Below are 144,179 nucleotides of genomic sequence, written 5' to 3'. Positions count from 1 at the left end.
GGATAATTAAGGGTGGTAGTAAGGGTTTAGTCTGGCAAAAGTCTGTCTATTGTGTGTAGAACTAGACTAGCTGGATTGTTCCGTATCCTTCTTGGTCTGAACTTGACAGTATTAGAATGAAATCGGAGGCTACTGCTCCAGTTCCCAAAGCAATTTCAGACTTAGGTAATTCTGTTTATGTTATTCCAAAAATGAAACACCTTCATTCACAGAGAGTATAATATGGTATTTATTTATTTATCATCATTCTGATCTGTTGTGTTTGTTCTCTTGACAATAGGGCACGACGTGGGGTTCTCTGTTCTCTTTTGCCAATTCTCCAACATTTATTTGCAAAACAGAGTAAGCCAGCCTTCTGAAGCACATTTTTTAGGATAACCATCACAAAGGGAGCTCCTGCTTGAATCATCTAGCCAAGTCATTTACCCCTTTGTCTGAAGATTGCTCATGGTGCAACAAACTGAGTTGCCCCATTCATTCTGTGTTGCTCAATTTTACAAAACAAATTGACAGATATGTAAGCTGTGGGGTATTGCTTTTTGGCTAAAAGGCTTTTTCTTTTAGACTGGAAATCTCAGGGCGATATTCATGTTGCAACGGTATCAATGGAATGTCCTGTGATGTCTTCAAAGTTGTCACTCTTGCTGTGGCACAAAGCTAGAACTGGTTCAGCTACAAAAGTGCATTTCCTTCCCTGCTATCACTTCACACAGTCATGGTAAATAGTGGAACCACTATGAGTCAAAACCACTCAACTGAATACAGATCTCCAGTATCAGAATGGAGTTTTACCTCCAGTAGGGGGATTCCATGGGGCTGGATATTGATAAAACACTGGAGAAGATGGGTCTTTCCTTTGCAGTTGGTTCTTCTCATTCAAAATGATAGCAGTGTTCCAATATCTCAGGTTGCCACAAAGAAGAGTGAGTCAAGCTATTCTCCAAAGCGCCTGAAGGCAGGACAAGAAGCAACGGATGGAAACTAATCAAAGAGAGAAGCAACCTAGAACTAAGGAGAAACTTCCTGACAGAATAATTAATCAGTGGAACAACCTTTCTCCAGAAGTTGTGAATGCTGCAACACTGGAAGTTTTTAAGACGAAACTGGACAGCCATTTGGCTGAAACGGTATAGGATTCCTGCCTGAGCAGGGGGTTGGACTAGAAGACCTATTCTGTTCTGTTCCATTCCATTCCAAAATGTTGATAATGGTAATAAATACTTGCACAATTGACCTCATCCAAGAGGAAGCATGATTTCCATACAACTAATTGTTGGGTTGTATTATGCTTTGCAGAAGTAGCTCCCATATCTGAGCAGCTATGCCATCAGCTGTTAATTTGATTTTATGCATAATTTTGACACATTTGAATAGGATAATCATGTGTTTTTTTTAAAAGGTGGAGGAGCTCTGTTGGCGCAGTTGATAAAGTGCAGTATTGCAGGCCAACTTTACCCACAGCCAGGAGTTCAATCTTGACAGGGCACATGATTTTTATGTTTTTTTTAACCATATGCTGAGGAGCCCACTAAAACCAATGCTTATTTTTATTGGTTAAATTGGGTTCTTTACCTGGTAGCATTGGTAGGTTTTGTGTATAATTTTGCACACATAAGTACATGCTTTATGGCTTTTTAGTGCCCAGAAACTGAAATATTATCTATCAGTCAGGATGCTTGCCTAAGCCTGCATATGAATTTAGCATTGAGCATTTTTATTTTGTGTGATTTGATTGTGGCACACAGTCTTGGCAAAATATAGTACTGCTTACTCAAAGGGATATGAACTGTGAAGTTGAAAATAGGAAAGAATTAACTGCAGTAGCAACTTTGTATATATACATTTTGCAGTACTGATAAACTCTTTAACCATGACAGGACTTAGTTTTGAATTGTTACTTTCCAGGTTAAAGATGGGATCTGAGAGCTTTCCTGCTAATCCATGCTTTGTGTTCAGGAGCTAAATAGGGTGATTAGTTTTGAAAGAGGAATGACAAATCGCACGTGGTGGATTGGAAAGAGCAGAGTTGGTTCTAAAGTCTTGCTGTTCCGATGTGGGGTGTGGAAGAAGAATCCTGTTGCTTCACAATCTAGGAATGCAGAGGTTAAAGGGGAGAATTTTTTTTTTTTTTGCACTCAGCCCTTGGAAACCTGTCATGGGTGCATAGACCCATACTTTGAAAATAGACAGATTTCAATATTCTTTGCCTTTCAAAGCTCTGGGTAATTTCCTTTGCTACTCCAGCCTCCTGAGAACCATTAGGGTTAAGGCCCAAAGGAATCTGCAGTGCAGAAGAAACAGGTTGTGCAAAATTACAAAGGCCTATCCCATTTTACCACCCAGGATGCAGAAGCTCACTGGGACTATATCCAGTCTTCTCTAGCCTGATCTAGACAAAAGGCCACCTTTCTTAGGATGCGACCTATGCTTTAGAAAGGATGCATCACCTTCTCTATCTCAAATTTCCCTCGCAGGACAAATGCAGAGCAAAGAAATATTCTTGCCTGTGAAAGGATCAGGAGCTTCTAAGTTTCCCTACAAATCCTGTAGAGCAGACATGTCAAACACAAGGCCCGGGGGCCGGATCCGGCCCGCGAAGTGGTTTCATGTGGCCCCCGAAGCCATCCTGGAAACAGTGAGGGAACGGCCCCCACTGCCTTGGCCCTGGCCCAGAGACCCTCCTTCTGCCAGAGACCCTCAGATCTGTCCCACTCCTGCCCAGGCCCCCATAGGCACCCTTGATGTGAACGATGTAGAGCTGGCCACGCCCACCCAGTAGGCCACACCCACCCTGACCATACCCACCCGGCCCCTTGAGGTCAACCGTAATGCTGATGCGGCCCTCAATGAAATTGAGTTTGACACCCCTGCTGTAGAGCGTTTCTCTTGCCAATGCGTTTTCTCTTGGACTATAATATGAGAATATGTTGCAGCCTGGTAAGTGCATGGAGTGGGGAGGATTTCCAGGAGAGCGTTTGTTGTGGTGTGGAAATGACTCCAAACGGCTCTCCTTTACTTAGGAAGACATCCCTAGAAAGAGCCTCTCCCCTTCTTTCAAACAGAACCACTAAAGTACAACTGGCAGAACCCAGGTGTTTAGCACTGTTAATGAAACTTTGCAGCACAAATGTTTTCTTCTCTTTTTTAAACGGTCTAGTGCAGGGCTTTTCAACCTTTTCACCCATTGGACCACTTTTAGGATATGGCAACATCTGAATACCATCAGTCGCCTAGCAAGGTGTTAAAAACTTGATAACCCCCAAAAAAGGAAAAAAGTGATGAAGTACAGGTAGTCCTCGACTTATAACAGTTCACTTAGTGACTGAAGTTACAATGGCACTGAAAAAAGTGCCCCCCAAGCCACAGCCGACCAAGACGCCTGCCCGCCCGGCGGCGCTCTTCCTCCTGTCTGAGGTTTTCATTGTTGTGAGCATTTCTGTTGAGGATTGGCAGCAGGGGTGGGGTGGGGTGGGGTGTTTGGTTTTTATTTCCCCCCCTCTGCTGGGTGGTTGCAGCAGGTTTTGGTCACTTCATATGACCCTGGGACACTGTGACCGTCATAAATATGAATCAGTTGCCAAGCATCTGAATGTAAATCACAAGACCCTGGAGATGCTGCAACATTCCAGCTGATCGGCGCTTCTTCTGGGCTCAGCAGAAGCACCAGGATCAGCGCCGAGCTCCAACTGGAGCCTGGTGCTGATCCTGGTGCTTCCACTGAGCCCCGAAAGCCCTGCAGATGCAGCCATCTCGCTCAGATTTGTGCGGTGGTGGCACTGGTTCAGCTCATTCCCCTCCCCCGCTACCACTTTTCTAGGATGGTCATGTACCACCTGCCAGGTGCCAATGTACCACAGGTGGTACCCGTACCACCGGTTGAAAAGCCCTGGTCTAGTGCAGGGATGGCGAACCTTTTAGAGACCGAGTGCCTAAACTGCAACCCAAAACCCACTTACGTATTGTCGGGTGCCAGGTGGGTGTGCCCAACTGGCTGGGCGTGGCCGATTGGCTGGGCGTGGCCGCGGTGGTAACGGCAGACTAGGTGGGACTAAAAAGTTGAATCAATCAATTCCAACTTTGCGAGAACTTTTTTTTTCCCTTGAGAAGTTGAAATTGATTGATTGAACCTTTTTTTTTTTACACGGTGGCAAAAAACCCAGCTGAAGGCCTAGGACTGGGGCAATGGAGTGCGTGCCCACAGAGTGGGTTCTGGGTGCCTCCTGTGGCACGTGTGCCATAGTTTCGCCACCACGGGTCTAGTGGTTTTTCAAATGAGTGCTAAACCCATGTATATAAGGAGATCATGAAAGAGCTGACAAATGCCAGAAAATCTTGACCAGGCATTATTTTATTTGTTTGTAACTCCCTTAGTATGCAACTGCCTTTGTGGAAACCAAGGGCCTGGCCTTTCCCGTGGCCCAATCCAAAGTGTCCATGGAGAGTAATGCCTAACAAGAAGAAAGGAAGCAACCTGCCTAAGTGGCCAATAGGAGCTGGGTGGATCCCAACCCCTGACTGCATCATTAACCGCATCACAATGAAGTGTGTTAGACCGCACCCGCAAGGGGAATTTGTATCAGCAGAAGAGGAAAAGTGGAATAGGTGAAGATAATAACAATAATAAGTTGGAAGGGACCTTGGAGGTCATCTAGTCCAACCCCCTGCTCAGGCAGGAAAGCCTATACCATTTCAGACAAGTGGCTGGCCAGTCTTTTCTTAAAAACGTCCAGTGTTGGAGCATTCACCACTTCTGGAGGCAGGTTGTTCCACTGGTTAATTGTTCTAACTGTCAGGAAGTTTCTCCTTAGTTCTAGGTTGCTTCTCTCCTTGACTAGTTTCCATCCGTTGCTTCTTGTCCTGCTTTCAGGTGCTTTGGAGAATAGCTTGACTATCTCATCTTTCTGGCAGCCCCTGAGATATTGGAACACTGCTATCATGTCCCCCCTGGTCCTTCTCTTCATTAAACTACACATACCCAATTCCAGCAACTGTTCCCTATATGTTTTAGCCTCCAGCCCCCTAATCATCTTTGTTGCTCTTTTCTGTACTCTTTCTAGAGTCTCGACATCTTTTTTACATCGTGGTGACCAAAACTGGATGCAGTTCCAGGTGTGGCCTTACCAAAGCTTTGTAAAGTGGCATTAGTACTTCACGTGATCTTGATTCTATCCCTCTGTTAATGCAGCCTAGCACTGTGTTGGCTTTTTTGGCAGCTGCAGCACACGGCTGGCTCATATTGAAGTGATTGTCCACTAGGACTCCGAGATCCCACTCATAGTTACTACTATTGAGCAAGGTACCACCTATACCACAGGTCGGCAACCTGCGGCTCCGGAGCCGCATGCGGCTCTTTGAGCCGTCTCTTGCGGCTCCCAGCCGCCCGGTGCGCGCGCACCTCTTCCAACGGGCAGTGGTGCGCGCGCACCTCTCCAAATGGAGAGTGGCACCGCCCATTTGGAGAGGTGCACGCGCACCTCCCCGAATGGGCGGAGGTGCGCGCGCACCTCCCCAAACCTTTGGAGAGGTGCGCGCGTACCTCCGCGCGAATGGGCAGCGGTGCCGCTCTTTCAGGAAGCCCGCCGTGGCCCGTCTGTGAAGCTGCCGAAAGCGGCAGCTTAGCAGACGGGCCGCGGCAGCTTCCGCAAAGAGCGGCGCCCCTGCCCATTCCGAGAGGTGCGTGCGCACCTCTCCGAACGACCGGAGGTGCGCGCGCACCTCCCCAAACCTTTGGGGAGGTGCGCGCGTACCTCCGCGCGAACGGGCAGCGGGCCGCTCTTTCAGGAAGCTGCCGCTTTCGGCAGCTTCCTGAAAGAGCGGCGCCGCTGCCCCTTCGCTTTCGGCAGCTTCCTGAAAGAGCGGCGCCGCTGCCCCTTCGCACGGAGGTGCGCGTGCAACTCCGGTCGTTCGGAGAGGTGCGCGCGCACCTCTCGGAATGGGCAGGGGCGCCGCTCTTTGCGGAAGCTGCCGCAGCCCGTTTGCTAAGCTGCCGCTTTCGGCAGCTTCACAGACGGGCCGCGGCGGGCTTCCTGAAAGAGCGGCACCGCTGCCCATTCGCGCGGAGGTACGCGCGCACCTCCGGTCGTTCGGAGAGGTGCGCGCGCACCTCTCGGAATGGGCAGGGGCGCCGCTCTTTGCGGAAGCTGCCACGGCCCGTCTGCAAAGCTGCCGAAAGCGGCAGCTTTGCAGACGGGCCGTCGCCATCGGGCAACCGGGAACCGGTTCCATCTCATTTTTTAAAAAATGGCAGCCGCGTGCGTCCGCGCATGCGCAAAAAACCTTTTTGCGCATGCGCGTGCATGGACACACGCACGCGGCTCCCTCTTTTTTTAATTTGTGATGGAACCGGTTCCCAGTGGCTCTTTTTCTTTTTTAGGTTGCCGACCCCTGACCTATACTATACCTGTGCACTTGGTTTTTCCTGTCTAAATGCAGAACCTTACTTTTTTCACCATTGAATTTCATTTTGTTGTATCGTCTCACCTTTGGGCTGGGATGGACAACTTTATGAGGACATTAGGGTAGAACACTTGCTGTGATGACTGTTTAAGATTGAGGAGGGCGAGATTTAAGACCTTACTCATCTGAGCAACCTGGTGGGAGTGACGCTCTGCTTAATCACAGACTGAGCCACTTTACCTAAAAAGGTATTCTGGGAAAGAAGCACTAGGAGGAAAGCAGGATAGCAAAGTATGGCCTTTTCGTGTGGTATTGAGTCCTCACATTAAAAATTGTCAACCACCGGTGCTGAAGGGAAAAACTAAGATTGGATACCTGAATTCCAGCAGAGAGTGGAATGGAGGGATCCTGTTTCCTTATTTTCCAACTGAAAAATGATCTGCCTCTGAATCGATATTATTAGCTTACTATAGGTAGTCCTCGACTTACAACTGTTCATTTAGTGACCATTCAAGGTTACAACAGCACTGGAAAAAAACCCATAATTCACACTTAATGACCATTGCAGCATCCCCTTGGTCGCGTGATCAAAATTAGGACACTGAGCAACTGACTCCTATTTATGACGGTTGCAATATCCTGGGGGTCACGCGACCCTCTTTTGCGACCTTTTAAGCAAAGTCAATGGGGAAGTCGGATTCTCTTAACAACTTTATTACTAGCTTAACCACTGCAGTGATTCACTTAACAACTGTGGCAAGAAAGGTCGTAAAATGGGGCAATATTCACTTAACAAATGTTTCGCTTAGCATCGGAAAAGTTGGGCTCAATTACGGTCGTAAGTCGAGGACTCATGCATAAAATTGAAGCTGGCCCTTAGTTGAGGTTGGCATGGAAGTCAAATAGCCAACCTTTCTGCACTCCTCTCTGTTATCATTTGCAATTTGCAGATGCTAGGAACGTGTGATAATAGTGACTAGGTAAGTTTCGGTGCCTAAAATAGTATGTTTTCTTAGGTTAATAGGAGCCTTCCAAGTTATAGAATTGCTCCATCTAACCCAGGATTGCTTCAGAATGGTTTTCCACTGGGAGGCCCAACCTGGAGTTCACCCAGATGCTACTGCTAAATTAAGTATGTCACAAGACCAGGCAGTCAGGCCTGCTCTGCAGCAAAAGGGAACATTTAAACAATACCCATCCCAATGGTTATACCCAGGGCTTTTTTTCTCATAGAACGCTCAGAACGGAGTTCCGGCACCTTTTTTGGATGGAACCTTGTAGGGTAGGCAAGGCAGGTTGTATGACGTGTGTGAGTTCCGGCACCTTTTTCTTTTACAAAAAAAGCATTGGTTATACCCTTTTGTTTTAATTTAAGCCACAGTACTACCGTAATAAATAGCAGTCAGACCCTGCTAGAAGTAGCAAAGATACTTCAAACAGCAAATTGCACGTTCACCACAATATCAGTGACGGACCAACAATTTCCAATCAGCTGCCTCTATGACCTCGTTCCCCTCATACATTTAAGCAAAGTGGAAGATAGTGAGTTGTGAGAAGACTCGGGTTTTGATCCAATCAACTAACCCACAAGGAATTAAATTTAGCCCCAAACAGATCCAATCATGCACGGGGGTTAATCTAATTCTTATCTTCTTTGTGCATTGGGAATCTCATCAATTGACCTATTTTGCATAGTACTCAGGAAAAAGAGCTGAAGAGAAAGAATGGCTGAAAGAGCAAGTCTCTCCTTTACAAAATTCTCTGTCAAAAATCTCCCCTCCCCCCACCCCAATGCTGATTGGTCACAATGTCCAGCCCCACCTCCTATTGGCTGCCTGTCCTGAAGACTTGCTAGTACTGGGGAGTTCTGAACTACCTGGTAATTCTTGGCAAAAGTCAGCAATGCTCTCCATTACTCTAGAGCAGGGGTCATCAAAACCTGGCCCTTTTATGACTTGTGGACTTCAACTCCCAGAATTCCTCAGCCAGCGTGCCTAGTTAGTATCCTAACTAGATCTAACTTCATTTTTTAGCACTCTTGTAAGGAATATTTTCTAATCTACTGGTATCTTGGATGTTGACATCTCTATTGCACCGAATTTCAGTATATTTCTTCTCTCTTTCTTTGATCTTTGTTCCTATCTGTCTATGATCTCTTTTAGCACTAGTTAGTATCCTAACTAGTGATGGGATTCAGCTAGTTCGCACCAGTTCGGTAGAACCAGTAGCTAATTTTTTGTTGCCCGGGCCCAAATGGACTTCCGGAAGCGGCATCCACACAGAGAACCGGTTGTTCGCATATTTGAATCCCACCAGTGATCCTAACACCTTTTTCAAGACCTTCATTGCTTATCCTCCCAAGCTGTGGGAGGATAGTCTGTGGCATATTTCTTGATATTGATTGTTTATTGTTGATAATTGATCTGTATACCACTTCTGTATTTTAATTGTCAGTTCTAAAGTTGGTTGCTGTACTTGTTGTCATTAATTTGTTCTACTCTGTATTTAATTTTAGTTCCAGTTTTTTCGCTGTGCTTCCTACTTTCATAACTAAAGCTTGCATCTCATTTGTATTTTCACCCACCGGATTAGTGACATCAGCATAGCAAAGGTGGTTGTTTCTTCCACCTATTTTAAAACGACACTTATCTTCTTCCAATCTAGCTTCCTTCAATATATATTAGGCATATAAATTGAATAAATAAGGAGAGAGAGTACACAACCACGTCTCACTCCTTTGTCAATCTGGAGCCAGGCTGTTTCATCTGTTCTGTGGCTTCCTGTTCTTATACGCTGTAGGTTTTGCATGAAAATAATATGATGTTCTGAGATTCTTATCTTACTACAGACATCCCACAGCATGACATGACTAACACATTAAAGGCTTTCCTTTAATCAATGAAGCCCATACCGACTTTTATGTGTGTTATTTGGCTTTCTCAATTATTCAGCATGCATCAACAATAATGTCTCATATTCCTCAGCCTTTTCTAAAGCCATCTTGGCCATCTGGTGTCCCCTTTTCCATGGAGGGCTCTAATCTGCAATGAATGATCCTAAAATTATTTTGTTGGCAAATATCCTTAGGGATGTTGTGTGATCGTTTGCATGCTTTGTTGAGTCTCCTTTCTTTGGCACTGACATGTAGATCAAACTTCCAATCGGATAAGCTAATGTGAGGTTATCCACATTTGCAAGCATAGTTCAGTTAGAACTTAATACTGATTTTTCTTTGCCTCCCTTTGCAGATATTTCATCAAAAACATCTAGCTTTTCCAAAAAGGCATTTTTTTATTTCAAAGGATAGAGGTAATGACTAAGCAGTGATCTAACTTCACTTTTTAGCACTCTTGTAAGGAATATTTTCTAATCTACTGGTATCTTGGATGTTGACATCTCTATTGCACCGAATTTCAGTATATTTCTTCCCTCTTTCTTTGATCTTTGTTCCTATCTATCTATGACCTCATTTAGCATAACAGTTCGATACTGGAGCTTCACTCTGATTCCAGGAATATTTTAGAAGTAACAATTTTTGTATGACCGATTCCATCTTTGATATTTTAAAGCTGTTATTGTAATTCATTCTGTGTTCTTTTTGTTAAATTCCTTCCTAAAATCTGTTTTTCTTGCTTTGTCTTCTTTCCTTAGCAATTTCCACTACTCATTTTGACACCCAGTTTGGTTTCTTGCTCGTTAGCCATTTTTTTCCCACATACATCCTTTACAACTGTTTTATTTCGTCTGTCCTCCAGTTCCCTATCAATAAGATTGATAGATTGGTGTAGTGGTTAAAGTGCTAGCCTCGAATCCAGGAGATGGTGAGTTCTAGTCCCACCTTAGGCATGAAAAACTGGTTGGGTGACTTTGGGCCACTCACTCTCAGTCCAACTCACCGGAGAGGATTGTTGTGGGTAAAATAGGAGGAAGGAACATTGGTTATGTTAGCTGCCTTAAGTTGTATAGGTCAGGGCTTTTCAACCTTTTCACCCATTGTAGCACTTATAGGATATGGCAACATCTGAATACCATCAGTCGCCCAGCAAGGTGTCAAAAACTTGATGACCAAAAAAAAAAAAAAGGAAAAAAGTGATGAAGTACAGGTAGTCCTTGACTTACAAAAGTTCACTTAGTGACTGTTCGAACTTACAATGGCACTGAAAAAAAGTGCCCCCCAAGCCACAGCCGAGCAAGACACCTGCCTGCCTGCCTGCCCGGCGGCGCTCTTCCTCCTGTCTGAGGTTTTCATTGTTGTGAGCATTTCTGTTGAGGATTGGCAGCGGGGGTGGGGTGGGGTGGGTGTTTGGTTTTTATCCCCCCCACCATCTACGGGGTGGTTGCAGCAGGTTTTGGTCACTTCACATGACCCTGGGACACTGTCATAAAAATGAATCAGTTGCTGCCAAGCATCTGAATGTAAATCACAAGACCCTGGAGATGCTGCAACATTCCAGCTGATCGGCGCTTCTTCAGGGCTCAGCAGAAGCGCCAGGATCAGTGCCGAGCTCCAGCTGGAGCCTGGCGCCGATCTTGGCGCTTCCGCTGAGTCCTGACAACCCTGCAGCTCCAGCTATCTCGCTCAGGCTTGTGCGGTGCTACCACCGGTTCAGCTCATTCCCCTCCCCCGCTACTACTTCTCTAGGATGGTTGCGTACCACTTGCCAGGTGCCAATGTACCACAACTGGTACCCGTAAGCACCACACGACCAGTCACAAGCCGAGCAGTGCCACAAGCTGAGCAGCGCCATCACAACCAGCGTGGACGAAGGAAGCGTGCATCGGACTTGACACACAAGCAGCCCGCATGCACCATTTTAATGATTTTGCCGCCAACCTGCTACACTCAACAAGGCGATTCAAGTCCACGTGGACCAAACATCAAATTTTCAAAAGTTACTTTTAAAACTTGGAAAATCCGTCAAAAAAAGGTGCCGGACCTCTGTTCCGATGCATTCTATGACAAAAAAAGCACTGCTTATGACCGTTTTTCACATTTATGACCATTGTAGCATTCCTGAGATCATGTGATCAAAATTCAGACCCTTGGCAATTGGTTGATATTCATGATGGTTGCAGCGTCCTGGGGTCATGTGATCATCTTTTGTGACCTTCTGGCAAGCAAAGTCAATGGGGAAGCCAAATTCACTTACCAACTGTGCCACTAACTTAACAACTGTGGTAATTCACTTAACAGCTGGGGCAAGAAAGGTTGTAAAATAGGGCAAAATTCAAAACAATGTCTCACTTAACAACAGAAATCTTGGGCTCAGCTGTGGTCGTAAGTCAAGGACTACCTGTATATAAAAATAGGATAAAAATCTAAAAGAAAAAAAGATTCAGGACTATGATACAATTTCTGATTATTTCCTTGAAAATATGCTCAATATCACACAATGGAAATTTTGTTCTTCTACTTTAGAACTATGAGTAGTTCATAGCCAATTCCACAATCAGCTCCAGGCCATGTCTTTGCTTTTACATCTCTATATTAATGTACAAATGTGTATTAATTTGATGGTATCCATGTGTATAGGCATATTTTGGTTCATCTCCAAAATACAGACTTCATATGTGAACATTTACAAATGCACATTTAAAAATAATTATTTTAAGCAGAACAACAATGAGCTCATCTTAGCAGGAAAGATTTAAGTTTTTAATCCCATGTGCCTATTATTTCATTAGATTAGACTATACAGGTAGTTGTTTATGATGAGTGACTTTGAGGCTGTTCCTGCTCTTCCTTCTTTATTCTTAATCTTATCTTGGGTGAGCATTTATTATATTGAGTAAACATTGAATACATTGGAAGTTCAGCCCAATGTAAACTGAAGGCAGTCCTTTCTAAAGTGGCCACACTTTTAAACAAAAGGATGGGGTAGATAGAAATTTGCTGAGGTTGAATTTTCTTTGAAAATGCACTAGTTCTGTTTAAGTTCTGGCAAGAAGCATCAATTCATTATTCTTCCACAGATCCTGCCCAGGAGACAAAAACAAAACCACAAAGCCATTTTAAAATTCCTACTTATTTGACATATTCCATATGATACCTACTCTTTGCATCACGTAGATCATTTTCCCCTAATCTGCATTCACCAACTGAATCTGTACCTCCCACAGTTCTCAGACCGTACGAACAGTGGTCATGCCAGTTATGAATTTTGGAAGACGCTATTTAGCACCTCTGGAGGACTCCAAATTAAGGAACGCTGACAGCTTATTCCACCATAGCAGAGTGTATCTTTGTAGGAAGCAGGCTCCCCATAGTAGAACAGCAGAGTGATGTTTGATAGTACACTTGTGTCTGAAATGTGAACTGCACCCATTTTTTTGCACCCATATCCTAGACAAATCCCTGGGGTGAACATAGCTGCATCCTTCCTTCAGTCTTTGCAGAAATTACACTGCTCACTTGCAAAATCAGACAGGAAGTAGGTTGACCCCACTTGTCTTTGGGATGTTTGGTGGAGACTGGAATGTAGATAAAATCTATTCCACTTTTATGTTTTAACTACCAGAACAGTTCTTGTATGGACCTGCCTTGGGGCAACTTAAGATAACAACTGTCTAGGGACATGCCTCTTTATTACAGGTATATGATTCACTGTGGCATTCCTTGGGTTTTTAAAACCTTTTAAGGTTGCCAGGCTATATCCATTTCTTCAGTGAATTCAAGGGGGTCTCCTTCTTTTAATCTCTTCATTTATTTGATTTTTATCCTGCTTTTTTTTTAAGAGTGCAAAATGACTACAGTGTGTTGCTTTCTCTCTTCTCCGCAGCAACAAACACCGTGAATGAGGTTAAGCTCCACCGCTACTACTACTACTTTACACTAGCAATTGAATACATTCACAATAGGTGAGGTGTCATTCCCCCCCCAAAAAAAAAGGGGGGCTTGGAAAATACCTCAAGAAGTAAAATAGTTTCCTTCAAGTTGGGCTTGACTTTGTGGCCATAGATATGTATTTTTCTTGAGAGTGATGTAGAAGAACTTTTCTGGACCTTTCTGTTTTGATTACCAGAGCTATAATTATGAAATTCTTTGGAAATCTCCATCAAGTCGTAGCCAGTTCAGGAATAATCTTGTTTAGATTGTGAATCCAGATGCCGCCACTTCTTGGCAAAATTATTTGGATGTGTTCTTCATCACACTTGCTGCCTTCTATCAAGAATTGGCCCAGGGTATCTTCACTATGGGTGAAGGAGAATGCAAAAGTTGGGTTGAAACTAAACATTAAGAAAACCAAGATCATGGCATCCGGTCCTCTCAATTCCTGGCAAATAGATGGGGAAGAAATGGAGGTAGTGACAGATTTTATTTTCCTGGGCTCCAAGATCACCGCAGATGGGGACTGCAGCCAGGAAATTAAAAGACGCTTGCTCCTAGGGAGGAAAGCCATGGCAAATCTAGACAGCACACTAAAAAGCAGAGACATCACCCTGTCAACAAAAGTGCGTATAGTCAAGGCTATGGTCTTCCCAGTTGCAATGTATGGCAGTGAAAGCTGGACCATAAGAAAGGCTGAGCGCCAAAGAATTGAAGCCTTTGAACTCTGGTGCTGGAGAAGACTCCTGAGAGTTCCGTGGACTGCAAGGCGATCAAACTGGTCAGTCCTAGAGGAGATCAACCCTGACTGCTCTTTAGAAGGCCAGATCCTGAAGCTAAAACTCAAATACTTTGGCCACCTAATGAGAAGGAAGGACTCACTGGAGAAGAACCTAATGCTGGGAAAGATTGAGGGCAATAGAAGAAGGGGACGACAGAGAATGAAGTGGCTGGATGGAGTCACTGAAGCAGTAGGCGTGAGCTTAAATGTACTCCAGAAGATGGTAGAGGACAGGAAGGCCTGGAAGAATGTTGTCCATGGGGTTGTGATGGGTCGGACATGACTTCGCAGCTAACAATGACATCTTCACTATAACTTTGCAAATGTTAAATCTGTAAGTGAATCACCTCAGTCTCTGTATTGCCAGCTATAAATTTAAGAATTGAAGTGATCCACTGGCTTGGATCAGAAGTCCATTAATTTGGCATGGTAACAAATGGTCCAGCAGCTGGATTTCAACAATGGTTTCGGCTGGCATCAGACTGCTGCTGATGCTGGAGATTCTCTATAGGTGAACAAACTAACAGGGATAGACTTCTCCCAGATTTATCTAATCTAGTGTTTCCTCCCAAATTTATCTAATCCACTTACCCATCATCTATGTTACAAGCCATATTCATGTTTCTCCAGGCAGAGGCTTTGGAGATAACATGCCTTGGTTCCAGAAGGCAATCGTGGGTGAAGATGACAACAGCTACTCCAACGGATCAGTAGGAGAGCTTGCACTTCAATAAAAGGTTGACTCAGCCTTCCATCCTTCCGAGGTAGGTAAAATGAGGACCCAGATTGTTGGGGGCAATTAAGCTGACTTTGTAATAATGCCGCTTGGGGGGGTGTATGAAAGCCCTAATAAGCAGGCATATACATAGAATGAAGGCTATTGCTAAGCTTGTAAGCCGCCCTGAGTCTTCGGAGAAGGGCGGGATATAAATGGAATTAAAATAAAATAAATAATGATATATTGGCTGACCTTTGGTTTTCTCCAGGATCTTGTCACCATGGGCATCAGAAGGAGGTTAAGGGAACATGGAAATGATGTATTCAGCAAACTGACATCAAAATTATGTGTGCGTAGTGATGTCATAATGTAAATCCCATCCTTACATCTTAGCAATTGATACTGGTAAGTTGCAACTTTTGCATCCTGATGTCAAGAAGCACTTTTCATCACCTGCAACTTTGCCATAAGTATCTGTTGCTGGATTTGACAAAAAAATATGACAAACGTCTATGCAAATCTGCTCTTTTTGTTCTTGCATCCTAACATCAGATACAGGTGTGCAAGTTACGGGTTTTGCATTCTAAAGTCATAATGCATTTGCTTGTTAATGACTTTTGCCAGATAATCCTTCCAAGTCTGAATACGATCAAAGGAAAACAATTTCTTTCTTCCTTACCATGTTTAATTTCATGCACCATTGAATCACTTTTGGTTTGTTTTGATATTTAGCAGTGCTGGGTGGAGAAGACATTCCAATCTTTTGATCATTTCAATTATTTTTTTCTGCATTCCTTCCAACTCTTAGATCACCGGGTCTCAAAAATACATGAATTCTTTATACATTGGCACTAAATTCATCCGTCAAAAACAATGTCATTTTGTAGTTTCAATTAGGCTACAAAGAATTTATTCATGTCGTTCCAAATCTTTGTTTTCCCCCTGCGGCTGTAAATACTAGAAACTTACAATTCCCCCACTTTTCCCATTGCATTCTGTAGATAAACCAGATTACGGTATATACTTGAGTATAAGCCGAATTTTTCAGCCCACTTTTTGGGCTGAAAAATTCCACTTCAGCTTATACTCCAGTCAACAAAAAAACTTACCGAGGACTTGTGCGCGGCCGAGGCTTTGGTGCTTCCGGGATCGCGCGCACCTCTCCCAAGCCACCGCCGTCCGAGACCTGCCGAAGACCTGCACCTCCCCAAACCTCCCCAAACGTCGGCAGGTCTCCGTTCCTCCGCGCCCTGCCTGCCTGCTTCTTTCCGCTAATCAGCTGTCTGCCCATCAGCTGTCCATAGGGATGCTGCAAAGCTCTCCTTCTCTAGGCCTTGGACTCCCTCCTGGCTGAAGAGTAGATGAACCAAGCCAGCAAGGAGACAAAATGTTTCTGCAGCTGTTTTTCCTCTGAAGTTTTTTTTTTTTAAAGTAATCTCCGAAGGTTATGCCAGAAAATGGAGGACGCTGGGTCTTTGCAAGCTTTAGCTGTCCGCCTGGCTGCCTGAAGGCCGCCCTTTTCAGGCAGTCTGACAGACAGCTAAAACTTGCAAAGACCCAGCGTCCTCCGTTTTCTGGCACAACTTTTAGGGATTTATTATTATTATTATTCCTACTACTACTATTACTACTACTACTACTTCAGGAGTAAAAAGTTGCAGAAAAAAATTCTCTCCTTACTAGCTTAGTTCCTCTACTCTTCCATCTGGAGCCAAGGTAAGATTTTAAAAAGGGATATTGGTTGGAAGGCAGAGGGAGAGTTTAGTTTTAGCATCTAAAAAAAAGGGGGGGGGGAATCAGCGAGTACATCCCAACCAGCTTTTTATGTTTTTGTTATTGAAGAAATATGGGGGAGGGGGAGGGGTTCTGGGGGAAGGTGGGGAGGGCGTTAAGGAAGGAAAGGGTTTTTGGAAGCTCGTCCTGAAGCTGCCTTTTGTGCAAGGGGCCTTTTCTCAAAGCCTAGAGAGGCAGCTTTGTTGCCTCCCCGTAGACAGCTGATGGGCGAACACCAAAAGCTCCAAAAGGCTAGGGAACTAGTCCCAGAACACCTTGGTAGGAGGAAGGGCAGAGGCAGAATTGGGAAAGAGGTAAGACAGGGTTTTCCTTCCCAGATGTTTCTCTTTGGCAAGACAGCCAGCTGTGCTGAAGCCCAGTATCTGGGGGTGGGGGAGACCTGAGGCAGGCGGGCTGGTGCTTGCATTAGGCCTCCCAGGATCTCCCCCACCCTCAATTAATGACCAGTGCACTCTTTAATGAATGCACTGAGGAGAATACGTATGGCTGGTCATTACTTGAGGCAGTTCATTTAACATTATTTAATGGCAGTCTCCATTAGGGTCACAACCTGAAGACTATCTGTGCAATACTTATCAACAGAATGTGTGGCTGGTACAGTCTATGACATATCTGTTTTTTCCCCCTCCTAAGCTTATACAAAAGCTAACAGATGTAGCAGAAGAATGCCAAAGCAATCAACTAAAGAAGTTGAAAGAGATTTGTGAAAGGTAAAAACTACTTAACAATTCTTTTGACTACCATTCTAGATGTACTTGGAGGGGAATAATCCCCTGTCAGGACAGAGGGAGTCACTTCTGGGTGAATGTGTATAGTGAGACCTGGGGAGGTTTGGGGAGGCGCCCAAACCTCCCCAAACTTCGGCAGGAGGAACGGAGACCTGGGGAGGTTTGGGGAGGTTTGGGGAGGTGCGCGCGTACCTCCCCAAACCTCCCCAAACTTCGGCAGGTCTCCGGACGGCGGCGGCTTGGGAGAGGTGCGCGCGATCCTGGAAGTACCGAAGCCTCGGCCGCGCGCAAGTCCTCGGTAAGCTCCGGGCGGTCACTTGCTTCGCGTCTCCTGAGGGAAGGGGGGGGCGACTGGAACGGGCGTGTTTCCTCGCCTGCTGGGCGCCGCGATTTGCCCGGGGAACGCACGGGCCCCGAATGGCAGCGTGGAGTGAGGAAGCGGACAGCCAGGGCTTCCCCGAGAGCCGCGGCCACACAGGGTATTCCTGTGTATTCAGGCTTGCAAAATGGCGGATCGAGCCTCTGCTGGCGGCAGAGGCTTGCAGAGCGCGGATCCAGCCTCCGAGGCATGCAGAACGGCGGATCGGCTTATACTCGAGTCAACAACTTTTCCCAGTTTTTGGGGGTGAAATTGGGGGTCTCGGCTTATACTCGAGTCGGCTTATACTCAAGTATATACGGGATACCCAAAGGCACAGTAGAAGAATAAAGGAAGTTAGTATAGTATTGAGACAGTTTTTTTATGGGGCAAGGCAATGGTATCATCTGCCAAAGTTCCAGGGTGGTTGATGGACTGTCCTGGTTGACACATGAAAATAACAAAGGACAGCTTCACATTTTATTACTGTTTGGGACATTGTAGAGGAGAAAAAGTCAGAAAAGAGGGGGGGGAATCAAGGAGAAGTTACTGTAACAATTTCTTCCATAAACTTCTACCACTTTGGAGGGTAAATTTTATTTATTTGCATAGCAGTTTGCTTTCCTGGGTAAGGGATGTAATTGAGAATTGGTTTGTGATCTTTTTTTGTGGCTGGGTGGTGCAGTTAATAGAGTTGGCTTATTAAAAGGCTTAAGAATCTATTTTACTGCTTCATTTGGTTGAGGGAGTGAAAAATCAGGTTTCCATAATATAGTGCTTTGATGCTGAATTTCAGAAGGACAACCTTGGGGGATACTGGGATTGCGAAAATATGTCAGGCCTGAAACACATCTAATGTGTCACAGATTGACTACTTTAAATGTTTGGATTCCATCCTTCCTTTCTGCCAACACATTCCTAATTTTGACCATGTTCTTACATTACTGTACAGGTATTCCTCAACTTACAACAGGTCATTTAGTGACTGCTCGAAGTTACAACAGCACTGAAAAAAGGTGACTTATGACTTTTTCGCACTTATGAGTGTTGCAGCAGCCTCACGTTATTTACATTCAGATGCTTGACAACTGGTTTGTATTTATGAGAACTGTGATGGCGCAGTGGTTAGAATGTAGTATTGCAAGCTAACTCACTGCTCACTGCCAGGAGTTTGATTCTGACCTGCTCATGGTTGACTCAGCCTTCCATCCTTCCGAGGTTGGTAAAATGAGGATGCTGACTGTAAACCGCTTAGAGAGGTTTACAGTAAAGCACTGTGAAGCACTGTGAAGCAGTATATAAGTCTAAGTGCTATTTCTATGATGCTTGCAATGTCCTGGGGTCATGTGATCATCTTTTGTGACCTTCCGACAAGCAAAGTCAATGGAGAAGCCAGATTCACTAAACAGCTGTGTTACTAACTTAGCAATTGCAGTCATTCACTTAACAAATGTGGCAAGAAAAGTCATAAATTGAGGCCAAACAAATTTCTCATTTAGCAATATAAATTTGGGGCTCAGTTGTGGCCATAAGTCGAGGACTATCTGTATTGGTAATTCCCCATAAGAAGCTATACTTAGAAGATTGAACAGGAAAGAATTGAGAACTCCTTTCATTACTAGGATTAACTTTCAACTTAATTGCTAAATACTGGACATGGCAGAGTAGAAGTTGATACGATGAAATTCAGTAACATCTAATGAAATGTAGTTTGTGTGGGGAAAAAATAAAAGCAGAAATACAAAATTGGGCTCCAGTTAGGCAGCAGAATCACAAAGAACTAACAGGTCTGGTGGGTTTTGATCTTCCTCCGCAACCACCAACAAACTGATATACAGTAGATTAAACACAATGAAGGCTTCCCATTGTTATGGATACAAAAAACTATAAACTATGATTAATACTGCAAATTATGCACACTTTCTTTGACACCACTGAGTTTAGATAGAAGAATGTACTTTCAACTAAAGGTGAGAAGGATTAAACAGCTAATCCAAAGGGTCATGGGTTTTATATTATTTGCAAATCTTTTCTATTTGCCTGTTTTTATGTTGATCATTGTTTTAGTATTGTAAACATTATTTTTATAGTTTAATAAAAACTAATACAAACCAAAGTCAAAGAAAGTAAAAAGAGAATAAAAAATCAGAGAAAGAAAAAGTTGACAATGAGAGAAATTAAAAAGGAAATAATAAAATAAAAAAGAGATACAGTATATAAAAAGAGAGTTATAATCTATGTCACAACAAGTATAACATTTAGAAGCTCCTGTTACCTTGTTCTCTACGGGATGTGAATCACAAGAAATAATACTTGGTTTGGGAAGTGAAGCTTTTCTAAGTCTATGGATAATAATTTGGAGACAAACTTACTCAAATTACAGCACAGTGGTTGGAATAAATGGGGTAAATTAGCTGCAGGATTAATATACATCCCATTTATTTGAATGGGGAATGTGCTGGAACCTCTAGCATGTATACACTATTGAAACAGCGACATCTACGCTGGCTTGGGCATGTCGTGAGAATGGCTGATGGATGGATTCCGAAAGATCTCCTGTATGGAGAACTAGTGCAGGGAAAGCACCCCAGAGGGAGACCAGAGTTGGGATATAAGGATATCTGCAAGAGGGATCTAAAGGCCTTGGGAATGGACATTAACAGCTTGGAAGCTAAAGACGCATCATGGCCTTCTCCAATTCGAAGAGACACTTGTGCGACAAGCTGAGGCAAAGAGGCAGTCCCGGAAGCAGCGAAATCTGGGGGCTGGACGGGGGACAGATTGTATCTGCCCTCAGTGTGGAAGGGACTGCCATTCTCAAATTGGCCTTTTTAGCCACACCAGATGCTGCTTTAGGACCTCTTTCCAGATCACGACACCATAGTCTCTCGAGACTGAAGGATGCCAATGATTCCAAGTCTGAATCCAAGTCTAAAGATCAAGCTGCAGTGGCCAATCCCAAAGCACAAAGTTCCACTTTTGTGTCAAAAACTGGGTGACCCCTGCACAAAGAGGAATAAAATATGACAACTATACTGGCAATACGGTGCGATGTAGCTTCTCAGGGTATCCACCAGGCAATAATCAAAGCATCCCTTCCTCTAAATAGCAACATCTGCCCCCTTGTTTCCAGATGTTGCAACCAGACATTGAAACTAATGTTTATCAAGTGGGCATCTTGGTGTTTACGCCCAGGCAAGGCATTCCTAATCATGCTTTCTTTTTACGTGCTTTCCCACTGAACACAGCCAGGGCTTGGATGTTACACATTCCTTCTGTCTGTTTGCGGAGGCTTTTTCTGGTCATGAGAGGAGATTATTACATTCCTGTCTTTGGGGCTGAGACTTTCCTGTAGAAAGAGGAGGGGAGGTGCAGAACGTAGGGGGAGAAATAAATCTCTCTCCCAAAGAAGATGAGTTTTTCATTTATTTACTTCTCTATCTGTAACTTAGGCAGGGATCCCCAAAACGATGGGGAGAAGCACTCCGCACTCTTATACCATAAGTTCCTTTTTACTGCGATGAAAGAAAATCCGCTTCTGAAACCTCATTCAAAGAAGAGAATTCCAGTAAAATTCTCATGAGCCAACTGTGAAGTTGCTGTAATCTACAATCATATCTCCAGTGGTCTGTGGCAATATCGGTCTTCCCAGGCTTTAAGTGAACTTTTAGGGAAAATTCGGAAGGGGACTCAGTTGGCTTTTCGAGACTGGGATACGTGTGTACCGCTTTGGAAGGTTGGAAAAATGTTTAACAAAAAGTAATACCAGCACTAATATATCCAGTACAAGCCTGCAAGAAATCGGAAACCGATTCTCAAGTGATCAGGGATCAAGGTAGAAAAACAAAGAGAAGAATCACTTCTGAGAAATTGCAAGGCAGGTTTTGGCACAGCATCTTCAAGAACTTTATTTCTCAGACTGAAATGATCTTCCACAACCCAAAGCCTAAAAATAAATACAATGCAGTGCAGTGCCATGCAAAGCAGTGCAATACAACCACGGAAGATAGGACCACTAATGGCCATAATATTCATATTCAGATGCAGCTCACCAATTCACACCAGATGCTAGAAAAAAAAGCTACCTGGCTTGGAAACAATATTTAAGACGAAATCTATGATGAACATGACACGCAGCAAACTGCTTATATTCATTATTATCTTACTATGCCATTTACTGTATGAGATACAGATTAGGGTAATCTAGGTGTACAGATCTTGTTACACATGCATTATAGAGGCATAAATATAACTTGTTAACTGCGCAAAGATTTGATCAAAGGCAAATATTTCACAGACTCATAAATGATTCACAAAAGAATAGAAGAGGAGGGAAATTTTATTAATCTTTACTTTTGGTTATTAAACTGTTCAGAGTTGGAAATCTTTGTTATATCAAGAGCTCTAACAACAGATTTTGATTTACCTTCTGCCTGCTGCTGACACAGTGCAATTGTCAACTATTATCATTCAGTTAGATAATTCAGTAATTGCCTAAATTTATTTATTTTTTTAAAAACCCAAACTCTGACACGTGTTACAGTTACAAACTGTGCTTTTCACCTTTGTATTCTTGTCTGATTTTGGAGACAAGGAAGTCTCCATCCTCCCTGCAACAATTTCTGAACTGCAAGAAAGGAATGGAAAATATGCTTCAAATAGATATTTCTTGGCACAGGGCTGCAACTACCTGCCATTTTTATTTGCAGGGGCTTTGGACATTCTTTGAAATCAAGCAAGGCCTTGAGCAACAGAACAGGCCAAGATTGCTGGAGGACTGAGCTTTCTTTACTTTAGAGAGGTTAGTTCATATCTGCTAAGGACAGCAGAACAGCTGAAGTGACAGTAAGAGTGAACTACAACCTAGTCAGATTCTGTACAGAGTGGGATACTGTAAGTCACGTTTAAATGCTGTGTCTGAATGAGATATCCTTTCTCCTGGTTCCTTATCTCATTTTTGTTGATTGCATTTGATCAGTTGTTTCCAAGCCAGCAACTGCACTGACCTCTTGGGATTTTTTGGCCAGAACAATTGAAAAAACAAAGTACCAAGTTTGCTACTATTGCAGAGAGGGAACATATATGAATCCATTCTGTATCCTCTAGGACAGTGATGGCGAACCTTTTAGAGACCGAGTGCCCAAACTGCAACCCAATACCCACTTATGTATCATCGGACGGTGGGTGGGCGTGGCCCATTGGGTGGGCGTGGCTGCAGTGGTAACGGCAGACTGGGTGGGGCTAAAAAGTTCAATCAATCAATTCCAACTTTGCGAGATCCCCCCCCCCCCGCAAGAAGTTGAAATTGATTGATTGAACCTATTTTTTTTTGCACACGGCGGCAGAGGCCTAAAGCGAAAAGGTTTTATAAAACCCAGCTAAAGGCTTAGGACTGGGGCAATGACGCACATGTCTACAGAGAGGGTTCTGCATGCCGCCTGTGGCACGTATGCCATAGGTTCGCCACCACGGCTCTAGGAGCTGCTAGAAAAACTCCAGGTGTTATCTCTGTCCACAAGGTAACCTTCTCCAGTTCATTGTTCAGACAGCCTGGCTAACTACCTCTAGCTGGGTTTGCACATACATTATGGTTCACAAACTACCCAGGATGGATGCACATAGCATGCTGCTCTAAAACGTCTAGTCTGCAGGTTCCCATGTTGTGCAATTCTAGTTACAATGTAGAAAGTTATTCCTGATGCAACAGTTCAAGAACCTCTCAAAAATGCTCATATAGACTCCATTGCCAATCATTCTATTTTCAGAATGTTGGATATAAAGTACTGATACTTTACTGATTTTTATTTTTCTGGTGATGGAGGAGAATATAAATAAAAGTTATTTCCTCTTTCCTATATTTCATTTCCCTTACCCAGGAAGAACCTCTAAGAAATAACATTCAACCCTGTTTGTCAAGTCTGATGATCTCACATTCATTAGCAAACTAAACACACATGCAATTAAAGTGCTATTTGCTGATGGAAGTGTTTCCCAGGCAAAAAATAAATTGTGATGCAAAAATAAACCCAAGGATTAGATCCAACGTGGTGGACCTAATATCCTCACTCCTAAACTCCAGGGCATAATTCAGTTTAAGATTTGGTCAGCTTATCTTGTTTTCCCCTAATGATTGCTCAAATTTTTAAAGTAAACCAATGTTAGCACATATCTGCAATCTACCAGTGGTGCTGTCAGAGTTTCCAAAAAGGGGTCAAACGAATTGCAACTTCAAAACGTGGATGCGCCAAGTAGGGAAAAGATGTTGCATGTATCAAAAGTGAAATAAATCTAGAGAGTTGCAGCTTGTGTTACATTTCAAAGAAAAGTTTTCCACCATTGTCAGCTCTTCTTCTAATTTTCTCCCAACAATTAACACTCTGTTGCTGCTAAATATTCTTAGACCTGGTTGTTTATTAATTATTGTAGCTTCTGCAATCCATAAGACTCTTCCAAACGTTTGTTGTGGATTTCAATGGCTAATTTTGGTTTCGAAATTGCTGGTGCTCTGGATCTCAACTTGTGGTTAGAGGGAATGATTTACATTTCTCTCCATCCAGTTGAATGCTCCTCTTCCATTTCACCCTGGTCTACTGTCCTTATGCAGTTAGACATCCAGTGGAAATCACTGTGGTATCATATGCACCATGGCATAATCATAACAGGAATGATGTTTGTATTATCTGTGTCATATGATGAGCCTTGGTGGAGCAGTGGGCTAATGCCTCCTTAAGTAACACCAGCTGCCTGCAATTAGTGCAGGTTCGCATCCCACCAGGCTCAAGGTTGACTCAGCCTTCCATCCTTCCCAGGTAGGTAAAATGAGGACCCAGATTGTTGGGGGCAATAAGCTGACTTTGTAATAATACCGCTTGGGGTGTGTGTGAAAGCCCTAATAAGCAGGCATATGCATAGAATGAAGGCTACTGCTAAGCTTGTAAGCCGCCCTGAGTCTTCGGAGAAGGGCGGGATATAAATGGAATTAAAAAAAAATGTGCCTGATGCTTTTGCCCCTGGCAGACACTTTTAAGCATCATATTCTCTCTTTCTGACTTTGACTTGGCTTTGTCTGTGACTGGTAACTTGGAATTAGTGCAGCACAGAAGAGACAAATCTGAACATAACTTTAAGTACTGTAGCATGCATTAATATTTTTATAGTCCAAAACTTTGATCACAAGCTTACAGTACTTGGTCTTAGTTCAGTTGTTTAGCCAAGTGTTTTAAGATAGATTGCATTCTTCCCGCACTACTGAGTTGAAGCAGTTTTATATCTCTTGTGTTCACTTACCATACAAACAGGGTGGATTCATACAACACACCAAACCTGGGTTAACAAAATATACTGTGTTCATATAGTCTGCCACACCCAAATAAATTGTATTATGGCTTAATATGATGGTTCATGCAACATTCTAACACAATAGTTTTCCTCCATCATGTTGAAATGCAAGTGACCCAACTCTACTCTAACCTAGTCTAGCCCATTGTATGATTCAGCCACAGCATTGCTGCATCAGCCTCTCAAGGATTCAAGAGGGTAAGTAAGCTGATAGGCTAAGAATGTAATTATTCCTCCAGTCTCAATTATCCCTCTGAATTTCATAGATAGCCTTTTGCAACTAAGAGAATGTCCTCAGTTAAGTAATTAAGAGACTATTTTTCCCCAAAGCAATAATGCCAGTTGTGCCATAGCTAAAGGGAGGATTCTGTTTTGCTGCTCATCTGGAATGCACAAATAAGACCAAAGAAAACCATGGGAATAACAAGACAGTCACAAGACTTGTGGAAAAATAGATAAAGCAATCAAAAGAGGTCTTTAAAAAGGGAGGACGACTTTGGCTTCTCTTTTAAGGCATTTGATCTATATAGTCAGTAACTAGGCATGGTGATTAAATAATTCTACAATGGCTACCCACCTAAATCTTTTTATAACCTATTTAAATAGTATCAAGGACCACCCATCCTAGTCAGAATGGCTAGTTTTGTGCTGTGGATTCATTGCTAGAGATGTTCAATCAGGGAACACTAGTTCTTGCACGTTCCAGCAAATATCAGTTTTCTTTTGAGTAAGCCTGCAGATTTTAGCTTCAGGAATTCTTGCAGATATGAGAGAGACACACCCACTCATCCATTTAGCATTTCAATCCCAAGGCATACTTAACTGAACTCAACAGGATTTATGTATGAGAAAACCTGCATCGATAAAGTTACATGTCTGTTACAGTATATCTTCACGTCCCTTTTGTATTTCTATCAACCTCTTGGGAGGGTTTCTTAATGATCAACAGAATTACACAACAGTGGCTTTTCCAGATAATGGTTGTGTTTGCATAAAGGTAAAGGTAAAGGTTCCCCCGCACATGCATGCTAGTCGTTTCCAACTCTAGGGGCCGGTGCTCATCTCCGTTTCAAAGCCGGCTTGTCCGAGGACGTCTCCGTGGTCATGTGGCCGGCATGACTAGATGCCAAAGGCGCACGGAGCGCTGTTACCTTCCCACTGTAGTGGTCCCTATTTTTCTACTTGCATTTTTACGTGCTTTCGAACTGCTAGGCTGGCAGAAGCTGGGACGTGTAACAGGCGCTCACTCTGTTACGCGGCACTCGGGATTCGACCCGCCAAACTGCCGACCTTCTGATCGACAAGCTCAGCGTCCTAACCCACTGAGCCACCGCGTCTTCAAAAAGGTCCAGTTAATGAGCACAGGTTTGCTAACCTCCTGCCCCTACAAGGCTTTTATTAAAACTTGTTTGAATACAAAGCAGTCATTATCTTGGATTTAGAAAAACTGGGTGTCTGAAAGGAAATCTTGACATAGTTTCAATTGCCAGTTTGTACAAATCCCAAATGGTAATGTTCTGTATTTGAATTACACAGGAAATCTATGATTCTACTTTTAAAAAAAAACAAGATTAGTACAAGTACAATAATATGGCCAGCCGCAGGCTTAGCAACTGAATGCACGAACCTATTTAAGAGAATTTATATGGCTCCCCGCTGACTCTCAATGACTCTGGGTGGCTTACAAAAATGAAAAGATATTTTTTAATTTAATTTATTTAATTTAATATGAACAAGAAGGCAACTCCATATAGTGCTTGGTTATTTTTTTTTAACAGCAGAAAATGATCCAAATGGGAGAGTTTTCATTGCCCTGTTTTGGATTCCTGGTTTGCCCTTTAATTAAGCAATTGTGGATTTATTGTGTCTTCTTGAATTTCTGACCTGCCATTGAAGATCTGAAATGCTAAGCTACCTTAAAATCAAGATCCACATTCTAAACTCTTAAGAAAACAAAACTTACATTTACCTTTATAGTTATGCAAATACTGTCATTTAAACAGGCGCAATGCAAACAACAGTTAAAAACAGACACACCATATTAAAAGCCCAGCTTAAAAAGTGCCCCAAGGCTAACGGGGAAATAGTTTATTTTGCTGCCCCATGAGAATGGAGGCTGAAGCGGGCATTCCCTTTGGAGTCAATAGGAACGGTCCCTCTCCAGACAGCCCTAAATCCCGGAGGGAATTTAAAGATTAAACTTTAAATTGAGTCCAGCAAGCAAAGGGTGCTACTTACGCTTTATCCTGTACAGTAATCACCCACAGCAGGTCCCGGTTTAAGCAACTGAGCCGCTGAATCAGGGCCATTCAATCCAGCTGCCGCATCTTTCCCTTCTCCCACCTTCCATTAATTAAGGTTCATCAGTTTGAAGCTGTAAAAAAAATAAAAATCCTGCTGGCTGCGAGTAAGCAGCAAAAACCTTAACTACAGGCAATCCTCGACTTACGACCACAACCGAGCCCACAATTTATGTGGCTTAAGTGAGACATTTATTTTATTTTATTTATTTTATTAGACTTATATACCGCCCTTCTCCCGTAGGACTCAGGGTGGTTATTTGTGAAAATTTGTGAAGCAAATTTTATTAAGGTTAACGTTTATTAAATTTATATGCCTGATCTTAGGGCTTTGCCTGCCTCGCTTGTTAAGTGAATCACTGCAAGTTGTTAAATCAGTAGCCTGGTTCTTAAGTGAATCTGTTGACTTTGCCAGTCAGGAGGTTGCAAAAAAAGGGGAATCGTATGACTCTTCCTCCCCCCCCACCTTCATGTTGCAACCGTCATAAATATGAACCAGTGGCCATGGCTGAATTTAGTCATGTGACCGTGAGGATGCCGCAATGGTCGTCAGTGTGAAAAAATGGTCACAAGTCACTTTTTTTAGTGACCTTGTAACTCCGAACGGTCACTAAACAAACGGTTGTAAGTCGAGGACCCTCCCCCCTGTATTTGGCACCATCTTGTGGCCGTCCGGGATTTTTCCTCAATTCAGACGTGCCAATACTGCGATTACGGAGTCCCAGACCCCTCAAACTCATCCCTGAAGCCCTCTTGTCCGCTTCTGCCGAGCCGCTTCCTCGCCTGTTCTTGCGAGCTCGGTTGAGGGAGTTCCTCGCCTCGGGCTTTAAAACGGGTCTTCAAACTGGGCCCTTTTATGACTTGTGGACTTCAACTCCCAGAATTCCTCAGCCAGCATGCCTGGTTGAAGAATTCTGGGGCTTGAAGTCCCCAAGTCGTAAAAGGGCCAAGTTTGAAGATCCCTGCTTTAAAAGGTTGAAAAAGCATAAAGGCGCCCTCTCGCTCGGTTTACCCGCCAGAGCGAAGCGGCTGTGGATGAAGGCTCAAATATGCCTTTGACTCTGCCAGGCGATGGAGGGGGTGGTGGTGGTGGAAATCTCAGTCGTCCAGTAAGGGGGGCAGCTGTCACGGAGAGGAGGGGGGGGGGAAAACAATCTTATTTTCCAAGGATGGATGGAAACTGATCAAGGAGAGCTTCAAACCTAGAAAGCAGGAGACATTTTCTAACAAGTGAGAAAACCTTTAAACCAGCGGGACAGGTGTGTCGCCTTCAGACGTTGCGGGTGCCCCATCACCGGAGGCTTTCCGAGAAGACACCGGACAGCCGCTTGTCCGAAATATGGTGGTAGGGTCTCCTGCTTTGAGCAAGGGGGTGGGGGTTGGACTAGATAATAATAATAATAATAATAATGTTATTTACCGGTATATACCGCCCTTCTCCCGAAGGACTCAGGGCGGTGAACAGGGCAAGCATAAAAAATACAGAGTTACAAAAGTTAAAAAGGATTAAATATATGCCCACTAAAAACAGTAAATACAAATATTAAAATGACAATAAAAAACCCCGCCCATCCTCCATCAGGCCAGGCCGGCTTGTTCAAATAAGAATGTCTTTAGATCGCGACGGAAGGAGCGAAGATCGGGCGCCATCCGGAGCTCAACCGGCAACCGATTCCATAAATCCGGGGTGCCCACAGAGAAGGATCTCCCCCTGGGGGCCACCAATCGACATTCTCTGACCGGGGGCACCCTGAGGAGGCCCTCTCTGTGGGAACGCACAGGGCGAAGGGAAGTTGATGCCGGCAACAGGTGTTCCCTAAGGTACTCCGGACCCATGCCATGTAGGGCCTTAAACACCATTACTAGATCAGCGTTTCCCAACCTTAGGAACTTGAAGATGCGTGGACTTCAACTCCCAGAATTCCCCAGCCAGCATAGCTGGCTGGGGAATTCTGGGAGTTGAAGTCCACGCATCTTCAAGTTCCTAAGGTTGGGAAACGCTGTACTAGATGACCTCCCAGGTCCCTTTCCAGCAACTCTTGTCATTCTTCTGCATTCGGCTGGCAGCAAGTTTGGGCAAGTGCTGCCCTCTTTGGGGGTTTTGTTCACTCCTCTCGAAACGGTGCTAAGCCGGAGTGAAGAAACGGGGGGGGTGGGCGGAGGGGGAGGGGAAGAAGAGCGGTTTATTTCCCCCGAAGAGGTGCGGACGTGCCGCTCCCTGCGTTAGGAACCCCCCCTTTTTTTTTTCCTCCCCCCCCCCTCCCCGATAGGAAAGAGTTTAAAAAAAAAAAAAAAAGAAGCGCCGCTTCCCTGCCTGGCGAAGCAGGTATCCGAGCCTCGGAGCTCCGCCCCCTGGTGGCCGGAAAAGCCACTCAGGTGCTGCCGTCCTCTCCTCGACCCCGCCCTTTCCCACCCACGCCGAAGCGCCGCATATAAGTCCGCGCCCAGCTTCCTCCGCCGTTGGCGTTCTGCTTGCTTTCCCAACTGCCCGGCTCTTATAAGTTGATTTTTCTTTCTTTCTTTTCTTTTGCCCGCGCTTCTTTGCAACGACGACGATGAAGAACTACCGGAACACGTCGAGCACCGTCCGCAGTTTTAGCAGCCGCTCCTACACGCCCGGGCCCGTCGCTGGCTCGCGAATCAGCACCTCTTACTCTTCCTCCGGCTTCGGGGGTAGCCGGTATGGCGGTGGGGCCAGCTTCCGCGGAGCCTCTGCGGCCAGCCTGGGTGGGGGCATCACGGCGGTCAGCCTCAACAAGAGCCTGCTGGCCCCGCTCAACTTGGAAATTGACCCCGCCATGCAGCAAGTGAGAACCAAGGAGAAGGAGGAGATTAAGACCCTCAACAACAAGTTTGCCAACTTGATTGACAAGGTGCGTTGCCCGGTTTGGGGGGGGCGGCGGCGGGGGGTCTTTGTACGGAAGCGGTGTTGAAAACGGGGTGGGTGGGTTTTTAAAAAAAAGGGGGGGGGCTTGTTTGTTCCTTGATCAACGTTTCTGCCGGTTTTGCCCAAATGGGCCTCTCTGGCTCTTAAGAACCTTGGTAAGTTAAGCTTTGGGGAAACTGAGGCAGGAAAGGAAGCGTGGGACCTCGGGTGCATGTACTCAGTGGAGAAAGCAGAGGAATTTTTTATTTATTTTATTTTAATCCCATTTATATCCCGCCCTTCTCCGAAGACTCAGGGCGGCTTACAAGCTTAGCAGTAGCCTTCATTCTATGTATATGCCTGCTTATTACGGCTTTCACACCCCCCCCCAAGCGGCATTATTACAAAGTCAGCTTAATTGCCCCCAACAATCTGGGTCCTCATTTTACCTACCTCGGAAGGATGGAAGGCTGAGTCAACCTTGAGCCTGGTGGGATGCGAACCTGCACTAATTGCAGGCAGCTGGTGTTACTTAAGGAGGCATTAGCCCACTGCTCCACCAAGGCTCTTTTAATGGGGGGGAGCTTTTCTGTGAACAAACAGCATCTGAACAAGGATTCTTCTCTGCAGTGGGGGGGATGTGGTGGTGGTGGTGGGGCTGGCAATGGGATTAGAGACTGGAGGCCAGAGATAATTCCTGAGCCCATGACTTCGGTCTGTAGAGGGAATCCAACTTTTTGAGTGGTGTGGACTAGGCTCCTCCTACAGGTGTGAAGGTTAAAGAGAAACATAAAGACATAAAGTCTCTTAATGTTCATGTTTTAAAAGAGCGGAGAGCATATGGCGTTCTGCTCTACTTTTATATTATTGGCAAAACCTACTGAACGTCTGGGATGATACACCAAGTTTACGACCCACTTGGCTTGAGGCAAAAGTTCACGGCATTGCATTAAACTTGCAAGTTTGCTTTATTCTGGTTTGGAGTGTTGAGCTATTTCTGTGCCTACCAAAGGAACGGAGAGGGAGAATGTTGGCAAATTATGATTCTTTCTATGGAATCACATCTTGAAAATACCCCTTGTTAGGTTGACTTGCAGAAATGAACTGAAAAGGATCCCATTCAAGTATTCATTTTTTATTTTTTTGATGAGGATATAGCTGTTCTCTGGATTATTTTGGGGGGGAGAAAATACTTTTCTAGTATTATCCTGTAATGAAACAAGAGAACAAGAACACTGGTTAATCTGTTTCTTCCTATCTGTTTCCATTTGTCTTTCTAAACTTGCAATGCATATAATTATTGAGGACAGCATGTATCGTGAAAAGGAACAATGTGTATACACATGCAGAGGTACTGTACTTTCACAGAGGTAGCTAATCCTATGACTGCCTGCCTCCTCAAGGCTATGGTATCTGGCCTGCAAAAATCCAGACGTTTCTAGCCAGCATTGAAGATTATCTTTCTTGTACCTCTTTACTGTCATCTAATGGTCATTTAGATTTTTGCAATCTGGGTATGTTAGCTCTAGATAAGTGAAACAAATGATACTATAAGTACCTTCCTTGTTAAGGGTTTTGAACTACTAATGTGTGCAAAAATCAGCCTTTTTTGTGACTTGTGGTACTGGCGAGAAGAACCCTTTAAACTCCAGAGATAAATTATTTGAACAGGGTTTCTATTGTAGTATTCAGCCAGTATCAGGCTGGTCTTAATAGTTTAAGCCAGGGTTCTTCAAACTTGGCCCTTTTATGACTCGTGGACTTCAACTCCCAGAATTCCTCAGCCAGCATGCCTGGCTGAGGAATTCTGGGAGTTGAAGTCCACGAGTCATAAAAGGGCCAAGTTTGAAGAACCCTGGTTTAAGCCATAGTCAAGGCCACTGGAGGAGACTGAGTGGAGGAACAATGCCTGGCTGCAGGAAGGTGGGTCAGAATCCTGCTATGCACTGTTTCTTAATAGCTGGTAGATGGGACCTGAATGTGTGTGCTGTACAATGGGAAATCACTGTCCCAATTTGAAAGGAACATGGGTGCAAATTTTATATTTCAGGTCTAGAGTACAGTGGGTGGGTTACATGTTACTACGAGCTGCTTTTACAGGTGAGGTTTTTCCCAAAGCTTGTGTTGTCTACTTTGAACACATTCCTTGAATACCCAAAGAATTCCAAATATACAACCCCTGTTGGTGAACTTTCTCAGACTTGAAAACTGGCTGCATTAAGTGTGAAACCAGCAATTCCCCTAATTATTTTGGCACATAATAAATCAGACAAGTGCTGCAGCTTTGGGTGTTTCCTGAACAACCTCAATCACTTAGGCAGCATATGAGGAGGTGAGAGCTTTTACACCACCTGCTCTTGAGTTATTATTGCCAGAATGCTGCATCAACAGAGATCTGGAATCTTTGGAGAAAAGTTTTCTCCCTGGATTTTCCTGAGTGACCCCTAGCATCCTTGCCATGCACCCTAAAGCAATAGAGCTGAGCTTGACCTGATTGTTCCTAAGAAGTACTCTTTTTAATACACAAATAGTTCCTCCCAATGTTGTATAATATCATCATGAATTTGTCAAAGCAGCCTTGTACCCTTCTCTTCAGAAACCATCCTTAAAACTTTCTGGTACAATAGTTATGGGGAGACCATCTGAAAGAAAGGAGAAGCCAAAAATGAGATTGAGCGGAAGGGAAAACGGTGATGGTTATATGACACATGTCATATAACCTGCTTTGCCTACCCTACAAGGTTCCATCCAAAAAAGGTGCTGGTACTTTCTATGAGAAAAAAAACCCTGGTTCTCACCATGTCTACTCTCAGCCTGTTACTCTTCTGGTTCTCTTACTGCTTCACTTCCCACTGTTCCTCTTCCCTAAGGCAAAATGGTTCATCCGAAGCTGTGTTTATGTTTTATAATATATGCCCCAGTCTTTCATTAAGAGTGTGAACTCCTCACAAGACTGTCAAACTGCAGTTACTCCATCATTAAAGCATCTGCTTCTTCAGTAATCTTCTGAATTGCTAAGTGCATTCTGCCATTAAAAAACAGGTTCTGAGTTTCAAGTCTTGGCTAACTATGCTTCAGATTAAATGTTGGCTCTCCATCACCAATGTTTCCTCTCCTGCCTTTATAATGGTCCAGATAAGATATATTGAATCAAGGCAGGGTGACCAAGGACCTTTTAAGACCCTTCTGCCTCAAGCAGGGTTGTTGGGAGATATGCTTCAGCAGTCTCATCACACAAACTGTTCTTGACCTTTGAGGTGCTGGGGCTGTGTTTTGAAAAGTTAATTAAACATTGTTCCTGCAATAGTGGTTTTCAGGTATGCAATCACTTAAATATGTTTCCAGACCAGAGGTGCACTCCCAAAGCTTTGGGCGTGGCCCCCAGAGTGCCTTTGAATTGTAATTTGTAATGAGCGGAGCAAAAAAAAGTTATTGTAGGCGTGAGAGAGGTAATCAAATTGATTGGGTCTAATTCAAATTAAATCACACTTTTGCTCTTGCCTTTCCTACACTTTGAAGTGCAGCACCTGGCCTTGGGCCACTGAAAGATCAGTGTACCTTAAGCCCAAAAGAAGCCGTGTACATTTTCACCTTGCATTTCTGGAAAAACAGATATCTGTTTGTTGTCCTTTTACTCGGGAGCAGGCTTAATCCACAGAGAACCTGGGAATTGTCAAGTTTGCAGGGCAGCACAACAAAACACTCTAAATTGAGATGATAAAATTTCCTCCTGCAAGTACTCATAGCTGTATAGGAGGGAGCATTTTCAAATTCCGGTTTTGCTGATTTTCCCAACCTGGGATTCTCTAGTCTAGAACTATTGGACTATGATTTCCATCTTCCTCAGCTAGTGGGAATAACACAATGGAAGTGTCTCTTGTTGAAACAGACTATTATTATCAGGATAAGCAGGGAAGTATGTGATGCAAAATGTTTTTCATGACTCTTCTGCTACATTTGATTTTAAAGTGAAATTACTGAGTTATTTTTATATTATTTGTGTTTTCATTAGCCCAAACTAAACAAGAGCTGCTACAATTTTTAGCTGTTTCTTATTCTGCTCTGGCTTTCCAATTACTTGTTTTTTAAAAAAAAAGTTGTTTAAAATAAATCAGATCTTTTTATTTGAGGCTACAGGCCATACTTGATTTCTTAATGGAGGCAACTGCTCACATTCCATAAAGTAGGAGAGTCTGGGATAGAACTAAATTAAGTTAAATTAAAATCAGATAATATGATTTCCCATTGGGAATTTAATATTCTGTTTATGTTAAACTATAAAGTTTAGTGTCAACTTTCAGAAATATCCTGGGGTGAATGGCAATCACACTAAAGGCTACAGGGTTTCAGATTGTATCCTTTTGATCTAAAATAAAACCTGGTATGTCCAGAAAATAACTTGTAGTAGTTACACTTCCTCAACCACCTTAAGATTCCATCCAGGAAACAACACAAATAAATTATGCAATGAGCCCAGAGGCATACTGCTTAGTATGTATATCTTTTGTTCTCAGATGTTTCTAGTAATTGAATAGTACTTAATAGTGTGCTAAATTTGAGAAGGCCTGCTGAATCAATTTGCTTGTAGCAGGAACTACAGCTTTGCAAGTTGTTCTGAACCTTTTCTGACTGTGGGGTGCTGGCCTATCTTAGGCTAGTAGAATATGGCCTACCTTAGGCCAGGAAAAATACCAATTTGAATTCTGATAAAAAGGATAAATGGGGTGGCCCATATCTGAAAAGATGCAGAGCTTTCATGGGTGCTGCTGAAGTATCAGGAATTTACTTCCTAGTCTGTTCCCCTTAAGGGACGCGGTGGCTCAGTGGGTTAGGATGCTGAGCTTGTTGATCAGAAGGTCGACAGTTTGGCGGGTCGAATCCCGAGTGCCGCGTAACAGAGTGAGCGCCTGTTACTCGTCCCAGCTTCTGCCAACCTAGCAGTTCGAAAGCACGTAAAAATGCAAGTAGAAAAATAGGGACCACTGCGGTGGGAAGGTAACAGCATTCCATGCGCCTTTGGCGTCTAGTCATGCCGGCCACATGACCACAGAGACGCCCTCGGACAAGCGCTGGCTCTTCGGCTTTGAAACAGAGATGAGCACCGGCGCCTAGAGTCAGAAATAACTCGCATGCATGTGCAGGGAACCTTTACCTTTACCTTACTGTTCTCCCTTCCTTCTCAGGTTCGCTTCCTAGAACAGCAGAACAAGATGCTGGAAACCAAATGGAGCCTCATGCAGAATCAGAAGACTACACGGAGCAACATGGACAGTATGTTTGAGGCCTACATCAACACCTTACGTCGGCAGCTGGACAACCTGGGTCAGGAGAGGGCAAGGCTGGATGCTGAGTTGGCAAACATGCAAGGCCTGGTGGAAGAATTCAAGAACAAGTGAGTGGGGTCTTCTGGTTCCACTGCTCTGGGTATGCTGGGGCTGGACAAAGTAGCCATCTTATGCTTAGAACTGTGGAAATTCCACAGCAGTCCTTCAATCTGCTGCGATAGCTTGGTTTACCCAAACTATTTTTTAAATCCCTGCCACACATCAAAATTGTTAGTGGCTGCTGGTGGGTTGTCTTGTTTTGGGTTTTGCTATCCTTGTGTTTGATTTTGGATTGTTATGATAGCCCCAGTCTCTTAATTTTGACCTGTGCCAACCAGGTGCCCTGTACACATTTATTTGATGTAATATAACCCCCCCCCCATAAAACTAATGGGTCAGAGCTGGAAGGATAATGTTAAGGATTTATTTATCAAACCATGCTAAACAAAGGAATTGTACCAGAATGCTGGGCAAGGATTATTTCCAGAAAAAGGGAAGTGGTAAACCAAAACCAAGATCTCTAGATCACTTTGAAGAGTGTCTGAGGATGGGAGGGCTCTGCCAGTAGAATTGTTCAGTCCTGTTCCTCTATGTGGTAGCACACCTGTCATCACACATCTGGGTGTCTCTTTTGTACCAAGCAAGATTGTTGTTAGGACAAACCGCTAATGGGAGAATGACCTAACTCGTTTTGCAAGTGTCTGTTCTTAATGGAGGCAGGGACGTTGAGGACAGCCTGCATTGTTAGTATGTCATTCTTCCCTATTGCCTTTATATCTTTACAGAGGGATATCTCTGGGCTGGAATGCCAAGTTGGATGAGACTATTTTACAATGGAGGGAATGGGATATTGTTTTAAGAATTTCCAGCTTTCCAAATACTTCTGACATTGGGAGCTGGACAGGAATGTGATGCCTGGAAATTCAAGGGTGTCTCTTTCTAAATAAAGAGAAAGAGTTTGATGGCAGTAATTTGGGATCTTTACCTTTTTCAAAGAGTCATCGTGTACAGCTCGTCTTTCTTAAGACATTTTCAAAATAGAATGTTACATCTGTATTCTCTTGGTTGTATCCCTTGTAGAAATAAGAGAGCTAACAACGTAGGACTGGAGAAAGTGGGTGTTTGAGCATGGGAAGAATGGCTGGTGAAAATGACCTCTTGGCTGTACATATTTTTGGTTTCACATCCTGGAATTTCACATCCATTCTTGAGGGTGTTGAGGAGGAGGCACAATCTGTGGTATCTTGAGTTTGTACCCAAATCAGCTGTTCCTTGCTATGCCACATTCTTACTCCAACTTTCCCAGTTCCAGAACTGCTCCACATGAAACCACATAGTTAAATTTGCCATCTGCAGGTTTCACACACACTCATCTTTATAAAGGTAGATTAAGGGCTGCTTGAGCAGACAAAAGGGTAGCTGATGCTGAATGCATTTTGACACTGCCAGGTGGTCCTTGAATTATAACCATTCATTTGTGAGCACTCAAAATTATGGTGCTAAATGGGGGAGGGGGAGAGACTCATCCTCAGAGCTTCCTGCCTGCTGCAGCAAGTCACAACCATATGGTTTCAATTTCCGATGTTCCCTCCTGGTTTTCCATAACCAAAGTCAATGGGAAAGCCAGCAGGAAGTCACAATCATAAGGTCTTCACTTAATGCCTGCATGGTCCTTGTTTAAAGATGGCAACTGGGATTGTTGTTGTTAAGCGATGCGGTCATCTGACAATATGGTCACATGCAGTGGTGGGATTCAAAGATGTGAACAACTGATTCTTTGTGTGGATGCCGCTTCTGGAAGTCCATTCTGGACCCTGGCAACAAAAAATTAGCTTCCCACAAAAAAAATAGCTACCGGTTCTGCCGAAACGGTGCGAACCAGCTGAATCCCACCACTGGTGACATGTCATTGTGCTCCACAATTACATTGCTTAGCAATGGAGTTTCTGGTCCCAATTGCCATTGAATCTGTAATGTGCACCCACTTTCAAGTATTGTGGCCAGAAAGCAAATGGATGACGGTATCCCTAAACTGGTTTGAGTCACTATATGTATACTGATGCTCTAACATCTGGATCTGTTGTGGGGTGGGGTTTTTTGGGGGGGAGGTAGGGGAACTGGTAGGCCCAGTTCTTAAGCACTGTCTTTTAGCCATTTTACATTTTTATATTCTAGGGTTCCTTGCCGGCTCCAAAGGCATTTCTGCAAAAACTGTTGCTGTAATGCCAGTCGATGGTTGACAGGTGGCTGTGCAGAATGCCAGCTTTTCCTATGTACCTTTTTAAAATTAAAATAATGTAAATAGAATTTTAAAAAATTGTCAAGACAAGATCCTGAAAGGCAGGGAACAGACATATTATATCAGGAACCTCAGCAAAAGACTGCAGGCTTGGATGCTAAGGCTGCCGTCCTAGGAATTCTCTGGACTTCTGAGTGTTTTGCTCCTGTACAATTTGCCCACCTGTCCAAATAACGCAGTTTACTTTGAACTTACTGTGAAGCTGCCATGTTTTTCCATGTCACTCTTTTAACAGAATACTATGCATAAATGAATACTGACCAATGGAAGAGTTGTTGGTAATGTTGAATAATGGGGGCCTCAGGGTCTTAAAATGTAACTTTTGGTGGGAAAATATGACTATAGTCTTACACATACTTAATCTACTGTATCCTGCCTTTCTACTAAAATATTAAAAAAACAAAGTTAATCAGAAAATAACCCTTTAAAAACCACGATAATCTTTTAATTTAGGGCCTTCCCCTTTTAACTCCCAGCACCTATATTTTGGCAGTGATTAGTCAGGGGATGCAGCACTTTGCACAGGGTCAGTCAGATGCATCGCTATTTTTGCATGCCTCTAATAGTGATCCTAGCACAAAGTGCTTAACCTTGGTCCAAATTGCACGTAATAATAACCACTTAACTTCCTTTGTCCTACAGGTATGAAGATGAAATTAACCATCGTACTGAGAAGGAGAATGAGTTTGTCCTTCTGAAGAAGGTAAATGGCAGGCTGATCATGTTTCTTGGTTAATTATCACAATTTTTGAATTTGGTGTATGAGTTGTTAATGGTGCATTCTTCCCTCAGGATGTGGATGAGGCTTACATGAACAAGGTTGAACTGGAATCCCGCATGGAATGCATGACAGACGAGGTCAACTTCCTGAGGCAGCTTTATGATGAGGTAGTAGATAGTGGATTGAATTGAGTGAAGAACTCAATTTTTTTAAAATGTATCCTTTTTGAAGAGATGGACAGGCCAAGAAGTGTGGTGTCTGGATCAGATGACAAACGGGCATTTATGGTCCCTTTCTACATACTGAAACAGCCCAGACTGGCCACTGCAGCTAGTTTCAATGAAGGGAATCAGTCCTTTGGCTTGTTAACGGGGCTGGCAAGCTAATAAGAGAGGCTGCACCAAGATAGCTCTGGTGTTGTGTCAAAGCTTTTAAAAAGTCCAAAACAAGGCTATATTCTTAAGTATTCAATTATAGTCTGCCTTTCTACATAGTGATATTTGGATCTGGTTTCCATTTCTGCATGAAGTATGAGAATCGTAAATTGTAGTAAGCTTGCTTTTTGATTACAAGGGAGAACTTTGGGGGTGGGTGGTTTGGGGGACCCCAGTTAATGTTTGTGTGGGGAAAGGGCTGCAGAGAGAGAGGGGGGGGGGATGGTGATGCAAAGGAAATAGAGCCAGGATTTTATTGGGGCTGGTGGGGAAAGACAGAAATGTTTAGCCTATTTTATGACCTATATTAAATGTGGTTTTTCTTTCTCTGCAAACCGGACAGAAAAGGGGCTGTCAGGTTGTGGCAGCTATGGTTAAGAAATAGCTCTGAGGCTGCAAAAAATTGGAGATTACATTCAGCTTTGATGAGGATGTCCCTCACAAAGTACAATTTGGTATGGTTTGGTTTGCTAGGAAACAAACACATTTTTTTTTACTGAAGGCTTCCCCAGTGACTCAGGTTTGACAAGGTTCCTCTTCTTGGTCTGCAGAAGTTCAGGCCGAGGAAGCTCAGCCCGTTCTCTCTCTTTAACCATCATTTAAGTAGTTCTGCCATTGGTTCTGAGACTTCACCTGTTGAATAAGAACTTTCTTGCCCGTCGAGAAATGAGTAGGAAAGATTTGAATCCTCACCTCACGGTTCCCTGAGGGTCACCTACTCTTTGATTTGGGATAAATGTAAGTGTTACCTTTTGATACAGGAGCTGCGTGTCCTGCAGTCTCAAATCAGCGACACCTCTGTGATCCTGTCCATGGACAACAACCGCAGCCTGAACCTGGAGGGCATCATTGCTGACGTCAAAGCCCAGTATGAAGAAATTGCTAACAGGAGCCGGGCTGAGGCAGAGAGGATGTACCAGATCAAGGTGAGCTCCGTGCTGACTCTGGCTTTCCTTGACTGTACCTGATGAAAAATTAATTCTCAATGAAGAGCTTCAGTCCTCTCACTCAAGTTTTAGGAGTGGGGATAACCCATTTCACTGAAGGAAGGAAACGACGAAAGAGGAGCAGCATCCACATTTGTCTTCCGTTTGCTCTCTCCGTTTCCTCCTCTCCACCCCCTTTCTTTGCATAGCCATGGAATCTTTATCCCACTCTTTTATTATTGAAAATATTGGCTGTTTTATGGGACAGTCTAGACAATCCCAATATTGCAATAACGCTTTATTTTATTGATGGATTGCTTTGTCAAATGTCTAAAAGTGCCTGATTCTGTGATAACTCTGGCTAGTGTTAAAAACAACTGAAAACAATAACCAGCAAAAAGGAGAGATAATAATAATAATAACAATAATAACAATAATAACAATAATAATAATAATAATAATAATAAGTTGGAAGGGACCTTGGAGGTCATCTAGTCCAACCCCTGGCTCAGGTAAGGAAACCCTATACCATTTCAGACAAATGGCTGTCCAGTCTCTTCTTAAAAACTTCCAGTGTTGGAGCATTCACTGCTTCTGGAGGCAGGTTGTTCCACTGGTTAATTGTTCTACCTGTCAGGAAGTTTCTCCTTAGTTCTAGGTTGCTTCTCTCCTTGACTAGTTTCCATCCGTTGCTTCTTGTCCTGCCTTTGGGTGCTTTGGAGAATAGCTTGACTCCCTCTTCTTTGTGGCAACCCCTGAGAGATTGGATCACGGCTATCCTGTCACTCCTAATCCAGGAGGAAGTTCCAGTCCTTTCTTGGGCACAAAGCCATTTCTGAAAAAAACTTTCCAAGAAAACTGCAGGCATTTGTCCAGGCAGTCTGTGATTGGAACAGAAGGAGAAAAAAAAAGAACATAAGCCTCAACCTTATGAATTTGGAATTCCATTTTAGCAAGTGTTTAATTGGCTTGAATGGAAAATATATATCAGATCATTTCACTTACCGACTCCTATTCAGTTGTGGCCTCCATTGTCCCCTGGTGGCCTCTGGAATCCTTTCATGGCATGCTGGCCAATGTTGGGGTTTAGTATGTGAGTTGGGGTTGGGGAAAAAAGTTTGGTATCTAGTATTATAACTTGGGGACAGTATAGTAATAGCACTATTATCCCAACAATGGAAGCCTTATATTATTTTCATTGCAAATACAGAAGGGGATTGAGACTAGGAGATAATTACTTGCTTGGGGTTATCCAAGTAATAATTGTGGCTCATGTGAGGTTTATGATGCATTTCTCGGTTTATGATATATACTTTAGGTTGTTACTCAGACACTCATAGCAACTTTGGTAGACCAGTTGTTTGAAAGGAAATGGAGGATAGATAACTAGACACTTTCCTCATAGATTATCTTTTACATTTACTCTTGGCTCAGCTGGGATTGGGGAATGGATATCAAAATCAAACAAGCAACATTATATCTTTAGTAATATTACCTAAAGATATAATGTGACTTGATTTTGATATGTGAACTTAACTATTGTGGTTTATAACGCATGGATTATTGTTCAAAAGGGTATGCAAAACTGGTTTGTTCAACAGACCATTCTTAAAATAAACCAGAGTTTAGAATATGTGTGATCCCAATCAGTGAGTTCTCCAATGTCTTCTGCCTGCCCTCAAGTAATCTAGGTTTTCTTCAGTTCTCTGTTCCTGCGGCCTTCCTGTCATCATAGCTCTGGTCCCCTCTTATCTTCTCTCTTTAGTATGAAGAGCTCCAGAATGTGGCAGGCAAGCATGGGGATGACCTCCGCAGCACCAAGAATGAAATCAATGAACTGAACAGAATGATAACCCGGATACAATCCGAAATCGATGGTTTGAAAGGCCAGGTCAGAAATCTGTCTTCTGCAAGCCTCCTTAAGTTGGTCATGCTCTCTGCTTTGCCCCAAGGAACTTATCTATTGGTCTTCCCCAACCTTCTCCCAGCATCCAGAGTTATTGAGCCACAGCTCCTACAGTCACTGACAACATGGATACGGGTGATATGGTTCAATATGTCTGACAGTACTAGGTCGGGAATGCCTGTATTAATAAGCTCAGCCTTTTCTGGGGCAGAAAGTGGGGATGAGCCAAAACCTGATGGCAGTACCCATGGTTGTGTATGTAAAAGGCCCTTAGTACAGTCTCATCTCCAACTCGGTTGGAGAACCAGTGGCCTCCTCTATGCTGTTACTGGCTTATAAAGGTAAAGGTTCCCCCGCACATGCATGCTAGTCGTTTCCAACTCTAGGGGCCGGTGCTCATCTCCATTTCAAAGCCGAAGAGCCAGCGCTTGTCCGAGGACGTCTCCGTGGTCATGTGGCCGGCATGACTAGACGGCAGCAAAGGAGCACGGAACGCTGTTACCTTCCCACCGTAGTGGTCCCTATTTTTCTACTTGCATTTTTACGTACTTTTGAACTGCTAGGTTGGCAGAAGCTGGGACGAGTAACGCGCTCACTCTTACATGGCACTTGGGTTTCGACCCGCCAAACTGCCGACCTTCTGATCGACAAGCTCAGCGTCCTAACCCACTGAGCCACTGCGTCCCCACTACCGGCTTATAGCTCCTCCTAATCTTGAAGTCTTGGGCTGTAGGAATGGTGCAGATTCATGACTTGGAAGTAAATGCCTGGGAGAGACTGACTTTTCTTTGACCCCTTGAAGGCCATTCAGCTGATCAGAGGATCAGTTGGCTTTTTCTTTTGTGACCATATGATGGCTAATGTCTGGCTGTTGCCATTTGATCTATCAGATAAGGGGTGTGGGTTGCTGGTATGGTTGAAGGCCTGGGAATGTGGGTGGGTGATACGGAAGGTGAAAGGCAGCCTGTTAAACAGAGATGAATTTTGAGCTGTTCTTGCTCTCTGAGACTAGCGGGGAGATGGTCTGTGCTCCTCTCTCCATTTTATTCATGCAAATTCATGCTATTTCCTCCTAGGCGGAATATGGCTATTCTGGGACTCTGCACAGCTTCTCACCTTCATCTATAGCAGAGGTCTTCAAACTTGGCCCTTTTATGACTTGTGGACTTCAACTCCCAGAAGTCCTCAGCCAGCATGCCTGGCTGAGGAATTCTGGGAGTTGAAGTCCACAAGTCATAAAAGGGCCAGGTTTGAAGACCCCTGATCTATAGTGTATAAAGATTTTTGCAGGAATTAAAGGAAGGGAACTGGATAAAGAGCCTTGCTTTTGGTTTTCACTTTCCTGGAGGATAAATGGGATTTGAAAGTATAGGAGTCATTCAATCCAATTATAAGGAAGTGCTTTGATCAAGCTATTTTTCCAGGGACAAATCTGACCACTGAATCTCGTTCCCCATCTCACGAAAGGGCGGGAGTACTGCAAAATTGTGGTATTCTTTCCACCCCTCTCTTGTTTCCTGATTTTTGAGATTTGAGCTGCCTTTTGAACTCCTACAGCGTGCAAGCTTGGAAGCGGCAATCACTGAAGCAGAGGAGCGTGGGGAGCTGGCCGTGAAGGATGCCAACGCCAAGCTGGCTGAACTGGAGAGTGCTATGCAGCGAGCCAAACAAGACATGGCACGTCAGCTGAGGGAATACCAGGAGCTGCTGAACACCAAGCTGGCCCTGGATATAGAGATCGCCACCTACAGGAAGCTGCTGGAAGGAGAAGAGATCAGGTAAGGATCAGCCCAACACATGTACTATGTACTATAGATATACAGGAGTGGCCAAACTTGTGTATTTTTGAGGTTTGATGGCTAATAACACCACTTTTTCTTTGGAGTAGTACCATAAAGGTATATATCAATGGAAAGATAATTTAATCAAGAATGCAATGCAACAAAGTTTGTTCAATTATCTGTACTGTATTCTATGAAAAGTTATAGCCAAATAACCAGAAAGAGGAAGCACAACTTGCTTAGGTTGATACCAGGTAGCTTTCCTTCATCTGATTGTAGCCAATGAGCGTGAGTGTTTAGAGAGCCAATCAGGTGTCATCTTGTTTTGGCAATGAGCCAATCAGATCACAGGATTCAGTTATCAATGTCAAGTGTTGAAGCTGAGAGGAGGACATTTGTCAGTGTGCTATCAAGTTGGTTGGGTTTTTTTGTGTCCTTTCATGTAGTGAGCTTGTAAACGTAATAAAATTAAAGTAATGGTGCAAAGAGCTGACTGGTTGCTCAGAAAGCGATGTAAAATAGTATTATTAAGTGAACAAGGCTACAGTTAGATATATACAGTTAGAAATTATATATATATATGTGTGTGTGTGTGTGTGTGTGTATTAGTGATCTGTGCTTTAGCCTAACACAGCTGTTGAGATCATTAGTGCATCAAGAAACTGTTCAAATTTTGTTCATGTTCAGCTTAGCTGCAGAATTTGTTCTGTGGGACTTATTTTTTCTGACTTAATGTCATTCTTGACTGATTTGTTTTTTTTTGGGGGGGGGGCTTCTCTTCCCCAACTCTCCTTCTTTTACAGACTGGAGTCTGGAATGCAGAATCTCAGCATTCAGACCAAGACAACTGGTTATTCAGGTAAGCAAATGTCACATGTTGAAGAAGAAGTGAAGGGTGATCAAGATATCAATGCAAATGTCAGAAATTAACCAGAGCAGGGAGAATCCTATCTTTATTTAGAAGATTTAGAGAGCCGCCCAATTCACATAATTGTAATTCTGGGTGGCGGACATCTTATAAAAAATATTTGATTGCTGAGTTAGAACTCAACATGTTTCAACACTGTTGAGTGATGTTTATTTCCTTGCTTTCATTTGTGAACCTGTTTAACTTGATACCTGCCCTGATCTTAACAAAGAACAGCTTGTCTTCTGCCAAATTTTTTTTCCTAAGAGGAAATAAAATAATTTAGCTTCCTCTATTTTACAAACTGATGTAATCAATCAAAATTGTAATAATATTTCAGCATACGAATTTGGATGTCTTCCCTAAGTGAGGGTTGGGTTTTTTATGGCTTAAGTGATGCCCCCCAAGTTCTGTTTTATTACAGTGCCTTCCCCCCCCAGTTTTCTTATTTGAATGAATGAATGAACCTTTATTGTCAAAGTACAACCATGTATACATTAAGATTGGCTGAGCCTCCCTTCGTGCCCCCCCCACAACTCACAGTGACAACAAACCCACCATCTTATTACACCATGTGAACTAATTGCACAACACACTGGCCTCGCAAGTCAATCATGCATAAAGTATATAAAATTATTTCCCGTTCAAAAGCCTAACAGCCCACGGATAAAGGCTGTTCTTCAGCCTGTTGGTACGGCTGGCTATACTCCTGTATCTCCTACCCGATGGTAGGAGAGTAAAGAGGTGTGAGTTGTTCCTGAGAATTTTCCTCACTCTTCCAAGGCAACGAGCCCTGGCGATGTCATCCAGTGGTGTCAGGGGACAGCCCATGATGTCTTGTGCGGTGCTTAGCACCCTCTGTAACACTTTCCTATCTGCGGCTGTCAGACCAGCATACCAAACCACAATACCCTACGAGAGGACGCTCTCTATAGTAGACCAGTAAAAGGGTCATTAGCCGTTGTTCTCCCCTGTTCTTCCGCAAGACCCTGAGAAAGTGAAGTCTTATGTTGGGCCTTTCTGGCCACCTGGTTTGTATTAACTTTCCAGGTCAGAACTTTGCAGAGGTAGACTCCCAGAAATTTAAATTTAAATTTCCATTGGCAGTTGAAATAATTGTAGATCAGTTGGCACAGAGGAACACATGCCAGTATGAAGACAAGCCAGCCATTTCAGAGGACAAACCATCATAGTTGAAGCATGTTTGGCTGGGCAATAAATAATTTCTTTATTTTTAAAAATTATTTATTACTTTTGTTTGCCACCCATCTCGCCACTCTGCTCCCGCCAGCAGCTTTTCCCATCTCTGAGCCCTGTTCCAGTAGATCTGGAGGGCACAGGGTGGAGAAAAACTAGTTTTCTGCATTAAAAAAAATTCCTTTTATTTTGCAGAAACAATAGTGATAAAAAATAGGCACTCTGAAATTGTTTGTCCTTCAAAGATCGAAAATGAAGACTGGCTTTCACATAAAATAGTTGCAAGGATGTACCCATGATAATGTAGCAAGCAATTGTCAGGGCCATATTTTTGAGACTTTATGGGTAGTAGGTTGGTTTTTCAAAAATTAAAAATTGGTGTGTTACTTTTTTAAAAAAAATGGGGAGAAATTTCAGGTGTAAATGAGGGAGCTGTGCCGTAACTGGCAGAAAAAGAGGCTGGGAGGTAGGGATTGTCCATTTCTTGCACAAAGCATGCAGCTTGTAAACATCTGTGGAGGTCTATTAAATGGAGGGTTTTTTTGGAACGCTCTTGTCAACCTGGTGTGTTTCAAATGTGTTGGAACTAAATTTTGATTATCCCCAACTGGATGAGAAACTGATAAAAGTTAAAATTCCGATACATTTGGAGAGCAGCAAGTTTGTAAAGATTGAGATAGCATTTAGTCTCTCCCCCCCATTTGCAATTCTGAGACCATTTTGTCCAAGTTTTTAAGTCATTGATTTCTAGAAATTCTGTTTAGTTGCACAGTGCCCCATGAGAAAAATATGTATACAAAGTGCGTGTTTCTGTGTGTAGAGAATTGAAACAAAATATGAGGCTGTATCCACTCCTCTAAACTTGAAGAAATGGCTTGCTACTTATCCTTTCCTCGTCCCTATGTGACTTCAGGTAGTCCTCAACTTATGGCCACAATTGAGTCCAAAATTTCTTTGGCTAAGCAAAACAGTTGTTAAAAGTGAGTTCTACCCCCATTTTATGACCTTTCTTTTGCCATAGTTGAGTGAATCACTGCAGTTGTTACGTTAGCAACATGGTTGTTAAGTGAGTCTGGCTTCCCCATTGACTTTGCTTCTGGGAAGGTCACAAAAGGTGGACCACCTGACTCTGGGACCCCTGAGTCATCATAAATGTGAATCGGTTGCCAAGCGTCTGAATTTTGATACTGCAACGATTGTGTGAACAAAGGTCATAACTCACTTTTTTCAGTAGTGTTGTAACTTCCGTCACTAAATGAACTGTTGTAAGCCGAGGACTGCCTGTATAAGGTTGCCACAGTCTTTTTAAGATGAGAGCAATAGGGGCAATCTGAAGTCTTATTTTAGTCTCAGGTAATTCCTTTCATTTCCCAGTCCTCACCTTAGGGAATTTGGCGTGCCAGGAGGTGCCACTATAACCGGACAAGGTAGCAAGAGAGAGGATCATCTCCCTCTGGGAAAAGGAATGAGGAAAAATTGTGCGTGTAACCGCTGCTTATTGTGACACACTCTTCCCATTTCTAGATACAGAGATAAAAACTAAAATAAGATACCAAATTCTGGAAACTGCTCTTCGCTCCTTATCCATTTTCTATTTCTTTTTCCAGGTGGCCTAAGTAGTGGCTTCAGTGGGTATGGAGGTGGTTACAGCTCTTACTCAGGTGGTGGATATTCCATAAATATGTTGCCCATGGAGAGCTCGGCCATCGGCAAGACCAAGGCCATTGTCATCAAGAAGATTGAGACTCGGGATGGAAAGCTGGTGTCTGAATCCTCAGATGTGCTGTCAAACTAGCTCGGTGGGGTCTTGAGCCTGGAACCACTGATGCGTTTTAAAGTGCCTGAATCCAATGAGCCTTTCCTAATTTAGCTAAGATGATGAGCCACAAGTTAGAAGAGAGAAGAAATGCCTTCGTTCTCTGACTGAACTTTTTTTTTCCTAGAAGGAAGAATTTATGTTTGTCAAATACTCATGGACTACAGCTCCCATCAGCCCCTTTCTGGCCATGCTGGATGAGGCTGGTGGAACTTGGGAGTCCAGCTGCAACCGGGAAGTCCACAGCTGCTTTAGAACATCACAAAATGTTGCTACTGAACTTGCACGAGATGTGATCAGGGAGAAAAGAAACAGTAAGGGGCACAACTTGAGGGCAAGGAAATCTGCTTACCCAGGGGATCTCATGGTTTTGACAGTATCCCCTCAGTGGGGGCAGCTGTTGAAAACAAAAGACAGGGAAGCCGCTTTCCCAAGCTAGGGTCAATGAGAAGTCTTAACTCTTTTAGACCACTATATGCAGAGATGACCTACTCAGAATCGCTGTTTGTAGTTTTCACGTTGTTTAAAAGCTGCACTGTTGTATTATTCACCCCTCTTGCTATTGGATATCATTAGGTCAAATTTTCAATCAAAACCCAGGCTTGGAAACATTTTATTTTGAAGGACGGGAATTTGGGGGAATTTCACCCGAGTGGCTCCTCTCCATGAATCATTACTAGCAATCTAAAGATGATGGGATGGCAGAAAGAGATAAAAGTGGAAGCTGAGTTGGGCAGAAGCACAAAGGAAGCTAGTCTGTAGAGATTTTAGGAACTTCACATGGTTTTCATTTTCTTTGAAATAAAAAGGTTTTTCTTCCAATCTTTGATAGTAAACGGCTTACGTTTTCTCTGTGCGTTTGTTTTTCTTACGGGAAAGCCAAAGATAAAGGTAAATGGAAAAGCAAGAGAAATCCACTCTTTCAGGTCTGATAAAAAGCATTCGGTGCTTTCAAAACATGGATTGTAACATTTAGGAATTTGGGAGGGGTGGACAACCCCCACAAAAGTTCCCTTGACATTAAAGGTTACTGGCCACTGAGGTTGCTTCCTGTGCAAATGCTCCTGCATTGCAGTTAAGATTTGTTCCTGATGTTAACTAATGCAAATTAACCCTCAGTGACACAGAATTTAAAATGGTGCACATGGACAGGTCATGTTCCCTTAGGGATGTCATACTGTTGTGTGTTTTTAATTTAAAGCATCGTTTCACGTGGACTATGAAACTAGTATCTTATTCGGTGCTAACAGGGTGAAGCTAGTCTCTGAGGGATCACATTCAAAAATAACACAGTGGTGCCACTTTCTGAGACGTGGAAGCATTCATCTGGGCATGTTCTCCCAGTCACTTGATTGGTGGTTTATCGGAAGCCTCCCCCTCCTCCTAGGGCACCAATAGGCTAACATATTAAAGGCGACTTAAGTTGGGTTAAAGGGACGCGGTGGCTCAGTGGGTTAGGATGCTGAGCTTGTCGATCAGAAGGTCGGCAGTTTGGCGGGTCAAATCCCGACTGCCGTGTAACAGAGTGAGCGCCTGTTACTCGTCCCAGCTTCTGCCAACCTAGCAGTTCGAAAGCACGTAAAAATGCAAGAAGAAAAATAGGGACCACTACAGTGGGAAGGTAACAGCGTTCCGTGCGCCTTTGGCGTCTAGTCATGCCGGCCACATGACCACGGAGATGTCCTTGGACAAGCGCTGGCTCTTCAGCTTTGAAACGGAGATGAGCACCGGCCCCTAGAGTCGGAAACGACTAGCACGCATGTGCGGGGGAACCTTTACCTTTACTTTACCTTTAAGTTGGGTTAAAGGCTACAAAAAACTCCCAAATACTGGCAGAGGAAACTACTAATAAAGGAGAAGGGTGGACACGAGTTCTTGGTGCTCTCTGAGCTTGCTTGTTTTCTTGCAGACGTTTCATTTTTAAACTGGTCCTCTCCTGACATGGCTGCTCAGAAGATAAGGGTTAGCGTAACATTCCACGCACAGCCTAGGGTTGACAAAACATTTTTTAGAATAAAACCTTGCTTGCGCACATCTAGAAATTCTAAGCAAGGCCTGTCAAGCTGAAACGACTGTGGCAATAGAAAGTTGCGGCATAACCCCCGTTACCCCCAGAATAATTTTTAGCTGTCTAGAGCAGTGTTTTTCAACCACTGTTCTGCGGCACACTAGTGTGCCGCGAGATGTTGCCTGGTGTGCCGTGGGAAAAATTGAAAAGTAATTATAAAATACTTTGTGTTTATTTGATTCCTATTCAAGAGAATTACTTTATATATAGTCAATATAGGCACAGAGTTAAATTTTTTAAAATTTTCTAATGGTGGAGTGCCTCGTGATTTTTTTCATGAAACAAGTGTGCCTTTGCCCAAAAAAGGTTGAAAAACACTGGTCTAGAGCACCATGGTAAGGTAAAAGGTAAAGGTAAAGGTTCCCCCGCACATGTGTGCTAGTCGTTTCCGACTCTAGGGGCCGGTGCTCATCTCCGTTTCAAAGCCTCGCTTGTCCGAGGACGTCTCCGAGGTCATGTGGCCGGCATGACTTAGATGCCAAAGGCGCACGGAACGCTGTTACCTTCCCACCGTAGTGGTCCCTATTTTTCTACTTGCATTTTTATGTGCTTTCGAACAGCTAGGTGGGCAGAAGCTGGGACGAGTAACAGGCGCTCACTCTGCTACGTGGCACTCGGGATTCAACCCGCCAAACTGCCGACCATCTGATCGACAAGCTCAGCGTCCTAACCCACTGAGCCACCGCGTCCCTTGCAGAGCACCATGGTACTATTCTTAATTTGGGATAAGACTAATATAGTTTTTGAACAAAACCCATTGACCGGTTTTCAAACTATTGTCATGAAGGCTTCATATACTACATCTGATCCAAGTCAATGATTCTAGAGTTTTCACTTTGCCACAGGGAGATTTGTGATTGGTGTATTGGGCTGACTTCAGTAACCAGGATTAATGCCCATTCACCCCCCAAGGCTATGAAAGGAATATTTATTTATTTATTTATTTATTTATTTTAATTCCATTTATATCCCGCCCTTCTCCGAAGACTCAGGGCGGCTTACAAGCTTAGCAGTAGCCTTCATTCTATGTATATGCCTGCTTATTAGGGCTTTCACACCCCCCCCCAAGCGGCATTATTACAAAGTCAGCTTAATTGCCCCCAACAATCTGGGTCCTCATTTTACCTACCTCGGTAAAAAGTGCTGTGTAAACCATTCAAGCTACTCGGGCACATTCTGAAATACCCAGTTTAAAGCTCTGCAGGAAACATGTCATCAAGCTGTTTACTGGATGGAATTTCACACATTTGATGCAACGGAATGAATTGCCTCAGCTACGTAGTCTGTGACTTGGCCACTCACACGACTCATTTTTATTGGCCCTTCCCTCTAGTTTTGCTATTTCGCTATTGGCCGAGGCCTAAAATGTCTAGTCGGCTCAAAATGTGACGTTTTCATGCTTTCCCACAAAAGCCTAAAAATGGCAATGGAAAGCAAAATAGGTTTGCACAGGTCAATAGCTCTGACCAATAATATTCCAAACCTGGTCTCAAGATCAGTATTTTAAATCACAGCATTTTAAACCAAGATCAGTATTTTAAATCACTTTCACGGCTCAGGTTGCCTTTATCGCCTACAGCAGCTCTGCATTACAGTCCTGTATTACAGCTTGTTTCCCTGGGCTGTCTGATTCCATCTAGCTGACTTGACCCACGTTATGCTGCTTTTTTAAATACTTAAAAAGATACTCATTTCAGTCTTTAACCTTCCTGCCCCCCACTGCCAAAAAACCCCCCAAAACCAGGCTAAAAATGTAGCGTCTTGCTCTCCCGCAACACCAAGAGCCAGAACAACACAAAATAATGTTGAAAAATGTTGCCCGACAAAGCCTGCCTCAACAGAAAAGTTAAACATATTTGAAAGGCCAAACTAAATCAATAAAATACTGGCATAGGTACCAAGTATCACTTCCATATTAGGCTATGTATTGATTGGGGGGGGGACACATAACAAGGATCCCAAGGGACAGATGTTTCTTAGGGCATCTTGAAAAGGTTTCTGCATTCTGTTTTTGCAACTGTCCTTCATTCTTCACAACCATCCCAAATAATGCTTCTACCCAAGCTCTCCTCTTAGCTGTTCCTTTTACGTGACCCTCTACTACTGCTTACTACTACTATTTATCACTACCCCCTACTACTGGAGGCTAAAACATATGAAGAACGGTTGCACGAAGAGGGCATGGTTAGTCTAGTGAAGAGAAGGACCAGGAGTGACATGATAGCAGCATTCTCCTTAGAAATAAGGAGAACTCTTCTGACAATGAAAACAACCAACCAGTGCAACAGTTTGCCTTCAGATGTTGTGGGGTGCTCCATCACTGGAAACTTTTAAGAGAGACTGGACAGCCATCGGTCAGAAATGGTATAGGGTCCCCTGTTAAGCAGGGGGTTAAACTAGATGACCTATAACAGGGGTGTCAAACTCAATTTCATTGAGGGCCGCATCAGCATTGTGGTTGCCCTCAAGGGGCCGGGTGGGTGTGGCCTACTGGGTGGGCGTGGCTAGAGTGCATATGGCCTGCTGGGTGGGCGTGGCCAGCTCTACATCATTCGCATCAAGGGTGCCTATGGGGGCCTGGGCAGGAGTGGGACAGATCTGAGGGTCTCTGGCAGAAGGAGGGTCTCTGGGCCAGGGCCAAGGCAGTGGGGGCCGTTCCCTCACTGTTTCCTGGATGGCTTCGTGGGCCACATGAAACCACTTCGCGGGCCGGATCTGGCCCCCAGGCCTTGTGTTTGACATGTCTGACCTATAAGGTCCCCTTCCCACTCTGTTATTCTATTCATCTAAAATGCTTATTTACACCATCAAAATCCCAACTCCCTTGAAAAGAAACAAGCAGTTCTGGAGGCTATTTACCCATTACCCAACCACATGGTGCTAGCATTTACTAAGTAGACAAAGTAGAAAATAGGGAAGCATTTATTGCACATTGGACATTTTAAATTAAAACAGCAACCCCTGTCTCTGCTACCAAGAGGTGGCACTCGCTTCCTCATTCTTCCTTCTTTTAATTAAAGTGGCATCTGAAAAATAAAAATCTCTAGCGGTTTCCGGGGATCAGTGCGAAGACCATCGGCGAGTCCGGGCCGACACCGGGTGATGGCTTGGCTTCCTAATGTGGCAAATCTTTGGCATCGTGGGAGCATCCGGCCTTCCCAGCTAAAGTCTCTGCCCCATGTCGTCCCCCACAGGAAGCAAACCGGGGAAGACGGGAAAGGAGAGAGAGCCCAGGATCCTCCATTCTGGTCCACGGAGGAGAAAGAGCTGGACTCAGGAGGTGATTGTGCTTTTTTTTTTCCTTCTTTCCTTGTTTTTTTTTCTTTTTCTTTCCTTCAGCCAAGCTGTGTTTAATCTAAAGAAAACCCGGCAGCTTGAAAACTGTCCACAACGATAGTCCCTTCCCCACAGGTGGACGGAACAGACAGCTTGGCTTAAGAGGCCTGAAATCAGGCCAGCACCTGCCGCTGCAGCGGCTTCAAGTATTCCCTTGGGCTGGCAGCGAATGCCTGTTGCAGCCCTCAGTTCACGACACAAGTTGTTTGCAGGATCCAAGCCTCAGGGGAGGGGAGTGGCTGGGAAAGGAGGGCAGGTAGTGTCAAGGTTGGAGGGAAAGCAGAGGGGGCTTGGTGCACTAAACCCTGCAGTCACCCAAGGGGCCCAGTGTCTGCGGCCCTGCCCTTCTACGCCTTGCCGGTGTTGGTTGGAATCCCTCCTCTTCCTCTTCCTCCTCCTCCTCCTCCCCAGCGCTCTTGATGGGCGATCCGAGTGCCTCTTTGCAGGACGGCGGCAGCAGCAGCAACACACACACACACAGAGGGCAACGCTGAACCCGCTAGGCCTCTGAAGTGGCTTGTGGTTTCAGCTGAGCTTTCTCCATGGCTGTGCCATAAGGAAGGGAGCGTTTGAAAAAGCCCAGCTAAGAACGAAAGGAAGAAAGAGAAAGTCAGCATCTATACAGGACGTCACCCACAGAATTTTATTTTTATTTATTTATTTATTTTTTTATTTTTTTAAAGAGCAAATTCCATTGCGGTTGAGTGGTCTTACGGAGGCACATTTATGTTCCTTGCTCAAGACCACTGTAATCCAATTAGTACAGAAATACCTCTAGATTTTTTTTATCTAAAAGAGAAGAGGTAAGTTCTCTCTTTCCATTTCTCTTGACATTAAATTGTTGTTCTTATTTTTTACTATCTTTGAATCATTCTTGATTCCTAGAGGATACCTGGACAAGTCCCTGCAGTTTTCTCAGAAACTTTTTTGGAGGTGGTTTATCACTATCTTCTTGCTAGGGCTAAGATAGGTGACTGACCTATGGTCACCCAGCTGGCTTTCTGTCTTAAGGCAGGACTAGAATTCAGAGTTTTCAAGTTTCTAACCTGATGCCTTAAACCACTATACCAAACTGGCGGGGTGGTGGTGGTTGTCTCAACCCGTTGATTAATGCTGAAAAATTAAGTTCATAGTTCTCTAAACTCATAAGGACTGGAGCCATAATAATTAAAAACTCTTGGCTCAATCACATCTTCATGTGCATCACGCCCCACTTACAGAGTTTCAGCTGAATATTGGCAAGTGTCTCCCTTAAAAACACTAAACATGGATTCATGCCGTTTTCCTGACTGCGCACAGGCTACTTCGTGCAGCAGCAGAATGCTAAAAAAATGTAATTATATGTGCTTTGGGTTGCAATTCTCTCTGTTGCAAGCCAAGCTATACACATGTGGAATCCCAGGGAAATGACTCAGCGTGAATTCACCAGGGCAGGGCTGGAAAATCACAGGTATTGCAGAAGAGTCAGGTGCTGTCCGAGGTGCTGAAGCTACTCCCCACTGACACCATTTAATAATAATAATAATAATAATAATAATAATAATAATAATAATAATAATAATAATAAAGTTGGAAGGGACCTTGTAGGTCATCTAGTCCAACTCCCTGCTAAGGCAGGAAACCCTATACCATTTCAGACAAATGGCCTGTACGCCACAGCTTTTAACTGGCTTCTGAGATTTCAGAATCTCCCTATCTGCTCGCATTTTCTTACAGCTGCAGTCCTTACAAGTCAAGTAACTAAAACAGTACTTCGGAGCTTTAAAGTTTTCTCTCCGGCCCAGAATTCCTCTATTATTAGATTGTTCCGTGAACTCACCTTGTACAACACATAGATGAGCAGTGCCAGCAGCAGCAGTCCAATCAGGATGGCTAAGATGATGATCCATAGAGGAACACCTTGGCTAGTCTCTGCCTTAGCCCAATGGAGTGATGTTGACACCTGTCACCAGAAAGCAAGCATGAATAAGAGATATCCAAAAGTTGTAATTGAAGGTGTTGCATTGGTAGCATCTAAGCCCTGCTGGATCAGCACATATGCTATACAGTCATTCTTCAAAATGTTAAGAGGACCTCTACTTAAGTTGTATAATTTTACCATACGTAGTATGAGTAAATGAGTAAATAAGTATCTGAGAGCGTGACTTGTTATGGAAAAAATAGAAGTGAACACTGTGTACACTGCCTTGAGCTGTGTAGCAAAGATAGGATGTACTGCAAAAAATAAAATAAAATAAATAAGAATAAACTCCTGTTTACGACTCTGTAATCCCTTATTTGGGGTGGAGTCGGGGCAACTGGATGGAGCTGGCCAGATGCCCTTCCTGATGCCATGTGGAGTTCGCAGCAGATTTTTTTTTTCTTTGTGCTCTAGGAGAGAAACATCTGCCACTACCTAGAACACTAAACTTTCCAAATGGGAGGTGAGCACCTTCGCTTCTAGGCCACCATGTTGCTCTAATAAATAAATAAATAAGAATAAACATCCCAAATCCACCAGGTTGCCAAGTATGTCATTCTCATACATTTCAAAATAGGCCACTGGAAAGAGAGTGCCCATTTTTTTTAAAGTTCTCCTAGGTTTCAAACCATTCGGTCTCATTAGGCAATCTAGTACCCGGATTCCAGAATTCTGAGAGGGAGTATAACCTATTCTATTCCACTTTTTGCCCTCTTACCATAATTTTCATTTATCCACTTTTCAAGAATATATCCAAGCTGGACTGACCCCACCCATTCGCTACCTCCTTCTCTGAGTTGAGCTGATCCCAATCTCTCTCTCTCTCTCTCTGTTGTGGAAAAGCACCTTGCAATTTTAATAATGTAACTGGAATAATCATCTTGGAAAAATTGGTAATAATAATAATAATAATAATAATAATAATAATAATAATAATAATAATAATAATAATAATTAATAATAATAATAATAATTTAATTTCTATACTGCCCTTCTCCCGAAGGACTCAGGGCGGTGTACAGGGCAATAAATACAATAAAAATATAGTGTACAAAAGTTAAGATAGAATTAAATCTTAAAGCCCAATTACAGTAAAATTAATTAAAATTAATATTAAAAAACCCCAAACCCCTCAGACCAGGCCGGCTTGTTCAAATAAATAAGTTTTTAGGTCACGGCGGAAGGAGCGAAGGTTGGGAGCCATCCGGAGCTCAACCGGTAAATGGTTCCAAAGGTCTGGCGCGCCCACAGAGAACGCCTTCCCCCTGGGGGTTGCCAGTCGACACTCTCTAACCGACGGCACCCTGAGGAGGCCCTCTCTGTGGGAGCGCGCTGGACGAAGGGAAGTTGATGCCGGCAGCAGGTGCTCCCGTAAGTAATCCAGACCCAAGCCATTTAGGGCTTTATAGGTCATCACCAGCACCTTGAATCTCACCCGGAGGGCAACCGGCAGCTCGCAGAGTAGAGGTGTTACATAGGAGTATCAGGAAACCCCCAACACCACTCGTGCGGCCGCATTCTGCACCAGCTGAAGCCTCCGAGTGGTCCTCAAGGGCAGCCCCATGTAGAGAGCATTGCAGTAGTCTAAACGAGAGGTCACGAGCGCATGAGTGACCATACGCAAGGCATCCTGGTCCAGATAGGGCCGCAACTGGCACACCAGGCGAACCTGGGCAAAGGCCCCCCTAGTCACAGCTCCTATATGATCTTCCAAGGAGAGCTGCGAATCTAGGAGGACAGAATATTCCTGTTATAGCTGATAATACGGACCTTCAGATGAGCGGTGGAGTGCTCTAGAGGCTGAATTTTGTAGGGCACCTTTTGCATATGATAGATGGCTTCACACTGGATAGCTTGGGGATAGTTCTCTTTCTGCAAGTGAGGAAAGAATAATGAGAAATGGCTCTACACAAATGTTGGGTTGAACAGATTCACTGGAGGTGAAGCAACCTTAATATGGAAGAATCAAACATCCCATTCCCAAAGGCTTAATACTATGAAAGCTAACACTTATACTAAATGAATGGGAAGGAGCAGGTCATTATTTTTCTGCTGGGATTAATTATTACACTTTTTTCTGTATGCACCGTATGTACATAGATCAGAGGTGGCCAATTTTAGCCTGATTTATCCTATCCTATCCTCAACTTTCATTCCTTTCTGTGCCAGCTACTGCTACAACCTAGAATAGAATAAGTAAGATGGGGGAGAGGAAGTGGTAATACACAATTTGTTACAAACAAACAAACAAACACACACACACACACACACACACACACACACACACACAATTGGGGCCTGGTGAACACCAAAAATATAACGAGTTTACCTGTTGAAAGCTTTTGGACCAGATACGAAAATAGAGACGTAAGCTGACACTTTCCTGCCGTTGCAACGCTCCCATGCGGCAGTGGAGTTGGAAACATTCATCTTCATCACACTTCTGCAGTGCAAGAACATTGAATAATCAAATGAGACATCAGATGAAAATATCTCATCAGCCTTGAAGGAATTGGGGCCAAACATCTTTGTGAACCTGAATGTCTGGCCTTACTTGACCTAAGTATCCTCTTGCTGGTTGGATTATAACTCAGAATGCCCAGACAATGCAACAAATAAAAAACTACAGTCTAAGATCTTGAGGACAGCAGAATGGGGGAAGGCTCTTCCAGTGATTAAAATCAAGGGAATGTGAATTGGGAGATTAGACCAAAGTTCCTGTGTGTTATGGATGCATCTTTATTTCGAAGAACTACGGGAAAGGAGGATAATTAGGTTTGAAAATAAGCTATTGAAATGCATGTAGTACTGGTGCTGCTCTTTGGTTTGTGTATTCCGCATGTGTTTGTTTTGTTTAATTGTTTATTTAAATTTATTGGCCACTCAATTCCCATGGACTCTGGGCAGCCCACAATGGTAACAAAAAGAATGAGCCAACATTGCGGATGTAAGAAAATCTGTCAACTCTACCATGACCCTGGCTGATCTTTTTTTCGTTCTAGGTTGCCACAGGAAGGGGGAGGGGGGAGATAGTATTTCTGGTAGTCTAAACGTGAGCAACTCTTGTGGGAACCAAGGTCATTCCCATGCCGGAGGGGAGGAGGAGGAAGAGGATCGCTAAGTCAGAAAGCCCGCCAAGGTGTTCTATTGGGTAGCATGAATAGAGGGGTGGGAATTGTTACACTGTATTACTTTGATTCTCTGATACTTTTGATTCTTGGAGGGAAAGTTTAGATCTGGTTTCCAATAATCACGTTCTTTGAGGGACTTTCCTGCCTCGAACGTCTGATTTATTTGGTCTTATGGATCTGAACCTTGACAAAATGATTAGTGCAGCTCTTAGGCTGGTCCTAAGACATCCTAAGAAAATCAAGGGTAGGGAGCACAACTCTTGTGTTTTTAAGATGTTTCTTAAAATGGTGGCGCAGGGTTTACCAGAGGGAAAGTGCCTCCAATGTTGCCCATGTTCCATCCTCCGTCTTGCTTCTGCACATAATGCTGCTCCTGCCCAGGAAAAGGTGTTGGAGGTTGCTCCAGCTAAACACCCAGAGAGATGGGGAGGGAGGGAGGGAGGGAGGGAGGGAGAGAGAGAGAGACAGAGGGGTGAATCTTCATAAGTTCATTGCCTGTAACTACCAATTGTAATCTGCTTGTTTAGGTTAATACAGTTTTCCCCATGGCTTTGCAAGGTATCTTAATACAGCTGCCAGTCAGAAAAGTCCTTCTGAATGCCAGTGTTACTCTGGCTGATTCCAAGGAGCAGTGCTCTTGTGCGACACATGCTTCCCAATGGCAGAAAATCCTCCCGCGTTGTTACAACTCAGTCTCAGGCTTGTTCGTGTTCTACACAGAGCAAAGGCAAATGTCTTATGGAAACAAGCTACTTGTTGAAATGTTTACGAAAATAACCTGCAGGCAAAAGAAAAAAAAACCCAAAAAAACCCCCCACCACCCAAGCAGCTTACCAAAGGGATGGAAGATTTGGGATGGAACAATGCACAAAAATTTCCATTGCTGAGAAAACAAGGGCAAGTTATTAAAGCAACCAAATAACTTATAGCCCAAACTGGGAAATTAGCTGTCTTCTGCAATTTATTACTTCCCCTCTTCATGTTGGTTTTGAGTTTCTAAGCAATCTCAGCTGCGGCCTTTAAGTTTTAGTGGCTGAACTCCCAGTCTCAACATTTAGCGGCCAGGCTAAATGTTCCTTCAGTTCCATCCTTTGTGTTCCCCAGCCACAGAGGTCACCTTTTACCTGCAGACGTGATGGATTAATGGGGCTGCTGGAGGTACAATTTGCCGGCACCGTGTAGCTTGTCACATACAGTATAGCTCGTCCTTGCACTCGGAGAGGACAACTGATGTCTAACACTCCTTCACTGATGGCGCTGGGCCCCTCATTGACAAACTACATAAAAGAAAATAAAGAAATAGAGGAAATTATCCAAGGAATCAAGGAACCGCTTCACCCTAGATAAGGCTGCCCGCTTACTTTGTCCTTCAAGGTTGAGAGGCAGAGAAGCAGATCACCTGCTAAATGACCTTGCAAACCAGAGTAAACTTGGGACTTTCTATAATGCAGAACAAGCTACGAGACCTCCCATGAGACAAGCTGCAGCCATTTCGTAAAGATATATTTATCAGCAATCGACTAAAGGGCAGTGCCATAACAATAGTCAGTAAAAAAGCCATGTTTCCATTGCTAGCCAAACATTGTTTTTTTGGAAAATATCCCAGATATGAAAAATTGACTTCTGTATAACCTTGTACAGATGTTTCCTCCACCTGTGCAGGTATACTGTTGTGAACGTTGAGCTTTTCTTAATCTAGATCTGCTTCCTTATTGTTAGTCTCTTTCAGATGTATAGGCTTGAAACTCCCATAATTCCTAGCCAGGGTCACTTACGGTCACGTTCCTTAAGAATTTTGGGAGCTGAGGCTGAAAACATTTGGAGGCTACCATGTTGGAAAAGACTGGCTCAGAAGGACATTTTAGGAGCTGAACTGGATCCAGAAAAGATATGCTCCCCCAGGACATCTGGCCCATTGACCAGTAGCCTTGGTGGAACAGTGGGCTAATGCCTCCTTAAGTAACACCAGCTGCCTGCAATTAGTGCAGGTTCGAGTCCCACCAGGCTCAAGGTTGACTCAGCCTTCCATCCTTCCGAGGTAGGTAAAATGAGGACCCAGATTGTTTAGGGCAATTAAGCTGACTTTGTAATAATGCCACTTGGGGTGGGGGCGAAAGCCCTAATAAGCAGGCATATACATAGAATGAAGGCTACTGCTAAGCACATTGATTTGTGCTTTAGATTGTAAGCCGCCCTGAGTCTTTGGAGAAGGGTGGGATATAAATGGGATAAAAAAAAAGTTCCAGTTATTCCATCAACTTCTGCTCAGCAAGAAACACCCACCTCATAGACGTGGCAGACCCCAGGACCGACATCTTGTTCACGCTGCACTGATCTACCGGGGACCCAACCAGACACAGGTAGAGATACAGTGTCTGGCATGGATGCTCTGTGGACGAGGCAGAATAAAAGCATTTCAGACATGCACCAATTAATCACTAGGTACTAGAGCAATTTAAATAATGACATGAGGCAAAATTAAAGCAAAATCAAAATGACAGTAATCAAGTCATAATGTCACATGACAATCATTGCAATGTCTGCTAATGTACCAGTGACCTTTACTGGGATGTGTAAGTGTGAAAATCAGAACATGTGTGTGTGTCCCTCTGGCTAAAATTCAAAATTGAACTTCTGCTAACATATTTTTCCACCCCACTGAGAATCAAATTATAAAACTAATGTTTGGCAACAGTATGATCTGAATTATTCGATATCTTTATCCCATTTTTCTATAATAGGCCCAAGGCTGTGTATTTAATCCACAATTAAGCAATGCAGTGATAATTATTATTTTTAGGTGTGTTTTATTTATCTAGTAAAACAGAATGAGGAGATAAGGAATAAAACAATAAAAATGCAACAAAAATAAATGATTCATTAAGATATATTTTTGCTATTTCTTAAGGTTATTATGTTCTGGGAAAAAATTACACAAATTTATTTATTTATTATTATTTATTTATTAATTTAATTTGTATACCGCCCTTCTCCCGAAGGACTCAGGGCGGTGAACAGGGCAATACATAATAAAAACAAGATACAAAAATTAAAAATTACTAAAAGTAATTAAACACAGATGCCCGTAATAAATTAGTACAGATTAAAAGTTAAGCCAATTTATAAAACCCAACTCCATACCATCAGGTCAGGCCGGCTTGTTCAAAAAGATGGGTTTTAAGATCGCGCCGGAAGGAGTGGAGATCAGGCGCCATCCGGAGCTCGACCGGAAGATGATTCCATAAATCTGGTGCGCCCACAGAGAACGCCCTCCCCCTGGGGGCCACCAGTTGGCATTCTTTGACCAGTGGCACCCTGAGGAGGGCCTCTCTGTGGGAGCGTACTGGGTGGAGGGAAGTTGACGCCGGCCGCAGGTGCTCTCCAAGGTATTCCGGACCCATGCCATGTAGGGCTTTGTAGGTCATTACTAACACCTTGAACCTCACCCGGAAGACAACTGGGAGCCAATGCAGCTCGCGGAACAAAGGTGTGACATGGGAGTGTCGGGAAACTCAAAAACTTCAAATTAACTTTGAAAAGAAGTTTAATATTTTTAGGTGCTCATATTCCTTTGAACCACATACTTATTACATGGTAATTGACAGCTGAACTAGGCAAATAGTTTTTCTACTTCCTTCTTACTGCTTAGAGACTAGTTCTTTAACACTGAAAAGACAAATTTATGTCTTCAATTACTGAGGGAACTGAAGACTGGTGTCATAGGCACAGATATAGTGAAATATGAACTGTTATGTAAAACTTCATAGACACACAAACACACACACACACTCTTACTATAAGGTAAAGGTAAAGGTTCCCCCGCACGTGCGTGCTAGTCGTTTCCGACTCTAGGGGCCGGTGTTCATCTCCGTTTCAAAGCCGAAGAGCCAGCGCTTGTCCGAGGACGTCTCCGTGGTCATGTGGCCGGCATGACTAGACGCCAAAGGCGCACGGAACGCTGTTACCTTCCCACCGGAGTGGTCCCTATTTTTCTACTTGCATTTTTTTACGTGCTTTCGAACTGCTAGGTTGGCAGAAGCTGGGACAAGTAACAGGCGCTCACTCTGCTACGCGGCACTCGGGATTCGACCCGCCAAACTGCCGACCTTCTGATCGACAAGCTCAGCGTCCTAACCCACTGAGCCACCACGTCCCTTACTCTTACTATACACATGTATAAATTTTTGTTATTTGCTGTGGGTTTTTTCTTTTTGTTACTGTTTTACTATTTTATCTTTGTTCTGTTTTATCAAATAGAATGCAAAAAATATGTGTAATGATACAATGAGCTAACAAACAATCAGCGAGTAGTTTCAGCCTTGTATACAACTTTATTTTCATTACTAAAATAAACTTTGAATACAGGGTTGAAAAATGGAGTAAAACAATTTTTAAAATTCAGTAGTAAACTTGGTTCTCCTGCTTAATGAAAAATGGCTCTACCCCTTTTAGGAAATGGCTGCTAGCACGCTGTTCAAGTCCACTGCGGCCCCTGAGTCAACACAAATTTTGCACTCTGTTTTAATATGTCTTGTTCTGATACAGTTATAAATAAAAGTATAATCAGTCTTCCCCATTCAGTCTGCTACTTGGGATTTCTTGATGGTCTTCCATTCAAGTATCTGCTAGAAGCAGACCTGTTAAGATGTTTTGAGCCTAGTCAAGGTTGAGTGTCACCAGCTGCGCATTTATGATCTTCCTTTAGCCCACGATGAAACTCAAGGTGGTATATATTAGATTACTTAATGTCTTCTATTCTTCTCTCAGATGTAATTGCTGAAATATAAGTCTTAAGACCATGGCCTGCAAATGATCTGCTCTACTCAACATTTTGATCTCTTCCACCTTGTCTGTGGAATCAACCATCCTTCAATCAAGAATAGAACAAGTTTGCATACGCTCAAACTACCTCAGATTATAACCCACTGAAATGATATTTTTTTCATTAATGTTCTACCACTTGGTAACTTAGGAGGCATTCATTCAAAACAGCTTTATAATTTTAAAAGAAAATGTCTAGGAAACCTAGGTAAAGAGGGAAGGTGAGCAATTAGTTGTGGAGATAAATGAAGAAGAACCTCAAAAATTTAATCCTTGCCGTTTTAAGCAGCAAATGTTGGGGAGGTTTAGCAGCAGGTCTTGGAGATCAACTGCCAGAAGATTTCCCCACTTGAAGCCTGTGGGGGGAAAAATCTTTTTTGGTGAGAAGAGTAGAAAGACATGTGCAATAGTCTTGATTTGTCAGAGGCAGGGTTTAGAAAGGAGGCAGGATCTTCCTAAAATCCCAGAGTTGCCTCTAGGCGAGACGGGTGGCAAACAAGTCTAATAAATAAACAAAATAAATAAATAAATGAGAAATAGATTCCTCAGGGCTATAGGCTATAGCTTCCTCATTCCTGGTTTATCCGTTTCTTGAAATATGATCGTGCACATGTCTTCCATGACTAAGCAGCACTCATTGAAATTGCTATAATTAGAGGAGATGTTGTTCTAAGCTACTTCTGCAAAAGCTACTAGCCTGCCTAGAGGTGGTGCAATTGCTAATTAAGAAACAGGCATTTGCTTACAGAACTGGGGGATATAGAAGTTGTACTGTTGGATTCATGAGGACTCCTGGAAAAAGAAAGCTTTTCTAAACTTTTGACCAATGGTTTCAAGTTTTGACTTGTGACTGAAATAACAGACCCTACAGTTTTTTTTGTTCAAGAGAACGCCAGCTAATCAGGAACATTTGGCTAATCATGGCAATCAAATGGACCGTTTTTCTCAAAGTACTTGAATTAAAAGCTGATTCATGCACTCCAAAATGGGACATAGAATCACGTGGAAAATTACGTTGTTTCTCCAGGTCCGTATTCCTTGAATATAAGCTAGCTGAGCTTTAGGTAAAACGTCTCTTTCAATTAGTGGTTTATCTTTCCTGAAGGAGATAACCCTGGATGACTTACATGAAAGGTTTCAGAAGAAAAAAAAAACAGTTCCCTTGGGGTAAATATCAGCTGCTACCACGTTGGAGAGCATTTCCAGAGATACTTATGTTTCCATAAGAAAACGTCGAAGCAGCTAGCATCCCACTGGTGTCAAATAAGAAAGTGGGCACAAGTTCCAGACTGAATTCATACAATCAGCACAGCGAAAATTGATGGGAGGGCCACGCATCCTTGGCTAAGAGGACTGTCAAGTTGACTGGTTCTTAATCTATAGCACTTTAAAACAATGCAAGTTCTTTTGTCTTTCGTTCGGATTTACCAGTTGCCCACAGTCAACGAAACTTCATGTCCTGTGTTGGATATCAACACCGATCTATCTAAAACAAATGTGGAATACTTGGTTGCACGAAGCAGAGTCAAATATGCATATGTTTGAATCTAAGCGATAAATTCAGCAGTGAGTGGTTAGAGAGTTATCTTCTAAAAGCAAACCTGGTCTTCATTTAAGGGGAAATAGACAAGATCTTTGACAAACGTAGCGAAGATCCAAAAGACACCATTTCTTGTCAAGCGAACTTTCTAAGAAAACAGTGTAACTTCTCTAATACTGTACGCACCAATATATGCAATATTGCCCTTGCTAATGAATGGAAAACTGTAAATTGATTGGGAGAAAATTAGACCAACTTCATTAAACTCCTTTTAATTATTGAATCGATAATCCCAACTTTTTGTTAGAGTTTCTCTTTCGTGCTATTTTGGCTATATTTTTTCTTTATTTTCCCCCTACTGTTTAACTGATCACCCCCCACCTACACATGGGGCAAAGCGCACAGTAAGAAAACAGGACCATTCTTGGCGTGAGGGAAGTAGGAAGGTGCTTATTGAAAATTGTCAGGAGGGAGGGAGGAGGATCACCTTAGGAGGGGATGAAATGGCAGGTGGGTTCCTGGCCTGGCACCTGATACAACCTTCAGGGCTAAAATGGTTTGCCAAAACGCATGGCACCTGTCCTTTGCTATTAAATAAGGTGCGATTTGGCCTCACCCATTTATTTATTTATTTATTTATTTATTTATTTAGTTACATTTATATACCGCCCTATTCCCTGAGGACTCAGGGCGGTTTACAGGGAATTAAAAATCCAACATACAAAAGTTAAAACCGAATTAAAAATATTAAATTGACCCTGTACACAATTAAAACCCCAATTAAAAATTTCTCCTCAGCCTGGGCCCGAGAGCTGAAAAAGCCAGGTCTTCAGGCCCCGGCGGAATGAACGGAGGTCGGGGGCAGTCCTCAGCTCCACCGGCAGCTGGTTCCAGAGGGCAGGCGCTCCCACTGAGAAGGCCCTATCCCTGGGTGTCACCCGCCGGCAATCTCTCACCGGCGGAACCCTGAGCAGACCCTCCCTGTGGGAGCGCACTGGGCGAAGGGCATTTGATTAACCTGCAGTATTTGCATGCCTTGCAGGCAACAACAGGCCTCGGACATTCTTTTAATAATTAAAAATAATTACTCCTGGTGTGTGTGATACTTACCCATGGGACGAAAGGCGAAAGAAAGCCTCGACGCGCAGGACAAATGATTCCACTTCGCTGTGAGAATTGTTGGCGTTCTTGCTGCGAAAAAGAGACATGGCTATGTGGAACTAGCGAAGGGTGCAGGAAAGAAAAGAGCCCAGGATATCTAGGACAGCCGGAGCTGAGCTCAAGGTGAAGGGAGTGAAGGGGGTGGTGGTGAGGCACTGGCAGATTATCTAGGGCGTTTTTACCTGTGAATCTGGAAATCAAACTGGATGGATGGTTTAGCATCGGTGACGCGGGGCACAGTAAAACGCAAGCCTCCCCAGAGCTAAGAAGGATAAGGAAAAAAAAAAGGAGGCATTAGAATCAAGTTCTTTATTCAGATCTCTTCTATCAGGGATTGTGCGGGTTGGGTTCTTGGTTTACTATGATCTTGGTTGTTTCCTTGCAGTTGTTTCATTACCCAGCTATGTAACAAAGTGGGCTGTTTTGGCTGTTAATAGTTGCATGTTGATTGACCGAAGCCAAGACCTTAATACAGGGGTCTGCAACCCCTGGGCCATGGAATACTACTGGTCCATGGCATGTTAGGGACTGGGCCGCACAGCTGGAGGTGAATGGTGGGCAAGCGAACGAAGGCTCATCTGTATTTGCAGCCACTACCCAGCGCTAGCATCACCATCTCAGCTCCCATCTCAGATCATCAGGCATTGGATTCTTATAGGAGGGCGAACCCTACTATAAACTGCTCACGTGAGGGATCTGGGTTATGTGCTCCTCCTCCTCCTCTTCCTCCCCCTCCTCCTGCCAGTCTGTGGAAAAACTGTCTTCCGCAAAACTGGTCCCTGGTGCGAAAAAGGGTTTGGGGATCACCGCCTTAGTACACAGCACCAACACTCACGCTGACACCTGCTTTCATTGGATTGCCAAGGTCACAGATAACCATGTTTGTGTCATTCACGGTGTCGTAGCGGCAGCTCTGGCTGGAAATGTTCTACAGGAAAGGCAAAGGCAAAGTGCATTTAGACAAAGCCGTGGAGGATACTAGCCGCACGTTGTCATCCAAGTTAAAGGTAATAAGCTTGGGATACCGTTGGCTAAAGAGCAAAGAGGCCTGAGCCGCTACCATTCTCTTGTCCTGCTTGTGAGAATTCCCACTGCTGGAATGGAAACCTTAACAAGCTTTTCAGGTGAGCATCAATCCATTTCATCTGCTATAGTCTGTACGCGAGTATAAAACGGTTCTGTTGAAATATTTATAATCACGTATATGTAGCCCTCGGCTTAGCGAAAGCACTTCCCTTCTGCTACATCAGACATGTCAAACACAAGGCCTGGGGGCTGGATCCGGCCCGCGAAGTGGTTTCATGTGGCCTGCGAAGCCATCCTGGAAACAGTGAGGGAACGGCCCCCACTGCCTTGGCCCTGGCCCAGAGACCCTCCTTCTGCCAGAGACCCTCAGATCTGTCCCACTCCTGGGACAGATAGGCACCCTTGATGCAAACGATGTAGAGCTGGCCATGCCCACCCAGTAGGCCACACACACTCTAGCCACGCCCACCCAGTAGGCCACACCCACCCTGGCCATACCCACCCTACCCCCTGAGGGCAACCGCAATGCTGATGCGGCCCTCAGTGAAATTGAGTTTGACACCCCTGTGCTACATGAAAGAGGAGAATGTTTTTATTTACTTAACCATTAGGTTTCTACGTTTTTGCAACAATTTCATCCCTAAAAAGGATTTCCTAAGATGGTGTTTACCATCCATATGCACTCCATTTTGTTGATTCTTCAATTTTAAAAGGTTGTTGTTTTTTTAAAAAAAAGGGGAGGCTTTGATCAAAAATGCCAGCCAAAAATGCATTTATTTATTTTTTATTAAAAAAACCCAGAAGAACAGGGTAACTGCTGTAGCCTTTTCATTCTTGTCATTCCCAGGATCTTCTGGGATGACGGACGAGGAGCATGAACATCTGCTCAATACAGGTAGCCCTTGACTTAACAACAAATCATTTAGTGTCTATTCGAAGTTACATCACTGAAAAAAGTGACTTACGACCGTTTTTCGCACTTATGACCATTGGAGCATCCCCATGGTCACTTGTTCAAAATTTGGATGCTTGGCAACTGGTTCATATTTATGATCGTCTGCCGTGTCCCAACAACCGTGGCAAGAAAGGTTGTAAAACGGGTCAAAATTCACTTCCAACAATCACTTAGCAACAGAAATTCTGGCTTCAGTTGTGGCTGAAAGTTGAGGACTGCACTGATTGGCAACTCAGATAATGTCACTTTATGAAGGCTTTTTTTTTTTTAAAAAAAAATGAGTCATTTGGTACTTTTGGCTAGCATATTTATTATGGCATAAGCTTCCCAGAATTAATTGAATGTGTTCTTTTTTTGAAATGCCAAAAAATGAAACAAAAAAAAACACCCCGTTTTATTTTTGCTCCTTTAGAAATCAGAAATATTGACATGCTGGAATTCACAATCTACCCCCACAATTCACAATCTTTTACCCTTTGCCCAGAGAAGAGAAGATGTGTCCCAGGGCTTCTAACTTTGGAGACCAGTCCCCATACTCTACTCATGCTCTATTTTTACAACTAATGGATATGACGTCATCGAATTTTGAGGGAGAAGGTTTGTTACGGAGCACCTACCCCATAGTTGCGTTGAACGCCTGTATAGTCTGCCTCGGGTGGGATTGTCACATGGAGTTCAGCTTCATAGGCACCACCTTCTCCACGATTCACCGCACGGAATGAAAGGTTCACCGTATTCTTGTCTCCCAGATAGGCGACCGTATGGTCCCTGCAACGGGTGGAATCCAAAATGAATGAGAGCATGCCTCGAAACACAATGAAATCCAAAAACTACGAGAGCACAGATCGAAGGCTGCAAAGCTGATTATTCAGGCACCATCCAGAGAGTTCAGAGAAAGTCGCCCTTCTATGTCTCTTTCATTTAGTCATCTAAATTTCCAGGCCTACAGTTTAAATCGGTCTGAACTTCAGACCGTTCTCCACAACCTTGGTAGGCAGTTGTTGTATATAACCAAGGAGCCAACAAGCCCTGGCTTGTTTAAAGTATCCTCCCCCCGCCGCTGCCCCCAGTGTAACATATGAAAATTTTAGTTCTTCTCAAAAACATATAACCTTGGCTCGTTCCTAGGTTTTACACCCGTTAATCAAACCACTCTGCTCGGTGTCCATGTCAGATAAAGATCCTGCAGTGCAGAAAAAGAATTGCTCTTTTGTTCTGTAAAAGGTAAAGGTAAAGGTTGCCCTGCACATGCGTGCTAGTCGTTTCCGACTCTAGGGGCCGGTGCTCATCTCCGTTTCAAAGCCGAAGAGCCAGCGCTTGTCCGAGGACGTCTCCGTGGTCATGTGGCTGGCATGACTAGACGCCAAAGGCGCACGGAACGCTGTTACCTTCCCACCGTAGTGGTCCCTATTTTTCTACTTGCATTTTTACGTGCTTTCGAACTGCTAGGCTGGCAGAAGCTGGGACGAGTAACAGGTGCTCACTCTGTTACGCGGCACTCGGGATTTGACTTGCCAAACTGCCGACCATCTGATTGACAAGCTCAGCGTAGTAACAGTTATTACACGGCATAAAGCCCGATGGAAAAAGACCACAACAAGCATTGGAAGTCTCCATTTTTATCAGCAACCTATTGCAAACAGAGCTACACTGGCATTTAGAATGTGCTAAAGTGTATTTCTCTTGTCAACTCCCTATATGAACGTTCACAATCTGGTCCCTGCCGGCTGTGGCTGGACTAGAAGCAGAGCAATTTCCTTTCCTTTCCCAGTACATCTCATTAAAATTAAATACAATTAATGTGTTGACTCTTGCTAATACTAAAATTCTAACACAATAATTGTTTTTGGATAACTCTAGGGCTGCACTCAAGAAGGGGGTGATTTAGCTCGTTCTTGTCCACGTTGATCAGCAAAGGCTTTCTGACATTTCTTTCTTAGCCAAGCATTAAAATGAGACTTTTTGGCATGCGGAGCCTGTATTCTGCAACTGCATATTTCCTCTTTTGACTAGTGTAGACATTCAGATAGAAAGTGTCTGTTGGGAACATAGCCTTCCCTGAACAAAGATTTAACGTCTTTCTTTTTCATACAATTGATTCACAGAGCACACTCATTTCATATTTATTTGTGTTGGTAACAACCAGGGCTTTTTTTCTCATAGAACGCTCAGAACGGAGTTCCGGCACCTTTTTTGGATGGAACCTTGTAGGGTAGGCAAGGCGGGTTGTATGACATGTGTGAGTTCCGGCACCTTTTTTTTTTTTTTTACAAAAAAAGCACTGGTAACAACAATATGCTAGGGACAGTGTAAAAAAAAGTGATTCGATCCCTCAAGGTGTGTAAATGTTCATGTGTATGTCTGTTTGTGTTACGAGCCACAAAAGATGCGAAACGTTTAAAAGAGCCCACGAATGGATCAGCTGATAACAAAAGAGTAAAAATGATGGCACACAGAAGGAATGGCGAGGCTAAAATTTTCCGGATGGAAATCTTTTCATATCATGGCAGGAAGGGATACCAAATTGTCAGTGTTTAAGAAAGGGACAATACTGAGCCACAGGTCCCCAGTACTAAAAGCACATTAAGTTGTGCATGCAAGTTGCATTTCAAGCTTAAGATGGGCTGTCGTGGGCTTACCCGAAGTGATTTCCAATACTGTTCTGATCATTCCAGAGGTATTCTGGAAGATGTTAAACAGACTCCTACTCAAAAGCTAGAGTTGACTTGCAAATGAGCAGGTATTGGAGATCAACATTACTGAGCGGGACATGGACCATTTCCACTGCTTGACTCCTTCAAAGTCAGACCTGTGCTCAAAATGCATGAGGATGCAAAATATATTGGATTTAGGAAAGAGGAGTCTATTTGGATTTCTTGATATCAAGGGAATACAAGTAGTATGCCGTTGTCCACCTTCATCCTTGCTTGTGGCCCGGCCGGAAATGACACGACAGAGACTTACCCAAAGACATCAAGTTGTAGGTCAGGGACACAGACATTGTCCTCTCCACAGTCCAGCTGAATTTGGGCCTGGGAAAGAATTCCAGCTATGAGTCAGATGAAACGCTGCATGTTGACATGTGTGAAAAGCACTATACTGAATGATGTCTTTGTTTCGTGAACTATTCTAAGAATCCCAGAGTGTTAACACCATGGGAAAAACGTATAGGGACTGAAAACTGGCTTGTTCATCTCTAATCCATTCAAGCAGCTGCTCCATCCTCCAAAATCATGCCCAGAATACACCAAGCACTTGCACAGAAAAGTTTGTCCTCAGATTACGGTCTCTGGTTACAAGAATAAGCCAACTGAATCACACGTTATGAGGAAGGCGCAAAAGCAGACGAAACCAGTGGCCCATCCATCATAAAATATTATTTCCTTTTCATAAATTGGTGTATAACTTCCAGGGCATCCCACTCTATACCACAATGGCCTCTCCAGCATTAGAGAAAACAGGAACAACCCCCACTCCCCACTCCCCACTCAAGCTCTTTCGGTACTGAAAAATGTCCATTCATAACTTAAGCTGGATGGGGGGAAAAGGAACCACAGAATTTGTTTCATTTACTTATTGACCCCCCCACATAGTCTTTCTTCCCCTGGCAGATGCCTAAAGTTTTACCAGGAACAAGAGAAGTTCCTTGTAAGTCACTGGTATCCCGTTCATTGGCAAGCCACACTCACAGATTCCATTACTCTGCCAGGCACAGCCTTCTTTGACACCTTCAAAGGCCACGTGGGGTCATACCTTCTGTTCAATGTGGTGGCGTGTGTGGTAGTTAAGGATGGGCTGTAGGCCATGTGCATCGGGTGGCGCCTCCGGATCCAACGAGAAGTTCAGGGACAGGTGGATGGGGGAGAGCTTGTCCCGGAATTCTGACTCGTTCTGGAGAGACAGAGGAAGACCTTGAGCAAAGTGGGGAATAAGCCACGAAGAAGAAGAAATGCATGCTGTAAACACGGGCTTGTTTGTTCTCTTTTGGCTCCTCTGCAAACCAGAGCTTTAGAACCAACAACATCCTGGCTGCATTGTAGTTACGATATTCCTACCCTCCTAGCCCTCAATTACTGTTCTGTAGTTGAAAACTGCAAGTCTTTGAGGCTCTTCTTGTGGCCTCTCTTTCAAAATATCCACAAATTATCTCAGAACATCTGTGATAAACAGAACTGGTTGCGTCTTTATTCCACTGTTTCTCTCAAAAGGTGCTCGTGGTTGTTCTACACAGGATTTTCCATCTGCGGCCTCAAATTTTATCCTAATGGAGGCAGTTTGGGTGAGGCGGGATGAGGCGGCTGGGGACCGAGATGGAACCCAAGCCTTCCCAGGCTTAATTTGATGTTCTTTCCTATATGGGTCTTTAAATACAGGTCACTCTTAACAGAGATTGAATGACCTAGGTCAGGGGTAGGCAACCTTGGCTCTTTTATGACTCGTGGACTTCAACTCCCAGAATTCCTGAGCCAGCCAAGCTGAGGGAAAAGGGGGAGGTTTCCAAGCTGAGCCATGGCTGGCTCAGGAATTCTGGGAGTTGAAGTCCACGAGTCATAAAAGAGCCAAGGTTGCCTACCCCTGACCTAGGTGCACAGCTCTACAAGTCAGGGTTTTCTCCTAGGAGCTCCACTAGTGGGCAAGGTCCAAAGATCTGTTGAAGGCCCCCTCCTGAAGCAAATCCACTGTCTCACTGGGGCACAAAGCAAGAGTCATTTTCTAAGTGTTTCCCATCCATCACAACGCATAGTTCTATTTGGGACAGCGAGGCAAAAATGAGCATCAACAGAGAGGTCACGGGATGTTTCTCATTCTGGAGAAGGCAATTTACAAGAAGAGGGAAAGGCAGGATTCACAGAGGTTGACTCAACTCACCTTCAGGTAAATCTTCATCTCACGGCACTCTGAACTGGCTCCATTGCGGACCTGGAGGCTCTGAATGAGGTGGGATTGCTGGGAACTCAGGAAGAGGGCCCGCTTTATTGCTCCTTTGTGCTTGAGGTGGTCGAGATGCAGCTCCACAGTGAATCCTGCCCAATAAGGGAGAAAGCAGAACCAAGTGAGATATTGTCTTCCACGCTCGACTGTAGTCGATGAAGCTCAAGGGTGTACCAGAAAGAAAAAAAAACCCCACAAGCCTGATGTCTGTCCAGCCCTGTTACATAAAAGTTGGGTGGCCTATCGTACAGAAGGGATTGCAGAAGGATTGGCTTCTGCAAGTCCCTCTGGATTATGAACCATCTCGAGCTGACGCCAGATCAAAAACGTCCTTTGAAAACAATGCAACTTTCCCATGCACCAGTTGAGCCATTAAGCATACAGGCATCCAAGGTGCTTCACAGTGTTTAGCTGCAGAACCTTCATCTGGGAAAGAAAACATCTAAAAAAAATGTGCTTTATAGGTGCCGGTATATAGACCACGCTTGGAACAGAGCACAGAGAAGAGCAAGAAAAATGATAAGGGGTTTGGAAGCTAAACCAGACGATGAATGATTGCGGGAAGCAGGCCTGTCTAATGAAGAGAAGGACTAGGGGTGATATGATAGAAGCCTTCCAAGACTTGAAGGGCTGTTGCAGAGAAGAAGGAGTCGGTCTTTATTGTGTCTGAGGGCAGGACACGGAGTAACGGGTGAAGTTTATTAAAGAGAGAGCTAACCTCGAATCAAGGAGAAATTTCCTGACAGTGAGATTAATTAATCAGTGAAACGGGCTTGCCTCCAAGTGTGTGTACTTCATCCCTGAACGTTTTCAACAAGGGATTGGACAGCCATTTGTCTGAAATGGTATATCATCTCCTGCTCGAGCAGGGATTTGTACTAGATGACCTCCAAAGGCCCCTTCCAACTCTCTCATTCTACGTTCCATGTTCTAATGTTACTGCACATTATTAAAATATAACCCCAAACCCAAGTAATTAGGGATTCTTGTAAAAAACGAGGTTTAAAAATCCTTATTATTAGCTTGATACTCACACGATCGTTTGGATGATGTGAGGAAAGAAAATAAAGGAAACCACCTCTTCCTGTGGTGATTTTAAGATCTCTTCAAAAACATACAAAACTCTAAACCCCATCAGACATTGCTGGATATTCTTCCGGTATGTAAAAGCCTTCCAGTTTGTTTGGGGATGCATCGCAGAATTATTCTTCATTCTGGTAGCTCCTGTTCTGCACTCCACAATCCTGGTTTGGCAGAGACTATTTCTTTATTTTCATTCTTTTCCGGGGATAAATTAGGATCGGTGGGAGAGTTCTCTACTGAATGAAAATATTCTGAAGTGGGGTCCCCCCCCACTTCCAGGATCTTCATCTCACCCCAGCTGACTTGAAAACAGTTGCAAATGTTTCCAGATCACCCCCAGAGGTTGGGGGGATTTTAGCTCTTTCTATAATGCTGAACTAAAATTCACAAAATTCCTCATCAGCAAAGGCAAAACACCTTGTTTCTTCCTTGATTATTCTAGCTTTATCCAGACCTGTCTACTATTTGATCATTTTCTGATTACTGGACTGCTAGCGCATTGGCTGTCTTTTTACGCTCCATAACAACTTCATGATCTCATTGTCAGCTTCTGATTGTAGAGCCTAAGCACACCTAGCAAAGTGACTTTATCTTGATCTCCACTGAGCTTGAACCAACTCCTGGATCTACAGTATGAGTACTCATTCTGATGGATCCTGAAACAGCTGTCTTCTTCCAGCATTGACAATGATATGGACATGTGAAGACAACTAGATTGGCCCAACAGCTGCAAGATCCTCTCCCCCTTTGTGCCCTGCGGCTACTCACCAATGGAATCAGGAACATGCTTCCCAGATGCATTCAGACAGAAGCTCAAGTTGATGCTGTTGACACATGGGAAAAAGAAGAAGAAGCAGCAATGAACCAATGTAAGAAATCTGTGAGAGACAATGCGCGCTGATAACAAGAGAGCTAGGCATGTGTGCCTTGGTGGAGCAGTGGGCTAATGCCTCCTTAAGTAACACCAGCTGCCTGCAATTAGTGCAGGTTTGAGTCCCACCAGGCTCAAGGTTGACTCAGCCTTCCATCCTTCCGAGGTAGGTAAAATGAGGACCCAGATTGTTGGGGGCAATTAAGCTGACTTTGTAATAATGCCGCTTGGGGGGGGGGAGAAAGCCCTAATAAGCAGGCATATACATAGAATGAAGGCTACTGCTAAGCACATTGATTTGTGCCTCTTAGATTGTAAGCCGCCCTGAGTCTTCGGAGAAGGGCGGGATATAAATGGGATAAAAAAAAATAAAAAATGTTCAGGCTGGAAAATATGGGCCTATTTCAAAAGAATAGTCGGGGCTACATCCATTAGTGAAAAGTATTTTGTCACAACAAAAAGTAAACTTGATGTGCACCTGGAGGAGTAGATGGTCCAATATTGCAACCCAAATGGAAACCCAACTCCGCCCAAGAAGAAAGGATAGAAAGAAGGTTATTCTAGGGGACCTTTATTGGTTGTAACAGTGGAGAACAATGAAGTCATCACACCTGATGGGAATAAACAGGGGTGGGTGGGACCCTATCTGGCTGACTCAGCTTCTCCTTCCAGCCATGTGGTCTCAGCCGGGTCATGAACTGGACAATCGCCCAATTCAAGAACATGTTTAACAAGCAGTCAGGATGACCCCATGGAGCTGAGCATTTGGAAAAACTCTTGTCTGTAAACAAATTCCCCCACTATCTCTGTCACAGACTGAAAACTAGCATTGTTTAGTTAGATCAAATCTAAAAGACACCTGGCTGGTTTCCATGTTATTTCAGCAGAAAGTGACGGGATTGAAAATGTCCTGCGATAACTTATTCTACTGTTGCCATAAAATATCACAGTAAATAACCACTTGCTTACTCCTCTTTTACAGTCATGGAGTTATGGAAGGGGATGCTAAAGCCATCACACACACACACACACACACACACACACACACACACACCAACTATGTGCAAGAATCCAACACATCCCAGACACACAGCTGTCTAGCCTCTTCTGGAATACATCCTTCCACCTTTAGATGATTCATTCCAAATGGCTCCTACTTTTAGGTAGCTTTGAACAGAGTGACTGACTGGAGATAGGCAAGGTAACTATGACAGGGGTCCTAATTGTATGTCCCTGAGATGGTCAGGACTCCCAGAATTCTTAGCTGGAATTTGAGGCTCTGGATTCTATAAACTGTCTTCCCCAACATCTACAGAGGGTCAGGGTGGGAAGGCCAAACTACAGAATCAATTCCTGCAAGAATGCCTAGATAAGACCTTATATAGTCAGGAGCCTACAGGTAAATGTAGCTACAGTTGGTAATGACAGCTGTCACAACCACTTGTACCTCTTTCTGTTCTCACCATTTTATCCACTGACATACAGATCAGCCCACGGTGTACAGGCAAGTCCTGGACTTAAGACCACAATGGTGCCCAAAATTTCCATCGCTAAGTGAAACATTTATTCAGTGAGTTTCGCCCCATTTTACGACTTTTCTTGCTACAGTTGTTAAGTGGGCCGCTGTAGTCGTTAAAGCAGTCAAACTGTTGTTAAGCGAAACTGGCTTCCCTGTTGACTTTGCGTGTCAGGAGTTTGCAAAAGGGGATCACGTGACCTCAGGGCACAGCAGCCCTCATAAATATGAGTCAATTGCCAAGTGTCTAAATTTTGATCACACGACTGCGGGGATGCTACAGCGGTTGTTAAGTGTGAAAACTGGTCATAAGTCACTTTTTTCAGTGCCGTTGTAACATTGAACAGTCACTAAGTGAATTGTTAAGTCGAGGACTACCTGTACTTAAAATGGGCACATAGCCTTCTTTTAAAGGTAAAGGTAAAGGTTTCCCCGCACATGCGTGCTAGTCGTTTCCAACTCTAGAGGCCGGTGCTCATCTCCGTTTCAAAGCCGAAGAGCCAGCGCTTGTCCGAGGACATCTCCGTGGTCATGTGGCCGGCATGACTAGACGCCAAAGGCGCACGGAACGCTGTTACCTTCCCAACGTAGTGGTCCCTATTTTTCTACTTGCATTTTCACATGCTTTCGAACTGCTAGGTTGGCAGAAGCTGGGACGAGTAACAGGTGCTCACTCTGTTACGCGGCACTCGGGATTCGACCCACCAAACTGCCGACCATCTGATCGACGAGCTCAGCATCCTAACCCACTGAGCCACCGCGTACAGCCTTCTTTTAGATTGGTACAAATAAGCCGAACCGTATTTCTTATATATGCTCAACGTGGTATAAAAATGAACCAGTTCACATATATATTCTACAAACACAAGCCCTCAATTAACTACTGAGAATAGAGGGAAAAACGCTCCTGAACTGATATAAGAGTTCTAGCAAAAGAGAGCCACAAAGGGACAAGGGGAAAAGGTAACTCCCAGGACCACTCACCATGCCACAGGGGTGCCAGTTCCCTCCAGGGTGCATGCCCGTTCCTCAGGATTAAACATAGTAGGGAAGATGCTGAGAGTGGCACTGGCATGAACGATGGGGCGTCCTCTGTGGTAGGAAGCATAAGAAAAAGGGAGAGAATGGAAGAAATTTTCTATTTGGAATGAGAAATGAAAGACTTAGGAAATGGATGGTTTACTTAAGTTATTATCAAGCTTGGCAAGGCAGTCACATTGGCTGAGGGAAGTCAGCAGAAATCTCTGTCGACAAATGCCTTGGAGGCAGCTATCCAAGATGGCGGCAGCCCCTTGGTTAGGGTTGGAGTTCAGGAGCAGATTGGTATACATGGAGGAGGACATTTTCAGTGATTTACGAGTCACCCTAATTCATGACTTGACTTGGCAGTTTCAGAAGATGGGGGTTACAGCCAAGTAATACGATATGTCAGAGTATTCAAACAAACAATAAGCAATGAGAGAGACAGAGACAGGGACGGAGGGAGGGAGGGAGGGAGAGAGAGAGAGAGAGAGAGAGAGAGAGAGAGAGAGAGAGAGAGAGAGAGAGAAAGAGAGAGAGAGAGAGAGAGAGAGAGAGAGAGAGAGAGGCAATGGAGTCATAATCTCATCACTTTTTCCAGGGGAAATTTGCTTTATCAGTTTCTTCAATTTACTATGTATTACATATATTGCATTTCAACTCCTATATCCTTCAGGCAGCACAGGGCTAGGGAAGACTGGCCTTCACTGTCTCCAGACACTTTACCTACCTGTAAACCATGGCTCTATCCACTCCGAAGGCCCCCACAATTAGATCTGCAGGACAAAGAAAGAGACGGTCTGCTGAGCACTTGGCAGAAAATAGTGACTGCGAATCAGGACACAACTTCAGCAAGCTATTTTTAAAGCGAAGGAGAAAAAGCACACCTTGCTTTGCCTAGACAGCATACCGTGAAACCTAGTAATTTCTCATTGGTTGGGTAGGGAAAAAAAAATCATACGGTGCACGCTGAGTGGAATCCTGGTGGCCTTTCACATCGAAATGTCATTACTGGGCTAGTGAGAGATGATTATTTTGAGATAAAGCTGAAACAACAGCATGCTTAGCACAGAGAATGAATGACCTTTGTATTACAGTCCTGCAGAGAATTTGAATGCATTGCTTGGAGCATCAAGGCATTTGCGTGTTTGTTTTTTTTTTTGAAAGCTTGCTGCAATCGCTTCAGGGCCCTTCCCCAATCATTGGAGAATGACTGCATCAGTCTGGACCAGTGGTTCTCATTCTTTTCTTCTCCACAGACCCCCTTTAAATATCTTTTCATGGCCACGAAGCATGGCCACAGGCCAAGATTAAAATCCTAACATTTCTTCAGGTCCCTGTGATGACACTGTGGTCCCCCAGAGATCTGTGGACCATAGGTTGAGAACCACTGGTCTGGAGGGAATATCGTCTGCAGACACATTCAAAATTTGTGGAAACGGCCTCAAAGCAATTACAACTAACTTTCAGGAAATAGGGCTGCCTCAAAATTCCAGCCAAGTCCTCTCTGCATCCTTTATGTAGCAAATGGGCGTATGAATTTAAGATTAGAAGATCTCGTGAACGTGTAAGAGCGATCATTTCTTGACAGCTTAAGCCTTAAGTCATTTTGTTTATTGCTAACTTCAATAACTTTTGTTTATTGCTACTTCTTTTGGAAAATTGCTGACAAACGTTCTTTGAAAGAGACTATCTGGAATGGAATCAGTTAAGCGCAGTGGATTTTACAAGATCCTTTGAAGACATTTCTTCTTCCTCTCTGTAACTTCTGAAAGATCAGAAGAGATGCTGCTGCCTCACTCCTGCTAAAGAGTTAAACTGCGGCAAACTAAATCAGGGCATTCAATCAGCCATCCGTTTTAAGACCTATCAAGAATATAATTATGTATTTCCAATGTTCCTGCACGACTGCCAAAAGGGCACTTCCCATCAGTAGGCGTGAGGGCATCTGAAAATATTAAAAAGTATACGAAATCATCAGAAAAAAAACACCTCCCAAATTAATCCAAAGGGACTAAACACGATCAATGACTCCAAAATATTCAGCAACTGTAACGATATATGGGAATGACCTTGAGAAATTGGGGGGGGGGGGAGAGAGAGAAGAGATGCTGCATGGGGAATGGGCAGATAAAAGAAGGCATAGCCCACAGCCATATAACGGTTGGAGAAAAAGACTATAAAGGAGATGGTGGGAGATTTGTACTTGTCAGATTTGCAAAAAAATGTTAATGTTGTAGCCTTATAATAAAGTAGATTTAAATTATTTGGTGATGTTTCCTTTCTGGCATACCTGGGAAGACCAACGTCAACCTTGAAAGTCTGAAAATAGAAATCTCCTGCCACCTCTTTTACAGTCTGAGAACTTGGGGAGAAGGTTATCCCTCCTGATCCTTTCTCCAACCTATGCAGCTGTGATCTATGACTCTCTTACATGACTGTTCCCTATGCAGCCGTTCCCCCCCCCCCACTAACAGCTCCCATGTTCATTCCAACATACCGATACAACAACTGGAGGGGGAAAAAATAGAACTCTAGATGAGAAGGGAAATGGAATTTGTTAGAGGAAGACATGGTTACCGAACAGTGAACGGAAGTACTTCATACTGTACTTTTTTTTCTTGTTACAAGTTGCAATGGAAGTATGGGTTTGTTAAAGCAGCTAAATTATCCCAGATAGATATACCTAGTGCTCCATTGGAACTGAATGCTGTAAGAGTTTGCTGGATGATAAGCATCATGTCTGCACCCTCAGACCTGCCAAATAAGCATTCTGCCAAGTTCAGATGTGCTTCTGTCACTTTTTCACAGGTCATCCTCACCTGGGTAACCGTTTCCATCCAGGTCTTTGGCCCCACGCAAAGCTAATCCATAGTAGTCTGGGACTTGACCAGGTGACCAGGAGCCTTGCAATACTTGAGACGGCTTGGGGTGCAGCCCGTTCTGTTGGCCATTATACACATAGACCATTCCTTGTTTTGCCATGCCGCCAAATGGCACTCCGATGGCCACATCTGTGGGAACAAACACCTGTGTCAGCAACGCTGTTTGTAGGAAATTAAAAAAAAATCAAGATGAGCAATATATTGGATAAAAGGAAATGGAAAGGTAGGCTAGCCAACAAATACATAAAATCCTGTTGTAGAAACATGGAGTGAGACTTCCAAATGATCTCTTGAAAGACTGTCTAGAACAGACATGTCAAACACAAGGCCTGGGGGCTGGATCCCGCCCGCAAAGTGGTTTCATGCGGCCCACGAAGCCATCCTGGAAACAGTGAGGGAACGGCCCCCACTGCCTTGGCCCCGGCCCAGAGACCCTCAGATCTGTCCCACTCCTGCCCAGGCCCCCATAGGCGCCCTTGATGCAAACGATGTAGAGTTGGTCATGCCCACCCAGTAGGCCATACACACTCTAGCCACGCCCACCCAGTAGTCCACGCCCACCCTGGCCACACCCACCAGGCCCCCTGAGGGCAACCGCAATGTTGATGCAGCCCTCAATGAAATTGAGTTTGACACCCCTGGTCTAGAAGCTACCCCATGACTTGGACTGACAGGTAGACAGTAGACAAATCAATTTGGAACTGCTCATCTGCTTACATTCCAATCAGAGGAAAACTGAACTTCATCAGCTTATTTACATTTTTTCAAGGGGCCAAAATGGCACAATTGAGCATTGCCAAGTACAGGAGGAGTTCATTCCATCCTACGTTTGAACTAATCTTCCTTAGATATACTGGGCTGTAGCCTGAAGGATCAGTACTCAGCAGATCAGATCCTCATTAATTTCTCAACATAAAACACTTCTCAACTTCCACCCTCTTCCCTGATTGGGTCCAGAAGTGCCAGGGAATCTTGTCAGAGGAGCTTCAAGATGAGACTAATTGCTTCATCAGAGTCAGACAGGAGATTTGCATGTTTAATTGGTAGAGGCCCAAGGGGATCTGCTGCTAAGGCAGCCAAAGGAAACAATACACTTCTTTTTCTTGTGTGTCTTACAAGGGAAGTCCCCTTGCCCCTCCACCTACTTTGAGAGAATCCGCAGAGCAACGCAGTCCAAACTGGCCCTGGGGCCTCCCTATACAGCTATCTCTACAGGCTGATGCCAAAGTTATCTCATCGTGTACTGTAGCCCTCCCAAGGACTCTCTCAGAATGATGCACAGGAGCTGGCTTGCCAGAGCAGCACACCGATTGAGAGACCGGTCTGGAGCCATCAGGGCCACTTGGCAAGAAGGCTTCTGTCTTCGCCCTGTGGATGCTGCTGATTGCCACCCTAGGGGGCCCTTTTATGATTTGTGGACTTCAACTCCCAGAATTCCCGAGACAGCCATGCCTCAGGGTGGCAATCAGCAGCATCCACGGGGTGAAGACAAGAGGGGGGGAGGGCAGAAAAATACAGTAGCTCCACACTGTCAGGATGTGATCCACTCCCCTTTTGTATGCATGCTGTGCTGCTGTCATTCCTGTGACAGAAGCAGAAGGCTTCTGGAGAACACCCCATAGTGGCAATGGATGGCCCTTGTCCCCATCTGGCCAACTGTGGGGTTCCACCATCCAAAGCGCCTAGGCCAGGGGTAGGCAACCTCAGCTCTTTTATGACTCGTGGACTTCAACTCCCAGAATTCCTGAGCCAGCCATGGCTCGGCTTGGAAACCTCTCCCTTTCCCCTCAGCATGGCTGGCTCAGGAATTCTGGGAGTTGAAGTCCACGAGTCATAAAAGAGCCAAGGTTGCCTACCCCTGGCCTAGGCAGACTGTGCATTTCCTTTTGCTTAATTGCTGCACCCCCCCAATGCGATTTTTGTTGTTGTTGTTTAGGGGGAAAAAAAGAAATCTGATGGGAGTTGAATTAGAAAGACCCAAACAGTAGATGGCAGCAGCGGAACACGCACAACTCCCTCTTCTGCCACAGAGACAGGCTGAGGATTTCATTAAAAAGAGCTGCTGCCCCAAAGGCCACCTTAGGATTCCAGCTTTGCCCATCAACATGAGGGAGGAGGAAAAGCCCCCACCTCCTTTGTGCTCCGGCAGCCATTATGAAAAGCAGGGCTGTTAAAGGATAACGAATCCATGTTATCTTGAATATGCACACAGGTAGTCCTTGACTGATGCATCACAACTGAGCCCAAAGTTTCTGTTGCTAAGCGAGACGGTTGGTAAGTGAGTTTCGCCCCATTTTACCACCTTCCTTGCCACACTTGTTAAGCAACTCACTACAGTTAAGAGTTAAAGTTAGTAGCAGGGTTGTTAAGAGAATCTGGCTTCGGCACCGACTTTGCTTGTCAGAAGGTCGCAAAAGGGGATCGCATGAATCCGGGGACACTGCAACCGTCACAAATACGAGTCAGTTGCCAAGGGTCTGGATTTTGTTCACGTGACCCTGGGGAAACGCCACGACGGTCGTTAAGTGTGAAAAACAGTGCCGCTGTAACTTCGGACAGTCGCTAAACGAACGGCTGTAAGTTGAGGACTACCGATCTGTACTATGGGCAGGGTAGTTAAGTCTTCAGTCCCCTCTTTCTACTCAGATGATTCCTGCCGGTGCTCCTTTAAATTTACCTCCACCAAGACTAAGTCCGGCCCAAGCCTCCATTGTGCCTCAGATGGATCCAACAGAATTTTTTAACAGAGAGTCGGCGCCGAGCGGCACAATTAAGAAAACTGAGGAGGACTGAACTCTACAAAGAGTTGCCTTGGTGGAGCAGTGGGCTAATGCCTCCTTAAGTAACACCAGCTGCCTGCAATTAGTGCAGGTTCGAGTCCCACCAGGCTCAAGGTTGACTCAGCCTTCCATCCTTCCAAGGTAGGTAAAATGAGGACCCAGATTGTTGGGGGCAACTAAGCTGACTTTATAATAATGCCGCTTGGGGTGTGTGTGAAAGCCCTAACAAGCAGGCATATACATGGAATGAAGGCTACTGCTAAGCTTGTAAGCCGCCCTGAGTCTTCGGAGAAGGGAGGGATACAAATGGAATTTTTTAAAAAAGTGCCAGTTTTTCACACCTAGAGCTCACGATACCTGTAACAGGGGAAGTAAGGAAGTACAATTTGACAAGATGCTGGCTTGAAAAAGGGACCCGGCTTAATGTTCTCACCAGCCCATCAATCAAGGTTATCCGCGTTCCTCTTTTGAAAGCTGACATTTTTCTTTTTTTGCTGATGCAAGAGAATGTATAACTAAGATGAATGAAAGGAATTAAAGCTTCCAAAAAATCCAACTAGAAACCTAGTTCTCCCCCCCCCCCCAAAAAAAACATATTCTGACTGGCGTTGAGTCTACACACTCAGAGCAAGATACCAGGGATTTAACTTAGGACCTTTCACCTGCAAACCATGTGCTCTTATCGCTGTGTTATCCCTGCCCCTTCCCCAATAAAACATAAATAGATGGTTCCACCCAAGTCAAACCATTGCTCCCTCTGGCCCGTAATGGCTCTTTCGATTGGCAAAATTTCAGGTGGATATCCTGCTATTTTACGATTCCTTTAGGCAGGAAAGAGAAAGAATAACATCTGGGAATTTTTATCTGTGAGACACAAAGCTACAGTCCCTTTTGAAAACTTGTCCACACAGACAAGTTCCTTGCTGTCTCTCTTTTCAGTTAAGCCTGCCTTTCTCCAGATGTCTCTGCCAGAGATTAGATAGTTTTGTTGTGTCTCTGCATTGAACGCGATGGATTTAGTCACCCTCCAGACAAATAAACCAACGTTTCCAGATAAATTAGCTCTGCAATGTTTCTCAGCTGCCTCCTTCCAAGGGGAAGGCATATTCAAAACAACCAAAGCATGCAGATACATTTTGGTTCGATGGGAATTTGACTGAAATGTGCTTCCGTTTTTAAGGCATACACCAGGAGAGAGGAACCTGTAACTCTCTGGATAATGTTGGGTTTCCAACACCCATTAGCCCCAGGAAGTAGGACCAATGGTCGAGAATGATGGAAAATCCCTACATTCCCATCTTCTATCCCGCACCAAAATAACGTGCCTCAGTCTCAATTATGAGTTGTTTGGAAAATATCCAATAATATGCCTCCGTCTCAATTATGAGAATTTTTGGAAAATATCACTTTGATTGGAACATAGCTCTAGCATCAGTTTCTTGTTTGACTGTTAAAATAAGATAAAGGTGAGAATTAACGAGCTGTTCCATGAACCCTGAGGAAAGGGAAACATTTAGTAGCAAATCAGAACTCTAGTAATGGAAAACTCTAGTTTGCAAATAAACTGCTGGATATTCCCTTCCCTTTCCCAATAATACATTGACAATTCATCTTAGTCAAGGAGACAACTCAAACCTGGAGACCTTCTGTTCCTTTCCCCATGCCATGCACCTCCAATCCAACTTTCATACCATTGTAGCCATCCTGGTTGAGGTCTCCCAATGAGGCTATAGCACTGCCAAAGCGGCCAAACTCTTGGTGACCGGTCAGTACAGCTGATGCACTGGGCTCCATGCCATATGTCTTTTGCAGGTAGATATAGACCCTGCCCACCTCCTGAACAAGGCCATCTTCCGTTTTTTTCATAAACAAGGGGGCACCGATCAACAAGTCATCCAGTCTGCATGGCAGGAGAGAGGGGAGAAAGGGAAACAATGAAACAATCAACTCTTTAAGCTCTGGGAGATAAATCACAGGTGGCCGGAGTCCAGAGAACATTGTAGAGTTGCTCGAAAGAGGGAGGGAAAAGGGATCTCGATTGGCTTCTCTCAGTATGGTGGCTCTTCCAGAATTCTCAGCCAACATCTCAGCTACCAGACCATCATGCCCTAACTGCTTCTCTCTACAATTCAATCTTCTCTGCAGATGGACTTTTCGCTTCCCAGACAATTTCTGGGTGGTGTGCATCAAGATCTCACCCAAACGTAAATCTATTATCATATCCAATTTTCTCAGGAGCTGGGAAGAGCTGCTTCCACCCCACCCCACCCCGCCCCAAGCTTACTGTTGACTAAGCAGCCCCTCCCCAACACTCACCCATCACTGTTGATATCCATGGCAGCCACAGCGTACCCAAAATAGGCAGCCATCTGTTGAAACAAGTGACAGGGATCAAGAAATAGTCAGCATAGTACAGACATTTTGAGACCCCAGAAGATTGGAGATGTCTGTTTCCCTGACACACTCCTACAACCTCCTCAAACCTGTCCTTACTGCAGTATTTGCCCACTTCCATAATGGAAGATAGCAAAAAAATATTCTCCAAGAGGCTGGTTGTCAGGCTTTACAAGACAAAGACAAAGACACTGGCTTCCCAAGTGATGTCGGACTGCAGTTCCCAACAGCTCCAGACAATATGGCCAACAGCGACCAATGATGGGAGTTGTGAAGGCCACAGTTTCCTCAGTTGTACTCAGCTTCCAACTACTCAAACTCGCCAGCTGTCTTAATGTGCATTACATTCAAGTTCATTTTAGCTGGAAGTACCTTCCCCCTCTTGGGGAAGTGTAGCCCCCTGAGGTTTTGCAGTGAAATATAGTCAAGAAATATCAGTAACCAGTGGTACACTAAATCTGAGCAATAAGTAACAGGAATATAAAGAAACAATAAATAAATAAAGGCAAGAAAAATGGTTAAAATCCTCTGCAGAAAGTACTTCAAAATTTGTATCACGAAACAATTAGCGTAAAAGCTCATTTCTCATGATCTTTTACTAGATGGAAGTTGGAACTGTGCCATAAAAGTTGGGGTTACACAGGCATTTTCCAATTATTGTAAAAGTTGATCAGCCTCAATTCCAGTTCTTGATGTAACAACAGGCCCTGTGTTTTGAGTATATATCTTCATTGAAAATAAGGGCCAAAAGCTTGTGACAATGATGGAAGAACAATCACATGCGCTCCCACAGAGAGGGCCTCCTCAGGGTGCCGTCGGTCAGGGAGTGCCGGCTGGCGGCCCCCAGGGGGAGAGCAGCCCTCTGGAACCAGCCCCCTGTTGAGCTCCGGATGGCTCCCGACCTTCGCTCTTTTCGCCGTGACCTGAAAACCTGGTTATTCCAGCTTGCCGGCCTGGACTGAGGGATTGGGATTTTAAATTTTAGAATTTGATTTACTTGGTTTGGGGCTAAATTTAATTTAATTTATTTTTTAACTTTGTATGCCATGTTTTAATTGCCCTGTACACCGCCCCGAGTCCTTTGGGAGAAGGACGGTATATAAATCTAATAAAATAAAATAAATAAATAAATAAATTTCCATAGCAGAGGAACAGATTGTGAAAATGTCAGAATTTGCTGAAATGAAGAGAAAAAAAAACTTTTCCGAAAGACTAGAAACCTTGTATGGACTTTTTACTGAAAGAAGAAAAAAAGATATGATGATTTATAGGTTTAAGGATTAAAAAAAAGTTGTGGACTAATGAAAGGCTGAAGGGCTCTGTATAACATTTAAAAGGGAGGGAAGATTGTAATTATTTGTTGAAGAGAAGCTCGGAAGTCATTATATTCCCTAACTTCTGTTTTTTGTTTTCCTTTTATTGCACCTTTTTCTTTCTTTTTTCCTTTCTTTAGTTTTGTCTTTTACTTCATGTAAAATTCTTAATAAACATACATAAACAAGAAACTTGTGACATTGAAATGGAAGCTCAGACTTTCAGAAAACAGAATTCATCATCCAAACGCACTTTTTTTTTGTAGTTTTGCTATCAGCCTCAAGAAGTGGAGAAGGTAAGGAGAGATGTGGGTGCTCCACAAGGAAAGTTTACCTCATCTGTGTGTCTTTCTCTCCTAACCAAATCATTCGGCAACCGCTCAAGGTTACAATGGCACTGAACGAATGGCGGTTTTGAATCCTGAGAGTTCCATCTCTCCCAGCATATCCACCATCATATGATCACAACTGGGATGCTTGGCAACCCATTCACACTGACAACCAACTGCCAAGTGCCCCACGATCACTGTGGGCGCCCCGGCTTTATGGAATCAGCTGCCGGTCGAGCTCTGGATGGCACCTGACTTCCGCTCCTTCCGACGCGGTCTGATGACCTACCTATTTGAGCAAGCCGGCCTGGCCTGATGGGGGATGTGCTGGGGTTTTTATTGGGGATTTTTATTATTCTACTGTTTTTAGCTTGGGCTCTTATTTAATTCTTTTTTAATTTTTGTATTTTGTATTTTTTATGTGCCCTGTTCACCGCCCTGAGTCCTTCGGGAGAAGGGCGGTATACAAATATAATAAATGAAATGAAATGAAATGAATGCCAGTTGCAGCCTTCCATGCTGGCTTCCCCAGAAGCTCAAAGGAAAGCCGGTAGGAACTGCAAATCACCAGGATCCTTGACCTGCACACCCTCTCCCAGCTCCTCTGTGTTTCCATTATGCCAACCATTTGCTCACCTGTACACACCCTCTCTACCTGTACCCCATCCCACACACTTTTCTTGATCCGCACATCCCTGTGCATCCCCCCAATTTACATGACATCTCGTGTGCATCCCACACACCCTTCCCTACCCCTATGGCACCTCTCCAACACCCTCCAGACCAGACATGTCAAACTCGCGACGTCATGTGACATCGTGCAACGTATCGGAGCTTCTTCTCCATTGCCAGCAATGGGGTGGGCGCGGTTTTGGGATGACGCATCCGGCCCGCAGGCCGGCAGTTTGACACCCCTGCTCCAAACTCTCCCCCATACAACCCCCACAGCCTTGTTCCCTCCCTTATCCGGCAGCAGCTACTTTTCTGCCTGCAGGCTTGGGACTTGCAACATCCTGTCAGGATCCCCAGTGACTTTTGTCGTGGGGAGCCGGCAGGAAGGTGCCTTCCCTAACGACTGTGGGATTCAGTGAACGACAACAACCGGGACTGCAGAGACTGTTGTTGCTAAACAGTGCAGTTGCATTTTTCAACCGCATCATTTAGAGACAGTAATTTTGATCCCAGTTGCCACCATAAGTCAAGGACTAACTGTAAGCCCCAGTCAGCAGTTCACCATGGTCTGCTAGGGGCAGACCGTATCATCTTGTCAGGGAGAGCAAATCGTTCTGATTTAAGGGGCTTTTTCAGTAGTTGGGCCCAAATCACTTTAGTGTAGCAAATGAATCTCTTCACCTGTTCTCCAGAAAAGTTGTATAAGGGTCGAATGTCACTTCCATTTAAAATTGTTACCTGGTGGGGCAAAAAAAAAAAGAGAGAGCAAAAAATAGATGTGACATCAAACATGATCTCTCCACAGAAATTCATCAAATGCTTTTAGCTAAATGGTTCCTCTTGACCCAAATGCGGTTTTCTCATTGCTTCTTCTAGCTTCTTCCCCCCCCCACCCCCGGCAAAAGTGAATTAAGGAGGTGAAACAGTCACAGTATTTTTCATCTGGGTTGGTACAGCTGAGAGTAACCTTATCTAGAAGCACATCCAGACACCAAGCTATAGTTGTAGCTTTTAAAAAGACAGGTAGTCCTCAATTCGCAACAGTTTGTTTAGTGACGATTTGAAGTTACAACAGCACTGAAGAAAGAGACTTGTGACCTTTTTCACACTCATGACCACTGCAGCATCCCCCCCCATGGTCAAGTGATCAAAATTCAGATGCTTGGCAACTGACTCATATTTATGACGGTCGCAGTGTCCCAGGGATCATCTGATCACATTTTGCAACCTTCTGACAAGCAAAGTTGATGGGGAAGCCAGATTCACTCAACAACCGTGTTATTAACTTAACAACGGCAGTCCTTCACTTAACAACTATGGCAGGAAAAGTTGTAAAATGGGGCAAAATTCACTCAACAACTGTCTCACTTAGCAACAGGAAATTTGGGGCTCAATTGGGGTCGTAAGTTGAGGACTACCTGTATTTCATTCAAATGACCACAACGTATCCCTCTTTTCACATTAACATTTCTTTGCCCATCTTTTTTGCTCTTTCCCCAACTATTAGTAGAGGAAATTGGAAGATGATAATCTTGGGGTAAACATTCTTTGTTTGAGTTTAGAGATCTATTCTGAATTTTTAAATAAATAAATAAATAAATAAACAAATAAATAAATAAATATCACTACTAGGTCACAAAGCCACTGAGTTAGCACATCTGGGTTGTGAAAACCTTGAGAAGCAGCAGCTGTTAATACAAGCGCTTTGCCATCTGGGATTTGGTAGCCGAGGTTCCTGTCAAATGTCCTGTTTGAACAAACTAACAGTGAAGTTTTTTGGGAGGAGCATTCACTGCTTCTGGAGGCAGGTTGTTCCACTGATTAATTGTTCTAACTGTCAGGAAATTTCCCCTTAGTTCTAAGTTGCTTCTCTCTTTGATTAGTTTCTATCCGTTGCTTCTTGTCCTGCCTTCAGGTGCTTTGGAGAATAGCTTGACTCATATAATGCCTATGAGACTTTTACCTTGCAAAGTGCATCACCTTCTTCTCAAGCCTTACAATCCCTGTTAAAATAACGCTGTTCAAGTATTAGAGAAGTGAATAGATTGCCTTATTTATTTTTTAGTAACGCTATCAAATCCCGGAAGATCAGGCGGTTATACTTTTGAAGAAGAGAATGCTGTACAGAAAGCTCCAAAAAGGGGGCACATTAAGGTTTGAATGAGGCATTTGCAACTTCAAAAATTCTGCTTCCAAGCAGAGGTATGGAGATATTGTACTTCTTGAGAGAAAGGAACACTGCTTCAATTTGGCCTTGGACAAATTTTTTGGGAAAGAGGGAATTCCCAGTTTATGGATCCCGGCATAAAGACCTTATGATGCTTCCTTGGTGGATACGTTCGATAGCAAGGGGTGTTAAATGAATGCTTTAACTTAACAGAACTGAAGATAGGAAGTGGTTTTTCAAGACTTAAGACACATAGTGACTTCAAGACATAGTGATTTGGGAGAAGGTTGGCATTAAACTACACCTGGAGGAAACTGTAAGCTTGCATGCATTCTCAGCAATAGGTGAGCAGTCAAAATTCTGCACCAGCCCTTGGTTCCCTACAAGTAACTTTCAATGGAATTATAATGACCCAAGCTAGCATCTCTAGTAAGGGGGGGAAAGGTGGTGTCACAGACTGTTTGAGAACAATAAAAACAAACAGAAATGGAAATGGCTCTTACATATCCATAGGTGAGATTTCCTTTGGGAACACCAGCCACAAAATCTGTAAGAAGCAAATTGATACAAGATATGTAATACGGCATTACAGCATGGATTCCTGCACTTAGCAATTATTTGAATTTATGACAGACACCCCACCCCCCCGCCAAAAAAAATCTATTTATATTTATATTTATATTTATTTGATTTATATACCACCCTTCTCCCGAAGGACTCAGGGCGGTGTACAGGGCAATAAATATCAAAAATACAAGGTACAAAAGTTAAAAGAAATTTAAATCATTATGCCCAATGCAATAGATAATTCAAATCAATATTAAAACCCCAAACCCATCAGACCAGGCCGGCTTGTTCGAATAAATAAGTTTTCAAATCACGGCGGAAGGAGCGAAGGTCGGGAGCCATCCGGAGCTCAACCGGTAAGCGGTTCCACAGGTCTGGCGCGCCCACAGAGAACGGCCTCCCCCTGAGGGCCACCAGTCGACATTCTCTGACCGGTGGCACCCTGAGGAGGCCCTCACTGTGGGAGCGCACTGGACGGAGGGAGGTTGACGCCGGCAGCAGGTGCTCCCGTAGGTAATCCGGACCCATGCCATATTTATGATCCAGTTCTGAAGTTCCAATGGCTGTTCCTACTCCCTATAGTCATGTGACAGGATTTTCGGCACTCAGGAACCAGCCCACACTTATAGCGGTAGTATGTAGTATCCCACAGCCACGTGACTGCAATTTATGACGTTTTTGTCAGAAACCAAAAACGGCTCGTAGCAAACAATGAGTTCATTGAACAGCCGCATCATTCACTTAGCGACCCACAGCATTCCCTTTACAATTGCCACAGTCACTCAGCAACCATCTTAAAAAGGTTGTAAAATCAGGCGTGGTGATACGATGACCTGCTTTACAACCATCGCAACTTAACAACCATGATTGCCAGGCTCAGTTATGGTCACATGTTGAAGCAAAGTAAGTTTCTACTCCTCATGGAGGAAAAGGAAGTCTATGTTATTTATTCACTGTAACAACTCTCCTCACTACCGGCAGCCTCCATTTTGGGTGATCAGAATGAGGCAGCCAACAAACAACAATTGAATTATACAGACAATCTGAAAATATTTTATTTTAGAAAAGATTTCACTGACAAATTTAGTTGGCGCTTCATTTGGAAGGCAATATAGGTTGTTGGTGCATATACAACCCCAGCTTCTTATTCCCCCCCCAAAAAAAGCATTCATGTACTATCTCCCACAGCAACGAATGTGATAGTTCTCCCTCAAGCCTCTTAGTACCTTCAGTGGCATCTCCGCTGAATTCACCCACGGCCACAGAATAGCCTAGGAACAAAACACAAGGAATAATGCAATGGATGACAAACAATTTGTCTCTAGTAGCTACCAAGAACCTTTGAGGGCCCCCTTATCATTGCAGAACAACAGAGTATCCTCAATCACAAAATAATGCTTATGGTTTAGCCAGGAATGCAACCTATAAATATCACCTAAGCAGCCTCATCTCAGTTGGATTCAGAATAGCCCATCCTTGTGGTTTCCCTGAAGATCAGCACAGATCATCATTTGTAGAGAGAGAAAAAAACAACCAACAATCACATAGTGAAAAATGCTTGCGTTTGGCATCAAAGAAAGATCAACCCATAGAATAGAGCTCTTTTCAATTCCAGAGTGAACCCACATCAGTTTGTTACCCTGAAAAGACGGCCAATCAGAAACAAAGGAAGTCCGCAGTATTTACAGTATTCTTTTCAACCCTGACACCTTGGAAGATGTGTGGTTTACAACTCCTAAAATCCCCCAGCCAGCCATGCTTTCCTTGTTCGCTAGGGAATTTTGTGAGTTGAAGTCCACACACACCTTCAAGTTTGCCAAGATTGAAAAAGACTGTTCTGGGACAACTCTGCCGACTCTGCCGAGTTGTTTACGAAACTTACTATTAGGGAAACTTGCTATCAGAGGCAACACTTCCACCCAGAAATGAAGAACCAGAGGTCAGACAGAGCATATTGTGGGTTGCGGTTTACTGTGACCTCTGATTCACCTAATGAGTGTGTGGGTTTGATTTGCAACTCATTAACTAGCCTTACTCTGAACTGAGAACGGGTAAAGTGGCTGAACCTCTAGGCTAGGAGAATCAGACAAGCCAAGAACTCTTTCACCCTCACTGCCAGTATGAATCGTAGTCATTGCTTTCCTGAGGCCTGGCCTTTGTGTAAAGAGCACCTCAGGGACTCAACACTGGATCCACTTATGTTCTTAGTTGCCTACAGGAACGAAGAGCCAACCAAAAGGCCTGTGAAGGGAAGTGCTACAGTTGAGAAGGGATCCATGAGGCTCCTGTCTTAGTTTTCTGTTGGGGAGAGAGCTGGAATTTTCAATTTGGGGAAGAGAGTTGAACTGTATGTGTGTGTTGAATTCCCTGGAATCAGGAACAAGGCAGGAAGCTTTAAGGATCTGACTTTTGGTAGTCCAGCACTCCTCCTGGTATAAAAAGATCTGAGGATGACAGCCAGTTTGGCCTGGTGGTTAAGGCACCAGGCTAGAAATCAGGAGCTGGTGAGTTCTAGTTCCACTTTAGGCATGAAGTCCCTCTTTCTCAGCCCAACTCACCTCACAGGGTTATTGTGGAGAAAATAGGAGAAGGAAGGAATATTAGGTAAGTAAACCACCTTGAGTTATATAATAATAATAATAATAATAACAACTATATCATTAATATTATTGTTGTTGTTGTTATTGTTGTTTTGAATATTAGTAGCTCGGGTTGATAGTTGGGCTGTTGGCCTGATCTCCAAGTTTGGCGATTTGATTGCAAGTGTTTTGTCTCCATTCGGGGGGGGGGCATCTTCAGTGCAGTTTGAATTGAAATTTAATTCAAAGCACACTGAAGATGTCCACACGCACCCATACCCCCCCCCCCCGAATGGAGACAAAACGTTTGCAGTCAAATTGCCAAGCTCGGAGATCAAATCAACAGCAATAATAACAACAACAAGGACGATGATGTCAGGATAAAAATAAATACATAAATGCGTCAACGTCTGAGAAAAATCAATCCTATAATCTAGGATTCCTATCCATGCTACACAAAATTAACAGAAGCAGATGGGCGCCAGGACAAAAAAAAAATCTTGTCAAAGTCAAGGCTGCTTCTCCATCATCTGTCTTCTCTGTCGAACTCACCTAGGTAGCTGTCATCCGCTTTGAGGTGAGTCTGATGTGTTTTGAGCTCTCCTCTAACCACAACGATTAAATACTCAGGGTCATAGGATTCTTCAATGGCCTCTTGAGTTGCTGAGATCACTTGGCCTAAAAGAGCAAGCAGAGTGCAACAATTAGCACGTTGGACTAAGATCAGAGAGACCCAGGTTCAAATCCCCACTTAGGCTGGAAGATTCTTAAGGTAAGGAAAATTATTAATGTCTTGCCACTCAAGTTATTTCACCGAATTGCTATGGAGATATAAGTGAGAGAGGGGTGTCATATATTTCTTGGGTGGGTGAGGGGAGAAAGGCAAGAAATAACATAACGCTGCATTTAAGAGATGTCAGACAAAGATTGCAGGAGACAATTGAGGCCGTTGGTGCTTATGGTTATCAACAGTCACACGGAACTTGTAAACAAAATATATTACAACAATGCTGTTTGTGAATCTTAGCTGCCACTTTCCTGCCCAAACTAAAGAAAGGAATTCCAACCCCCATGGATGAGAAGCTACGCTGGAAAATAGGACAAAGAATAATAAGATTTACCGTATCTGATCGGGCAAATAAACATTGTCAGATAATGAATACATAAAACACAATGTATTTCAAGTAACAAAAACAGAGGGAAATACGGGCTGGAAAGATTCCAGTCCCTCCCTAGCCCCCTAAAAGGGATTCTACTGGATCCCATGGAGGCCTCCTTTTCTCTATGTCAAATTGATATAAGAGGTTGAATGAAAATCACTCATTTTCTGTTGAGGGCACGTAATGTCAGCCAGTACCTGTTCTGAGACACCATATGGAGGTTGTGGGGAGGGAGGAAAAGGACACACGGAAGCGAAGGAAAGTATATAGCTAGCCCTGGATTGAACAACAGTTCATTTAGTGATTGTTTGAGGTTACAATGGCACTGGAAAAAGCTTTTCCGTTTTTCACACTGATGACGGTTGCAGCATCCCTCAGGTCACATGATGAAAATCAGCAAATGATTCATATTTATGAAGGATGGCAATGTCCCAGGGTCATGTGATCATCTTTCGCAGCCTTCTGACAAGCGTTGTCAATGGGCAAGCCAGATTCCCTTAGCAACCACGTCACTAACTTTGACAACTGTTGTGATTCACTTAAGAACTGGGGCAAGAAAAGTCGTAAAATGGGGTAACACTCACTTAACAACTGTCTTGCTTAGCCCACATAAATTTTGGGCTCTGTTGTGGTTGTAAGTCGAGGACAACTTGTATTTCCATTAGATCAGCTTTGCAAGCTTTGCAAAAACAGATTCCCCTACGGCAGGGGTAGACAACCTTGGCTCTTTTATGACTTGTGGACTTCAACTCCCAGAATTCCTGAGCCAGCATGGCTCAGCTTGGAAACCTCTCCCTTTCCCCTCAGCATGGCTGGCTCAGGAATTCTGGGAGTTGAAGTCCACGAGTCATAAAAGAGCCAAGATTGCCTACCCCTGCCCTATGGTCTAACAGCCACTTTGAAAAATATGGCAACATCTACTTCTCTCCGGGCATACAAACCTCATTTGTCTCAAATTCCCAGCATTTTTTTTAAAAAAATACAAATCTCCCTAGTGTTTGCTTCTGCTGCCTTTTGTCTTCTCTTCCTTCATGCCAAATTAAAATTCTTCACAGTACTGTTTCCCACTGTTACTTGGGTTTAAGGCAAAGAGATGAAAGCAGGCTATGCTGTGGAAGGCCTGCCTAAACCTATGGCGTGCAATTGTGGGTAGACTTAGTCCTAGGGTGTGCAGCTACCAACTCACCTTGCCAGAAGTAGCTTCCAGGGCCACCAAGAAGAACCCTTCCTGCCTGCAGAGAGAAAGACCATTTAAAAAACCCACAAAACTCTTATTTAACCCCCCTCTACCTTAATGTATTTGACATTTCCCCCTTAAATGTCCTAACCTAATGTGCATTGTCCATACCTTGCCCCACACTCAAGACGGAAGGAAACTGACCTTTGTGAATTCAGCACTGAAACCACTTTGACAATAGCCTTGTCCAGCAGGTGAGTTCAGATCTGCCAGGACAGAGGGGGCGGGGGGGGGGGGAAGAAGAGAGTTGAGAAAGTCAGAGAAGCTGAACAAGTAATGACTGACATGAAATCATGGTACAACCACAGTTGATGTGGGCAACGTAAGAAACCATTGATATTGCAGCTTGAATTTTTCAATGCGATGTCTTTCGATTGTGTTTTCTGCACCTGGATGTGCAAAAGAGGATCAGGATAAAACCCCGACTTAAAGGCATCAGGAAGTAGGACTCCAAGATTATCTCTTCTACTTCCCTCGCTTCTCTATCTTTCCAATTAAACCCATCATTTAATCTGATATAAACGGAGCAAAGCTTCATAATCATAATGACTGAGCATCGGGCATGGGCAACATGTGGTGTCCATTAACAATCAGGAGGGCCACAGGTTTACCATCCAGCAGCACACAGCTCAAAAACCAAACAAAACATATGTTATACGTATGTAGTACGTATATGTTGCATATATAGTATGTTTAGGTGTGTGTCATGTACGTGTTCACTTTGAGAGCGGGCAATTAAATTTCATTCTTGATGTGTGTCGTTGTGCCCACAGTAAAAATGACAATAAAGGTTATCTTTTCTTTTCTTATCTAAAACAAAAAAACCCCATACATGAATTGCTTATTTTAATAAAACAGCAGGATGTATTTCTTTAAACATTAATACTTCCTGAATGATAAAAGTGGAAAGATGGGTTACAAGTAGAGATATGCCACGTTTTTCTATTTGAGAATGGAATATTCTGCTTCTCCTCTGGAATAGCCAATCTCCTTTGGACTGTGCCATTCCGGGGGTGGTCTGGCGGTTTTCAGAAGTAAATCATCTAAACTGGAAGCAGTTTGAGGCATCCTGGGTGTGGTCTGGGCACGAAATAGGCCTATTTCATCCAGAATGCCATGCCTAGGATACCTCAAACTATTTCCAATCCAGAAACAATCATGCTGCCCCAGAGTGGCATTGTCCAGAGGGGAATAGAATGTTCTTTAGTTCAAAGGAATGCTTCATTCCCCAAGTAGTTTCCCACATCCCTCGTCAAGACAGAAAGACATTTCTGCCAGGAAGCAGTTAAAGCAATTTTTTAATTCAATGCCATCTGGAAAGAGGCATTAACTGTGCTTTACCTTCCAAAAAGCACAGACACGGAACAACACTCCCTAGTCTCATGCTTACATACATGTTTTAGGATTATGGCTTAGAAATCACATTTTTATTTATTAATCAAATTTATAGAGTCGCCCATCTCACCAAAGAGAACTCTGGGAAGCACACAACAAATATTTGGAAAGGATCACTGAGAAGACTACAACATCCATCCATCCATCCATCCATCCATCCATCCATCCATCCATCCATCCATCCATCTATCTATCTATCTATCTATCTATCTATCTATCTATCTATCTATCTATCTATCTATCTATCTATCTATCTATCAGCTTTATTATTTTTATAAATAACTTAAGGTGGCCAATATACTTAATACTTTTCTCCACAAACCAATCATGTGAGGTGGGTTGAGCTGAGAGTGAGTGATTGGTCCATGGTCACGCAATTGGCTTTCATGCCTAAGGCAGGACTAGAATTCATACTCTCCTGGTTTCTAGGCCAGCACCCTAACTACTATTCCACACCGTGCCATACTCCAAAATATGCCATAAAGGCCTCCAGTCTGGGAATCTAGCATTGCCGGTGTGCCGTAGACACCTCCCATGATATTTACATGTCCCTGCTCCACCCGACGTTTTACATCTCTAAAGCATGCCTTCAGTTCTGGATCATCTATTCAGAGAAAGGTCATAAATGACCAGGAATAAATATGATTGTTTTCTGTGAAGAGAGGCTAAAGGGGGTAGAGATATGGATCACAGCTGCCGTTCTGTAAATGAGTAAACTCTCTTACTGCAGCCATTTTCTAAGAGGGTCCACGGCATGCTCTCTATGTTTCAAACTGTCCAATGGACTTCAAAGGTTGGAGACCCTAGCCAGATGTATTGAGGCTCCCCTTCCCATTGACGATTCATTACTTTAGAGCAGGGGTGTCAAACTGCCTGCCCACGGGCCGGACGCGTCACGATGAAACTGCGCCCACCCCATTGCCGGCAATGGGGAAAAAGCTCCAATACGTCACGCGACGTCACGTGACGTCGCGGGTTTCACATGCCTGCTTCAGAGGATGAAGTTATTCAATAATATTTTCATTAACAATCCCTTCTCTCATGGACCGCATGTTACCTGAGCGGCAAGGAGCATATTCCACAAATTTAGTAAAGTTGTTGATCGACAGGTAACATGTGCCCACAACTTCTTGTTCAGGTTCATCCTTAGTTGTCCGCCAGCTGTACAAGGGGGCACAGGCCTAGTAGGAGGAAAAAAAAATCAGCCTAGTAAGCAAAGACAGAGAGATCAAGGGTCGATGAGTGGCATCTAACCTGCAGTCAACCTTTCCACTGTGGTCATTATTTCAACCAGGCCAGGCCCTACCAGAGGGAAACTCCACCTTCACAAAATAACTATTCCAAAGCTTCTCCCGCAACTAACTAACTTCCCATCACCTTCATTCACAAGCAAATGAGTTCTTATCCCATCCTGGACATCAGTTCCTCTCAGGCAGCCCCAGCAGATGTTAGGAAGTAGCAGACAGATGTTGGAGGCCAGGTGGCCTGCACACTTATACATATACACAGCCTTGCTACCTTTCTGTCTTAAGTTGCAATGGGAAATCTTGCTCCGTTGCTGATGTTGACAAAAGTAAGGTCACTTCCATGGAATAAGAAGATGGCTGATAACCACTTCTTCATCTGAAGCATCCAAATACCTTGATTTAGTCCGGTCTAGAAAAATAAAACCATGCTCATCCCTCTCTAGCTTCTTCACTGGCAGCAATTGGTTTAAGGCAGGATGAGTTTGACAGTGCGTCTAAAACTCTGTAAAAGTGTCTTCTGATTTGTTAATCAATATGAGTTCCTGTTTTGGATGTAAGTTCTTAAAACGTATAAATACTGCTTGGAGACTTCCCAGTGCAGCCTCTGCTAAAGCTGACAAGTTTTAGAAGTTGCTTAAAAGCCTCACCGTTGGCTAAATCCCAGCTTGTGCTTCTTCCTGGAACTGTTTCTACTTTTCACTCTCACTTGTTGCTTTACAGGAGCAAGCTACAGTTCAGACTTTTGAGTGTTCGATTTTGCAAAGCATTCCTGAAATCGAATTTGAGGAAAAATAATCCATCTACCCATCTTTCTACCTACCTTTATAGTTTAAGCAAACAGATAATAAAATAAAAGGTGTCTCTAATATCATTTGGGGGAGGAACGCAACGACACCAGAAGAGGAAAGAGCTCCTTCCATGTACAGTGGAGCCTGGAGCTGGAGCCTCTTCTCCTCCCCCTTCCCGAAATTGCCTTTTTAGCTACACCCCTCTTTCTCTTGAATTCAGGGCGTTGGAGAATTGAAGCAGCAATTGCAGTAGAGCCAAGTGATGATTGAAGTAGGGAAGAAACAACAGTGTAATAGCATTCTTGACCCAAATGAACCCTTGCAATTAGTGTCAGGTAAAACTAAATGCAGATGTTGATAACAAAAATCTCTTCTAAGGTTTTTTGTTTTTTTTTAGACGTATAGTAGCCAAGAATCTATTAAACAGAAAAATTCAAACTTCCTCTTGAAGTGGCCAAGGAAACATTCTTCATTCCAAATGTCTGTTAGAGGCTTCTTGGAAGAAGCAACAAATTGGCATGATCTACAGTCTTCAGACCAGTAGTATATTAACACCAACGAGATGACGTTGATTAATTTTTCTCCCGTTAAACTTTATAGGACAAATTTTTTTTAAAAAAATTTTTTTTAAAAAAAACCCCAAAACCTAGAAAGTGGTACTAGATTGATGACAAGCCCAAAGACCGTGCCTTTATCTCTTCTTCCCTTTTGGGATTTGGATGAAACAGCCTCTCTGCTCACTGCTAGTGGTGATAGGATTAATCTGCAACATTTCTAGCCTTTGTGGGTAGAAAGATTTTGTTCAAGATGTTGGGGTCAATAGATTTAGAAGACAAATGTGTGTAGAGGAGGGGAAAGGGGGAGGGGAATCTGAGCAGGATTCTCCGAAGTCCAAAATGTCACAGTTTAGATTTCATCGCCCTGTATAAGATCTGCCCCTCCCGTTGAATAGCACAAGCAGAACAATGAATGAAATGTATACACTTCGCTGCCTTCTTTCTCTTTAAGAAAACACAACAAGCAGAGAGAATAAACAATGGGCATTAGAAAGCCATTTTATACCCACAGGAATTTGCAACAAGATCCTTCCATATATTGTTGGTTTGAAGGCTGGCAGCCTAAAACACGGGGCAGCCTCTTTTTGTTGAGAAGCCCTGCCGCAAAGGAGACAGGCTGTGTGAGTGTAATGTAACAAGCAGGTCTCGATAGCTATCTTTAAAAACTCAGCTGCTTCAAAGAGGACGTAAGATAACTCTCTTCTGTTATCACAAACCGCTGGACAAGAAGCCAATTTCTTGAAAATGGCAGGAAAGCTGACGGGAGGATAGCGTTAAGGGTGGAAGAACAAATATTCCCCAACTCAATCAAAATAGAAAGGGGCAATCAAGAAGCTGCCTAGGGCAGGCCATCTTGAATACTGAGCTGACTGTATAAGAGAAGCTTGTCTTAACACTAGTGATCTGCAGATGTGTGGACTTCAATTCCCAGAATTCCCCAGCCAGCATGGCCATTGCTGAGACTTCGGAGCATTTGGGACCATGCCAGTCTAGAAAGCCAATGCAATCTGGGGAGAGCAGAGTCTGATCTGTGACCGTAATAGAAAGATTGATTGATTGGGAGATCAGAGAGTCACAATTGGCTTTTGTAGGCTGCAAAACCACTTGCAGTTTTGGGTACTTGTATGCAGCTTTCAAATTCAGGCTGCACACTGAGGTGCCAGCCTGTACTGAAACAACGAATAGGGACATCCGCAACTGCCTGATTTTATGTTTTTGCTTGTTATCCCCGCCCACTCCTCGCCCCTCTGTCTTTTCTTCAGGAGTCTCAGCGTGACATACAGAAGCACACCCTCTTCCATTTTTTTCTTCAAACAACAACCCTTTGAGGTAGGTAAGGAATGCATTTCTCGAAGGCATAAAAAAAAAAAGGAATTTCCATGGCTGAGAGTGGGCATAAACTTGCATCACTCTAGTGCTACTCCAGCAGCTTTAAACCTGACACCACACTGTCTCCTGTCATTTAGAGCTCAGAAATGGATCATCCCTCAGTTGCCGCAGCTGATGGAAAGCTAGTTCAGGCCACAAAGAAGGACCGATCTTGCCATGAGGCTCAGTGCTGCACATTCCTATTGCTCCCTAAATTTGCAGAGCATGATCCAGTTCCTGAAGTGCTTAGCCTTAGAGGAAAAATCACATGGGACCCATTTTAAAAGAGAGAACATGCAGTGCCGGGTCATCTGTTTCTACCCTAAAATCACAAGGCAAGAGGTAGGCTAATGGCAGGGCTGGTCCTCGTACCGTGTATTTTTCCTATCTTTGCAGTCTAAACTATCAGGAATAACTCAGCCTGCACAGGCTCCTCACATCAGTACATGTGGTTAAACGAAATCAACACATACCGAACAACCCCACCACTGCAAGATTCCCAGCTAAGGTTACCAAAATGCTGCATCTAGATAAGATCAATTTTACAAACCTGCCAGATCAACAGGGATTTGTAAATGTATACTTCACGGACACAATTCTGTCTGCACTGTTAATAGCAGGATATGGCTTTAAAAAGCCTGCTCTCGCAATGGGGTGAGCGCTCCTGTTCCTTGCCCCAGCTCCTGCCCACCTAACAGTTCGAAAGCATTTAAATGCGAGTAGGTTACATGTGGTCCTCGACTTATAACAGTCCATTTAGTGACCATTCAAGGTTACAACGGAGCTGAAAAAAGTCACTTCGGACCATTTTTCCCACTCACAACTGTTGCTATTGCTATCGTGCCTTTAAAAAAAAAAGCTGTTTGCAACCCAGCATAAGAATGATCTGTACTGACTGCCGAATTTGGTGCCTACCGATAAACGTTTGACAACAGCTCCCATCATCCAGCTGGAACAGCAGAAATGGCTGGATTTATGGGAGCTGCACTTCTGGTACAACGAGGACAACAGGTAGGAAAAAGCTGCTCTGCAATCATCCTTAAAAATGTCTTTCACAAAAAATTTTTAATATGATGTGACCACAGACATTGTGTTGCAATTGTAGCATAAATAACAATGACTGAAAGTATGACGCCTGGCTTTATAATGTGAACATGAATTAAACATTAAGGTGATCAGGAGAGACAGTGGAGGTAGCAGTGTCTTCTTGTGTTTGTTTACTAAGAAGTTAAGTCCAGCTTTGGTCGAGGAGCTTTGCTCCAAGATAAGGGCATGTACAATTGCAGAATTATAAATTTGCCATGAGTCTGTGGATGAAAGGACTACTATTTCCACACAGTGGGTGAGAAGGGCAAATGTCTCTAGAATCAGTGTAGTGGTACTGTGGTTTTTGTTTCTCAAGACACAGGAAGGAAATACTTTATTTTGGGGATTTCATCACTCCCAGATTTCAGCTGATTGCATAACAGCCAACAATGTGGTTGTGGCAACTTCATCCTGAAGCATCTCTCTTGGGATCAGAGATTCTTGTGCTCCCACATCTACCATCCAAAGCACCACCATCACCGAAGGAAGCAAGCAAAATGGCTGTGACTAAGCACCAGTCATTTGCCCGGCACCTCCTGCTCAATTATCCATTATGACCCTCCTGCTCAATTATCCATTATGACCCTCCTGCTCAATTATCCATTATGACAGCCAAGACTTACCAAGATGGATTTGCCGTGTGATCGCACCGTGGCTCCAAACCATTGAAGAGATTTAAATTCCATCTGCTCCAGTGTCCCATTGAGTTCATCCAAACGGGATCCTGTAACACAAAAGACAAACATGGCCTAAATATGGACTATTTAACTATTTTGGCATTTGGGGCACATTTTTTAAATCCGTGGTGAATCAACAGGTTTTAGTCCCAAGACAAGAAAAAGTTGTTAGGGTTTAAACACTGCACTATGTTTTCCTTGGCGAAGGTTAATAAATAAACCAAATTAGCTAAGTTCCCACAACACAGAGTTGGGAAACATTTCAGCTACAGTTTCTGCTATGGCTTTTGCTCAATATATGATATCTCAGGCCTTAGAGTGTACAAATATTGCAATCTACCACCTTCCATCCCAAGAAAATTGCTGGCTTGAAAAAGAATCAATAAAATAATCTGGACCAAAGTAACCAGCCTCCACCCTAGTCTCCTATGATAGACTTCTGCATGAGTTACTGATTTGGCTTTGCTTCCTTAGCTTTTAAGAAATTCTGCCACATCTGGGTATACTGAACCGTTCTGTGCTGAACAGTGCAAAAATACCCAGAGGTTTCCTGTTGTCTCCCTACATGATTTAATGATTCTTCCAAAGACTAAATATTATATGTCCTGATCAGCAACTCAAGCAGAAGTTCTACGGTATTAATAAGCACTTTCTAAAAGTACATTTTTCCGGAATGAACTCATCGTTTTTTAATTTAGAATGGCAGGATGTGGGGGTGCTGTCAAAGAGGTACCCCAGTTGTCAGAAATTCCAAAAACCTTGGCCTAGAGATTTTAAGCAATGATCTCAATTTTCCTGATAATTGGCGTCGTTGGTTTCAATCCAGATCTGAAAAGGCATCCCTCGGGCTCTGAATCAAAGAGGTTCACTAGTATTCCCACTGTTCAGTACCAAGGCAACAATCCAGAAGAATACAGCAATGCATTCTGGGGGCTTGGAATAAGACACCATGTTGTCTTTTTTCCTCTCCCTCAAAATCCCATTAGAGAGTGAACTCAGTGAATTGCTGCAGGCCAGGTGCAAGCAATCGAAAGGGTTACCAGCTATTTCTGGTCTGGAAAGGCCTTTCCACTTCTCTTCCTCCCCTGCCAAAAATTATGTTTGATTCTATATAATTCTCTCCACTTCCACCCTCCTGCTCTATTCCATCGACACCAGTGCCTGAAAAGTTTTTAAAAAAGAAAAGGAAAGGAAACCAAGCAAAACTCTTCCATTGTTTATGATTTCAAAAATCCCACAAAGCTGCTCAGAACAGGACTCCAGAAATTCCTTCACTGTTTATTCAGAGAGAGAGGGGGGGGGAAAGTCACAATACAATATTGTTTTGCATCTCTCCCGCCCCCCCACCCCAATTTCCCATTGTTTCCCTTTGGCACAGAAGGGAGGACTCAAAAGAGGGCAAAGAATGACAGAGGAAGTTCTTGCTCCTCAAAAATGCAGACAACCCTCGGCATGCCCACCACCACAATCTTCCTGAACATCTTGAACAATCTACAATTGCTGTAATTCTCCAACTTGTGATCCAAAAGCACCCCAAGGCTCCTTGAAACCTTTTCAAGAGTCCTGCATGAAAAGGTTAATTCTTTCCCCACACCGTACAGGAGAGTGGAGGGTGGGCTATGATCTAATCTAGCATTCACATCCTGCATCTCTGGATAGCTGCCAGGATCACAGTAGGGTTCCCCCCCCCCCCCCGACACTTGCCCAGTTCCCCCCCCCCTTTTAAAAAGCCAGCAGCTGCCATTTTAGTTTTCCACAATGTTCTTGACTGATATTAAATTGGCAACATTATAGTTAATGGAAATCAAAACGGCTTGGGGTTATGGATAGGTAAAAAGGAAGAGACTCACCAGCGGAGAATGAACCTGGTTACTTTGCTCTGGACCTTCATGTATCTAAAGCTTTCCCAGGATCCATGAAAGGCAACAATTAGGCAACCAGGCCAATGTCCCATGGGATTTAAGGCCTGTCTTTCCACAGAGGTGGTTAATCTGTGTCTTGCAAGGACATGTGGTCTTCCTACGGTAGCAAGCTTATTTATACAGGTAGTCCTCGACTTATGGTCACAACTGAGCCCAAAATTTCTGTTGATAAGTGACTCAGTTGTTAAGTGAATTTTGTCCCATTTTACGACCTTTCTTGCCACAGTTGTTAAGTGAACCACTGAGGTTGTTAAGTTAGTAACATGATTGTTAAGGGAATCTGGCTTCCCCATTGACTTTGCTTGTCAGGAGGTTGCAAAAGGTGATGATCATGTGACACAGGGAGCCTGCAACTGTCATAAACGTGAGTTATTTACCAAGCATCCGAATTTCAATCACATGACCAAAGGGAGCTGCAACGGTCGTAAGTGTGAAAAAACGGTCATAAGTCACTTTTTTTCCAGTGCCGTTATAACTTTGAACAGTCACTGAATGAACTGTTGTAAATCAAGGACTTCCTGTAGTGCCCTTTACCGCAGTTGTGTCACAAGATCATAAATGTTTAATATTATTGTGTGATTGATATACATTAACTCTATATTTTATGTGCAGCCCCAAACACCAAAGACTTCACTCAACATGTCCCAGTCAAGCCAGAAGGTTAGATAGCTAGAGCACCCTGAAGCAAAACAGCTAAGATTTGTGGCCCTGTTTGAAAGCTTGGGGGAGAATTTAACTTTTACAGAGAGCTTAGTCTTTAATTCACCTCTCCAAGCTACTTTTTTATAGTTCTAAGGCAGGGGTGTCAAACTTAATTTCATTGAGGGCTGCATCAGCATTGCGGTTGCCCTCAGGGGGACGAGTGGGCGTGGCCTACTGGGTGGGCGTGGCTAGAGTGCGTATGGCCTACTGGGTGGGCATGGCCAGCTCTACATCGTTTGCATCAAGGGTGCCTATGGGGGCCTGGGCAGGAGTGGGACAGATCTGAGGGTCTCTGGCAGAAGGAGGGTCTCTGGGCCAGGGCCAAGGCAGTGGGGGCCGTTCCCTCACTGTTTCCAGGATGGCTTTGCGGGCCACATGAAACCACTTTGCGGGCCGGATCCGGTCCCCGGGCCTTGTGTTTGACATGTCTGTTCTAAGGGACAAAATAAGTTTCTGTGTAAGGCAGTCATTTCACCACTTAAAACATAACCCCAAAGGATCAAACTATCCATTCCCACCCTTGAGGAATCATGGAACTACTGGACCTGTACCCCTGTGACCCTCAGTGATAAAAAAGCAACAATAAAAGTAAAGTTGTGTGACCCACAGAGGCACAAAACATGCCCATGTTCTAGTATGTATTGCAGCTGCTTGCGACATACATCTATGAGGATTATCGGACAGTCAAGCTCATTTCTGGCCTGCAAAAACCTGGCTGGCCGTTAGATGATAGCAAAGAGTCACAGAAAACTATTCTTTGCTGATCTTTAGTGGTCAGCTGGTATTCTACAGCCCACAGACGACAAACATGTCTTGTGCACGTTCAACTGGGAATGAATTCCCTAAAAGTCAAAAATCTCAAGAATCCATAAAAGAGCGAGCGAGCAAGGTGTTGGAAGAGGTTTACAATTCCTGCTTTCTCAAAATGCTTAGAGGTAGTGTTTAACTTTCAACCACTGGCTTAGTGACAGTCTGAAATGACAACGGCATTGAAAAAAGTGATTTATGACCTGCTCTCTACTTCGGGCCATTGCAGCATCCCCACAGCCATGTGATCAAAATTCAGATGTTTGACAACTGGCCCATGTTTATGGTGGTTACAGCATCCCGTGGTCATGTGATCGTCTTTTCACACCTTCCCAGATAATTTCCAACAAGTGAAATTAATGGGGGAAGCTGGATTCTCTTAACAAATGCACTGATTTGTTTAACAACCATGGCAAAAAAAGTCTAAACTGGGCATGATTCACTTTAAAAAAAAAAGAAGCCTCGGTTAGCAATGGAAATTCTGGTCCAACTGTGGTTATTATTTAATAATAAATAAATAATAAGTTGAAGATTATCTGTTCTGGGCCAATCTGATGCAGCTTTTTTCTTGATTTGCTATTTATATACAATCCCCTTCAGGATCTCTCGCAATCAAGTCAGTTCAACCAGACTTATTTAGAGATGACAGAATAGAAAATTAGCATGTATCCTACCCAACATTTTCAGCAGAAAGGAGGAGAAAAATGCAAAAACTGTCATCATGAAAAGTGAGATCAAAACCTCTATGCTAAGAGCATTTATGTTAGGCCATTATTCCATGGCCTTATTGGACTGTTGGGATTTTTTGTGTAATTTGTCAACCCAGGCTCGGCTGACATCACATGTTTGTTCTGTGGGGACACCAAAAAAGATCCAGCAAATATTAAATTCAGCACTGATTAGAGCTTTTTCCTTCACCTAACAAATTTTCCAGGTATCCTTGCAGCCAATTTGTTCTGTTTGTTTGTTTGTTCGTTTAATAAATTTGTATGTTTATACAATGAGATCAGGTTTTCTACTATTAATCAGTTAGGAAAGGCTCAATTGATAGAGGTGGTTTAAAATGCCCATTCATTCTCGGGGTTTTATTTATTTAAACAATCAATATGGCCAGTTAACAATACTTTACAGTCCACAAAGAAACCAGCAAACAAATATACAGTACACAATGTGCCAGGGCTCACTAAAGATAATGTTTATTATTCAAACCACACAGGTCCTGCTCACCTAACATCCTGCCCCTGGCAGATGGAGGAAGAGGGAGGTTTTTTAAGGTTTTCCTCCGTAAGGCTAATGAAATCTTCCCAGTTTCAAGGAAATGCTCTTCAAGAGGGTAAACACCATGGCGGGAAATTCCTTAAACTTCGTTTTTTTAAGCCAGCCTTATTGTACTGATATTTACCCATTCCAGAATCCAATTATTCAGCTTCTATTGTTTTTTTTTCTTCTCTCACTTTGAGTGATTCTGCCACAGTTACATCAGTCTACATCAGGGGTAGGCAACCTTGGCTCTTTTATGACTCGTGGACTTCAACTCCCAGAATTCCTGAGCCAGCCACGAGTCATAAAAGAGCCAAGGTTGCCTACCTCTGGTCTACATAAATAAAAAGCCTGATTCCAACCCTGTGAACAGTAGTTGATATAATAAAAATGGAGGACTGCTTTCAAAATAGAGGGGGTGCCTAGATATTACCAGCAGCCCAGTTCCCCAAGATCAGATTACATTTGCTTCCCAAGGCAAGCAATCTGATTCTGCTGTCTGGCTGAAATCTGATCTCTGTATTTCTGGCCCATTTCCATCAGAGATTGTCCACATTAAGGCTACAATGCCAAGGCAGAGAAATCCAGTGCCAGTTCAGGCAGCCACAGGTCCAGACTTTTCAAGTGTGCACAAGTGTGTGCGTGCACATGTGCACACGCACATGTGCATGCTTAAGGCATCTAGAATTCTTCTGCTACACAGAACACATCAGGGGCTACAATATGCAAGTCTCAGCATGTGTAAATTAAAAACAGGCCACTGGCAGAGCATGATCTCAGCGCTTATTTTATTCCTAGCACTATGCAGCATTTGGGATTCAAAAAGAAAATGATTGTTTGGAGTGCGCCAGAGCACTCAGCTACCAACACTCGACAACTCTGCAAAGCAGCTGCATCTTTTCCAAGGATCAGGTGGCTGCTTTCCACAGCTGCAGTGGGATCTGGTGAAGACACTGTTATTTTAAGGAGTCGCCAGCAGCTCACATCTGTACCAAATGTTTTGCCTTCACATCCAAAGCACTGCCAAGCCCTTTAACTTACGTATGTTCTGTGTTTAACCTGAGTTCAGAGTGGCACACTGATCTTCCCCTTTGTTCTGTTGCAGCCTACCGCCGGCCCTGTTTGTGTGTCAGGGACAACCCCTTTTTTTCCTTTTAACAATCAATAGGCTGGAAAAAACCCAACCCAAATTTATTTACAGTTCCAAATAATAAAGTCTTTCAAACAAAAAAGCTGCAGAATATTTTCTTCAACCAAAAATACATGATTCAAAACATCCAACAAGAGTCAAACAGATTAGCAAGAACAGACCAGGATTCTCTTTGAATGTCTATGAACAGTTGCCTTCAGCAACCAGCACCGCCCACACCTTCCCCTTTTATTATCTGTCCCAAGACGTGGTTTCTCAATGCCTTCTCCTTTTTTCACTGAGTTGCCTCACTGATTTTCTCTGCTCTGCTCTGCTGGATTGCCTTCTGCTTCTAGCGTCCCTGAACAAATTCAGCTGTGACTCCTCTGAGTCCGACACCTCCTCCTCACACAGCTGAGCCTCATGAGGAACACGAGTGGAGGGGCCAGGCTGAGAGTCCTGCAGTGTATCAGAGCCTCCCTCTGACACAGAAGGCTCTCCAACCCCCCCCTCCTCCTCCTCAGATTCCTCAGACTCAGCTGCTGGGAGCACAGACTGACACTGAATCACAACACCCTTTCCCATTTCATCCTTACAACACCCCTTTATGGTGGGCCTGAAAGAAAAGGATGAGCCTAATTATCTCAACTATGGGAAGGGGAAGTGATTCTGCAGGGCAGCTACTTGGACTCCCAGTTCAGTCTTTGGCTTCCTGAGACAGAGCTATAACATCTTGAAGTCTATGCCAGTCAGCAGCAACAAGCAAAATGGGATTTGGCACAAATAAATCAGCTTTACCTATTTGACATTTGACATAGTAGACTACAACCTACTAATTGACAAGCTAGAAAAAGGTGGAATAGACAACATCACCACCAGATGGATCTGCAGCTGGTTGACAAACCGCACTCAACAAGTAGTCCTCAATGGCACTACATGGAGAGAAGTAAGCAGTGGGGTACCACAAGGTTCTGTCTTAGGCCCAATACTTTTCAACATCTTCATAAATGACTTAGATGAGGGAATTGAAGGGGAACTCATCAAATTTGCAGATGACACCAAACTGTCAGGAATAGCCAACATCCCAGAAAACAAACTCAGGATCCAAAAGGATCTTGACAAACTCCAACAATGGGCCCTATCCAACAAAATGAGTTTCAACGTGGAGAAAAGCAAAGTCCTACACTTAGGCAGGAAAAACCAAAGGCACGAATACAGATTGGGCATGACCCGGCTTAAAAACAGTAACTGTGAGAGGGACCTTGGAGTCCTAGTGGACGATCACTTGACTATGAGCCAGCAGTGTGCAGCAGCAACCAGAAAAGCTAATATAATCCTGGGTTGTATAAGCAGTGGCATAGAATCAAGATTGTGCGAAGTACTAGTACTGCTTTACAAAGCCCTAGTAAGACCACACCTGGAATACTGCAGCCAATTTTGGTCACCATATCACAAAAAAGACGTTGAGAGTTTAGAAAAAAATCAGAGAAGAGCAACTAAAATGATCAAAGGCCTGGAGGCTAAAACATACAAAGAACAGCTGCGGGACTTGGATTTGGCTAGTCTAAAGAAAAGAAGAAATAGGGGAGACATGATAGCAGTATTCCTGTATCTGAGGGGTTGCCACAAGGCAGAGGGGGCCAGGTTGTTTACCAGAGCACCAGAGGGCAGGACAAGAAACAATGGTTGGAAACTGATCAAGGAGAGAAGCAACCTGGATTTAAGGAGAAACTTCCTGACAGTGAGGACAATCAACCAGTGGAACAGCTTACCTCCAGAAATCGTGGGCGCCTCATCACTGGAAATTTTTAAGAAGAGACTAGACAATCACCTGTCTGAGATGGTATAGGCTCTCCTGCTAAAGCGGGGGGCTGGACTAGAAGACCTCCAGGGTCCCTTCCAGCTCTATTCTATTCTATTGGCAGACAAGAAGACTATTATGAATATCAGCCTTTTCAGGCTCAATATTACACTGCACTAATCTGCCTTTCCAGAGATTGTAGGTGTGTGCTATCCTTGGTTCTAAAATTGACCGTTAGAAAAGCTTTTCTCAATCTCAGCAACTTTAAAAGAGGTGTGGACTTTAACTCCAAAGAATTCTGCAGAATCCAGCATGAATTCTGGGAGTTGAAGTTCATGCGTGTTAAAAGTGGCTGAGGTTGAGAAATGCTGCATTTGAGAGGTGAGATGGTGTCGAGATCGAGGTATTGGGCCAGCATTAGGAAGGCCCGGGTTCAAATCTATCCTGAGCCACAGAAGCTTCCTGGGCTTTGGGTCAGTCACTCCCTCAGTCCAACCTACCTCAGAGAGTTCTTGTTGTGAGGAACGTGGGAGAAGAAATGATAAGGTATGCCACCTTGGACTTCTGAAGGAAAGGCAGGATATTAATCGATTGATTGATAGAATTCAGACTATAAATCTACAGGTTTATAGTCTATAAACCAGTCTATACATCTATAAATTTATAGTTATTCTATCAACCAATCTACGCATCTATAAACATAAGACTATAAATCAGATTTAGTTCAGTCCCTTCTAACAGAAATATTCAAATTTCAGGCCCCTAAAATACTTTCTTCCTATCCCGAAGAAGTCTTTGAAGAATGAAAGCATCTGGGCCAAATGGTAGGGTAATACACGTAGTCCTTAACTTATGATCACATTTGGGCTCAGAGTTTCCATTGTAAATAAATAAGGCCATAAAGTGAGTCATTGCGTGACTGTTAAGTGAATCGCTGTGAATCACATGGTGGTTAAGTGAATCCAGCTTCCCCAATTGACTTTGGTTGTCGGAAGCTGGTAAGAAAAGTTACAGATCGCAAAGACATGACTACAAGATGTTGCAACCGTTGTAAATGTGAGCCAGTTCCCAATGCCCAAATTGCAATCACATGATTACAAGAGTGACAGTCATAACTTTGAATCATTGTTAAACAAACAGTCATAAGTCGAGGACTGTGTGTATCCTCTTATGTTTTTAGCATCAGCACAAAGAAGGAGCACATATCAACAGGGAGAAGCACCGTATATTAAAATTCTCTCTTCTTACTTCTTGGTTTTGAACAATCAGGCGGAATCCTTAAGTAAAAATAGGAATCTGATCCCGCTCCTTGACAGTTCTACCCCATTTATCTCCTGCTTAGGGCAGTAAAGTCAGTTAGGGCAAAAAAAATCAGGATCCCGAGACATTCAATAATACTCATTTCCTTCTGAACTCAGTAGCTATTGTGGCTTTATTACATTAAGCTCCCTAGGAAGGAAAAGGGCAGTCCTTTGCTGCTAAGCAACCACAGATAGGCAAGAAGAGTTGTGGCACTCTGAACTTCCTGTTTGCAAGTGATAGTTCAATCAGCTAAGAGAGAAAAAAGAATTGAGAGCAGCCACCACCAGTACTGCACTAGAATCGTAGCTGGGGATGTGCTGGGAGTTGCATTCAAATGAGCCAGCAGTGTGCTGCAGCTGCCAAAAAAGCCAACACAGTGCTAAGCTGCATTAACAAAGGGATAGAATCAAGATCACATGAAGTACTAATACCACTTTACAATGCTTGGTAAGGCCACACTTGGAATACTGCATCCAGTTTTGGTCACCACGATGTAAAAAAGATGTTGAGACTCTAGAAAGAGTACAGAGGAGAGCAACAAACATAATATTTAATATTTTTTTAACTTTTATATATTATATTTTATTGTATTGCCCTGTACACCGCCCTGAGTCCTTCGGGAGAAGGGCGGTATAGAAATTATTATTATTATTATTATTATTATTATTATTATTATTATTATTATTATTATTATTATTAGACTGGAGGCTAAACATATGAACTGGGCATGGCTAGTCTAGTGAAGAGAAGGAACAGGGGTGACATGATAGCAGTGTTCCAATATCTCAGGGGATGCCACAAAGAAGAGGGAGTCAAGCTATTCTCCAAAGCAGCTGAGGGCTTTGGAGAAGCAGTGGACGGAAACTAAACAAGGAGAGAAGCAACCTAGAGCTAAGAAGAAATTTCCTGACAGTTAGAACAATTAACTAGTGAAACAACTTGCCTCCAGAAGTTGTGGGTCCTGTAACACTGGAAGTTTTAAAAAAGAGATTGGACAACCATTTTTCTGAAATGGTATAGGGTTTCCTGCTTGAGCAGGGGCTGGACTAGAAGACCTCCAATGTCCCTTCCAACTCTGCTATTCTATTCTATTCTATTCTATTCTATTCTATTCTATTCTATTCTATTCTATTCTATTCTATTCTATTCTATTCTATTCTATTCTACTCATTCTGTTCAGAAGGGGCATCAGGTTGGGACAGGCTGACAACTTTGTGGATTTTCATCTAATACTTACTTAGCAAATCTTGCAGACTCTGATGTGGCAATCAACTATAGCTGAACACCCAAAATTTCACTGAGATCTTACCATGGACCAAACTCCTTGCACACTTTCCCCCAGCCAGAAATGCCTAGAAAGGGGAGTCCTAGGCCAATGTTAGAACAATTAATGCTTGCAATATAAAACTGAACAAAAACTTTACTCAGATAATCAGCGATAAGAGAAATAGGGCCTACATCTTATAAATGACAATGAATGCTGAGTGCCACATCAACTTAATAGGCTTGGCAATCAACATCGGTAAGCAATTATATTGTAATTCTATGTTGCTGGCAGACCTGTTAGGGGCTTCATTCCAGATTAGGGATAGTAGCAGTAATAGCTGGCTAGAAATGACAGATTTCCAAACATTTGCTTGGTATTCTCAACCAACCTATATGGCCAAACTTTACAAGGCCATTCCCTTAGAAATACACAAAAGTGCTCTGAAGATAAGACAGGGGCTTGCTAAACTGCAATTCCTGGCATCCCTCACTATTGGCTCAGGATGCCTGAATTTATAGTTCAGCAAAATCTGTTGATGTAGGAAAACCACACGGATAAATAAGATCTAAGAAAGCAAAAGGAAGAAAATAAGTCTGGGTGGAATGTGAATTACATCAGGGTCTAGGATATACAGCTACAAACTTAGAAGGAAGAAGAGGCAGGTAGCTAGCCTTCCACCTGAGATCGACCCAGCTTACCTTTGCTGCTATCAAATTCAATGGTGGTGCAGCTGTTGTTGCCAAGATGCCAGGGACAATAGAAAACCGCACCTCCTTGCGTAATTTCTGGCTGGCCTGTTTCAGCCTTGGGTGCCCCGACAAGGATGCTGCCACTGAAAGTAAAAAGAGGCAGGAATAAATACAGGAGACCAATCCAGAAATTCACTATAGTAAAAGCAAAGCAAAACTCTTCTCTAGCTGCTTTTTCTTACCAGCTTGTTACCAACAAACTCATCGGAAACCGACAATGTTAAGTCTTCTATACATGCCAGTGCAGAGCACCAGGGACTGCAGGCTGAATGGCGCCAGTTATGGCCAGCCCAAGCGTTAGGCAAAATGGAACTGGTAGCTGTAGACTGTAGACGCTGAGCAACATGGAGAGAATAATAGAAGCTGTCTTTTGGTGCACACCTCTCCTGGAGAATAAAACAGTGTTTTCAGACAACTCACCTATCTCCCTTTAAATCCCTTCCTCTTTAAATTAAAGATCAGAGGCTAAACATGTCAAATCTTTTTGTGTCTCAATAGCTTTCTTTTAAAGGTAACGGTAAAGGTTCCCCTGCACATGCGTGCTAGTCGTTTCCAACTCTAGGGGCCGGTGTTCATCTCCGTTTCAAACCCGAAGAGCCAGCGCTTGTCCGAGGACGTCTCCGTGGTCATGTGGCCGGCATGACTAGATGCCAAAGGCACACGGAACGCTGTTACCTTCCCACCGTAGTGGGACGCGGTGGCTCAGTGGGTTAGGACGCTGAGCTTGTCGATCAGAATGTCGGCAGTTTGGCGGGTCGAATCCCGAGTGCCGCGTAACAGAGTGAGCGCCTGTTACTCCTCCCAGCTTCTGCCAAGCTAGCACTTCGAAAGCACGTAAAAATGCAAGTAGAAAAATAGGGACCACTACGGTGGGAAGGTAACAGCGTTCCGTGCGCCTTTGGCGTCTAGTCATGCCAGCCACATGACCACGGATATGTCCTCGGACAAGCGCTGGCTCTTCGGCTTTGAAACGGAGATGAGCACCGGCCCCTAGAGTCGGAAACGACTAGCACGCATGTGCGGGGGAACCTTTACCTTTACCTTAGCTTTCTTTTGGCTGCATTTCTAGTGGTTCTCCCTCCCTCCCCCCAAAGTCATTATTAGGGAAAAGGTGACAATAACTGAAAGAAGTGAATACAAATAAACATGCATCTTCGAGAGTGATATTTTTAAAACCGCAGGATTTGGTTGGCCACAAAAGACAATAGAAACTAAGAAAAGAAATTTAGTCTGTGATCAGGACCCTTGTCCTTCAGAGAGCTATTCCTCACTATCACAGTATAACAAACTTTTGTTTAGGGTATTATGGTTTTCACTTAAAATATGCAGAACATGTTTCTAATCCACCTGATAACAAACCTGGGCTTAAAGGTAGAAAAGTAATGCCTGATTTAGTACTCTGATTAATGTGTAACTTTTTCCCAAGCTTTGCAAAATCAGAAGCAGCTACAAACAAAAATGGGTCAAGTTCACTTTGAATTAAGAATGTATAGTAGTTTTGAACTGGAATGAACTTTTTTTTTTAACAACGGAAGCTTGAGCCTTGGAACCGAAAATTAGATTAGGACAAGTTGCCTCCTACAACAGCTTGGCCAGGATCTGGCCTGAGCATCTGCTGAACAATGCAGAGGAGTGAAAGCAAGCAGCACTGCATTTCCCATCCCTTGGCAATTTGAAAGCCAGTCCCCCCTTGTATGATCTGACCAATATCCCTCATTTAATGATCTCCCCCCCTTTTTCCCCCAACAAGGGATAAAAAAAAATCTGAGGAATAAGCAAAAAGAAAGATAGCGCCTATTGCAGGGGTAGGCAACCTTGGCTCTTTTATGACTCGTGGACTTCAACTCCCAGAATTCCTGAGCCAGCATGGCTCAGCTTGGAAACCTCTCCCTTTCCCCTCAGCATGGCTGGCTCAGGAATTCTGGGAGTTGAAGTCCACGAGTCATAAAAGAGCCAAGGTTGCCTACCCTTGGCCTAGTGGGTCATCCTGGAGAAAGTCAAGATAGGAATTCTGGACCTCATCGAATGAGGCAGCAAGCTGGGAACCAGTGGCTGAGATCACATTCTTTAAGGGGCAATTCAAGGCAGTCCAGACGGAGTCCTTTCTCTCAATACTTTACTGACTCCTAATCCCAATCCCTTTCAAATAGGGACGGGTGGGGGGAAGGGGGGCAAAGCAGACTGGATTATGGGCCAAAGTGGCTTACCTTCCAGTTTAATTGTAACTCCTAAGTGAATCCACATCTCTAACCTTGCATCTGAACTGAACTGAAGCCACTCTAAGCACCAGATCTTCTGCCAAGGAATTGTTTTTGTGTGATGGTGTTACGCTCTCTGCTCTGGTTTGCAAACAAGAGGCCTCAGGAGGCCTCTCGACTATTAAATCCATGCAGTGGTTATCAGCGTCCGGCTCCTCTGAGAGATTCCTTGCCCTCCCTCTTACCTCTTGCAATGCACCTTCCCCTAGGTGAGAACTGACAGATAAGGTCCCCTTCTTTTAGAATACCTGCAGATTGGTTAGTATCTTTGGATTGTATCTGAGGAACAGGTTGTGTAAAATGGAGGCACATTCACTCCAGGCTTCTCCTCCTCCTTGGCTCCCCAACTCCTGACTACCTCCCTATTTCCCTTTAAACTACCCTCTCCACCCCCTACTCACATTCCCTCCCCCCCCTCGTAAAATTCCCTGGTGCAGGACAAAGGATCCTTGTGCACGCAGTCAGGTGTATGGTTCAGCAGCTGCAAGCAAGCAGCGAATCCACCCCTCTTGGGGCCCACAGGCCTGGGAAAGAGTTTAAAATACTGCATAGTGGCCGAGGAAGTCCCACAGTAGGAAAGCAGAGAGGACAGGCAGAATAGTGAGGAGGATCTCTGCCTCGGCAGGCTGCTTCCTGTAAACCTGCCAGATGCATTTGATGCTAAAGCGATCTGTGGGAGCTCCAGGCCTTCTCCCATTTCAATCTCTGCGGGGGAGCCAGCGGCCAAATACTAGCCAAGGCAGGCGTAAATGGGAGAAATGTGCAAAGTTTCCCGGCCTGTCTTCAAACTTTGACAGCAAACCTCGTACCTCTGAGAACCTTAAGAATTATAAATCTAGGAGGAAGAGAAACTGGAATGAAAAGCGGAAACTGAAAAAGAGGAGCAAATTCCCCCTACAAAATTAGTTTCGCATCCTAGAGCAACACATATCAATGATATCAAGCATGGCTTTACCCACAGGGCAAGTCGAACCTCAGAATAACACAGTTGGAAGGGACCCTGGAGGTCTTCTAGCCCAATCCCCTGCTCAGGCAAGAAGCTCTATAGCATTTCAGACGAATGGTTGTCCAACCTCTTCTTAAAAACTTCTGGTATTGGAGCATTCACAACATCTGGAGGGAAGTCGTTCCACTGATTCATTGTTCTCACTGTCAGGAAAATTCTCCTTAGTTCTAGGTTGCTTTTCCCCTTGGTTAGTTTCCATCCACTGCCATGTATCTCCATGTAGTACACTCTCTCCAGCTCAAAAATCAATGCAGCAGGGTACACAAAATGTGAACAAAGGGACTCGGATGCAAACGTTCTGCAGGATTCCTAAACGGAGTTTGATGTCTTCTGTAGTTGGCATTGCAAACATTAACACCTGGAGAAGTGCTATGGAGTTTGACTCTTAGGCAGAACCACCAGACTGAACCAGATCTCAGGAGCTAAGACCGTCTGCCACTGAATAGCACAATCAGTATCTGTGATCTGGATTTAGCCTGGGCGGAATTCACTTATCACAATGCGGAGTGCAGCAGGAGTGCCACCTCTCCCAACAGCGCTAAGGATAAGAAAACAACAAAGGAATTCTTTTCCACAGAATGCAAAGTTACTTTTTATTCGTTCTTAATGAATAATGAATTAGAATGCCGCTAAAGGCTGTGCACTACCGTCAATCACTTTTAAGAAAACCTTTCTTAATAAAGGATTACAGTAATATGGAAGATCATGCTTGGACTTGCAATCTACATTAATAATTAAAGTACAAGATCCGGGGGGGAGGGGGAGAGTGAGATAATGAAGCGTGCACTTCTAGATAAGATTATCACAAGTCTGAGCTCTTGCAGATTATCAAAGTAGGAATTAAGATTTAAATTCAATGTCTACTCCTAAATCGGCATTTAGGAGTTTGGTTATACTTCAGAGCATTGAGAATCGGATCCAAAGGTAGGCTTGATTCCGCCCCGCCCCCCCCTTATCCAATGCATCAACCGGACTCTCTATTAACCTTCCTGTAAGTAAACATTACAACCTGTCATGTCTGAGGTCTTTATCTACTCTCTTGTTTGCTGAGCCTGATTCCTGCCCCAGCTAATCTTCTTGGCACCAAGACGGGCAGTGGAGACATCAGAATTCATCTACTCTCCCCTCTTTGGTTCCAGCTGGGCATGCAGGTGCACACGGCACAGAACACCTGAGGGTCAGGAGGTAACATCAGCACTGAGGAACAAAGGTCTTCCTTCATATAAACCACCCTGGTGTGACAGAAGGTAAACACCCACCACACAGTAAGTAGAGCAGAGAAAACTGAATGCACACAACCAAAAGTCAACCATGCATCTCAAGAAGTTTGATGCAAGGGAAGAGGTTATTGATATTATCGCCATGAGGACCAAACATAGGAAAGCTCCTGCAGCAGCCGGATTCCAGGAGATTTTACTCTTCGGGATTATAACGTTTACACTGCTCTTCCCCAGCGGGATGGCCCTTAAGACAGAGGAACGATATTCTGAATTCCCCAACTAGACTCTTCCTTTCCGAGATTTCTAATCCCAACACAGCTAGAGGGCAGCAAGTTGGAGATGGTTATTACTTTTCGTCAGGGCTTTTTTTGTCATAGAACGCTCAGAACGGAGTTCCGGCACCTTTTTTGGATGGAACCTTGTAGGGTAGGCAAGACGGGTTGTATGACATGTGTGAGTTCCGGCACCTTTTTCTTTTACAAAAAAAGCACTGCTTTTCGTATTCACCTTTGATGGGAGTGGAGAGATCATACCCATTGCTCTTCCCCTTTGGGAATTTGATTTCTTGCTCACCTGTCGCATTAACAGCTCACTTTTATTTTGGGAACAGCTTGTTGCAAAATGATGGCTAAGAAACCACACCTCTCAGTACCTATTTCTGGGTTAAGGTTAATAATAGCCGAACAGGGCAGCACCTGAAGGCTTCCCACAGACATCTGCTTAGAAGCTGTGGGAAAGCAGGAGACTCAAATTAATTAAAAGGATAGGCTTCTGCTATAATCTAGCCGGGCTCTTAAAAGAGCATCAGGAAATATCTACCATTTTTCTCAGTCTGGTCTCCAGATGTTGCATACACTGCAATTCCCAGTGTCCCCATTATCAGACTCAAGTTTGGTGAAAATCAGTACCTAAGCACTTTTGAAACAAAGCGGCTACTTGCAGGCATTTCAAACTACAGTACAGCTCCTTAGATAGGAGAAACAGAATGCAAAAAATGAGCAGGTATTTCAACCAAACATGGCTACCTCCAGGGAAAGCACCAGGTTGCCTGTCCTGCATAACCTGAACTAAGGAGGAAAGTGTGTAGCTCCATGCTCCCGACAGTCACTTCTGGGGGCAGCATTGGCCACTGAGACCTTTCCCAGAAACTGCAGATGTGAACAATCTTCCACACAAGAAGAGCTTATAAAATAGAGATCAGGGAGCCGTCTACAAGAGCTCTGCAATACTTTGAATTTGAAGACCATAAAGTCCTTTAGGACAGAGGTCCCCAACCTTTGGGGCACCAGGGACGGGTTATGTGGAGAGAGGTTTTTCCGCGGACCGGAGGGGGCTTGGCTTTGTGTGCTGTCTGCATCCTGTGGATGGGGCTTTCCTTGTTTGTGTGGATCGGTTGCTGGCATGCCATGGCCCGGTACTGGTCCACGGACCAGAGGTTAGGGACCCCTGCTTTAGGATCCCCAAGGAGGCTTGCACAGGCCCTACCTGCAATCAGCTGCAACTTTTCCCAGGATTGCAGTGTTCCGGAAAACACTGATTTTAAGGAAGAAAGAACAGACAAATACTACTTGAGTGGCCCACATGCTAAGCATCATTGTTTGGGGTCCCGAAGCATTGCAAGGATCTAAGTGGGACCTCTTTTTACCTCCAAGCAAAGGAGGACAACATGACAGCATTTTCATTCCCTCGGTCCACAAGAATGTAATGATACAGGATTACTTTCTGAGAGGAAAAAGGGAAACTTTACACAGTGGCATTGATAAGAGACTCCAGGTTTCGTTCAAATGCTAAAAGCAGTGCTCTGGCCCATACTCTACCCCTTTCCTGCGTGCATGGCCAATGGTGCCTGAAAAAGGCAGGGGTTATTGCATCACGTTGGCACGGCGATCCTTTCATCCCTCTGATAGCTCACCAGCCACAGATGATTTTGGCCTTAGGTCATACGCCTTCATCCCAGTGAAGCTGGATCCCTGCAGCTTGCCCATCACATGATCAATGGGTCGTGAGGCAAATGACCCAGGTTGCCTATTGCTGCTGCTGCACAGTAACATATAAGTTAACACAGCATAGCAGCCTCTGTGTGGGCCCCCTCTTTTTCCAGACACTGTGCAAGTCTTTTTTTTTAAAGAGAAAGATTCAGAAGGTTTCCGAAGGTTCAGTTCCTCTATTGCAAAAAGACCGCCGTTTCCTATGCACCTTGTCAACAGAAACGTTGCCTTCCTGATCGTAACAGGAAGACACACAAGCTGTACAACCTTAAGGCTGCCTTAAGAGGATTGGTTTGCTGATCCTTTACATCCCAGGCAAAACATGAGACTACATGCAAAAACCATGATGATTCCGTAGAATATAATCCCAAATTGGCAAGAACAGAGAACGTTCCCACAGATACGATCCATATTGCTTTTACGTTTGTTTTGTACTGGGGTCCAGTACTTTGTCCCCTGCTTCCCGTATCATACGGAGAGGCATTCTTTGGCTATACAGTCCTCTCACTCTTGAATTCTGCTGTGAAAATACGAACATACAATATTCTAGAAATAACAGAAGATATTAGCCCAGGATGGGTTTCAAAGAGAAGGATTAGGTTGGTATGCCAATGAACTTCTACGGAATTTATATTTTATCATAACATAGATAATACTTGGTTTATAGATTCATTTTATTACTTTGGGGCACTTCAGGCATGTGGACTCCCTTTATGCTCTTTGGAGTTCAAATAGAGAAAAACTTAATCCCGTCCACTGCCCACACAAGGCTCAGTCCTTTGGCCTGGCCCTGGGAGAGATGGACAGTGCTTCTAGTTTCAAAGAGAAAAGGGTTCTGTGATCACAAAAGCTGTCAGATGGACTGGGGAAATGTTCAACGCGTAAAACAAAATTAACTCTGTGGACACATTTCTCAGAATCTTGAATGCAACAGCCCAGCTTTATTTTGTTGGAAGAAAAAGGCAGTAGCAACATTTTTAGCTAAGATGCCTAGTCCTGTACAATCCTGAGTTGTTGTTCAGCTGCTAAGTCATGTCCAACTCTTCACGACCCCCATGGACCATAGCATGCCAGCAACCCCCCCTCCTCCCCATGGCATGAATGAGACTATCTAACCATCTCATCCTCTGCTGTCCCCATCTCCTTTTGCCTTCAATTTGCCTTCAAAACAAAAGACTGTCAGGCTCGGCATTTCAGTATAAAAGTTCATGCCAGTGTGGGCTAGTGGTTAGAGAGCCCCATTTGAAATAAGAGGAATCCTGGTTCAGGTTCCCATTTAGCCAATAAAACGTCTGGGTGGTATTTGAACAGTCATCATCTCTGTGTTCAGTTACACTTTAAAAAAAAGTATTATTGTTATTACATTGTTATCAGACCTACATAATACGTTACATTTCTTTGATACGCTGATATTTAAAAGTGTTGGCTAGCGATTAGTACCGTTTAAATCTTTACATAACCTAGACCATTAAAGATTTAAAGAGGTATTATATCAGCATTAACTATGAATTAAAATGTTGATGTTAAACATAAGATTATTTTGCTTTTACAGCCAAAGTGGTACATTAAGTAACAGCTGCAAAACGGCTTCTGTCTTAAGCTGATTTCTTATTATTAAGATACGGGGGTGGGGTGGGAGAAATACAGACAAAGCAAAATAGGAAACAACTAATCATATAGAAGTGTTGCAGAGGACAAAGAAGAGTGAAGGGGAATTCTATCCACTCCCCCTGTATCCTTTGGCACTGAGGCACAACAGAAATATATGTGGCAAATAAAAGTGAACCACTTCATAGACTCCAGGAAGAATCAGCTCTGCTCCCTCTGGAGCTTAGCCAAGTGATTGCTGAAAACCACAGTGGCAAAGAATTAATACTGCTGTTTCCATTCTGAGGGAGGAAAGGCACTGGAATTGTATTGAAGAGCCCAAAAATAACACTAGAAAAGTAATGTCTACTTAAGTCAAGCTTGACTCCTTGGGATTTCGCATGACACATCTATATAGTTATCTTGGTAACAATAAGGAAGCATTTGCCACTGTTTCCCCCCACCAAACTACAGAATCCTCTTTCTTTAATCCACTCTTTTATCTGCTTTAATCCACTTGATCCTGCACACTCCCTCGTGCTCACCACCATCCCTTTGCCCCTCGCACTTCTCAGTCTTCCCAAAGCAGCCTCCTTGTGGTTGCTAATCATCCAGAAGTGACCATCTAGCTATATAGACTTGCTATATAATCTTCCACTTTTCTTGAGACCTGTTTTGGCCCAAACCTATGCTCACATGACCAACCTTGGTGGAGCCTTGGTGGAGCAGTGGGCTAATGCCTCCTTAAGTAACACCAGCTGCCTGCAATTAGTGCAGGTTCGAATCCTATCAGGCTCAAGGTTGACTCAGCCTTCCATCTTTCCGAGGAAGGTAAAATGAGGACCCAGATTGTTGGGGGCAATTAAGCTGACTCTGTAATAATGCCGCTTGGGGGGGCGCGAAAGCCCTAATAAGCAGGCATATACATAGAATGAAGGCTATTGCTAAGCACATTGATTTGTGCTTCAGATTGTAAGCTGCCCTGAGTCTTCGGAGAAGGGCGGGATATAAATGGGATTTAAAAAAAAAAAACCTTCTCCAAACTGGCCTCTCCATGAAATTTTGGGACTACAATGCTGGCGATGTTTCGGAGAGGTTAGCTGAGAATCCTGCTTCCTGAGGAAGCCACTCAATTCAGTTCCATCTCAGCAAAAGGAATCTTTATTTAGGAAGAAATGGTACAAAAACAATGGCTGTGTCCTGGTCTCAAATGGGAACATGTGAGTGATGCACAGTTAATTAGGAGGCCAAAAAAAGCGGTCATAAAACCAAACTCCAATACTTTCAGAGCCAGTGTTCTGAGTGAATAAGCCATCATCTCATGATCTAACTCGCTGTGAAAAATTGCTTCCAGAAACCGACACACGATCATCTTACATGCTGTATCCTATCCGGACTTTTGAAAGGTGTGGGAAAGCAATGAATTTATTTTCAGGGATAGCGATGCCAAATCAAACCCAAGCTTTGGGGTTTCAGCTTTCTACTTTCAAGAAGTTCATTCCACGTCCACAAACCCATCCCCACATTATAGTGGTCCCACAAAAACATAGGATACCTATCTTTCTAGTTCTGCTCATTACGTGTTGCCTGTGTATAGCAAGAGCTAACAACATCACACCCTGTTATATTCATTTATCTTGTTTACCGGCATCATCCATACACAGGACACTGAGACTCCCTCCTGCTTCCAACCAAGGCGAATATACATGATTTGTGATAGGTCAACTTATGTTTAATAGACTAGTTGAATCAATCCTTGTTAAAGACTTCCATTCTTGTTAAGACATGAATGGAAACCACATGGCCACAGCGGTGGATGGGTACGAGTGGACGGAAACCACATTCAAGAGAAAAGCCAGTATGTGCCCATGGGGCATCTGCAAGGAGCAACTGTTGCTTCACCATTGTATGATTTGTGACACGCAACCCCAAAGTGGTTGCTATTACACTTTCAGCAACATACTGTATACCTTTATTTTGCAAAGGATTTGGGGAAATGCTTTCTGTTTATCTAGGTCTTGTCGGGTGTGGGAGAGGTTTCTTCATTCTTACTCTTTGTATCTAACTTCTCAAGGAGGTATCGGGGCAATTTTGACCTGCCGCTGATTTCATTGGGCGCCGTGGTGGCTCAGCGGTTAAGATGCTGGGCTTGTCAGCTGGAAAACTGGCAGCCCAGGTTCGAGACCCCAGCACCATGCAACAGGGTGAGCTCCAGTCCTTGCCCCAGCTCCTGCCAACCTAGAAATCTGAAAGCATACTAATGAGAGTAGATAAATAGGTACCACTTTGGTGGGAAGGTAACAGTGCTCCGTGACATCATGCTGGCCACATGACCATGGAAATGTCTTTGGACAGCACTGGCTCTATGGCTTTGAAATGGAGATGAGCACTGGCTGATAAAGTCAGCACCAACTAGCAGAGTAAAATCCACAGGGACTCCTTACTGATTTCATTATGGAATTTATTCTCACTTAGGGCTCCACAGATGAGATTTGGGGGGTGGGGGGGAAAATTAATTTTAGTATACTTCCACACATAGGGAAAATTTTCTGTTTCCTAAAGTTTCTCAATCAGGGTCATTGCAATTATTGTTAAGGCTGGGCAATGCTTTGGATTAATAGGATACTTCAAAGGGTGTGTGTAAAGCAGCTGTATTTTTCTGGATTATGTTTGCAGCTGCAGCACAATCCCAGAGAAAGATACATTTCACCGGCTGGAGCACCTAGGGTCAGTGCCCATGCAATGCTCAAACCCTCCCTTCGCCTTCAAAAGCACTTCTCTGTCAAAAAGCCCTGATTTACCTTGAAATTATTACACATTTTGCCTGGTGTTCTACTTGGCTTTGTAACCCAATTGTGATTGTTGTGACAGCCCCACCCCCCAACAAGATCCTTTAGCTAACAGCCAGGCTACAAGTATTTCAAATAATAATAAAAAAGAACTCCCATTTTTTCCCCCCTGTGGATATACAGGAATTTAAAAATGTGCCACGGTGAATGTGCTGCAACAAAGCAACTAGGACTTAAAAAGAGACACCTTTGTTCTCACCAATCAGGAACACAGCAGCAGCTGGCAGCTCTGCAAAGGCCGTCTGAGGATGGGGGAGCAAGGAAGGGGACAGATACTCGCAGCCATCCAAAAACAAGGGAGAGTAAAGTCATTAAGTGTGGCACACAAGACTGAGATGCACCACTGATCACAGGTGAGTCATGAAGGACTTATGCTCAGATGAACTGCCCCGTCGGGAGCTGCCATCTCAAAGGGCAGGTGTTGCTATGTACAGGTGGCTTTGCTCAGCCCCAGATACTTCCTTCCACCTCAGTCATCAGGGAAAGTATCCCACTGACTTTCATTCCCATCAGCAACGTGTCTAGCTATCTCCACGTACATCGAGAGGCAAAACACTGCGTTAAATGCTTTGTTTATAACAAGTTTCCATTTTAAAGGCAGCCTGGATGTGTACGGCACTGGCGGGGGTCATGCAAGCAGATGTACCATTAAGAGTGAGGGGGGTCCTTGGTGCTCCCTGAGCTTGCTTGTTTTCTTGCAGACGTTTCATTACCCTAACTAGGTAACATCATCAGTGCCGATATTACCTAGTTAGGGGAGTTAGGGGTTGATGTTACCTAGCTAGGGTAATGAAACGTCTGCAAGAAAACAAGCAAGCTCAGAGAGCAACCAAGGACCCCTCGTTTCAACCCTGAGCTACAAATATTCTCCTTCAGATGTAAGAGGGGCTCGCCAGCCAGGAAAACAAGCTGATAAGCAGACTGGCTTCTGCTTAGACGGGCCAAAGGCTTCCTCCCCATCACTGCCTGCCACAATCTGGGCCCCCCTTGGTCGTATGCCAGCAGGCCAAATAAATCTGACAGTGGGGTTGTACAGGCCCTGGGGCCATGGCCATTCTCTTGAAGGGGACCGCTGTTCTCAGGTGGGTGAATCAATAGCTCGAACTAAGCAGCACTGGTTAATCTGCAACCTGCTGGAAAGGCCACCGGTCTCCTGCAAGGCCTTTGAAGATAATAATGGCATGTAAAGAGAGCTAAATGTTTCCCTGGGAAAAGGGAACACAGCTTGCTTTCGGAGCTATAAAGGAATACGGAAGGCTGCAGCTCAGTGACAAGAGGGGCTGCTTTTAGACTGCTTTTTTCATCCCGCCTTTATTATTTTTTATAAACAGCTCAAGGCGTGTGAACACGCCTAATACAGGTAGTCCTCACCTTTCGTTTAATGACCAACGTTACAGTGGTACTGAAAAAAGTGACCGTTTTTCACACTGGTGACTGTTGCAGCATCCCCAGGGTCTTGTGATCAAAATTTGGACGCTTGGAAACTGCCTCATATTTATGACGGTGGCAAGTGTCCTTGGGTCATGCGATCCCCTTCTGGCAAGTAAAGTCAATCTGGAAAGCCAGATTCACTTTAAAGCCGTGTTACTAACTTCACAACTGCAGTGGCTCACTTAACAACCGTGGCAAGAAAACTGTCTCATTTAGTGACAGCAATTTTGGGCTCATCTGTGGTCGCTAGTCAAGAACTACCTGTATTCCTTCTTCCTCCTATTTTCCCCACAAGACAACTACGACAAGGAAGTTGGGTGGAGAGAAAGTGACAGACCAAGATCCCACATCTGGCTTGCATGGCTAAGGCGGGATTAGAAATCACAATCTCCGTGTTTCTAGCCTGGTGCCTTAACCACTAGCCCACAGAAGCCCCAGGGTCAATATCTAGCACTTCCACATGGTGTCCGTTAAGTGCAAAACTTCCGGAGGCTACCAAGTTGTTTACTCTCAAGTAGATTCCATACATTAAGATGCACCAGTGGTCTGATCCATTATAAAGGAAATTCATTCTAGCTCAGGGCTTTTCAACTTTTTCACCCACTGTACCACTTTTAGGATATGGCAACATTCGAATACCACCAGCCACCTAGCAAAGGTGTCAAAAACTTGATGACCAAAAAAAAAAAAGGAAAAAAGTGATAAAGTACAGGTTGTCCTCAACTTACAACAGTTCGCTTAGTGACTGTTTGAAATTACAATGGCACTGAAAAAAGTGCCCCCCAAGCCACAGCCGAGCAAGATACCTGGCTGCCCGCCCGGCGGCGCTCTTCCTCCTGTCCGAGGTTTTCATTGTTGTGAGCATTTCTGTTGAGGATTGGCAGCAGGGGTGGGGTGTTTGGTTTTTATTTCCCGCCCTCTGCTGGATGGTTGCAGCAGGTTTTGGTCACTTCACATGACCCTGGGACACTGACCGTCATAAATATGAATCAGTTGCCAAGCATCTGAATGTAAATCACAAGACCCTGGAGATGCTGCAACATTCCAGCTGATCGGCGCTTCTTCTGGGCTCAGCAGAAGCACCAGGATCAGCACCGAGCTCCAGCTGGATCCTGGCACTGATCCTGGCGCTTCTGCTGAGCCCTGACAGCCCCGAAGAAGCGCTGATCCTGGTGCTTCCGCTGAGCCCTGACAGCCCTGCATCTCCAGCCATCTCTCACTCAGGCTTGTGCAGTGCTGCCACCGGTTCAACTCATTCCCCTCCCCCGCTACCACTTTTCTAGGATGGTCGCGTACCACCTGCCAGGTGCCCGTGTACCACAGCTGGTACCCGTACCACTGGTTGAAAAGCCCTGTTCTAGCTGCTTCTCTCTGAATGCACTTCACGAATAGGAAGAATAGGAAGTTGCCTCCAAAAACATGAGACACAATAAGTTCATTGGGAGCAATTACTAATATATAAATATACATCATAGATCAGAGGTCTTCAAACTTGGCCCTTTTATGACTTGTGGACTTCAACTCCTAGAATTCCTCAGCCAGGCACGCTGGCTGAGGAATTCTGGGAGTTGAAGTCCACAAGTCATAAAAGGGCCAAGTTTGAAGACCCCTGTCATAGATGGACTGATTATTCTTAGTAAAATGGCCAAATGATCTTTCCTAAATATGCATATAGCCTTGACCCTTATTTTAACATAATCTTTAGCACTCAGAGGCTGGGAATAGCTTTAGTAGGGAAAATATAATCTAACATTTGAATACCGGCTTCCTACCACAGCTAATTCTCAACAAACCAGGCCAGTCATTTAGATGGTATCACTTTCCTTCTCCATTTTCCTCAGCCCTTGTTACCACCCGCTGGCCACCATCGGTTTTCAAAAGAGGGAGGGAGACAGCTGCAAAGCTACTACAACTTTTCCCAATCCTGTGTCCTCCAGATATAGTGAAGAATTCAGCACCCATCATTCCCAGCTTATTCATCCATTCTAGACTGCACACCCATACAGAGACATGTTCCTCCTGGAGGAGAAAAGGCTAGGCCTCTTTTCATTCTAGCAGGACAGACAGCAGCCTTTTGAAAATGGCAAACACGAGGCATCTTCACTTTCAAAGCTTTTTCTACTGAGGTAAAAGGCAGATCCTGATTCATGACAACTATACGTATACCTGAGCAGGGAGTATTGAGGGGGGGGGGGAAATATATATTTTCCTGCAATTTTTTTTCCTGGGTACTTTTTTTTTAAAGCCTCCCAATATTTGGGATTATTCTGATTTTTAAACCTACATATATTCTACTTGATTTCCCTGACAGAGGGGAAAAAAAGGTAGCATTGAACTGAACTAACACTAAGAGATAAATGGCCGGATTCAATAAGCATCTGCTTTTCCCAGCTGCTAAAAAGAAATTCAGCTCCCTCAGCCTAAAAAAAGGAATTAAAAAGACAAAGCAGCTGGGTAGACCGGAAAGCAGCATGTGTTACAGGAGACCCCGGGCTGTCCATGGATGTCCTGTTTCCAGGTCAGTCCCTCAGCTACCCTTTCATAATGTGCAGCAGTGCTAGTCCCCAAATAATAATATTTATTTATTTATTTATTTTAATTCCATTTATATCCCGCCCTTCTCCGAAGACTCAGGGCGGCTTACAAGCTTAGCAGTAGCCTTCATTCTATGTATATGCCTGCTTATTAGGGCTTTCACACACACACCCCCAAGCGGCATTATTACAAAGTCAGCTTAATTGCCCCCAACAATCTGGGTCCTCATTTAATAATAATAATAATAATAATAATAATAATAATAATAATAATAATAATAATAACAACAACAACAACAACAACAACACTTTTATTCATAAAACATGAAACTCAGTCAACTGAACACTCCAATTGATTGGCACTAATGGTTGACGTGGGTTGCTGCCAGCATCCTAGGTATCAACCAGGTATCTCCTTAAAATGTAAGATGTTCCGAGTAGCACAGTTTTTTGTAGCTTTTCTGGAATTGTTGCAGGAAGCTGCAATTTCTTGATGCATTTTGCAAAGTTTTTGGACATAGTTCCCAGTGCCCCGATGACAATGGGTATCACTGTTACACATTTCATCCATAATCGTGCAGTTTCGATGGCCAGGTCGCGGTTGTTGTTGTTGCTATTATTATTATTATTGCCATCTTTAAAATCTTATTTTCCCACAAAAGTTATTAGGGATGATAGTTTGACACAGTGTGCAACTGTGTCCATCACGTCCTGGATCTGGAAAAGGAAGTAACAACTAAACCCAATTTCACTCTGTGATTGGATGTGTTTAGAATGTAAGCTCCAGACACGGTATCCAGGGCTGTTCTCCCATTAGCAGACAAAGCCCACTGGTAGACAAAGGGGACATTTCTTCCCCCTGTGCTCACCCAAACCCAGCTTGAAATATTAGGTGGTGAACTCCAGAGGAGGTTAGGTGGACACAGGGCAGGCTATGTGAGGAGGCAAAAAAGGGAAGCTATATTTTAGGAGAGAAGGACTACGCTGCAAAACTTTGTAGACCACTGATGGTGTGACCTTATACTGATATTTTTCACTGAGAGATGTGGCAGCTTTGTGGTACTCCATACTCCCATGCTTGGGGGGGGAATCTTTGGGAAGCCAGGTTGTAGTGATACTGAACAACTAAAACTGAGCTTGCTAGACACAAAGCCTCTGTTTGGGCATGGAAGAAAGGCAAAGAGCTCAAGAGAGCAAGCAAGCCCAGAGGGCACAACCATGTCCAAAGGAATCTGTTTGGGTTAGTGGGCATAGCTGTCTCTTAAGGATGAAGCCAGTCTATTCAGACATCTGACATGAAGAAGGCAAGAAAGGTGATAGAGGTCAGGAGAGGCCAGTAGAGGAGCAGAGGTCAGGGAGAAGTTCTTTCCTGACCTCCTACATAGACAGATCCGTCACAGCTAAGAGGTCTCTTGGGAGATGTAAGAAGCCCATTCCCTCTGTACCCGTTGCTTTAGTTTTCCCAGCCTGCTTGTTTCTCAGCCACTTCCTTTAAAATCCTTCCGAGGTAGGTAAAATGAGGACCCAGATTGTTGGGGGCAATAATCTGACTTTGTAATAATGCCGCTTGGGGGGGGGGAGAAAGCCCTAATAAGCAGGCATCTACATAGAATGAAGGCTATTGCTAAGCACATTGATTTGTGCTTTAAATTGTAAGTCGCCCTGAGTCTTCGGAGAAGGGCGGGATATAAATGGGGTTAAAAAAAAATGTGAACAACTACAACACCCACCATCCCCAGCTAGAATTGCCATTGGCCCCGTTGATGAGAGTTATCTTGCAGGACAGGCTGGATAAAGGCCCAGCGTACATCATTCCAGGAAAAGTACATGCCCCAAACGCTGCCCTTTTTCCGGTGGCATCCCTCTCCTTCTTTGCTTTGAAGTGGCCACTTCATATGAAAGGAAAATGAGTCAAAGCACTCTCCAATGAGGTTGCTCTTAGCAAAAGTTAATGATGTGGCCTGATGCCATTTGGGGTCATGCCAGTGGACCACAGGAGGAACACATCCCAGTGGATCAGCAAAGACCAAACCAGCAGCACACGGTCCCTGTCCTCCTTCCAATTCCACCCTAGAATCAACGTAAGGACTTGCCCTACCACATCATTCACGCTTTCCATGGCAGGGCTGGATGCCGCTGTAAACCAATACAAGAGCTTTCCTTTTAATCCTTCGTTTAGTTCACCCCTCTCACCCTGCCAATCTCTCTAGTCACCTTGAACCTCTCTACTCACATTCTGTATCTGATTTCTACCTCCCACTCAACCCCCGTGAGTAGGATGGGGAATGGGTTTGAGAGAACTCAAGCAGCAAACCACATATCCAAAGAGTCCCACTGGCCAGAACGGGAAGCCTGAGTACTACCCATTTAAGAACCAGGAACAGATATGCCTTTATGAATATATATGTGCAATGGCATTTGGACACACGTCCACCAATTCCTAATTCACAATGAATGTAGATGGCTTATATACCCAATTCTGAACACAGATATTGACTCTGTGGCCTGGTTCAAGCTATCATACAATTAAGACAAAATTCAAATTACTCCTTTACTCTTCCTATCAGTGACCCACGCAATCCGCCTAGGACATAAGATATTTCACCCTAGTTTCTCATTTCCCTTAAACCAGTCAACTAGTTATTACCTTCAGAACAATTCAAAAGTTTTAAATCTGATTTAGAATGCTTAAACCAAGTGTAACCTCTGGGTTTATAGTAAAAGATACAACATGCCATGACATGATAGGATACTTGCCAATACACATCCTTATGTGATACACTGCTTTCTCCTGTTCTGTACAATGTGTTAATTAACAGCTCTTGATTCCACCTACGAGGTAGTTCCTATAATTTGAATCCATCCATTCCATCCTTCCCATACAAACCTAATCATTACCACCATCCCATCTCAGAGCTAGCAATTATATGTAACTGGGGAGGGAAACAGAGGCATTTCACCTTTGCAAAGGCAATCCACAGAAAAGCAAGACACAATGATGACCAGGGAATAGAAAACAGCTGCATGCAAGAGCCATAGTTCTTGAACCAGTCCTAGCCTTACCATTATTATACTGTTATCTCCTGCATGTGTCTCTGAGCAAACAAAAGGAGGCTTAACTACATTCAGGGTATTTTTGGAGTACTTAATTACATGCTGATTACATCTTCAAAACAATTCCACTGGGTCAGATCAAAGTTGATCGAAGTTCCAACTGGCCCATTCTTTTTTTGTAAATGCTGGTTAACCAGATGCCTTTGGACTCTTACAAGCATGATTACCTTTGTTTGTTCTAACATCTCGTTCTATACTTCTATTAAACAGGGAGAGTTTCATTTGGGTCTCTCTCATAATTACCCACCACCCAATGATCTGAGCTTTAAGAGCAAGCCTGCCAGAATCTTTAGCAGTTTTACAGAAGATGTGAACCCCCCAAATTTCCATTCTAAACATTCACAATGTAGGATTTATTCATACAGTGCATCTAACAAGACTAATTCCAACATCAGGAATATGCGCCAAGGAGGATAAGCTGGGCAGCAGAAACGCACTTCCAGTAAATATCCACATGATTCTCTAGGAAATGCTACACCATCACCTTGTTAATCTTTTTTTTGTAAGCTCTCCAAGATAGAGATACGTCACTTACTAGGAAACAAACCACTAGTATTCAACAAACATGAAGGAGTAGCAGTTGTAGAAGCCAGCTTGGTGGAATGGTTAAAGGCACTGGAATTGGAGTGGGGAAACCCGAGTTCTAGTCCTGCCTGAGTTCTAGGCCCAAAATCAGCACAGTAGTAATCTTGGGCCAGTCACTCTCTTGCAATCCTAGGAAGGAGATACGGACCATGGTCAAAGGACCAGAACAACAATAGAATTAAATACAGGATCTGACATTTTAGAATAATGGCAAACTATTCACTGGGCAAGAAAAAGTATTTGTAGCAGAGTTAAAATAAGTATTACAAAAACCCAAGATCCATTAAGTGCCAGCAAAGAGACAGATCAACCAGGGATCTCTTGGATTTCTACAATCCAGACATGGTAGGAGTAGGTTGGAAGTACCGGCACACCCTCTAATACTAAAGGGGGACATGTCTATATTCTGGCATATGCTGCTCAGGCACTCCTCTTGCTATTCCTGGAAGGTTACCAGTTCATGCAGCTTCCTATTGTCTGGGCTAGGGGCGATCAGCTGGGCTGCTGAGAATAGATCACTGCTATTTCACTAATAATAACAGCAAAAAATAAAAATAAAATAGCAATACTGAGCTGGGGATGGGGCAGCTATGTCAAGCTTGGACTGAGGGAGCATTTGCTCCTCTCCTACCTCATTCCTCCTCAAAATGACTGGCTTTTTGCAGTGGGACACCAGCAATCTTCAGCCAGGGGCACAGGCAAATTAAGATTGGACCGTAGGGGTCTCTTTTTCCATAAGCAAAACAAGATGGTAGCCAAAGAGGAAGACTAAATTCCTGCCCTTCTTTCTCAGAGATTGTCCTTGAATTCGGAGGCTTACAACAGGGGTCCTCAAACTTGGCCCTTTGATGACTTGTGGACTTCAACTCCCAGAATTCCTCAGCCAGCGTGCCTGGCTGAGGAATTCTGGGAGTTGAAGTCCACAAGTCATCAAAGGGCCAAGTTTGAGGACCCCTGGCTTACAACAAGGATTGCTTGAAACCCTCTAGGGCAGGGGTCTTCAAACTTGGCCCTTTTGTGACTCGTGGACTTCAACTCCCAGAATTCCTCAGCCAGGCACACCAGCTGATGAATTTTGGGATTTGAAGTCCACAAGCCATAAAAGGACCAAGTTTGAAGACCCTGCTTTAAGGTTCCCTTCACAACCCACAGCAGTGGTGTTGCTAGCTCCAGTCCACCATGCTAGTAGACCTAACCACCCCTTCTGTTCATTTGGCTGCAGTTTGCAGTTTGATTGTGGAAGACATTCTTTTTTTTTCTTTTTGCCTCATACAATTTCTCCCTTTTCCTCTCCCTCCAAGAAGCTTGAGAGACCATTCCAATTTTACAATGAACCTGATTGTGCTTAGTGCTAAAAGGGCTACCACATTCAGTTACATTTAACTGTTCAAATAGGCCGAGATGGAAAGGAAAGGAAGCAATAAATTGGATGTCTGTCCATAGAGGCATATTTACATGCCTGTCCATCAAGATGTGCACGTACCCATATGTGTATACACACACACACAGAGGCACTTAAGAATGAGAAAAAGAGTTTGAGGAATTGCAATACTTGTGGTTTTTTTTTAAATGCAATTTGCATTGCCTTCTCAAGAGACCAAAAAAAAAAAAGAGGCAGTGGTTCACCAGGCGTAGGAACCATAAAACAGACACTTAATGCCTAAGAATCTAGTCTGAGGAGCTTGGCAGGAAGTTCCCGCCAGGGCAGCCTATAGCAAACCTACCACCTGGCCCTTCCTGCAATAAAAAGGCAAATTATGTTGCTTCCTGGCCTGGAAGAAGCTTTCCTCTGCAACCCATAAAAATGTCACATTTGCAAGAGCTACTGCCTGTTACATTTTGCAAGGATGGGCCTGCTTGGGGGACAAGGACATATTTGGTACATATGAGTTGTTTGGCATAATATCTATTGTTGAAGGAAGACTCGCAGACGGGGCCCCTTCCCTTAAAAACCCAAGTTCAGTCTTTTGAATCTCAGGTCGGGAGAAAGAAGACCAGGGCTTTTGATCTGAATGAGTAATTGTCCATCGGAGAAGGCTGAATTGAGCAAGGCAGACAACGTGGGACTCCTGCACTGAACGGGCAAAGGGGGGGGGAGTTGAATGCCATCAGAGCAGCAAAACCCTTCTGGATCTCTGATTAATGAAAAGAAGGCAGCAAAAAAGGCTTTGCTAGGCACGGAGGGCAGAGATTCCAAAATCAGCATCCTAAGAAAAGCCCAGAAGGTCAAGTGAGGACCCAGATTGTTGGGGGCAATTAAGCTGACTTTGTAATAATGCCGCTTGGGTGTGTGTGTGTGAAAGCCCTAATAAGCAGGCATCTACATAGAATGAAGGCTACTGCTAAGCTTGTAAAAGCCGCCCTGAGTCTTCGAAGAAGGGCGGGATATAAATGGAATTAAAAAAAAAATAAAAAAAAAATAAAAGTGTTGGGAGTAGCTGGCAAATCTTGCTTGGGTTTGGAAGCTAAGCAGATTCAGACCTGGTTTGTACTGTATTTGAAGGAGGACCACAAGGAATCCCAATCACAAGTTGTACTGCATGCTACAATTCCGGAAGAAAACAGTGGCAAACCACTTCCAGACAATTATATGGACCTGTTGGAGAAGTCAAAAGACAAGCTTGAAGTAAGAAAAAGTTGACCCAATATCAAGTAGAGAACTTCAGGAGTCTGGGGAAGGTGGGGGTAAGCAGGTCTATTAAATTACAGAGAAGTTCATCTTATCCTGATCAACCATCAAACAACTGTTCTGCAGTTCAAACCGAGAGGCAGGTATTGATTGTACATATTTGCAGTCTTCTCTGTCAATATTCTAATCTGGTTGGGAATTCATAGGAATTGTCCTTCAACATATCAGGAGAACCTCAGCTTTGGAAAGACTGTTTCTCCACAGAAAAAAATGCAGTGTTGGCTGGGCAGATGCATCCAGCAGTGGAGGAACAATTAACACTTCACTCTCTTGTTTACGAGTCTGATCAGAACATATCACTTATACAGCAATTGACAATAACTTCAGCTGAGGTGTGGAAATGCCAGCACCACAATTATTAAGGACGGCTTCAAAGCAACAAATAATCCATGCAGAAGATATTTAAGCAAAGGATAAAGTTTTGTCCGCAATTGTTTTTATTGGGTATAATTACGGATACTACTGTTGTGGACACTAAGTTGATGTTGAATTTAATTACGGCAGCAAGACTTTTAGTAGGTCAATATTGGAAGAAGGAGGAACTGCCGACTATTGAAGAATGGACTCTAAAAGTTTCTGACCTGGCGGAAATGGCAAAGATTTCGGCTTATTTGAAAGACCATTCGCAACAACGTTATATTATGGAGTGGAAAAAGTGGATTGATTTCATCCAGAACAAATATGGGACTAAAAAGTTTCATTTAGCATTTGTATAAATTTTGATATGATGTTAGTATTGCTTGTAGTCATTTTATATGAGCTAGATGCGATAGACTTAATAGTTTATTGTTGTTAACATATGGTTGTTTATGATTGTTTTTACCTTTATACCTTGTATTTAGCTCTGGGAAGTTGGGGAGGGGGGAGGGGGGAAGGGGTGGGGGGAGGGGTGGGGGGAGGGATAGGGAGGGTTAGGAAGGGTTGGGTGGAGGGAGGGGGGGAGGGATTGTTAAAGATAAAATGTATTGTAAAACTTTTCAATAAAAAAAGCAACAAATAATCCTAGCCAAATCCCTTGTATGTGGAAAATACGCTATCCACAGAGACTCGTTGGAGTATGTTTCTCTGCCCAGATCATATGCTACACACCCATGCATGGGTGTGGCTCTGCAGCGTGTGAGTGCACACACACACACAGGCGCCAAACATTGGTGATGATCCACGTCTTGGTTTGCATCCTGTGCAAATGTTTCCAGCTAGGAAGTTGTACTGCATCAGAGCCAGTTTTGCTGGCAAAGCTCCCCTAGAAAAATCTTCCCATCAGACCTCAGGGCATTGACCTCAAAATATCCTGCTAATGATCTGGAAGTGCCTGCAACAGGCCATAGAGTTAGTCACAGGCTGAGTGCTGGTTGGAGCATCACATACTGCAGCTGACTTCTTTCAACCAGAGGACTCTAGCGAGACGCTCTGAGGAACTATACAACCTGGCCCAGCCTGGTAAAGAAACTGTAGCTTGAGCTCTTGGGAGAAAGGATAAGGCCTGGGGGATGGCATCAAGGACTGGACCAGGTCCAGAACATAATACCAAAAAAGGACCGCTTGCCCAAGATGACCCAGTTCTTTCTGATCAGCCAGGAAGGGAGTGCAGCCAGCAGGGAAGCCGTTGGCTTCTTTGACTCTCATTGCAAACACGACTCAATGGGAACTTTTCCTGTGGCAAAAGCAGCATTGGGAAATGCACAAAAGAAATATTTCAGACAAAATTGGACATCTGTCCCTTAGGTACATACATGAATCTGGCAGGGATGCGTTGCTGCCATTCATAGCAACATCTTTGGGACAACTGGAGTTAGCCAAGGAAGTGATGAACACATGGATTCCCCCCACCCCCCACTGATATAAGTTTCTTTTTTTCTCAGGACACAGGAAGAAAGACATCAGCCACTCCCATCTCCCCAAAGAGCAAATCAGGAGGTGGAGGAGACTGCATATATACAGCACCAATGTCAGGATCCTGTAGGCATCTGCTCCTCCCCCCCCCCCTTGATCTTTCTTCTTGAGCAACAGCCCCTAGAATCATTCAGAGCAAAATGGTAGACCAGACCTATTCAACCTACTGTGCTTGAGACAATTACATGTAGGGGTGTCTGCCCACTGACCAAAAGGGGTTGTTCAGGACAGGGACTCCCTCAAGGTGGAGAAACCCACAGCACTGGGCACACAGCTAATGAGCAGAAGGAATCAGTCTGGATCTAGATCTCCTGGAGCACAATTGTATCATTCCCAGCTAACATCCCATTTTGCAGTAGATGAACATCTGTGCTTTCCCTCCCATCACTTCACTCTGTACAGTAAAGTCTTGAGGTGAGGATTTGTGACTGGTTTTCCCAGCTCATCGTAACCTCACTGTCTGGTTTCCAAATTTTGCTGGCTCATTTAAACTATAGGCATAATGGTTGTATTAGTAGGGTGTGACCTGAAGATCATCACTGCAGATTAGTTTCGGCTTTAAAAACAATGCTCCAAACTATTTCTTTTCTTCACAAAACCCATTCTTTTTTTCTCCCACACCATTCTAGAATGTTTAAAGGGGAACATTTTAAAAAAAATAAAAAAAAATTCAGCCACACTTTGCAATATGTCTTTGTCAGCAGAGCAGAGGAACAAGGCTGCCAGTCTGTTGATTAATATAAATGCTTAGCTTGCACCTCCAGAAGTTTTCAGCCCTTTTATGTGTATAATAAGACCCTAATAAATTAAGAGACTCACCTACTAGCAATTATGCACAAGTCTCTTGGAGAATTAATCCTGAAGATCTATTAAATCTACTTAATCTCTTCCCTGTGATATTGTGTGTGTGTGTGTGTCTTTGTTTTAAGTCTTTGTGTATAGCACACTTATCAACCATCCAACCCATTTGCCCAGTATCAGCTTTTCAATCTGGAAATGCGAGAGACCTGGGTGTAATACACACACTGTCCCAATGTCCCTCCCTTTGCTGGCAGATACCAGCTGACTTTCATAAGTGTATAAAACCACGTGCCAAGGCAGAACTAGCCATTCAGGACCCGGTAAGACTTCATCAGCATCCTTTCTTTCTTGCAAGCCAACCCAAAAATGGACATGGGGGAAGCCCACAGCCAATCCTCAACATACCACTGGCATCCTAGCTAAAGAGGAAGGAGAGCCCCGGTGAATTTCTGCCAGACCCCTTCAGCTTTGTTTTGGCTTATACAAAGAGAGAGAGAGAGACAAGTTGGCTGTTCCATTCAGGATGAGGCTTCTTGTTCAACACATCCCAAGGAGAGGGAGGAGAACCTGGAATAGGATCTCTCTCCCACCCCCCTCCCAAATCTGATCTGCAGCAGTTCCCTTGCCGGATTCCCCCCCCCCTCCCTGATGCTGTATGTGAGGAGGGGGAAACTTCCGGCTGGCTATTTGCCAAAATCCTTTGACCAAACACACACCTGGTGGAGCTGAGGTCAGAGCCCCCCCACCTTTCTTTCACAATAGCATTTTTTTAAAATAGACTTGCCTCCACAAAGGGGGGCGGGTTCTCTCCCCCCCCACTCCGCCTCTCCCCGCCCAAGCCCGATCCCCCTTCTTTCTCTTCCACCCCACCCCCCCACCCCACCGCACCCCACCCCTGGAAACAAGAGCGGCGGGGCTGAGCTCCGATTACAGGAAATGCTTGGTTCCGAGCCTGTTGGGGGGCGAGGACGAGTTGGAGAGGGAAAGAGGTGGGGGTGGTGTGGGGGGGGGACGCGCACGGAAAATCCGCCAGGTTCCCCCTGCGGGAAAGTTGGACCGCGGCGCCCGTCCCCCTCCCGCGGACAAAGCGGCCGCCGCTCAAGCCAAGGGATGTGTGCGTGCGTGTGTATGTGTGTGTGTAAGGGGGGGGGGGAAGCGTGCGGGGTGGAGACCCCACTAACGGGAGCGAGTTGGAGGGAGCGCGCTCCAGAGGCACGGACGGTGGGTCTGCAATCACTTAGTGGGGCTAGCAAGAGGGAGAGCGGGCGCCAGGCCAGGCCGAGCGGAGAAAGGGGGGGGGGCTCTCGCAGCCAATTCAAGGCAAGCCAAGGCAAGTTCTATTTCCCCGGGCTAAATTGTCCCAAGTGTTACCGAAAGGGTCCCAACAGCTTTGAGCCGCGCCTCTGCAACCCCCGCCCGCTCCCCAAGGACGACTTATACTAAACTTTCCACTCAAGATTCCCCCGATTGCGTGTGTGTGTGTGTGTGTGTGTGTGTGTGTATAGGAAAGCTGACGCGGTGGGACTGATATGAATGACCCAGCTGGGCTCCCCTTTCTCGCAGAAGGGCGAAATGCCCCCCCCACCCCACCATCACCATCACCCCCCCCACCACCACCCCTCCACCTCCGGTGCGCCTTAAAATCGGACCCACCTCTGTTCTTCCGGGAGGTAAAAGTCCACGGAGAAGCCGAAAAGGCTGCCCGGGGGGCCGAGCAAAACCGTCGGCGCCTTGGAGTCCAGGTTGAAAGCCCAAGCGCAGAGCCCGCTGGAAAGGAGGAGCAGAGCCCGACAAAGCATGGCGAGGCTCGGGGGCAAGAAACGGGGGCGCGGGGGGGTGTGTGTCCGGATGCACCGAGTCCCAAAGGCTCGTCAGCTAGCCGGGGTCGCCAAGAGCCTCGGGGCTTCCGATCTTTTCTCCCAGCCGCTCGGAACGTGAGTGCGGCGGAGACTCCCCGCCTTTCTCGCCTCTTCCTCGCGAGTGACTCACAAAAAGGAGGAGTTTCTCGCCCTCCCCGCTCGACGGTACGCGCGGGGGGGGGGCGGCGGCGGCGGCGTGGGGGGGGGACGACAGGATGGATCTCATTAAACTGCCAGCGCTGGGAATTTTGGAGAAGAGCCAGGAAAAGAGCTGCGATGAATATTTCGATATGGATGAGAAGGGGGGGGGGAGAAGAAGGGGAGGGAGATTGTGTGTGTGTGTTGTGCGTGGGTGGGTGGGTGGGCTTGTGGGGAGGGGGTGTTGAAAGCCAAAGCAACGAATTCCCCCCCCCCTCCCCAAATGTTAAACCGCTCCGTCTGAGGCTTGCGTTGAACTTCTTGTTCTTCGGGCTGTAGGCTGCGGATGATGTCACGTTGGGGGTTTCCTTCCTGCAAGGGAATCGGGCGCTCGGTGCCAAGGGCGAAGGTTTGGTTGTGATTGGTTGCCCCGCGTAACCATAAAAAAAAAAAACAACCACGAAATTATGCTCAGCCGAATAATAATAATAATAATAATAATAATAATAATAATAATAATAATAATAATAATAATAATAATAATAATGTACCCAGTTGGGTGTGGGACTTTCTTCTCTCCTTCCTTCCACCCTGCCACAAATGGGACTGTTTAAAAGGATCCGTGGTGGCTCAGTGGGTTAGGACGCTGAGCTTGTCGATCAGAAGGTCGGCAGTTTGGCGGTGGAATCCAGACTGAGCGCCTGTTACTCGTCCCAGCTTCTGCCAACCTAGCAGTTCGAAAGCGCGTAAAAATGCAAGTAGAAAAATAGGGACCACTACGCTGGGAAGGTAACAGTGCTCCGTGCACCTTTGGCGTCTAGTCATGCCAGCCACATGACCACGGAGACGTCCTCGGACGAGCACCGGCACCTAGAGTCAGAAACGACTAGCACGCATGTGCGGGGGAACCTTTACCTTTACCTTTAAAAGGATCCGAAAGCAGGGACCAGAAATCCAGATAGGTGGGGTTCATGTGGGTGAGGTTCTGGAATTGCCCATACAGGTAGTCCTCGACTTAGGACCACAACGCAGCCCAAAATTTCTGTTGCTAAGTGAGAGATTTGTTGTGAGTTTCCTTCCATTTTACCGATTTTTCTTGCCAGGGTTGTTGTTAAGTGAAGCGCTGCAGGTGTTAAGTTAGTATGACTTTGCTTGCCAGAAGGTTGCAAAAGGGGATTACCTGGACCCCCCCCCCGGACACTGCAACTGTCATAAATATGAGTCTGTTGCAAAGATACACATGGCCAACCCTCCAGTCACGTTGTTCAGGTGATTTCAGAAGTTTTAAAAAAAAAGCACAATAGATTGAGTTCTTGAAAAATCTTGGCCATAAGCGACTGTCACTCTGAATTGCAGACCATGTTGATGGAAGCTTTATTAATTCATTACATTTACGTGGTTTCCTTTTTTCTTAAAAGCTTAAAAGCAAGCGTGCTGGAGGCCTCTTCTCAAGTTATTACCGCAATAACCCTGTTGTGTGGGTTAAGCAGGGAAAGTGACTGGCCCAAGATAATCCAGTGATAATCTGTGGTCAGCCTGGATCTCCCAGATCCTACGAAACCTATATTATTATTATTATTTTATTTATTTAATTTAATTTATATACCGCCCTTTTCCCGAAGGACTCAGGGCGGTGTACAGGGCAATAAATACCAAAAGTACAAAATACAAAAATTAAAAACAAATTAAACAATTGTGCCCGAATACAATAAATTAATTAAAAACAGTAATTAAAACCCTAAACCCATCAGACCAGGCTGGCTTGTTCAAATAAATAAGTTTTTAGATCACGTCGGAATATTAGAGCAGAGGTCCACAACCTTTTGGGCACCAAGGACCGGTTCTCTGGAGAAAAGTTTTTCTGCGGACCCGGAGAGTGTGTGGTTTTGTGTGTTGCCCACATCCCCTGGATGGGGCTTTGCGGACTGGTTGCTGGCATGCCGTGGCCCGGTCCCGGTCCCACGGACTGGGGGGTTGGGGACCCCTGTATCAGAGGATACAACTTGTCTTCCTCTGACTCAAATAACAGACCAGCAGAGTTGGAAGGGGCCTTGGAGGTCTTCTAGTCCAGACATGTCAAACACAAGGCCCGGGGGCCAGATCCGGCCCGCGAAGTGGTTTCATGCGGCCCGCGAAGCCATCCTGGAAACAGTGAGGGAACGGCCCCCACTGCCTTGGCCCTGGCCCAGAGACCCTCCTTCTGCCAGAGACCCTCAGATCTGTCCCACTCCTGCCCAGGCCCCCATAGGCACCCTTGATGCGAACGATGTAGAGCTGGCCACGCCCAGCCAGTAGGCCATACGCACTCTAGCCACGCCCACCCAGTAGGCCACGCCCACCCTGGCCATACCCACCCGGCCCCCTGAGGGCAACCGCAATGCTGATGCGGCCCTCAATGAAATTGAGTTTGACACCCCTGTTCTAGTCCAACCCCCTGCTCAGCAATTTTTGCTGGTAAGAAATAACACCTACATCCCTGAGATCGTGGAATCTGACAATCCCAGACAAGTGAAAGGGAGAAAACATCTTGCACATTCTCTAGGTCACCGTAGCTTCCATTCTACCTATGGTTTTGTCCAATGAATAGGAAGCCGTTTGGTGAATATGCCTTGCTAGTCCTTAGGTTAACCTTTTGATGGCTGGAGGCTATACTTCGCTTCTTTAGCAGTGGATGTGGAAACAAAGACTACAGTGGGTGGGGTAATGATGCAAAAATGGCAGGGTGGGGTTGCATAGGAACAAAGCAAGGATTTTCTCTTATTTCCCTGGAGGTTTTTTTTTTGGGGGGGGAACTTTCTAAAAGCAGTGTTCAGCCAATTTTAGCATTTGCACTAATTTGCACTCCAGTTAGGACTGAAGAGCATGGGAAAAGTTACTCAATGAGCTACATGCAGCTACATGCAGCCCAGTGGCCATGGATTGCCCACTTCTGCTTTAACAACTTTGCTTATCCGTTGTAGGAGAACCACACACCAATATGTTTGAACTGGTCACTTGTGTACAACCTCCACTTCAAATCTCCTTTCTTGGCAGGGAATCTTGAGAAGTTGAAGAACTATGACTTCCAACAGCTGTAGACAACAGGGCAATAGTGAAACATGTTAGGAGCTGTTAGTTCAGCAACCTCTGGAAGGGCACAAGCCGAGCATCTCAGTGTACTGAAAAGGGCAGATGGGTGACCACAGTGCTCATGGGCTATTATTTACCACGAGGAGCCGGATTTTTATTTCAGCAAAAGCTATCAGGAGGAAGAAAGCAAATGAAGACAGAGCCGTGCTTTATTTATTTAAGAAACCTATAAAGCTGCTCAACTCACAGTGGGAAGCTTATAGAAAAAAAGAAGAGAATTAATTAAAAAAATAAGGAAAGAGAGAAAAAGAAAAGGAAAGAGAAAGAAAGAAAAAGAATGGCAGAAAGAAAAGAAAGGAGGAAAGAAAAAACAAAGGAAGGATCTTATATTTAACATACTCTTAGCTACTTACAACAGGATGTGCAACTTGATCTATCAGTCAAGGATGAGGCTTATGGATTTCATTAAGCCTTCCCCCCCTCTCCATTTCTGCCCATCTAATTCCTTCTGTGTATTTCTGAGATGGTCATAAGACCTATACATCATCATGGCTGCTGAAGATCAGAGTTTTTTTTCCAGGGGGAGGGTTAGTTTATTTATTTATTTTATTATATTTATATACCGCCCTTTCCCGAAGGACCCAGGGCGGTTTACAGGGTGATTAAAACAAAAAATACAAAAGTTAAAAACAGATTTTAAAAAATTATATCCGTCCCTGAACAAATAAAACCGCCATCCTGGTTTGTGGCAGTTGTTCCCCCCCTCCCCCCCGAAAGCTATGGGTGAGAGTAGTGATTTGGTTATGAGTGGAGCTGTGTAGGTTGTGAATTTCATAATCCATCCTTTCTTTCTAGGTAACGCTACTGAGGTTCTGTGCATTTGCTGCTTGTCTCCACCCACTGAACAGTACTGTCTATTTGGACCTTCTCAAGGACAATGGCATTCTGAGAATTGTATGCCCAACGTATTTGGAAAAGTCAGGATGGAGAAGGCCGTGGCATTATTTACCACCATAAAAAGCAATCACGCAATAGAGGAGTGAACCTCCATGCCACTCATGTATTCCAATTCATTAATTAAGTAATGTTTGCTGATAGTACTTTTTCTGTGATGGAGGTAATGGTTGCAGATTTCAAAATTTGGCTCCAGCCTAGGTTTTATGCAACTGTGAACACTGCCCATGTGTGTGGCTGCATTTATAATAATGATTAGTTAAAAGGGGGCGGATGGGTGGAATCATATGGAAAGCAGCAGCGCTGGGGAAATCTAGAGAGACCTACTTCATTGCTGCATAAACAAAAGCCTCTCTATTAATTCTGCAGCTGTTAATGGAAAAGAAGGTCAGTTGTGCTAAGTGCTGTCCCAGACCCTATGGTTTAACACTGGTTTTCTTCGTGTGTGTGTGTGTGTGTGTGTGTGTGTGTTTGCTAATTCTGGATAATGTTCCATCTGACAAAGAATGGACCACTGGCCCACGATGAAAGTTTATACCAAAATAAATCGTTCATGGTGAAGGTGTCAGAAGAATTTAGCCCCAAGTTTGCTGCAAAAAGATTGAAGGCAGCCAGTAGGCTGGGAAAACTAGAAGGGGCCCCAAGATCCTGTTTGGAAAACTCACACCATCTTTGAAAATGGGCCGATTGGGAGAAGCCAGGTACGGATCAAAAGTTCAGGATGGACACGAGAGGATTCCAGGTGATGAGGTGTCCCGAGGACCCTGTGCATCTCCCCACCCCCAATGTTCTGATGACTTGCAGCGAGAGATGCAGAGGTACTTGAAATGGTGAAGAGGAATCAAAAGGAGCATTTTGCCTGGCTACCAATGGCTTATTCATACCTGTGGAATTACTCCTCGCCGAATGCACCTTCGGCCATCCTGAATCGAATAAACTTGTCTTTAAGAGTTTTGGTTGTCCCTTCTGCTTCTGCTGCTCCTCATCCTTAGAGTGGAGATGATCTGAAACGGTTGCTTAAACAGCAGGTGAGCAGTGGGACCAGGCTGTATAATTCCAGCCCATTATGATGCTCACACCTGCATCGTAATGCTCCACCCACTGCCTACTGTGTGGGCTTGCGCCCAGGGAGGGAATTTTCACATGTGCAGCTCTCCATACAGAGGCAGCCATATCATTGGGATACCCGCTAAGGCGCACGAGTCAAAGATTTGCAAAGTGACGGGCA

General features: G+C 44.1%; 2 protein-coding genes across 3 annotated transcripts; one reads left to right on the top strand and one right to left on the bottom strand.

Annotated features, from left to right (window-relative positions):
* Positions 1 to 29,645: 29,645 nt before the first annotated feature.
* Positions 29,646 to 48,260, top strand: KRT8 (keratin 8). The gene is made up of 9 exons (XM_083354012.1): positions 29,646 to 30,112; positions 35,289 to 35,497; positions 38,371 to 38,431; positions 38,521 to 38,616; positions 39,645 to 39,809; positions 41,575 to 41,700; positions 43,273 to 43,493; positions 44,300 to 44,355; positions 47,208 to 48,260. The coding sequence occupies exons 1-9, from the start codon at positions 29,795 to 29,797 to the stop codon at positions 47,393 to 47,395; spliced, it is 1,440 nt and encodes a 479-aa protein (XP_083210138.1). The 5' UTR covers positions 29,646 to 29,794; the 3' UTR covers positions 47,396 to 48,260.
* A 4,140-nt stretch (positions 48,261 to 52,400) lies between these two features.
* Positions 52,401 to 138,826, bottom strand: ITGA5 (integrin subunit alpha 5). 2 transcript variants are annotated; one of them, XM_083352762.1, is made up of 30 exons: positions 138,585 to 138,826; positions 112,926 to 113,059; positions 101,984 to 102,084; positions 97,372 to 97,495; positions 95,064 to 95,125; positions 94,869 to 94,914; positions 93,075 to 93,200; positions 91,170 to 91,214; positions 89,880 to 89,923; positions 87,891 to 87,947; positions 84,818 to 84,870; positions 84,193 to 84,401; positions 79,659 to 79,850; positions 77,567 to 77,612; positions 76,801 to 76,908; positions 74,198 to 74,253; positions 72,284 to 72,438; positions 71,168 to 71,305; positions 70,379 to 70,446; positions 68,032 to 68,182; positions 66,269 to 66,361; positions 65,616 to 65,695; positions 65,383 to 65,463; positions 60,195 to 60,300; positions 59,036 to 59,188; positions 58,216 to 58,317; positions 57,110 to 57,223; positions 56,551 to 56,652; positions 54,640 to 54,762; positions 52,401 to 53,403 (listed from the first exon to the last, which is right to left on the bottom strand). In XM_083352762.1, the coding sequence occupies exons 1-30, from the start codon at positions 138,728 to 138,730 to the stop codon at positions 53,320 to 53,322; spliced, it is 3,099 nt and encodes a 1,032-aa protein (XP_083208888.1). In that variant the 5' UTR covers positions 138,731 to 138,826; the 3' UTR covers positions 52,401 to 53,319. The 2 variants fall into 2 exon arrangements, with proteins under 2 accessions (XP_083208888.1, XP_083208889.1); XM_083352763.1 differs by lacking the exons at positions 52,401 to 53,403; positions 54,640 to 54,762 and adding an exon at positions 55,104 to 55,277.
* Between the last annotated feature and the right edge of the window lie 5,353 nt (positions 138,827 to 144,179).

Source organism: Vipera ursinii (assembly GCF_947247035.1).
Source record: "Vipera ursinii genome assembly, chromosome: 2".
Lineage (NCBI taxonomy): Eukaryota > Metazoa > Chordata > Lepidosauria > Squamata > Viperidae > Vipera > Vipera ursinii.
Note: the sequence above shows the minus strand (reverse complement) of the source record. Positions and strands in the feature narration are given on the sequence as shown.

What these genes read in the sequence shown, in the direction of transcription:
- KRT8 (XM_083354012.1), top strand. Translation starts at nt 29,795, where the DNA reads ATGAAGAACTACCGGAACACGTCGAGCACCGTCCGCAGTTTTAGCAGC. An exon ending in AGAGGATGTACCAGATCAAG is followed by an intron (nt 39,810 to 41,574) that starts GTGAGCTCCGTG and finishes TTCTCTCTTTAG; the next exon opens with TATGAAGAGCTCCAGAATGT. An exon ending in TCGATGGTTTGAAAGGCCAG is followed by an intron (nt 41,701 to 43,272) that starts GTCAGAAATCTG and finishes GAACTCCTACAG; the next exon opens with CGTGCAAGCTTGGAAGCGGC.
- ITGA5 (XM_083352762.1), bottom strand. Translation starts at nt 138,730, where the DNA reads ATGCTTTGTCGGGCTCTGCTCCTCCTTTCCAGCGGGCTCTGCGCTTGG. An exon ending in GATAGAGCCATGGTTTACAG is followed by an intron (nt 76,909 to 77,566) that starts GTAGGTAAAGTG and finishes TTCCTACCACAG; the next exon opens with AGGACGCCCCATCGTTCATG. An exon ending in TTTGATTTCCAGATTCACAG is followed by an intron (nt 65,464 to 65,615) that starts GTAAAAACGCCC and finishes TCTTTTTCGCAG; the next exon opens with CAAGAACGCCAACAATTCTC.